The sequence below is a fragment of the Drosophila bipectinata genome, chromosome 2L (genome assembly GCF_030179905.1).
Source record: "Drosophila bipectinata strain 14024-0381.07 chromosome 2L, DbipHiC1v2, whole genome shotgun sequence".
Lineage (NCBI taxonomy): Eukaryota > Metazoa > Arthropoda > Insecta > Diptera > Drosophilidae > Drosophila > Drosophila bipectinata.
In genome coordinates, this window is record NC_091736.1 from 9,657,904 (window position 1) to 9,771,646 (window position 113,743).

Below are 113,743 nucleotides of genomic sequence, written 5' to 3' on the forward strand. Positions count from 1 at the left end.
CACAGGACATCGAATAGATAGCTCCACAAATGTGCTAAGAAATGATAATGGATAATGATTATCTTCCAGCAAAAGGTAGAATTTTAAAGTGTTCCCTTTTAAAAGTGTAGCATTGAAGTGGGTCTCCTAGCATTATTTTGAATCATTTTCAAAAATTTTGTAGAAGAAACTTTTAAACCCATTTTAACCACGTCTTTCCCCTTCAATCGCCGAGCATAAACACCCACATAAGCTTTCCCTGAAGGGTAGTGCTCCCCTTTACAGCCACCTGCCGTTTCTAAGCAATTGCCTATGTGGCTATTAAGTGCTATTGACATTCCTGGCCGCCGTGACAGGTGACAAAGAGGGACGGCGGCCGCTTAAGCCGGAGGACGACATCCCAAGGACCTTCTAATTTGAGTGTCGCCGTCAGGATTCACAGATTTGTTGCTTGCCTCCCACGCCATTAAGATGATGAAATGTCCCCGAAGGTCATTGGGCCTCCTTCCTCAGCGCTCACTTGTTGCCCTAATGGTGGGCCACAGGCACATTCTCAAATAGTAATAGCTGTATAATTTTTTATTAATACTTCAAATTAGCCTTTGCTATTTGGGTCCAAGCTATAAAGTTTATGTTTAAAACATCGAATAATCTCTCCTCATTGAACCGAAATTATTTTTGCCGTGTAGCCTGAGCTCCGCATGATAGTGCTTAATTTTGTGTTTAATTATGCACAGAACATCCTTTGTGGGAATCCCGATGTCTCTTCTAATTACTGCTGTTTGTTATCTTCCCGAGAACACTTCAGGGTCCCCATATTTAAGGGGACGTTGGGTAACCCGTCCATTCTCAGCTTTGCACATAATTTGTTGCTTATTTTTCCATTTTACATACATTAGGGAGGATGACAATTTAACAAAGGCAACAACATAATTGGGGCAACATTTCTGGCCTTGTGTGAGGAGGCTCAAAAAGGACAACATAGCCAACTCGGGTTATATTTGTCCTTGCACATACTGGTATTATAACTTTACAATTTGTAGGTAGTAGAGAAAATATTTTAAGGTTTGTTCTAAAGACTAAGACAGGATTATTCCAACCTAGAAGAAAGTTAAGTTATGTTTAAACCAAACCTAATAACCTACATACATATATTTTTGATAGAAACTCTTCAAATATGTATCGGATATACATAGCCCAGTTATTCCGTTAACCTATCCCTCCTTTAGATTTATGTATGTAGACCACTTTAATGGTGCTTGGGTAATCATTCAAGCCCCACTTATGCATATGCATTTCTTCAATCTCGGGCTTTTGGTGAATTGTTTGCTGAAAAACAAAGGAAAACCAGTAAGAGTAAGGTTGATGGGGTTGCTTAGCCTTAGCCCAGAAAATAGTCTGAGTTCTTCCACTCCTTCCGCTCCACTCCACTCCACTCCACTCGCTTTAAGGAGCATCCCAGCAAGGATGCTCCTCTGCAATCTGCAGCTTGCTGTTTGCAGTCAAAGGTAGAGCATAGTTCAAATAGTTTGCCAGGTATTTGCTCTGCCACACTTTTTCCTAGCTATTTGATCTGTGATTGAGCTGAATGAGCAAATAAAGTTGTGGCTTCACCTTATTGATGAAAGGTGGTTCGCTCCATTTCATTTGTGGCGAAACTTTAAACATTATCCCCTGATGGTCTTCTAATGCTATGTAGCATGATATTCGAGTATGTACTTTGAATTGGTTCTTTTGAGCATCGAGCATGAAACTATTTCTTTCATTGACTCGCTTAGCAAACTGATGCGAATGTACATAATATACTTCTTTACCCGAGTAATTATGCGACAAAAACATATATACCGTGTCAACGTTTCAATAGCCCACCAATAAAATTTATGACCAGCCAATGCAGTGGTCGCTCCACAATCGACCAGCCCTGACCGACTCCAGAGGAAATTGCGACAATCTTCTTTTCAAAATCTCCATTATTCCACTGGACTCCTCACAATGCAACCGCATACATTTGTCGGGGACGTTTATGGTCAGACTTATTAAACGGCTTTTAAGCGCCGGATCAGAGCAACTCCATTATGCACATTGAGAACTTTCTATAAGCGACCAAGATTTATGTTTCGCAAAACAAGTTCTATGGTTGGCTCCTGCCAATGATGCGGCATTTTCGGGTAAAATTGAATGGCAGAATATATAGCACAGCTGCTATAGACTCCTTGATTACTGGATATAAAGGGGAACTCGTTTACGATAGAAGTGCACATTTGCACTTTACACTCTGATTATTTTTAATACCAAATCTATTTATGGACCCCCGAAAAATATTCCGGCACGTTCCCTAACATTGATTACAGAAACTGTCAGAATGATTGACAGAAACTGAAGGCTCACAAAGTCAAACGAACGGCGTGTTACATGCATAAATTACATAATAAATAACATAAATTTTATTTATATTCGTCGATGTGGTTGCCAAGCAAAAAACTACTTTTCGGGTATTTCGGGAAGACACAAAAAAATATACAAATTTCAATGGGTAGAGTTTTTGCAATATGGTAAGCTTATTGATACAAATTCTAAGCGTGTTGGCTGGATATAATTCCTGACAGCTTGGCAATTTCTGATTCCGATCGACATCGTTTCAATCACATTCGACGTGTGATTTTTTCGGTGTTAGGCCACCCATCAGTGGATATCGATGGGTATTAGAAGACGTTATTGGAATTTAGTCAAATATCTACTTTATTAAGAATATAAGCCGCTTCGAAATAAATAAGTATATGTAGAAGAAAAAATACACCTGGAATAGGGCCAATCACAATCTTACACAAGTTCCAAAATACCTTTCAAATTTTTTCAAATGATTTTGATCTTTCTACGTTTCAATTAGAGGTTTATAATTCAGTCTACGACATTAAATATGAAAGAAAGCTAATAAAATCATCACTAATAACAGTCATGTGCCCCAATAAGTAGGCAACAGAAAATGATAGCTATCAGCAAGAAGGACCCGAAGCCATTTCACTTATTCCTGTTCACTACAGCAAAGCCAGATCAATTATATTGTTTTATAAATAACTGGCTCATTGATACCTGTGTTTATTTTTGTTAATCGATCTACCTGCCTTTGGCTGTCAAAGCTATTTCCGCTGACCGGTCGAGCGGAGTAGCGCAATCAGCTTTTCACTTCCACAGAGGGAGGGAGCCGAAGCACTTAATAAACGCAATTAATCCAATTAAAATGTCATGTCCCATTAATGCAAATTAAACTCGGCGCAAATGTTCTGCAATTAAATAAATGCTCTTAAACCAATGAAATGCACACGCACGCTTTCATCGGAAGGGGTTGTGGGCTGGGAGGTGGTATATCCTATCAATGGCATAAAGCCGCTTGACAGCTGAAAGATGAAAGAGGACACAAGTTTGTGGGGAGAAGCGTGGGAGTTTAACGAGGGAGCTGGGCTGGGGAGTTTGGGCCAAACTGCAGGCAATGAGCTTGCAAATTTACACGTCACGATAAACATCAATGAACAAATACATGTAAAGCTGGAAATGGAGACGTGGCCTTGTCAACTCCCATTTATTTTCCCACCTTTTTCCACTTTTCATTTTTTTTTATTGACCGTCTGGAGTTTATTAACATTATCGACCGTGTTAATGATAACCCCCCAGAATAAATATTTTAATGAAAAACAAACAACAAGCTTAAAGCGAAAAGTAGGTGAACGATTTCTCCTAGGGATATGAATGGACGTGCGTCCAGAGCGTAAATTAAATTCTTTTTAATTAGCTGGAGTTGCTGCACATTTTTCTGACGGCTCTACTTAAGGAATGATTGTCATCGCCTTCCTTTGCCGAGACTACCGCAAAAGTCGGGTTTTCTCGGGTTTTCCGTCGCAATTCACAATGCTTTGGCTCTTGTCAGTTCAAGTGCTAATTGCATTCGGGCTTCAGTGTTTTGGGTTGCTAATTTTCAGCTTAGCCATTTTTGTGTCATAAATTTAATTTCCAGAAAGTTTTGCCCAGCGGACTAACCTCTTTCCTTTAAAAACGTCACAACAGACCACTACTTTTGTACTTTTATATTCATAGAAGATATATGTAGAATATGCGTAATTTGTATACAAATATTTGCTAAACGTGTTCACCATCCTGTTGACAAGGTCGTTTACAATATATATTCAGTAAGCCAAATGTTTTTATTGGATTTAACCTGTTTATGTCAACGCACGTCCCCGAAGAGGAGCAAGGCGTGGTTTCCGTCGACGCTTTATTGTTTTTGACGAACACAAAACAGGTGAAACATATTCAAACATAAAGAGATAGGATAGCATTAAGTTGGGATGTATAGTTTGCCGTGACAATATAGCTATCACTCACTCGGCTAATGGCTCAATTATGCTTTATTTATACAAGAACTGATATATTTGTCGCTTTAGAAGAATGGATAACTTTAATCGAAGCTTTCACAACTCAGTTATTATCAAAATCTTGGTCTAATCTAGTCTATTGAAAACCCACAAAGGGTTCTGTACCTTATTATTGGGTATGGTCGCAAACAACTTTCCCATTTTATTCTCTTGCCCATAATAATTCAGACAAAGGATTTCTCGGCTACCCCCCTACATTGTATTTTACCACTATTTTCATAGTAAAGTGAATAAAATATAAATAAGCATAAATCACGCACATAAGCAAACAGGAACATGATTAACAAGGTCATTTAGAGGCACTTGTTTTTCCATACAGACCCACACCCTAATGCCTTTGGCCCTTGGCAGCGCGGTGGAATAGGCCAACAGTTTAACCAGAGGGCCCAAAACGGAATTTCATACAGAAAATTCGATTAGTGTGTTAAGAGCCGGTACCGCCCAAAAACCGAACCCTCACCTCCTCCAGACCCCTGCCTCTTAGGCCCCAAAAAAACATAGTAAATTAAAGGGAGGTTGTTCGAACTCGTGTGCTTTTAGATATATATTACTCTGGGGAGACATTTGATAATAACTTGCGGCCAATGTGGACTATAATCAGCATAAGTTAGACAACTTTAGTCTGTTTTGCTGTTTGCACTACCAGTTAACAGATGTAGTCTGTGATCTATGTAGGGGTCGGTGGAAAGCCTTTATGGCATCCCCTGGCCGTGGCACAGTCATCTATCTGCGGCAACATAGACAGCCAGCACATATTTTCCGGCTGACACAGCGAACATTAATCATTTGTATTGCTCGAATTTCTTGTTTTTTGTTCCAGGGACCTGCAGGGCAAACAAGTCAATTGTTAGACTTTTATTGCGATGCACTATAGGCCGGATGACCACTTTTTCTGGCCAAAATTAATAACTTCTAAACGAAACAAAATATTTGGGTTCTGTTTTTTGATTTGGGTTCTTAGTAAGCTAAGGAACATATTTTGAGAAAATAGGCGTGGCACCGCCTCCTCTGGGCTGAACTAGATTTTATGTCTTCCAAAGTTATATAAAAGTAGATATAGATTTTAAAAAATATAGCTTAAAAACAAACAATAATATTAAGGTCTGGTTTTTTTATTTTGGGTTTTCATAAGCTTAGGTATTAAAAAAAAAGGCGTGTCACCGACACTTTCTGGCAGGAACTATGGACATGTTTTCTACAATTGCTACGCCCAAACCGTTTAAAGTAATTATTATTAAAAAGGCCTGAAAGGTAAAATATAATCTAAACTGTTTCACATGCTCACCTAATCAACATCTTCTTCGGTCTCAAGTTCCATTTCCCTGAACTCAAGTGGATCGTCTTCAATATTTTACTAATACTGATCATCAGCGCTCCTTAAGGGACTGTGGAGCTATTCTAATACTTCTTTTGAAAGAAGCTATCTGTTTTGTTGTTTGATACGGTTGGCTAGGTTAACCGATGATATTGTAGGGTCTGATATATATAATGATCTGTGGAATACGTCCTTTAAGCTTTAGCTTCGACTGCTTTTTCTCGGCTTCAAATACAGAACCAGCTATAGAAACTTTGTATCTAGCCAATATTGCATTCTCTTTCGCACATTTGGTCGCAGCAGATCTCCAAACATCGAAAAACTCCATGTTGGCAAGCCTGAGGTTGCAACGTTAAAAAGTGAATTACGCAGAAAGTGCGCAAAAGGGCACTTTAATATTACATTCATATGAACAAGAATTGAATTACCTTCAACCCAGTATAAATATTAAGGTCAAACTAGCTCAAAGACCGTTTAAATCTCTAACTAAACATTAAGTATTGTTATTGATTAACACACACAAAAGCTCTGTTAAAAACACTCAATTACAGGGACAATCCCAAACAAACCAACATTTGAGAATCGAAAACATATAGTACAAATAACTCCCTTTCGATGCCATAACAACTTTTTTATAAATTACTAAGTTTAGTGCCTTTTTTATTAGCTTTAAATGGACTCTTTTTTCCGATAACAAGCACACGTGATCACGACACTCCGAACAGCTGTTTTTGAAAACCGATAACTTAACGGAGCGTGGCTCTGTCAAAATTTCTGTTACGTAATATTGAAGTCTGATATTATACTAATATAATGACATCATAAAATCTTAATTATAAGAACTTTCGAAAAATGGGTTTTTGGCCAGAAAAAGTGGTCATCCGGCCTATAGTGCGATGGGAGGATGGCTTTTGAGGTCTCGATAACCAGATTTATTTTAGCCGACAAAAACAATACGGAATACGGAAGAAAGTGTAAGAATTGTTTATTTAAATAGTTTCGTGAAAAAAGGGTCTAAGGTTAAATAATTGGATGGGTAGAAGGGATGGTTTATATTTTACTTAGATGCCGCTTATTTGATTGCCCTTTAATTTTAAGACACGTTTGTGTAAAACATAAAAGTAAGCTTTAGGCATCCTGCTGTTTCTTAGAACCGCCGCCCGCCTTCCTCATATGAAATTTTAATATTTCAAGAAAGATATAAAATTTATTAGGCACACAGTGTGCAGGCATATGGATTGCATTCACCTTTATTAAGTCGAGGCCTAAGAGTAAGAAATATAAAATGCAAAGCCCCTTGCTGGTTAAACGTGCGAGTTGGCTGGCTGGATGTTGGGAGAGCAAATAAAGAGGGGTTTTCCATTTTTCATTTGAGGCAGGGCCCGTACCCCACCCACCCACATAGACGCACACGGAGGTAAATATGTGGCAAAGTGAAAGCAGTTAAAACAAACAAAATCAAACACAGGATAAGCGACTGCAAAAACGTGTGCCTGCTTTTGTTTGCATTGGATGTGGGCGGGTGGGGTGTAAGGGGGTGGCTGGAATGGGCATCCATGTGTGACAGGTCGACGTCGACTTGTTGCACTTGTTGCAGTTAGTGCCACAAAACGTTGGGCAAAAAATGTTTCTGGCCAATAAAATGCTTAGCCCGTGGCACGAACTGTAAGAGATACGCTCTCGGGCTCACCAGCCAGCCATCCAGCCAGCGAATGAATTAACAAATTAAAAGCGTAACAAATTGGCCAAGGATACACAAGGATATAGAAGGAAGTGGCGTGTTGCATGCCGACTGGTTAAAGTGCTTTAAGTTCTTTTTAATTAAATTAGTGCCCGAGCACATATGAACAATCTGGCAAACTAGAGCAAAAATATATAAAGCCATGGAGAGCTGTTGAGCCAAGGCCTCTAACAAGTCGTTACTACTTATCCTTTTTATATTTAATCAGTATTTTAAAATGGCATAAGTGTTTTTTGTTACACAAACACATTTGTTTTTTCTTGCAATTACTTTAAAAGTCGTTGACTAGTTTCAAACCCGTCTAGCTCCTCCCCAAGCCCAAAATACACAACCACAAACCGAAAACACAGACAGAATGTATCTTATTTAACTTCAAGAGGACTGCTTTAACACCTGAATTTGGCCAGGCCAAAAGCTCCCTAGTCAATCAATGTCAAATATGGTCCAATACTCCTGTGTTGGACGTTCAGGCTAGCAGTATTTGGCTTGAAGCAATTTTTCACACTCTAAAATATAAGAAAGAGAACTTGCTGTAGAGTTTTAACTTTTTCTAAGCTATCTATAAAACAGACCAAAATTATAAACGCTAGAAAACAAAATTTATTAAAAAGTATCAGCATCTCTTCGTTATTTTTTTCTGTGTAGTCTCCCCTAGAAAATTGACTGACTTTCTGCTAATCGAATAAAAAATAATTTTCTCTGACAAGCCAGGCGAACTTCGATTTTAATTAAAGCCAGTTTGTCTAGGTTTGGGCTTTTATTAGAAAATTTCTTGCAATTCTTAAAATTCAATACTCCCTTCTATTGTCTGTTAAAATTGAATCAGGATTATCTCATATATTTTTATTTTTTGAATATTGAACCAAACAAGCAATTTTTGTTTAATATTCAACCAGTTCTGTATAGCTTCTATAAGCTTCCTAGTTCCAGTAATCGAAATAAAAAAACCTAAAGCTGGAAGATAAAAATACAATAAAGAAATTGTTAAATCAATAGCTTAAGACAGAACTTTAGACGTATTAAATAAAAATTCTTTAAACACTTTTCATTTATGTATTAAACAAAATTTAGTTTTTAATTTCTGGTTTCCACTTCCATTTCTTGTTTTAAATATCCTTTTATAAACTTAGCCTGGGTGGATTTTACTTTCAATTTTCTTACAGTTTCTATCTGTGGAAAGTGACTTCAAATTCTGGGCAGCATTAGATTTTTATTCGCCGCCGTCGCCTTTGCCCTCGTTGCAGGAGAAACTTTTGCTTTATTTCAATTTTTCGTTCCGCGAAACAAAAATCGCAAGTAAATGTCCTTTACAAGTTGAATTTAAACGGAAAACTTTTCTAATTAAAATTAAATATACATTTCGACTCCCGTGATGGCTTGATTATTATATCTACTGGTTTCGACTAAACTTATTCATTAAATTCGTTTATATATACTTTCTCTGACTTAGAGGCAACACCCAAAGGAATAAGTGGGCTGCTGAATAGTGAAAGTTTAACAAAACTTTAATAGGAAGATAGTTATGGTTGAGCTGTAAAGGTCAAGGAGTGGTTAACAATGCAGCAAAAAGTTTAAACTGCATTCCGATGAAAAGGAGGATCAGGAAAAACTTAAGAGAAGCCGTTTAGGAAAATGGTTTGTGCTCTAGACTTAAGAGCGAAAATCATTCAAGAGATTCTTCTAAAGCAAGTAATGCAAAGTCTTTAAAAACTACAATTTATTTTACTTTAAAACCGAATTTTTTTTACCTTTGTTGGTGCCCATGTAACAATATATAATACTTTCTGCAGGGAAAGTATTCAATGCTCATTTCCAAGGCAACCCGTCATGGAGATTTATTGGCTCACAAATTGCTTAAAATTAATTTTTTGTGCTGCGGCTCCTACTGTTCACGCCAAATGTAAATTCCTAGCCAGCTTGTCGTCTGCTAATTGTGAAAATTATGAGCCATTTGGTTGGGTAAACGGGGATAAAAGGAACTGGCATAGAAGTCGGGGCAGAAGAGCCCATACAAAGCTTTGATGTTCGCCGCGGGAGACCATTAAGGTGCTGAATAAAAAGCTGGCGAAAAATAAGGAAAAAATACGAGAAAATTAATAAAATGTGAGAGTTGAGTTTTTAGAAGGTCAATAGCCTGACCCAAAAGTTATTTTTAAGTATTTTACGCATTTTGATTTTTAGAGAAACCTTTTTATTTAACAATTATGGGCATAATACAAGCATATAATTTCAGATAACCAGGAGATTATAAGTTAAACTAACAAAATTGACCTGTTGGCCTATCCATGGCTGAGAGTATTTTATTTCACCTGCCACGGGACACGTTTCAGAGCTACCGAGCCGAGCTCCCTAATTAATTAGTGTTCATTAGCAACTGTAATTTTCCCAGTCCGAGTAACGGCTATGGCTATGGCTACTGACACAAATCAAAATGGGTCCGACTTGTCTGATTGCCCAACAAAAAGCAGGAAAAAGTTTACCCACAGAGTTCTTTCCAAACTCATTACAGGTTGGACAAGGACTCACCGGGCGCTGGCTGAAATCAGACGCTGATAATAATGGTTAATTACGTGTTTAATTATGCATGAGAACTCTCACATTGTCTCGACGGGCTCACTTTGCGGAACGGAAGTTGACGCTCAAAGTCTCGTTAATAAATTATGTGAATAGTAGGCGCAAGGATCTCAGCCTGCGGCTCATTAAAAAACATCAAAACCGGCAGGGACCCAGGGAAGGGAAGTGTCTTAAGTCGGACCGGAAGCAAGACAATTTATAAGGGAAAAGGACCTATTTTTAATTAAATTAAATTTGGAATGGATTTTCCTTAGAGAAATTATTAACAATTATTTAAAAAATGAGGGTTATTTCAATTAAACTTTAATATCTAATGCCTTATCAAAATCTTTAGCTTCTTGCCAATATTTATTCTGGAATATGAACAACCTAGATTAGCCATTTTCTCATTCCAGCCTTCTTTAAACACGAGACGTGGATGGAAGGCCAGGTAATATTACCTGCGATATGTAGGTGCAAAAGTGAAGAGCTGGCTCATAAATTCTGAACAATTTATAATTTCACACTTACCACGACTGCCGTAACGAGCCCTCAGTGAAAAAAAAACGTAGATACTAGTAGTTTCGATTAAGAATACCCTATAATTTGTACCCTTCCTTGTTATTAAAGTCTTTTTAGAAGACTCCCGCGGAAAAGATTGTGTTTATCAATAAATACATATGTACTTACATAGCCACAATTGCTATTTTATAAGAAAATGTATTTTTCTATTTTAGTTTTTTAGGAAAGACTTAAGTTCTGATCCAGAAATAATATACATTGGCACTTATTTATCAAAAAATGAAGAAAATGGGTATACTTTTAGTTAAAGATGTGCTGGGTATTATAAAAGGGGGGCAACTATTTGCCAATGTGCATGGGCCGGCATGTCGGTGGCAGAAATGACAAATGTTTGTTAGGCAGGCAGAACCGGAAGGCCTGGAAGAAAGCTTCCAATAAGGCTCCATCCGCCTCTGCCGGTGAAATATTCCTGGGGCTAGCTGGGCAATGGGGGGGTGTCTTAATGACAAGCCAACCCCACAACGAGCTTTGCATGTTTGCTCATTGTTAATCATAAATGCCCAAAACGAGCCGGCCCGGAGCGGTAATATGTCTAATAGGTCGTGATGATTTTTTTATATCCAAACGCAGACATAATTTCTTTCGACACCTTCAACATGAATTTATTATAGCATCCCTGGTTCGTTGAAATTATTAGAAAATCTTGTAAGTCACAAGGAATGCAGCTGCACAAAACTGTAGAGGACGAAAAAAAAAATTAAAAATCACCTTGATGTGGCCATTATCCGGAGTCCCGCAAATAGGCATTCCAGTGGCGGCTCCGCTAATGGAAAGCTTGATTTATGGCCAGGATGATGACATAGCGGCATGCAACTATGTCGGGCAAGGCACTATGGGCAGGAAAATTGATTTTGGCTAAATTTACTATAAAAATGACATAAATAATATTATTCAAAGAAAGAACTCCTTGAAAAATAATTCAGTAATTAAAAAGCTTTCCAAAATATTATAAATATGTTTTTAAGGAGCAGACATACTTTGGGAAAGTGCTTTATTTGCCTATTTCTGGTCATATTAGCAGTTAATTTTTGGCTCAGCCCTCGCAAGCCCTCGTACCGCCTCAAGGATTTTGAAAAGCTAAGATTTCCTCTTCAGCAGAATGGAGAATACTGGATCTACCAAGACTTTATCAGGGCAGAGAGCCACAACGTAGGATATAATCAAAGTATAACGTTGACCTCTCATGGAACCTACAGGGATCTCAGGAATCTGGAATGGCTAAATGTTCGTTGGGAGGCTCCAATCAGTCTTGCCGTTTTTGTGTTTCAAAACGACTTTAAAAAGGTTATGGCCAGGCTAAATTACCTCAGGTATTGTACGGTTACTAGATCCAGTTTCAGGAGATGGGTTTCTGTCCACTTGGTCATACCCCAAAACCATGTACCCGTGAATCTTCGCAACATCGATGCTAGTGGATCTTTTGGATCTCTGTGCAGGGTACCTTTTGAAACTCCTAGAAGACAGGATTCTTTTTTGTTGAAAACTCATACAAGATATCCCTCTAGTCTTCTCAAGAATGTGGCCCGTTGGAATGCTAAAACCTATTATACTTTTAATTTAGAACTTGATATTCTACCCACAAAGCACTTGGCCAAAAACTTTATGCAATTTATAAAACATCAAAGCTTGAGGCAACCTCTTAAAAGGTGAGTTCTCTAAAATGTTTAACTAGTTATATAATACATAGATTTTTCTTGTAGCGTTTTCTGTTTGCCAATTTTCGAGCAACCTATGGATATTACGATTTTTCCAAGGTCCAAGTCTGATCTTAGAGCTTCTTTTGAAGGATCTTTATGGGAGAAAACAAGTCAAGAAAAGGATATACATCTCTGGTTAAATAGCCAAGGAAAAGATGATGAAGTTGGCATATACCAATTGACACACGAGTCGAGGTTTTGCGAGGCCCATATAGGCATAAATTCCCATTTGCCATTTTATGATCAGCAAAGTGACGATTATCCTTTTTTAAACAATAATCTACAGGTATGTCCTGTTTACCCCGTCATTTATTAAAGGCAAACAGTTAATCGCTCTATCCACAGCTGCAACTACTTGTTGGTCTGAAATTCGACTTTGTAATTCTGGATGGAGTATTTCTAATTCGCCGACGCACAGTGCAGACACAACTTCTCTACCGGAACACATTTGCGCCAAAGAAATTAAATCAAGTTGGCAACTTAATGAAGTTGAACTCGTTAGTCCTGTGGCCAGAGACGGAGTGATATTTTGGGTTAATTTTGATACTAAAGAAAGGCAACGTCGAAATACAAACGTCGCTATATCTTTTCTGGCACTTAATCAATTTGTGGGCTCTGTCCTTTGGCTTCCATTCTTCTCCTTTTTATAATACCATTAGTTGAACCCGAGTCTTAGTTGTCTCTTGGCGCAATTTTTCATTTTTCCCTCGCTCTGCCCCCTGGTTGCCCCCTTGTGGCATGCCGAAGACGCTCCAAAGATAAGGATTGGGTTTTCCTTGTGGCCGCATGTTTGCGGCAAGGAAAGGAAACTTGAGGAGGCATTCTGCATCCTGTTCCTGAATCCTTCCCTCCTGCCTTGAAACTTTCGCCATAGATACTGAGCAGTTGAGCTATCTTTTTCTTTGTATTATTGGGAAACGAGTTAATTGGCAAATGGACAGGAAGTAATTAAAGGCCGATCTCTCTACAGTGATTAATCCAAGATTATTTGGGTTTTAAAGTTTTCGATTCCGCCGTAATTTCAGCAACAATTTGATTATTCCGTGCAGCAATGTAAGTTTATTCCTGTGCCATTCGTTCAAATGGGAAGCCCGCCATTATTAATTAGCAACGCCACCAATTGTCATCCTTTTTGGAAATGAAAAGCCAAACATAATCTACTTAAATTTTTTTTTTGTCCATGTCCAACAATTTATGTTTTAAAATGTATTCAAATGGAAGCAAAAACTGTGGCGGAAAATCCGACACCTCCACAATAATTGTTGCTGGCTGTGTGTTACACTTCATAACTAATAATTTAATATTTTATGCATGACCGGCAAAATAAACAGAAATTTTTATTATGCTCGCCCCATTTTGTTATCTACTTTGCTTTTGTTGTTGCTGTGCTTTTTTGGGGGCACCTAACTTTCCAAAGAAAAGTTTGCAACACAAAAATAAAAAAAAATCAAGCAAAAGGAAAAGGGAAGGAAACTGAGCGGAAAAGTTAATATTAACGAAAGGCGACGCACTTAGACTTAATATTTTTTCTCTGCCTTTCCATACGCGGCCATTTTGACGCCAAACACGTAGACTGCTTTTCCACTTTCCCACTTTTGCTTTTCCTTTCCCTTTTCGTTATCCTTTGTCCTGGGAAAATCTTGTTAGGGGTACTTTCTGCTTTATTTGCATGAAGCGGCCCCCGCTTTCTCAAATCGTTTATCTCCAAAGTATATTTTGTTGTGTAAATTTTCAATGTTGCTTGTCTGGCATACAAAAGCAGACAATTGTGCCCCGCAACAAAAGTCAACTAAACAATTAGTTTAGTTGGCCAGCAATCACAAGAAATCATATTTGCGTTGCAAATTAAACTCAAAAACTTGATAATTACCAAATCAGAAATCAATAACTTTCATTGTTTGGTCCCTGGACCCACTGGCTGTGTTTCAGTTTAATGTTTAATATTGTCGCAGCGCATCGCCTTGATGAGGCCTTAATGAGAAATGCAAATGATGGAAGGAATATTCATCTGAAAAAAAGGCCTGGAGTAAAAGGGAATGCATTGAAGAAAAGAACAAAGTTGAAAATACTCTATCCGTAAACAAAGTGTGGCTCAAGGATATGTGAATTTCCCTCGAAACTTCTCCCTCGACTCCCAGCTCCCCGCCGACTTGCACAGTCTCTGTGTGAAGATTTAATTATTCATTCGCCCTGTCTGCCCGCAAATTGCATCCAAGACAAGCAAGAGCTGCGATGGAGACCGTCACGGTGGCAAAGGGAAACTTTTTACAGGCCTGACGCAAAGTTTTTGTAAACAAAATAAGGGGGCGTGACTATGGTAGGCGGCTACTAGCTGACGAAGTATATAGAAGTTTCCCAAGTAAAATTGGAAAGTGCACGCACCTCAAATATGAAATTTCAACTTGTAATCAAATTAATTCATGCTTGGCATTCGCAATGCCAGAAAGTGTCAACAGATAATTGAAAATCTCAAATTTATACAAAAATATAATTTATACAGGACGAGGGAAAAGAAGGACTCTGGGAGTAGACGATCTATCACATCCATCAGTGGGGAATTTAAGTTTCCAAAATACTCCACTCGGAATAATAAAACCAACCAGAAAAACCTGAACATACAACCCAGTATTGCAGAAAGAATGTGCATCGAATGTGGAATTTTATGGTCAGGATTAAGAAGTTTCTGTTGGTCGGGTCATTAAAATCGTAAGAGAAGGTCAAGCTAAAAATGCTCCTCCTCCTTTAAACTTCATTGGGTCCTATTTACGGCTTAAGTTTAGCTGAGAGGAGATATCCTCGTCCGAGTGGTGGGCAGAAAGTGTTAAAGTTCGCTTTCGAGGAGCAAAAAAGATAATAAAAAGTTGCCAGAGCTTACAGCTCATGATAATAAAACCCGTGGCACGTGCTGACTCCAATGGACACGCAGCCTGGTCACGAATCCATAGTCTCGAGACACTTTCCGCTGGCTGTTGACATTCCTCCTTCGCTTCGCCCTCAACTTTTTGTGTTTTTTGTCTCTCAAATAGATTTCAAGCGTCTTTAGCAATGTGAGCATTCCTTGCCTGCAGCAATTTGTTGCTGAATGATGTGTGAAGGGCATAAAAATGCATTGGCGTTGGGTGGAAGGGGTGCAAAGGTCCTGCCAATCCTTGTACTTCCACGCATAAAGTACGAAAGCTGGAAGCATCAAATACTTCTCTTGACATACGTGCTTATGGCTGATAAAACAAAGGAAACGGCTTTCGGTGTTGACAATATAATTCACAGGAATGCTTTGATGTCGATCGAGAATCCTTAAATGTAAAAGCATTTTCCTGTAGTTTTAATTATTCGATATGTTTTAATATATGTTAAATAATATTCATTTTATATTTACCGCAAAATCAAGAAACTATCATTGTCGTTAAACATTCGATTATAAAGTAGAATATTCTTTGATCAACTTACAAGTAAATATTTTTTCTAATGTTTTGTCCTGGAAATTAAGAAATTCGTCTGATGACACTCTCTTACTGGATCAGTTTTCAGTTTTTAAAAGTTTTTACATTTTTTGCGCCTCTCACGAACACAATACCTTTGTCAATAAGCAAGCTACTTATACATCCAACCATCCAATTTATAAATCACTTTAGCATTATTTTTAGGGAAATCTAACTCTTTACATTCATAAAATTATTTTATTTTATATACATATAGTATTATATTCCCCTACCCTGTATACTTTGAAAATACTTCAAAGAGTAATGCCCGTTTAAGTGTTTCCAAGCAAAGTCACAGCACTTTATTTTACCGCCCGGACCGCATTGGCATATGGTCTTATAGAAATAAATTGCAAAACAAAATTCAATTACTTAATGCAAATGTAAGGCATCGCCCACCTTCCCGAGTACACCCTTCGGGCCCAACGACCCCTGATATCTGTGTCAGAAAGTCACTGCCAAAAGAATTTTGTCGATTATTCAAAATATTTTGTATCCTATTCTTTGCCTATCGAGCCAAGTGTTGGGCGTGTCACAGCCTTATTTATATGTTTATGAAAATTTTGCACACACATTTATTGAGATTATTGAAAAGAATTTAAGAGGTTTGCATGTTTGCAAAGAAAAGCGTACAACTTGGCAGAGTCTGTGAAAATTTCTTTACTCTGGCTTCCTTTTATATTCTTTAGGATTTTTGGAGCAAAAATAAATGGCTGTGAGGCTGTGAATTAGAAGTGCAAGCAAACCACAAGAAGTTTTTGTTTTTTCAAGAAAACAAAACAAGCAAGGAAGCTCATCGTCAAGTGGCTTGACCTTCTTACTCGCACCGATCTGTTTGTGACTTTTGTTGATTTTTCAAATATTTTTACTTTAAATCCCTCTCACATCCCTAATACACACTTTCCGCCTTGTTAACACCTTAAAAGCCAAGTGACCGTAAATGGCAAACGACAATTGAGATAATTACTCGCTTGACCAATTTTGGGCTCAAATGGGCGGCCATAACAACAGGTTACAAAAGCAGTAAACATCCCCACACTCAAAATAAAATTTACCCTTAAATTTAGAAATTCGCCATAAAACTTAATTGTTTCTAAATACAAGAAAAAATTTCTAGTTTCTAGAAAAAATTTTCTGAAAACAAGAAAAATTTCTTAAATCAAAGAAGTTTTTCTCAAATATAGAAATAGTCGCCATAAACTAAAATCGCCCTAAAATCAAGAAAACTTTTCTATAATTAAGGCAAATTATGACTTATTTTCAGGAAATATTTTCTTAATAATAGAAAGGCTCACCATAAAATTTACTAACCCTAAAAAATAGAAAACTGTTTCTACAATATAGAAATCCTTTTCTTAAAAAGATACTAACCCTAAAAAATAGAAAACTGTTTCTACAATATAGAAATTTCTTTCTAAAAAAGTTACTAACCCTAAAAAATAGAAAACTGTTTCTATAATATAGAAATTCCTTTCTAAAAATGCACAGTGTTACCCTTTAATTTAGGTAACCCTAGAAAATATAAATATTTTTTTTAATATATAATTTTTTTTATATTTTATCTCTGTCCGTGGTCGGCACCCAATACATTGATATGATTTTAACGCATTAGTATTAGTATAGCAGAAAGCAGAAAGTAGGCTCTAAGCATGACGCGTCATGACGTTTCACACACTTATACTGTGTGTGTGGCAGAGCACGGGCAGATAAATGCAGACTGATCTATATTATATTTTATGTATAAAGTTTTAACATGTTAAATACAAAAAATCATGTTAAGAAATAATGTAACGATATTTAAACTATCTCTAAGATGTTGACATTACAAGTTTATTAAAAAGTTTATTTAAAAAGTGCTAATTGATTCCTTGCTGAAAAAGATAAACTGAGAAGCCTTTTCTTTTTTTTCGCTGGTAAGTTACTAAAAACGTTACTAATTTCATAAGTAATTTAATTTAATTACTAATTAAATTAATCTAGAGCTAATTGTGGAAAGACATGATAGATCTTAACATCGGAAAAAAAGCCAGAAGGTCTGCTGCATATGGCAAAATTTATCATTTGAAGGCTAAGGAGAAAAAGTTATCAACTGGTAAATTACGCCCCACTTCAAAGGTTAAAAATAATTTCCCAAATACATTTTCAGGTAATATGGCTGATGTTCAATAGTAAAGAGGTGAAGCTTAGCCTTGCAAACGCAAAATTTGATCTTACTTTTGATTGGCGCAAAAGTTTCTTTTTCTAGGACGATACAAGTGTAGCTACACTTAGCTTAGGAGGAATTGCCCATTCTTAAGCAGAATTGTGAAGACAAATTGGTAATATTTTTTATACATTAATTTTGTTTTATTTAATGCATTTATTGAATAAATTCTTAGATTGTGGCAATTTTTTCTCTCATTTCGTTAAAAGGAAGTCCAGAGTTTTATCTTACTAAAAACATTCCCTCAACAAAGCGAAGGTAAAAAGGCAATAATTACACTACCTTAAAAGATGTTTTAAAACATTCACAATTAAATAGTATATTAATATATTTATATCGCAATATTAATTGACGTTATTTTCCACAGATAAAAAGGACGCAAATGATTCACGCTATTCTAGTCCCCACCAAAAGGGGAAAACATGGTGCTACTGGAAATTTATAAGTCAAGTATACAATTCAAGATTCGAGGGTCAAATTTATTATATACCATAAATAAAATGTTATGTGAAAGTAAGAACTGAAGAGAGCTATCAAAGAAAACAAATGTAAATGTAAAAATAATGTAAAAATATGTAAATGTATGATGTAATATGTAATGTAAAATGTAGAAATAAAATTTCTAGAATTTAGAAAAGGTCACCTTTAATTTAAGAAATATTTGTATATATTGTAGAAAGGGTTATCTTAATTTTAGGGCGCCTTGCCCTGGGGCTTAGAAAAAATCGCCATAAAATCAAGACATTTTTTCCTTAGTTTTAGAAAAGTACTTTCTAAAACCTAGAAAAACAAACCCTAAATTTAAGAAATTTTTTTCTATTTTTTAGAAATTTTTTTCTTATTTTTAGGGAAATTGGCCTTAGATTTTAGAAAGGAAACGCCATTAATTTTAGAAAAATTTACCCTAAATTTAAGAAATTTTTTTCTATTTTTTAGAAATTTTTTTCTTATTTTTAGGGCAATTTTCCTTATATTTTAGAAAGGAAATGCCATTAATTTTAGAAAAATTTACCCTAAATTTTATGGTGCGGTGCCGTTGAAGACAAAAATAGGGCGAATTTCTAAATCTTAGGGTTAATTTTTTTTTGAGTGCAGAAACAGGCTTCCCTCTGCGATTTTGTTTACATTATTAGCCCATCGAGATTGTATTTATCCAGTCTTGATGAGACTTTCCAGCCACGTCTTATCTAACGAAGCAGATTACCCTCTTACCCCCGTCGCGACGGCTTAATGCATGTTGCTAATTATTACATAATGATTATGTTTCTTTAGACGTCTCTTACGCCAAAATGAGAAAACTTTTGTCATGTATTTTTCATAGTGGTGTTCCTGGTGGCAACTGGCTGTGTAACATGAAAGAAAACAGCGACTTTAAGCAAACCTTTGAAGCGCCACGGGCCAAAAGTGCAAGTAATAGTTAGCCAGGCACAATAAACACAGTCAGTACTTCACACTTAGCTTACTCTTGGACCCACTATTACTTACTTAGCCTTAAAGACATTTTAATAAAACCTGTATAATTTTATGAAACTCTACAGAAAAGAAACCTGGATGTCACATAAAAAAAGCGCAAGATAAACGAACGCGAAATAAGGAAAAAATATACATCAGAGATGCCACTTACATGTAGAAGAAAAACATGGCCTAATATTTTAAAGATATGAATGCTTTTAATTGCTAAAAAATTTTCGTTTAAATAATATTAAATAGTAAATATATAAATTTTAAGAATAAAACCACAAAACCTCAATTGTTGGTGGTCTCCACTTCACTGTTTGCGGTGCAGCCACAATTGCAACTCATGGTTTACTTAAATAAAAATTTTTGCAGTGAATTGAGCTGGGAATAAACTAGGAAGTTGCACAGCTGAACACCCAATGACACATACACAAAGGTTTCATAAGAACCATGACAAAATGGCAATCAAAGAGCGGTGTCACATTTTTGTTGCTGACTGTTGCCCTGTTTCCTCGCTGCGGTTTTTATATCATTTTAACATTTCCTAATGTATGTGGCATATTACGCGGCCACAAAATAACAATATGAAGGAGCCAGAGCCAGCGCCAGCGCCAGCCATCCCGCTAGAACCACTAGAAGAGAAAACTTTGACTGGAAGAGGGGAAAAACTAGAGTCACATTATGACAGAACATTCTGGCTGGTATTTCCAACTGGCAGTGCCACTGTCACATATAAGATATTAACTAAGTTCTTGCTGCTGTGCTGGGCCTCGAGAGTGGATGGAGATATTATTGAGCCATTTGAAGATGACTAAGCATCGCGGGTGGCTGTAAAAAACTTTCAGACACGCTCCAGCGAAAAGCAAAAATTTAAAAGGAAAGGTCATAAATTATTTCGTAGGAGTGGTGTATTAGGGACCTGAACCAATAGCGACATACCCATTCAATGAATTTAACATGTAATTAGGCTTCTGCAATGCCAGAATGTCAACAAGTAGCCGGCAACAATGGGAACAGCTCAAGCTGTTAAACGGATGCTAAAGCCTCCGACATACATAAATAAATTTCAGTTGAATTTAATCAATACGCAAAATAAGCAAACCGCCAAGAAGTCCTCGATTCTTCTCCAAACTCCCAAACTTTCGTCATGTTACGAAAACTATCGAATTGCTGAGGCGAGGATGCCAGTGATGGTGGGGGTGGATGGCTTCTACTTCTACTATAGGGCCAAAAGTTAAGCTTGACTGGCTGCTGCATCCAATAAGTGAGACTTCATTGTACTTGCAGCAGTAATCAAAAGTAGTTTTGTCGGCAATTCAAAGGAGTAGGAAACTGAAACCCAAAGCTCTTGCAGACTGCCGAAATTTCTAGGCAAATATGCATTTGGGCCAAATTTTTGATTCGTTTCAAGCCCTTTACGATGGCCAAATGTAATTTGAAGATTGAAATGCAACGTTGTGTGAAACATTCATGTGTCAAATAGGGAATAAAGATTATTAAAAAAACGGAGTTCCTTTTAACAAATAAGAATCAAATAAAAACGAGTTAGGGAAAATACATATTTTTTGTAATATTGAAACTGGATTTAAATGAAAATCCAGTTTAATTTATATATGCCACTTCTTTCCTTCTTTAAAACAATTGAAAAGATTTAATTCAAAGCTTATCCAAAATCCTGTAAATTGTTGCAAATTCTAGTTTATAGAAAACTAGGTTTAGAGACCTATTTGTAAAGGTAACAAATTGTTATTTATTCAATTAACCCGTACCATCTCTAGATCAGCTTAAAATCTAGACTCCAGGAGCACCATTCTGCACTGAATGGTGTATTCGATGTAGGCTCATACATACATTGGTATGTATGTACACTGACCGCAGTCATTTGCATAGGCACAGGGCTCAAAACAGCAGTCAACTGACGCTTATGTTTTGATAGCCATGTAATTTCCGCCCATAAACATGCATGCTGGCAATGAGGAGGCGTGGCAGCCAGGACAACAAAAGCCCAGATTCAGGTCCCAGACCCAAAAGGCAATGGCTGAAGTGCAAATTGTGTATTTGGAGGCAGGACCCATGATGTGTCTAAACATTCTAATGGACTAATAGTTTAATTTTCTGTACTCTCCGAAAGGGGTATAAGCATTGGGTCCTTAATGTGGGATATAGGATCTAAATTATTCAATAACTGAATGATGAACTTATTAACAATAAAATCTTGAAGCATCTAAGGCATACCAAATTATAGGCGTTATTTTTTAACAGAGCTTCTTCAAACATATATCAACATATTCAAAAAAAAACACTGGTAATATTAGAAGAAACTTTTTGCTCTTCGACCAAAGTCATAAAACCTATATAGAGAATATTTACAACGCTATCAATGCCATTATCAGGAACATAACTTTACACAAGCCAACACACTTAAGCGAAAAGTTATTAACATAAATTCTTGTACAGAAGAGAAGGCGGAGAGCACGGATTCGAACCAACTCGGGCTCAAACTCTTGGCCAGGTACAAGGAAAAACTTTGCCACCGCAAAAGTCAAAAGTGTTGGGCAACCAGGCCCTTCCAATCCGCTGCACCCCTCCACGCTCCGCCATCATCATGGTACTCATCATCGAAAAAGTGGGGCATATCCCTCCAAGCATTTAAACTTTGCCACGTTTGCCCGCGATCGTCTCGAGGCAAGTGCAACTCGAGTATTTAGAAATTTATTTAAAAGTTGTACTAAAGAAGGCAGCTTCTGCACCCTGGCCAGTATCCTCCTGCCTCTACCCTGCCCCTCCTATCTTATTTGCTCATTTTTCAGCACTTTTGTTTTCACAACGCTCAGTTACGCGCATAAATTGTGTTATGGAACTTTTTCGCAAGGTTGTTGGGGAATAGTAGCCGGAATGTGTGAAAAAGAAAGAAAGAACTGGTAAAAGTCTGGGAAAGTTTTCTGCCCAGAGACTGGCTTATATTTTAAATTTTGTGTTAACAACACAGTATCTACTCTTAGAGGTGACATTAGTAAGTCTTGAAACCATGGCTAATAAAATCCCTGGTATGGTGAAGTAGTTTTGTTTGAGAGTTAAAATAAATGTTTAAAATATAGATAAATATCAAGAATATATGGTAAAAACATTTTTCTATAATGCTTTTGCCTTAAAATAGTTTCAAATGATGTCTTCCAAACATTAAGCCTAATGACTTTCAATCGCATTGCGCATACGCAGTGTTGTCCCAACATAAAAATTTTGGTTCTGTTTACAAAACGAATTCTGAATTCTAAATAAACCATATTAATTCAACTTAAACCCGTTTCTTCAAAAAATAATACAAAAATACATAAGAAGTAACATTGTCACACAGTTCCCGAAATTTGCAAAAAGGGCTTCCGAATATTAGACTGCCACTCCAAGTCGTAATGCAAACTAAATCCGGCTGTTCTACTCTGCACTTTCCATTTCACATTATCTGGGTGAACTATAATTCTCGTTTAAGTCGCCACCGGCAAATTTTACAAGCATAAGCACGGGAAATGAGGGCCAACTTGCGCATAACTTGGTCCAATGCACTGAATTTGCGCACGCAAAAAGCTTGTAAACAAATACAATAAATTCGAGGCTTGAAGGTACCCACAAAGCAGGTGTTAATCCCATTCTACCCAAGCTTTTCGGTTCCTTCTAGTTTCGCCTTTTTCCTTCTGGGCTCCTCCCCAAATGTCGCATAACAACAAGTTAAAGCTGCCGGCAGCGCTCGCAAAGGATTTCCACAAAAAGAGAAAGGATAATCATAAAAAATTTGTTGCACACCGAAAACAATTCCCCTCATTTGTAGAACGTGAACGAGAGAAGCGTGAGAGAGAAAGAGGGAGCGTAGCCACATATGTATTTGGATTCAAGTTGCCAGTTGCCACTTTTTAGTTGGCCTAGGCAACGACTACCAGAGAGTAAAGTCTTTATTTCCGTTGCTCGACTATAAGATATCTTTTGTTGAGTAACTCTTAGAATAATATTCTTAGAATTCTTCGAATAAGAATCTCACAACTATTTGTTTTTAACGTTGCATACATGTCGTATGCGTTACTTTTTATACGACTTCTGTTTTTTATATTTTTAAATACGATTTTTTGAAACAATCAAAGCTTATCTTATACACTTTTATTTTGCTACGTTCTTTAATCTCAAGCTACCTTCAACAAATTTGGAAACGTGTCGTATGAAAAATTTTCAAATAACCTTCAAACCCGTAAAAATAAAATAGTTAATATGTGCTATCTTATCTAAAAACTAAGAATATTTTGTTGTTATAGTGAGTGATAGATAGAACTCTCAGCGTAATTTTTCATATTTTGAGCCTTTTATTTAAGGAAGATATTATAAGTTTTCCTAAAAAAAAATCCTATTTTAACTGGAAAATTTCAAATGGCAAACCAACAAAATATGAATGCAACACACCTCTCTCATCCAAGGTATTAAACCCATGGAGAGACAAAAAGACTTGAAGGGGAATGTCTTCCGTTGCACAGAGAGCTACTATGTAGCATTACTATCGCACTCACATGGAGTTGCAGTTGGTCTACCTCGTCCTGGTCGCCATTTGGATTTAATGCCGTTATTTAGTTTTAGCATACGAGCAGCTTTTAAAGGTTATCGCATTCCGGGCATTTTTTCTGTGTTCTGTGTTGTTTCGGGTTGGAAAAGTGAAATCTTATAAAAACAAAAAACAAAAAATCACCACACAAAAAATGAAAGAACCGTAAGCATAAAAGAAGAGTAAAGGCTTTAAATGCAAAGCGCACACACAGAGGAGGAACAAAAAAGTGTACACTGTACACGTGTGTAAATGCATTGGTGTTACTGTGGGTGTTGAAATTTTTGCATACGGCCACCGCACTATAGGCCGGATGACCACTTTTTCTGGCCAAAAACCCATTTTTCGAAAGTTCTTATAATTAAGATTTTATGATGTCATTATATTAGTATAATCTCAGACTTCAATATTACGTAACAGAAATTTTGACAGAGCCACGCTCCGTTAAGTTATCGGTTTTCAAAAACAGCTGTTCGGAGTGTCGTGATCACGTTTGCTCGTTATCGGAAAAAAGAGTCCATTTAAAGCTAATAAAAAAGGCACTAAGCTTAGTAATTTATAAAAAAGTTGTTATGGCATCGAAAGGGTGTGATTTGTACTATATGTTTTCGATTCTCAAATGTTGGTTTGTTTGGGATTGTCCCTGTAATTGAGTGTTTTTAACAGAGCTTTTGTGTGTGTTAATCAATAACAAAAACTAATGTTTAGTTAGAGATATAAACGGTCTTTGAGCTAGTTTGACCTTAATATTTATACTGGGTTGAAGGTAATTCAATTCTTGTTCATATGAATGTAATATTAAAGTGCCCTTTTGCGCACTTTCTGCGTAATTCACTTTTTAACGTTGTAGCCTCAGGCTTGCCAACATGGAGTTTTTCGATGTTTGGAGATCTGCTGCGACCAAATGTGCGAAAGAGAATGCAATATTGGCTAGATACAAAGTTTCTATAGCTGGTTCTGTATTTGAAGCCGAGAAAAAGCAGTCGAAGCTAAAGTTTAAAGGACGTATTCCACAGATCATTATATATATCAGACCCTACAATATCATCGGTTAACCTAGCCAACCGTATCAAACAACAAAACAGATAGCTTCTTCCAAAAGAAGTATTAGAATGGCTCCACAGTCCCTTAAGGAGCGCTGATGATCAGTATCAGTAAAATATTGAAGAAGATGTTGATTAGGTGAGCATGTGAAACAGTTTAGATTATATTTTACCTTTCAGGCCTTTTTATACCCTTGCAGAGGGTATTATAATTTTGGTCAAAAGTGTGCAACGCAGTGAAGGAGACATCTCCGACCCTATAAAGTATATATATTCTTGATCAGGATCACCTCCTGAGTTGATATGAGCATGTCCGTCTGTCCGTCTGTCCGTCTGTCTGTCTGTTTCTACGCAAACTAGTCTCTCAGTTTTAAAGCTATCGTCTTGAAACTTTGCACACACCCTTCTTTCCTTTGCACGCAGTATATAAGTCGGAACGGCCCGGATCGGCCGACTATATCCTATAGCTGCCATATAACTGATTGATCGGAAATGGTATAACTTTGGTGTTTTTAAAGTTAGAGAGTTCAAATTTTAGGTGAGAGCTATTTTTGGCAAAATAATACGACATGCCAAATTTCGTAAGGATCGGCCGACTATATCCTATAGCTGCCATACAACTGAACGATCGGAAATGACCCAACTTTAACCCAACTCGTGTTTTTGAAGATAGAAAGCTGGAACTTGGTACAGATTATATATTTGGTCAGTTGATCCGACCTACCAAATTTCATTAGGATCGGCCGACTATATCCTATAGCTGCCATATAACTGAACGATCGGAAATGGTACTTGGTAGAAATATCAACTTTCGTATTTTTGAAGATAGAAGTTTGGGACTTTTTTTAGATTTTGTATTGTAAAAGATTGGATTACATATTCCTATTGCCATAAGGATCGGCCAACTATATCCGATGTTTGGGATATATATCCGGTTTTAACTGCAAGGGTATATAAACTTCGGCTCCGCCCGAAGTTAGCTTTCCTTTCTTGTTAATAATAATTACTTTAAACGGTTTGGGCGTAGCAATTGTAGAAAACATGTCCATAGTTCCTGCCAGAAAGTGTCGGTGACACGCCTTTTTTTTAATACCTAAGCTTATGAAAAACCAAAATAAAAAAACCAGACCTTAATATTATTGTTTGTTTTTAAGTTATATTTTTTTGTTATCCACTTTTATATAACTTTGGAAGACATAAAATCTAGTTCCGCCCAGAGGTGGCGGTGCCACGCCTTTTTTCTCAAAATATGTTCCTTAGCTTACTAAGAACCCAAATCAAAAAACAGAACCCAAATATTTTGTTTCGTTTAGAAGTTATTAATTTTGGCCAGAAAAAGTGGTCATCCGGCCTATAGTGCACCGGTATTTGTTGTCGGTGTGTGGGTACTTTGTTGTGTGTGCGTGTGGCCCGTGTTGCCATGGTTAATGCGTTTGTGTGAGTGGTTGTTATTTCCCCTCTCGAGCCGGGCTGGTGGCCTGCCCACGAAATTTCATAATTCAATTTTGCCGTTACTTTAACAAAGGCATTGCCAGTCCTAAATAAGCTAAGCAAAAGCTTTCGCGTTTGATTTAGCGGCTTTTTTCGAGGTGGTAGCTTTTCCCAAGCTTCGATTGCAAAAGGACTGGCTTTGTTTTGGGGAAACAACTTGTTCTTTCTTTGTGAACCAACACGAAAATATGCTTCAAATTTTATATTCGGATTTTTCATTTAATAATTAATGTGCACATATTTCAATCGATATATGTACATTAAATAACCCAAAAATGTCAAAATTTCATTAAAGAGCTCTGCCTTTAAAACCTCAATGTAAATAATTAATGTTCGACCTTAATAGCACAAATTACACAGTTTTTGTGTCCATTAGGCTATCAATAAGCATCTCATTCCCGTTTTAGATGCCAGCTTCGTATCTAATTGCTTTATAAATGATCGATTCACGCCATTTCCCACCCATATTTTGCCCAAAATCGGCACCACATGGATTTGGCTGAGAATTTGTTTGTTTTTAATGACAACGGATTGACAACGTGCAACGCAAACACCAGCAACTACTATAACAACACTATTAATAACTAAACTACAAGAAAAACAACCCCGTGCCCGGTCAGTTCCCTTTCCAAGCCGGTAGATCCTTCGTTGCCAATGTCAACCGTCGCCAACACCCCAACAGGCCCCACTGCTCGCTGGCGTAAGCGGCCCCCTCCCGTCCATTGTCTTCCGTCGGCTCGCGCATGTAAAAATTTCAACTACGCCTTCAGCCCGTAGAACTCCGGGCGCATATAAACAAAGTTTCAGAATTATTCGCAGCCAGCGGACGCGGAAAAATCGTCTCGCATTACGCGTGTGAAAAAGCGGATTAATCCAGTGAAATGCGTAGGGCCTAAAGCACATTTAAGCCTTATTTCCGAACAATTAATGAGCGCTTGTCTATGGACAAATGGTTTGGCGAAAAACGTCTCTGGCTGTTTGGTAATCACCTTCCACTTCTGCCCAGAAGGTAAGTTTAAAGTCGGAATATATAAATAATATTAATCCAAATATAAGCTAAGCCATTGCATTGCTATCCTCAAAAATGTTTGCATTGTTTGGTCTGAACTTGACTTGCTGATTGGCCTTCGGATAGACTGTTTTCGAGGGTTATGCGGTATCCTTAAAGTGTATTTCAAGTTAACGCGAAGCCTTGGCGGCAGCCTTGTACGTTTGGGTTATTTTTAATATCAACAACGATATTCTTTTACGATTTGCCGGTAAAATGTAAACATTTTTACACCTGTTACTCCTTGGAGTGGATAAAATATAATATTTTAAGCTTACAATTCCAAAAAAAGTGGCGAATAAGCGGATTAATTTAATCAATTATGAATAATTATTGTTAAACTTTGTTTTTTCTCTATAATACAGATTAATCCTTTTATTCAATTGTTCACCAACGCTTGGAGCATAATTTAGTGCATTTTAAATGAGTGTCATTCCACTCAAACCCCAAACTCATAATCGATAGTTTAATAAACTTTAGCAAATTAAGGAATATCCAAACAGACCAGAAACTTTTCCAGCCAGAAAAGTGAACTGGCAAAAGACAAAAAAGAACTTCAATCAAATTCAAATTCAATTAAAGGGAATATGTGCAAAAAACAAAAAAAATCTAGGATAGACGGGGTCCAATCGAACAAAAACAAAAAGGAAATCAAGTAGACAGACATCAAATTGCATTGAATGCGTCCGTTGGCTTGTTTTACTTTTTTGTTTGATTTCTGTTCCCAGCCACCCCATATTCTCCACCCATCACTACCACTACACACCACCACTACTCTCCATCACAGACTGGCAATTCGGAAAAAGCGACTCCCAACAAATATTGCATACTTATAGGAAGCGGAAGTGGCAGCTTATGATTTAGCGGTTTTTAATGCCTCTGCTCCAAAGAGACGGAGAGGAGACCTGTCAACGCCATTTGCGCTTTTGCTTTAGCGCTCCCAAAGCAAAATAAACATATAGATAGAAAACACATTTTTGCTGCAATATTTGTGTTTGATTGAAATCATTTTTGGACCGTCTGCTCTTGGCCAATTTTGCTATGTGTTAGCACTGTATATGTTCAAGAGTAGGATTGGAAGATTAACAGAAACAAGAGTACCAAAATGAAGTCCCCGACACTTTAATTTTGTGTTTCGATTTATGAAAATCCTAAAAGCAAGCAAAGAAGCTTTTAACTCAGTTGTTCGAATGCCAACTTGCAGAAGGGGTTTCCTAGAAAATAAGTTCCATTAAATTATGGCCAATACTGTTTCGCAGAACTACCTTTTTCTGGATTTTTCGCAAAATAACCTTAGCCAGCCGGCATTTGACAGCCGTTCCCATTCTCACAGCAAATCTCACCACTATTACGTTTTTTTTCTAAATGATTGAAACCCCTCAGCCCCGTGCAACAATTTCCGTCCCTCTGTTTGGGGGCCCTGATTCTGATTTCGTGAGCTCCGATTTTGTCAGACGGTAGCTAGGATCTGTTGGCGAAACTCTCACTTCGCGCATAATGTTTTCTTTTTTTTTTGGTTCATTTGCATGTATTTCTGTGCCTCCCCGCCGTCTATTTTCTGACCCAAAAAAAAAGAAATCCTTTTGGAAAAAAATGCTATTTCGCCGGCACGTAACACGTCAGAATGAGGCCTGCTTCTCGCCTGTCGGCGGTGCAAAATGGCAATCTTTGCATAAAATATTCACGATTTTCGATGCATTTTTAAACATATATCGATAAAATAAGCAGACAGGACAGAGACCAAGTAAGCCTTAGTCATCCTTAGTCGACCTGGGACTGCAGTCGTTCGTCGGAAGCGCCGGGACGGGAAATGTTTCAGAACTACTCGTACTATTTACCGCAAGCCCTACAGAACTCCTTTCTCTACCGTCTCATCCAAAAGATCCAGGTGTGCAATGAGGCCGAATTAGTCGAGGCCAGAGAGTCCAGGTGGGTATAGCCTCCGTGGGCCTAATTAGCCAACTTTGCCAACTTTTTGCGGAGTGAAAGTGAAAAATGTTGCAAGCCGAACTGAGGATAAACTTTTTCCCAATGACATTTAAATCGGCGAGGTGGTGTTGCACTGTCCTTGGCCTTTGCACACGCAGGACTTTTTCACCCACCGCCTCACCCCCCTCGACAAATCCGCCACACTGGTTTCTGCAAAATGTATCGCTTTTCTGTACAGCCTTCCCGGTGCGTGTGCGAACATTTGGCATTAATAGCTTGTTATTTATTGAACTTTACGGTTGTTTTTCCCACAAGGCCACATCAACACAACATTACAGCCTGCAACCCCTTACACCTGGAAAGGTGTATGGGATGGTATGTTCCAGAACGGCTGCCACTCCTTGCGAGGACACGTTGCATTTATAGTTTGGCTTTTTATAGTCTAGCGGATTTATTTATGAAATACTCGTGAATTCAAGAACTTTTTCGTGCTCTTTTTTTGCAAAGGGTAGTTTAATTTTTGTCAAAAAGAATTTTGGTCATTTGATAAATTATATATAATATATTCTTGATGACCATTGCCTCGTGAATCGCCAAGCAGTTTTCTATATAGCTTAAAGATTAGTAATTTCATATCCTTAGTGTTTTTAAATATAGAAGATTTTGAGTTTCTACTGATGATAAGGATAATCCTATATAGTCCCAATCCCAATCCAATACATAATTCCTCCTCATTCCTCCTGAAATTATATTCTCTCCACTTTACAAATATAAAAATTCGATACCTTTGCTACCATTTAATATGGAAAAACCCATAGCGCTGTAGCCTCTTTTAGTTCATGTTTTCTGCACACACTTTTACATCAACAAACTTTTATGGTCTTTTGTTTTCACGCTAATTTTCCAATAGCAATCGGCTTACAAGTAGTTGAATTGTTCCGCACTTTTATGGTCGGCGAATGGAGCGTTGACCCCCAGAGTGAAATGCAAAAGTTCGCGCTAAGAACCATGAATTAATTTGGCGAGCAAACAACCCGAACAATACAAACAGAAAATATAATTAAAAGCCGCAAGAGGCGGGAATAAAAGAGAATTTTGTAGTGCCGACGCGGGAACAAAAGCTGTCAAATCTATTAATAGGCATGGGGTGGTAATTATGCAAATTGATTGCAAAAATCCACCTCAACCGCATTTCAGTGGCTTTGTCCTTCCACGGTGCGAAAAGGTCAACCGTTGAAGACAATCGGAGTCTTGGAAAAAAGTGAGATTAAATAATTTGAAATACACTTTCTTGACCTCTGCTACCGACTGACTGTCCATATGCGTGATATAACACCGTAATTCATATTAGACGCCACTTTCGTGCTATCCCATTGCATTTTAATGCATACTTAATGCAACACGCGATCTTTCGCCGAGTACCAAAGAGAATAGAAAAGCTGGGGAATCAAAGTCACCAACGTCCAACACGGCGTATACTAAATACATACTGTGTCCCTCAGTGCATTTGAGGCAAAAGCAACTCCGCTCGAGCTCCTGCCAGACGTGTTTTTGGACGAAAACCTTCAGTCGTTTGGCGGCTCTTAGCGTCTGTACATCGTGTTCTTGTGCCGGCTCCCTTCTTGCTCTAATAAAAGTGAATAAATATAATAAAACCATTAGGGTTCTGAAAAGAGACCATTAATGAGTTGGAGTTCAAAGGAAACTCCCTAGTGTATTCAAAGAAATTCATAACTGCAATGAAAATGTTTGACATATCCAAGTTTTTTTCTCTGCGAAGGTAAGACTAAAGTATCTAAAGGATTTCAAATAGTTTACCGACTTAATAAGCGACTTGATTGAGCTATTAAAGGACACCCTGCACGCTCTACCCACCGCACTAAGTTGGCTCATTGCACTTCTCAAGCAGTTTGACTTAAAACCCAGTTTTCAAGGTACTTTTGCCTCGCCTCTCTGGAAAACTCCAGATAACCCCAAGTTGAAACCAAAGAAAGGCAGAGAAGTATTCCTCAAATACCTTCCGGTGGTCGCTAACAAAAAACAACAAATAGGGCGACCAAAGCAGGGCGAAACTTCTTAAATAACTTTGGGGCAACTGCGCATGTTTTGTTGTGGTTTTTGCTGTGTTAACTTTGGTCGCATTGCTATGACATTGGCTAGCGGGTTGGGGCCGGGGTGGTGGAGTCCAGAGACCTGAGCTAATACCGAATAGAACTTCCTTCGATTCAGTGGTTGGTTGTCACTCAAAATAAACGTCTGTCCCAACGGCCTGCCAATTCCGATTCCGATATTTTATTGATCGTCGTCAACAGGAAGTAGTAGAGTAAACCTGGCGCATGGTGTGTATTCTAGAATTATTACGAATCAATAGAAACTCTAAATCAATTCATCTGAATTTTCATACGAAAAACCTAGTTGCAAATACGTCAAATTTTAGCCAGATGGGTGCCTAGGTAAGTCACCTGCTTTCCGAACTTTACGTGTCCTTTGTTGTTCGTTTCTGTGTTGGTTTGCTCTCTCACATGAATATTTAATTGCATGTTATGTTTATGACTCACTCACATGTTAGATATTCCACGGAAAGCCTCCAATGAAGTTCAGTCACCTTACCTTGAACTGACAAAATCATGTATTTCATGTACATGTAATTCCAATCCAATGGAGGTCAATAATTTCCGTGGAAATTTTTCATTTATTGATGTATTATTGTGGCTTATATTAAGTTTCCATTTGTATCCTTTTTTCCAATTATTTCTTAAGCGAAAAGGAGCTCTTCTTTAATGTTTTCTTTATCATTTCATCGAATCGCAAATCATACTAAACCCATACAACCAACAGCGTTCTGGACAACCCCATAAACCCATAGATAAGCTTAACCAAAATTGTACATAAACACATCAAAATCACCGAAGCATTCACGATTCGAATGCCAGAACGAAACCATTCCATTCCATATACTACTCACACGAAAGCCAATCCGCCTTTTGTGATCTGATCCCATATGTGTTCGTGTCTGGGCTACCAAACCGAAAAATTTGTAAACATTTTATGTGCTCAATGCAAAGCAATGCGACGTGCAAACATCAAACGTGGTCAATGTTTGAGCTTAAGGTAAAAACCCACTTTCGACTCTAAAATATTGCCAGCCGCACCCCAGCTGGAAATCTCGGAATAACTTCTTTGTCCATTTTCTTTCAGACCACAAGGTAGTAGTAAAATGGACCGCTACGAGAAACTCAGTCGGCTGGGCGAGGGCTCCTACGGCGTTGTCTACAAGTGCCGGGATCGGGAGACGGGTGCTTTGGTGGCGGTCAAGAGGTTTGTGGAGTCCGAGGATGATCCGGCCATCCGGAAAATTGCACTGAGAGAGATAAGGCTACTGAAGGTTAGTTGATGCATGAAAATGCCTTCGAACAATTAAATTTTTATAATAATTTTCCTGCAGAATCTGAAGCATCCAAACCTGGTGTCCCTACTGGAAGTGTTCCGGCGAAAGCGTCGTCTGCACCTGGTGTTCGAGTTCTGTGAGCTGACCGTACTCCATGAGCTGGAACGCCATCCGCAGGGCTGCCCGGAACACCTGACCAAACAAATCTGCTACCAGACGTTGCTGGGGGTGGCCTACTGCCACAAGCAGGGATGCCTGCATCGGGACATCAAGCCGGAGAACATCCTGCTGACGGCCCAGGGTCAGGTGAAGCTGTGCGACTTCGGGTTCGCCCGCATGCTGAGTCCGGGGGAGAACTACACAGACTACGTGGCCACCAGATGGTACAGAGCTCCGGAGCTACTCGTGGGCGACACCCAGTACGGCACCCCCGTGGACGTGTGGGCCATCGGTTGCCTGTTCGCTGAGTTGGTGAGGGGTGAGGCCCTCTGGCCCGGCCGGAGCGATGTTGACCAACTGTACCTTATCCGAAAGACCCTGGGGGACCTGCTGCCTCGACACATTCAGATTTTCGGACAGAACGAATACTTCAAGGGCATCACCCTGCCGGTGCCGCCCAACCTAGAGCCGCTGGAGGACAAGATGCCGCCCAAGTCGCTGCAGAACCCGCTGACCATCGACTTTCTGAAGAAGTGTCTCGACAAGGATCCGGCTAAGCGATGGTCCTGCGACAAGCTGATAAAGCATTCCTACTTCGAGGACTACATCGCCAAGCAGCGGGAGTTGGAGCATGCCAACAGCCTGGAGGCAGCCTCTTTGCGGCAGCAGCAGCTCGCCTCTCAGCAGTTCATGCTTGCTACGGCGGCCCAGCAGTTGCAAACGGGTCCCGCCCAAGCGGCCGCAGTTGCCGCATCTCGTGACAAATCAAAGGTAAGTCATTTCCTTGAAAGTAACTATCTAGGATGTGTGAGACAATATCCTTTCTTTCTTATAGACTTCAAACACCTCGTTGCCGCTATTACCAAGCACAACACATCATCACCATCCGCATCAGGATTTTATGAAACTGCAGTCCCTGAACAAGAATGGAACCCTCCTCCATCGTAGTGAACACCATCTGCCCACAATTTGAGTAAAAGTTGCAACCAAAAGTGTCCTTATTTTACAGAATTTATATTGTTTACTGCTAATAATAAAAGGATAAGAGTACTTCAAACGTATACATGTGATGGATTTTTTAGGAGGGGTATTAGTTTAACATTTTTTATTTTTTTTTTATGGTACAAAAGTTTTAATTAAATTATAATTGAAGTTGGGCGTGCCCCAAGTGGCAGCTCGGAAAACATGCAACTGCCAACACACTGCTCTGAAAATCTCTGGAGGACAAGTTATATCCAAGGGGTCGGGACTTCAAAAGGCAAACAATATGGAAGGCAGAGTGTATCGTCGAATGCCAAACCTAGATTTTTGCCTTTATCCGAGACGGTCCATTGCAACCGCCACCATTTGTTGGACGCTTTTATTTTTTGTTATTTGACCAACACAATGGTCTGCCAAGTTATCTGCATCATTCCCCTGCTCGGTTCCATTTATATCTTCTATTTTTCGGTCGCTGTGCACTTTGTTGGCAATGTAAAGTAAGAAAAAGCATTTGTACGTCGAACTATTGAAGCCATTGAAGCATCCCACTTCTTGTCCGACCAGAGGATATGCAAAGTGTCTCCCAGACAGTTGCATAATCTGAAGTGCCGTTTATGCAAAGTGTTCACCAAAAATGAAAAGGGAAACCTCGAGTCCCGGCGGGAGCGAAGGATATTATGGAGGCGGTGTCTCTAAATTGTTAACTTCTCAAAAGTGCGGAAAGCAGAAATCAAAGTTTTATTTAATAACTTATAAGGCATTTTGTAGTCACGTTGCATAGGCACTTTACTCAGCCAGTTCACAGTTGAGATTGAATTGGAAATGCCACTGACTTTGGTTTTTCGAATAAAAGATGTTTTATTTGCTTGAAATTTTTATAATGGGATAAAAATGAGAATGGGAGTAAATATAATGTCCTCTCCAGAAACTAATACCATCTTTGCATCTGCGTCTCGGCGTACCGTCGATTCAGGGCATTCTTTCGCTGCACTTCACCACCTACTCCGTTGAGAAGCTCCCTTGGCTGCCAGTTGCCGTAGACGGACGGGTCCTGCACCTTGTCCGTGTCCGTGTCCAGGGCCTGTTGCTGCCACCACTTGATTTGGGGCTGGGGGTAGCGCGCTCTGACGGGAATGACGGACACCACTGGCGCCGGCCGGCGGGGCCAGAGACCCAGCTTGCTCAGCCGCTTTTGTTCATCGATGTCGGTCTCGTGCATGCTCATGTCGTGCATATTGAGAACCCGGAGTGGCTGATGGGAGTCCTTGCTATTGGTGGTTTTCAGGACTAGCGGATGAAAAGGATCCTCGCCGTACAGCTCTCGATACCTTTGGCTTTGAACCAGGCTAATTATTTGGAACATGGCCACGATCGTGATGGTATTATAGCCCACAAATACTAAGAAATTATTCTTGTATTAAAATAATATAGAAAGAGGACTCCTTACTTACAAATATAAAAGCATCCAACCAGAGTGAGAATTATAAGAAAACCCAAGTTGATCTGTTTCTTAAGCATGATCATCATTACGATATGTAGGATCGTAAAGTTTATAAAGTAAATAATCTCAAACAAGGCGAGGGGAAGTAAAAACCACTTCTTTAACTATTAAAATAAGTGAAATATTTAATGAAAATAATTTTATATCAATGAAATACCTTAATAGAACCCCAAAAACTTAAAATGGCTGCTGCAATGTGCAAATAACATCCTATTTGGAAAACTAGAGAAGAACTGTCGGGAGCTGAAAACTCAAATATTATAAAGTAGAGTTTGAAAAGGGTGATTCACTTACAATTCTCCATCCAGTTGATAAATATTCTAACGTACTTTCGGTCTTTATACTCGGCATCTTGTTCGAATAAATCAATCAGAGGCTCAAACAATTTTACCCCCATCATGAACAGGCAGATACTTAAGGCCATAGCCCGAAACTAAAGAAGAAACGAATGGAATCAGGTTTAAAATATTAATTACCGGAACTTACAATGGTCAAAACGGCGACAATGATGACACCCAGTCGGACTGAGCAATAGCACATATAGGATTCCATAAATAACATATTGGAATTGATATTTTCCCAAATGTCAGAACATAAATCAAGGCGCAACTACCTGGGTCCACTAAAGCGCTATAGCAACTGTGGAAACGGATATTGGTTATGAATAACAAAAGCCAAGTAATTATCCAACAGAAAATGAAAAAACCATGTAAGAGATTCCAATCTAAATGCGCTAATGGAGCCAAAAGGCCAAACGCCTCAAATGCAACTTTGAATGGCGACCATTTATCATTCGACTGCCAAGCCGGAATGAAGTTGAACAAAATGCGTCGGAAAAACGAAAATGTATACCCAGTCAGGACTACGATATCATGGTGCTCATGGAGAGCTACTTCTTCTGCGCCTCGGTTCGTTTGGGTGTCCTGGTCATTTGTGCGGCAGCTGCTGTTAGTATATGGAAAAGGATTCACCTAATTATTTTTAAATTATTTTTAAATTCTTAGCTAAAAAGCTTCACCATTATGTGGCTGATCTTCAGTGATGGAAATAAATTCCTCTTCGCGGTGATTAACGTCTTTGAAAATTATTACAAGACCAATGCCATAGCTCACTCTTATATTAACTGGGTGGAGCAATGTAAGTAGCATCATAATGTTTCTTAATCCTTACTCTATAATTGGAGTTCAGATCCCAGGGAGCTGATGATGTTCTTTCAATTGTATAGTTTCTGTCATATAGTGTCTTGTATAATTGCTGCCTTTGGAGCCTATAAGGTGGGTTAATCTTAAAATTAATTAACTAAGCAGTTAATCCTTTTCAAATCTAGCTTAAAAGGTACCATGTCATACCTCTGGCAATATTTGAATTTATATACACGGTTCAGATAGTTGTCGTTGCCATTTTTACACTCCGAATGGTCAGACGCATTGTGCCTCTGGCAACCTTGATTCTTCTCACCATAATTTTAACCTTCTATGCCAGTAAGTATTTGTATAAAATTGTATACTTAAAAGTAATTTTCCTTTTAGTGCTTGTAGCCTATGACACCTTGGTTTTAGTGGCCTTTATACAAATCATGCATTTAGTGAGGACTGAGCGGTATCAAAGGCTGTACGGAAATGATCCCCTCAATCCCATATTGGATGGGATCCCTCAACTTGATCTGCTTGAAGGCTCTCCCAATGCCCCGAACCCAATTATAATCTACGTAATGCCCAAGCCTGGGCAAAAACTTTGGGATCAGCAGCCAAAAAAATGGTGGCAGTCTGAGAGAAACGGACCACAAGTTCGTAAGAAATCATTAGTTCAGGAAATATCGGCTGATTATTTTCAAAGAGAAGAACTCGTATCTAAAGTTTTGTTACGTAATGCCGTTAATGGGGATTATTGGAATCCGAAAAAGGTTACATCCTAGAAAGTCATGACAAATACCTCATGTTGTGAATTTGACAATAAAGATATATGAGTAGTGAGTTCTCTACTGCTCCATCAATTTCTTTCTAACTTGTTCATAAAATGTCTATAATTTGTGCAAAAATCGTTTTGGTGTTATGCATTTTACTGGTCTACCTTGCATTCCAATGGCTGGGCTATAATATTAAAAACGATTCGAGCCACATTAACATTGCAAAAGTAAAACCTAGAGGCCATATCCGTCAAAATGGAGATTATTGGGTGTGGAACAATTATATTATCGCTGATGACGTCTTCATTGGCAATGAAAGTATCACTTTAGCCACCCATGCCTCTTATGAAGATCTTGTCTATTTGCCTGAATTGTTAACAACGTAAGTAATTTTTGACATTTCTTAAAATTTTTAATTCCATCTTCCTTTAGGTGGGGAGGTCCCATTAGTATTTCGATCTTCGTCTGCGGCACAGACTTTGAAAAGACTATTGACTCGCTGCGCTATATATACACCTGTCTGACAATGAGATTTTACATGAAGAGGTATCTGACCATTCACCTAATTTTTCATGATCAGCACGTTCCGGAAATCATGAAATCCATGAAAATGCATGAACTCGCTAATTATAAACACTGTAAGTTGGATCCTGCCTTTCAAAATACCAGTTGGACCCAAAGTTATTGGCGGCGAAGGAAGCTGAATTATCCCAGGAATCTACTCCGAAACGTGGCTCGTATTAATATATTCACATACTACGTGCTTTCCATCGATATTCACATGTTACCTACTCCGGATTTTCCCAAAAAGTTTTTGAAATTTATCAGGAATCACGATACCTGGCGGTTTGCTGATATACCCGAGCCGTATACATCGTATTATAAATATAGTCAAAAAAAACGCCCAGATACTTGATTTTCCTGTTATAGGGTCTTCTGCCTACCGGTGTTTCCGATTCATTTATGGGACTTTGTGCCAAAGGACAAGCTCCAGCTTCGAAAACTTCAGGTGACACGGTTGTCAAGGAGGCAGAAGAGGTGGCTGGATGCTCCAAATCCTTATGATGAAGTCTTCATCTACGAGATTTCCAAAGAGACGGACTTTTGTGTGGTTTACGTGAGCATCAACGAATTAGAACCACTTTACGACGAACAGGATGAAAATGGTTCCATCCTTGAAGAGGACACAAACTTAAAGGTCGACTTTACAATGATGAGTTAACATATTTCAACCTTACCTTGAGATAAGTTTAAGAGAAACTATTTATTCCATATATAGTTGAAAACTAAGCTTAAATTTAAATATTAAAAACTTTAACAGAGATCCTGATTTAAATTTTGAAACTCTGTAATTCTATTTTTCATTACATTTTTTAATTTCAAACACCCTTGTCTTTTTCAAAATATTATAGCTTATAACAATAATTACGTCTTATAATTCATAACATTTATAACAAAACTTATGTTTTATAAGTATTACTACTAAACTAATAACTTATAAGTAGTATAAGAAATTCGAAAGAACCTTTTCTATAGTGCCAGTTTCTTGTTGACTTGAAGTACAACTTTATTGTTTTGGATGGGGTCTTTCTCATTGAACACATTCTCTGGAGGAAGTGGACGATCTTGAATTCAAGACGCCGTAAAAAGAGAGCTCTTAAATCCATTCGCAGGAGGTATATCTGGCATAGGTTCTATACTAAAGTAATAAGGTGAGTAAACTAGAACCAAATCTTAACTTCTAATCTAATATGTTCTTTAAAGTCTGGTGCCAGATGAATTTGCGCAACTTTGGAACACCCGTTTACGATCCTCATGGCAACGAAGATTAAAAGATGGCTAATAACACATTACATTAAAGTATTATAAAGGAACCCAACTGCTGTTTCATTGAACTTTGTAGTCAAAGTTGGTAGTCAAGTTTGGCATGCAGATTTGCTACCATACAACACATGATATTCCGGTCTGATTTTAACATTAATGAACTTTGTCATTTCCTCTGCGAATTTCTTCCGAGTAGCCGAACCTTCTGTGACTTTCTTGATGCCAGGACTGTGAACCAAAAATGCTGGGTGCAGTACGTGGTATTCATAACCCATCAGGCACATGGCATAGTTCTGAAGAAGACATCAATTATTTTGGTGTTGAATTTAAGGACTAGGCCAGATTTGAAGTACACTCACCTGTATGCGTTTGTTGGATTGTCCTTCCCACGTGACCCGCTCGTCAAACAGTGGCTCCGTGTTGTCGCTCACATAGAAGGGCTCCCAGTATCGGAACTGTTTCTCCCGCAAAGTATAACTGAAAAGTTTCAGTTGCTCCTCCTCAGTGTAAGGCTCCTTCAGCCACTCTTTCTGACGAGGCACCTTATGGCATGCGCCACATAACTTTTCATGAAAGCCCTGGGCCAGCTTCTTCTCATACAGTGCCAACAACTCGGACTTGTTGCTGGGCACCTCCGCTCCAGAGGCAATCTCGAAAACCGGCAGCGGGTAGACCCTTCGCGGTTGCAGCGGATCCAGAGCCAAGACACTGTGATTCTGGGCCACCATGTCGAGGAAGAGATCAACGAAGCCCAAACTGGGGTACAACTCAATGTCGGAAGCCAAGATGAAGTGAGTGTTGACCGCCTGCCTGGCTATGTTCCGCCCCACGTTGATCGGATAGGTGAGGTTGGCCGTGTTCTTGTAGCTTTCACTTCGTGGAATGAGGGTGTAGGGTGGAGGAACCTGGGTTCCATTGGCCAAAGTGCAGGTGTAAGGATGGCGCAGGACTTGGTCCATGTTGAAGGGAACCTTTTTCGGCATGTGATTATTAGGAAAGTATACATGAAAGGACACCCAGTCTTTGATGATCCCATCGTCATCCAAACAGTTTCGAACATACTGTATTGCATCCAGGGTGGCCTTTAAATCATAGCCAGGTGCATGAATGGCAAAGCTAACTGGTGCAAGCCACCTGTGAGAAAATATAGGTTAGTAAAGTTTATAATTATATGCAGGACAAGTCTTCATTACCTTTCAACCAGTGGCTTTAGATTATCAAAAAAGGAATAATCTCCAATGGTGGTATAAGTTATAGACTCGGCACAACCAATGTCGCGACTTTTTCTTCCGATAACCAGATTCTGAAGCAACCAGTATCGTCCATGTTGGATTCTTTCAAAGCGAAGCGGTCGATCCCGGCACTTTAGAAACTCTTGTAGTTCTTTAGTTCTGGGAGAAATCTCCTTCGAGGGGCCTACATATTTGGAACAATCCTCTTCAACGGCAGCCCGTTCCTGCGATTCCCATAGGATATTCGGCTGACTGAGCTGTTGGGCCTGCTGAACGTTCCTCCACACCAGCAATAATGCGGTATTAAAGAGCAACACAATTGGAAACAGGCGGAGGAATCCTTTGGAGTTACAGCAAACCGCCGCCATGCTAAACATAATACGAATAGCTATTATATTATACTGTTCAATGTGAAAGTCATCCAATAACTGGGGACAAAATGCCTCGAATAAAAATAATACATTAACGTTACCCCTTTGGTAAAAGATAATACAATCTACGGTTGGTATGAGAAATCACATTTCTGACTGATGGGGGTAAAACTCATATATACATAATGTGTGAGCCTAATTTAGATTTGCTATTTGCCTATATGCACTACAGTTTTTAATACCCATCCAACCAAGTTGAGACTTGGGTATTTTTTGAGTTCCAATAACAAAAATAAAGAGTTCATAAGATTACACCTCTTAAGGATTTAAGTTTTTGTTTCATTTAATTTTAAAATAAAATTAATGTAAAAAAAAAAAAGTATTATAAACAAAGCAATTTAATCATTAATCATTATTGTACTTATATACTTTCTATTTCTGCTATACCACTTGAAACCAAATCTAATCTACTTTGTACTACTACTAAAGAACATTTTAAATATAAACGTTTTTTATTTATATACTCATAAGATATTTAATTAAATATTTTTTTTAACCATTAACTAGATCGTGAAGCTAAAAATAGGCTAAAAAAATGTACAAATTCATATTCACTTCTTACTATGAATCTCTATAAAAGTTCATTATCTCTATGAACCTCACATGTTAACTACCACATCACTTACACAAAAATGAACCTAAGGCGCCAATTCAGAAAAGATTTTTGAAATATTTTGATGCAATCTAGTCCAATATGTGAAACACGCAATCCACCAGATATTGTTTTTGAAAAGCTTTTTATGAGATTTATGTTTAACTAACACTTTTATAGGGGGAAAGAAGCGTACCGGGTGTCATATCGTAGAGAAACTAGACTATATCCATTCTTACTCGTTTTTTAAATAAAAAAGTTGAGGCACTGCTGACAACGCCAAGCTCGTACAATCATCACCCCGTCAATGAAACGACTAACTATCTGACCAGTGTGTAAACCAGACGCGATCGAAGTAAATGGGTTTGTCCCGCTTATCCATCAACTTATCAACTTGGGAATATTTATTTGTTATCACTCGAACGTTTCTTTCCGATTAGATTTGGCTCAATCACTGATATCACAGCTGCATTGCGTCCACCAAATAATTTTCTAAGAGATTCAAACCTTGGGCTAGGGCTAGGGTTCTTGCACGGACTACCGAGAAACATTTTTCGATTAGGGACTTTATTTCTAAGGATCACCTTCTATTGGCGTAAGCCCTATATTAAAGTTGTTTTCATTTTTGGTTGAATCTTTCAGTTTGCAACCTTCTGCCCAATCGGCGATACAGCAACTAATGCTGTTCCATTCCTAAAATAATCTACTGCGGGTGCTCCACGGATGCCGGATATTCTAAAGAACGATAAGGCCTTCTAAGGATTACACTCAGTTTCCAAAAAAGTTACGATAAGCAGAAGAAATTCTAAATTTGGTTTTCACTATAATTGGTCTTTCCCCATTTTTGAAGGGGATCGTCCAGAAAATTTGACAAAAAATCTGAAAAATAATTTGATCTTGGGTTCTGATGCAGATTTAAAGGAAATCCCATCACAAATCGTTTAAGGTATTCCGCTTATGAACCGGATGATTATTGGCAAAGATATAGCCATCGGAGTGGGCCAAAAAGTGCCCTCATGCATTTTTCCCATTTTTGAAGGGGATCGTCCAGAAAATTTGTCAAAAAATCTGAAAAATAATTTGATGTTGGGTTTCGATGCAGATTTAAAGAAAATTCCATCACAAATCGTTTAAGGTATTCCGCTTATGAATCGGATGATTATTGGCAAAGATATAGCCATCGGAGTGGGCCAAAAAGTGCCCTCATGCGTTTTTCCCAATTTTGAAGGGGATCGTCCAGAAAATTTGTCAAAAAATCTGAAAAATAATTTGATGTTGGGTTCTGATGCAGATTTAAAGGAAATCCCATCACAGGTTTAAGGTATTCCGCTGAGTGAGCCATATAGTGCATTTTCATATGCATTTTCTCTTTTTATGAGATTTATGTTTAACTAACACTTTTACAGGGGAAAAGGTATTCCGCTGATTGAGCCATATAGTGCCCTCATGCATTTTCTCGAAGTAAGACGCGATCGAATTAAATGGGTTTGTCCCGCTTATCCATCAACTTATCAACTTGGGAATATTTATTTGTTATCACTCGAACGTTTCTTTCCGATACGATTTGACTCAATCACTGATATCACAGCTGCATTGCGTCCACTAAATTATTTTATAAGAGATTCAAACTAGGACTAGGGTTCTTGCACGAACTACCGAGAAACATATTTCAATTAGGGACTTTATTTCTTCGGGTATTAAGTCAATTTTAATAACTTAAAATATCTTTTGATTGGCGTGAAGCTTACATTAAAGTTGTTTCGATTGTTTCGAAGTTGAGCAACTAATGCGTCACGTTTCAATTCCTAAAATACTGAACTGCGGGTTTTCCACGGATGCCGGATATTCTTAGGAACGATAAGGCCCTCTAAGATTAACACTCGGTGTTAAAAAAATTTACGATAAATATAAGAATTCATATTAAGTTGGTTTCCACTATAATTAATTGGTCTATAATTGCTCTTGCACCAGTCGTTATGCCTATTTTAACTTTCTTTCCCATGGAAGACAAACCTTAAAACCTAAATAATATCCTTTATCTGGTCTAGCATACAATTCAAAATTGTATTCAGAAGAACAGATTTGAGGATTAAAACTATAAGAACTTTAAGTACAAAAACTATAACTTCCGATAAATATATGTTTTTTTTTTTTGACCGCAGCGCAAAATTGATGTTTTTTAAGAACATATTATTTCCCGATTTAATTTTTGGATCCCGGGACTAACCATTGCCGAACACTCAGAAACGACTGGTGTGAGATCGCAAAGAGCGTTCCCAATCCACTGATTTTCGTGTACACTGAAAATAAATTATTGACAAAAAATATTTTACTATTTTACCTTACTATTGTTAGATTCTTTTAGTTGCAATAAGCACAATAATTATAAAATCATCAAGTCTCCCGCAAAATACTTTTAGAGAAGGAGGTTGGCATAAGATATAAAAGAAATTCAGATATATTATTCGCCCTACTTTTCTTTCAGTGAACACCACTACAGATGCAGTTCGTCGTGAGCTGGCCGGCCTGAACTAAATGTATGTTAAACATGTGTTTTCCCTTCCGCAAATTTTGCGGCTGGTTTGTACAGTAGCTTGGTCGTTATCTTTACTCCAAAAACTATTTGGGTTTTATGGTTATATTTTCTGCTACACCGAACTGGAAGTAAAATAAAAGGCAGTAATTGTTATCAACTAGAAAGAATTAGGAACTAAAACAATTTGAATGAAAAAAGTGAATAATTTTATAGAAAAAGCTACCAAATAATGGTGAAATATTCCATAATTTAATAGATTCCATTTTTGTAAAAACTATGTAGATATTTTTAAAACCTAATTAGTCAATCACATTGTAATGGTTTAATTGTTATCTATCTTAGACTAATTTCCGGTTGTCATTTAAAGGATTCCGGTTTGGGAGCGTTCTAACAGTTGATTGAGACCCACGGGTTGCCAGTTGGTGAAGCTTCCGTCGCTCAGCATACAAACGTTTCTGTCGATGTAGCAAAAGAGCTTGCCGACCCGGTAGATCTGCAACAAAGAACTTGGTTAAGAAAGAGATCTAGACCAAGGAATCTCATGTCAGCTCACCTGTTTTCCCATTTCTCTTCTCCCGGGCAGTGGAGCAAAGATAATGCCTAGCTCGGCACAGCGCTGCGATACTAGCTCCTTGAACTCTAGTTGGGCGGGTTGGTGCATCAGATCCATCATCATCACGGGCGGTATCATTCCCACAGGAACGGGTCCTGGGGGCACTGGAGGCGGAGGAGCAGACGTGGGCTGCAGTAGGGCATCGCTTGCGCGGTGCATCATGTCTAGAGCTCGCCGCAGGTGCTCCTTTACACTCGGCTCTCGGAGAACAGCCTCACTGAACATGTTCTTCCAGTTGATGTACCAGCGAGATATATCCGCATAGTCGGGCGACTGGTTCAGCCACATCACCAACATCTGCATCCAGCGCGGGAAGAAATGCTTGTCCAGTAGCAGGGCCATGTACATGGGATCGATGAGCTCGTGCCACTCCCACACTTGATTCCACAGCTCCAGATCCTGGTGTAGTGGGCTGATGACGAATTCGCTAAGGACTACCTGCAGTTTGGGAACAATGTGACGCTGAAGGAAGTCCTGCATCTCCTCGGGGGGAAAAGCTTGTTGCCACGGCGTCAGCATGGCTCTCGCCGAACGATCCTGCGGCGACCAGGCGCGCAAAGCCTCGCCGAGCTTGCTACGGATCTGCGGATATACTGCTTCCTCCAGCTTATTGCCCAGAATGGAGGACCAAGGCAGTACCCAGCTGTCAATCGGAACAGTATCTGTAAGGGGATCCCAGCTCTGAACCCCGGCGACCAATCTGGGCAGCACGAGCGTCTCTAGCACAGAGTCGAGAACCCAAGTGGGCAGCAAAGGAGCCCAGGCATCGAGAAGAGCTGCCATGGACGAGTGCTCCTTCGGTTGCCAAGCCTCGGCGCAGGCCCGAAACGAGGGCATAACCCCTGCCCAGATCAGCGAAGAGTAAGGATCGAACACATTTCGCTGCTCCTGTTGCGCGGGGTCGCCCGTCTGCAGCATTGCTCGCCACTTCTTCACCATGTGTATGGGCTCTGTGGGGTGCTCCAGTGGCCGCCACTCGGATAGTTCTATCTTCAAGAGTGGGGCGATTACTCCGGCTGCCAGATCCGCCAGGCCGAACTCCTGGAACTCAGCTGCATACTGCTCGAGCAGTTCCCGAAACAGTCGCTCCGCTTGCGGCAAACCGATTTCCGGGTCCTCGCTTAGCCGTTCCACGCGGTCCAGAACCTCTTCGAGGGTGCGTATATGGTTATGCTCCAGCTGCACGATTTCCTCCAGTCTGCGGTGCTCGGCCTCCAAGGCTACTTGCTGATTGGAGCAGTCCCTTTCTTGCTTGTCAATGGCAATGATTTCCTGCTCGGATTGGCTCACCAACAGCTGCAAGTTGTGAGTCAGCTCGGGCATCGAGAACACAGAAGCTGGGGCAGGGCCGGCTCCCTTGTCTGATGGCTCGGCGTCGAAGAGTGTCTCCTCCGGAGTGATTTTGGCCTGGCCCAGCGCATGGTAGCCACTGAGAACTCGCTTCTCTGGCCCCGTCATGTCTATCACCGGAACGTTGCCCAGTTTCTTGCTGAGCTTTTCCGAAAGCAAGTGGCTGGACTTGTTGCCTTTGGCGATCACCTCTTCCACGGACTTGTAATAGTAACGTTTGCCTTGGCGCTCCTGTGTATCGGTGGCAGCGCCTCCCTTGCGCCACTTGTTCATTTGTTCCTTGAACTCCTTGGCCTCTCGCACATCCTCATCCACCTTGATGGCTCTGGCGCTTTTTCCTCCTATGCTGGCTGCTGTTTCTGGTCCATAGGCCCCGATGGCACCCCTACCTTTCCGCACGTGAGCCTGAACGGGCTGGGAAATGCCCTGCAGGTCCTTTCCCAGACCCTTGCCGGGCTCATAGCCCATCTGAAGGAGCAGCTTGGCGCCAATGCCGCGCGTGTGCTGCTCCCAGGCGCCCACGTTTCGGTCGCGATGTTGAAAGGTGGATTTCTCTGGTGCTTTGCCAAGAGAAGGCCGCTCCTCGTCCTCGGAGCTGTCTGAACTGTCGGAATCGCCCCGACGTCCGAAAGCGGGTCTAGAGTTTCCGCCCGAATCATCGCTGTTTTCTTGCTCCTCTGCATCCTCCCCCTCCTTAATTGCGTCCTTCTGATCCTCTCCCTTAATCCCCTTTTTGTTTTTCTTACCCGCCTGCTGTATGCCGCCGGCCACAAAGTTCACGGGCATGGTGTAGTCCTTGGGTTGGCGGGTGGACCGCCCCCTCCGCTTCCTGCCCTCTCCACCGCTCTCCTCATCGCTCTCATCTGCCCAAATACCTAGAATCCGATATAAAAAATGTAAATTCAAGGAATCAAGAAGTAAGAGGCTGATGTTACCGTAGATCATCTGCTCCTTGGTGTTGCGACCACGCGGCCTGTTAATATTAAACTCATTGTCCAAGTCATAGTCCGTGACTTCAAAGCGTTCATACTCGTTATCCGACATGGTTTACGAGTTATAATAAATTGCCGCTAATAACTAAGAAAATCTAGTAAACAAAACCTATTGGTATTAGAGATGGACTTGTGTGCAGGGCTGCCAACTCGTACGAACTTAGAATAAGTTGAAAAAGCGATAGAATTAGCGAAGAAATTGGAATGGTTGCTAGAGAAGCGTGATTAGAACAAAATATACATATTCTAAGAGATTAAATATTGTTGGGAAGTTATTCAGTTGGACACTTTCAGCCAAAACAACTACTTTAGCACACCTACCAACACTGCTTTTTGTGATTTGAAGTCTCCCTGTTATCGATTGAAAAGTTATCGAATGCATGGTGGGACCGTTTCCGGGAAACTTGATTTCCTGACGCGTTTTCCAGATTTAGGGCCTGCATTTTGAATCGCAGCTGACCAAGAACCCTGAAACGCATCAAAATCACTCAGCGACGCGAGGCGTCAACAGCCAACGCACCAAAAAATAAAAATGCAATAACATCGGTGATAAAAACAACTGCAACTTGAAGCAAACGCGCCTAACGATAATAATCAGTACAACCAATTAAAACTCAAAAGCTGCACGTTTTCCTCTTTAAACACCACTCTCCTCACTGCACTCTCCCCTCCGATGCTGCGCCGCGTGTGAATGATTTAGGACGAAATGATTTAATTAAACTTATAAAAAAAAAACACAAATTAATTCGCAATTAAACAAATCCAAATTACCACGTGCGTTCGTTCTCTCGAGAAGTTACTTTGTTGCGTTGTTGTTGTAGCTGCTTTGCGTTTGTTTTGCTTGCGGAGCTCTCTCCACTCGGTTGGCTCTCTCGGCGCTCGGGGCCCGCGTGGGACTTTATTTTATTGTAGCCGGTGGGCAGCCGGTGATTGGATCACCTTTGGATTAGGACTCTCCACACCCAGCTGAAGAAATGGTGCAGGTGAGATACAAAGATACAGTGGCATGAGAAAGCAGGAGGCCCTATACAAGTATTTGGATTAAAATGGGCTTTAAACCTCTACTAGTTTTTGAATGAAAACCCTCAACAAAACCATAACAAAGTCATTTAGGGCTTAGATTAACTCAATTAGTTGTCCTTTTTGTGGAAAACTGGGGGGTCTTTGTTCTTTTCAAGGGTTGCAGATCTTAAAACTCAAAACCTATCACAAATAGAGTCTATTTATAAGTAAGAGTAGCAAGTTCTCCAGATTTTGACTCGCTTATCCCATCAACAGACCCCTTTGTTTGCAACTCCTAGATTATCATATTTGAAAACACTCGGGATTTGTTCTGAGGATCCTTCCAAAAGTTGCATTTCACCCTGTGGGATAGTGACTGACATTTTGACGCAACCGTGCGACAACACCCCACCATCCCTTACTGCACTTCCCAGGGACCACCCCGTACGAACGGATTCGCGCCTCACCACCCCAACCCGCCTCGGCCAGAACACAATGCAGCTTCCACCCTGCCGCTGTCCCATGTGGGAATCCACCACCAAAAACCTGCAAATCCCAAAATATACGCTGCCGATATACAAAAACTCCCGATGGGGTTCAAAAGTCACAGGGAAAAATTGGCTATTAGATATGGCTAGGCCCGGGAATGAGTCCGAGTCCGAGTCCGGGTCCGGTCCTCTCGAAGCGTAATGAACACGAAAACGTTGCATTTAGTCAATTTTCCATCCACCATGGTCGGTGACAGGCACAGAAGTCTCACGATTCCACGATGGGTTGGTCTGCCGACACCCTATAGTTACCATTAAGTATTAAAAGCTATTATGCTTTTTCTATATTAAAATCTTTTACAAATGCTTGTAGTAACTAAATAATATTTAAAATAAAAAATAATATAAAAGGTAATACCCTCTATTGCTTCCCCCAAGTCGAGACCACTTTCTGGGTGCCCTGTAAGCAGGCTTATGTGGCAGGACGAACTCTGGTTAGTTACCTGTCACCGTCCCCCGCCAAATAAGTGAAGTTCCACTTTTCGATTTGAAATGCGTTTTGCGCTTGCCCCGGCCCCCGGTCCACCTCCCACCATACCTCCTGTCCAGTGCTGTCCATCGTCAAAGAGCATTTTGGCCATTTGCATTTGCAGTTGCCGATTCCCGGTCGAGTAGGTCCAGGCCTTCGTCCTTCCCCTGCATGGTGGTGGGTAGTGACTGGGTGGTTGGGTGGTTGGGAGGGAGGCCGTTTCACTGCTATTTGCATAGCGTTTTGGCCTGCGTTCAATAGCCTGATGTTTGGCCAAAGTTTGTTGTTGTTCTGCTAGTTGCTGCAGCTGCAGCTGCAACTCTCTTCTGTGGATAATGGCAAAGTGGAGCAGGATAGGGGGGCAGCGCGCACCATGCCTCACGCCTTCGCAGGCCCAGGCCATGGATGGTGGCTTGTGTAACTCTATACAGGCATGGATTGCACTCTAATCAGGCCAATTAAAGTAATGTGCAAGATCTTAGGCTCCAATAGGGGTTTTTCCAAAAAAAAATAATAAAAAATAAAAAAGGTCTTGAAATCCTACATGAAGTAGTCTTGCTGCTCAGACTCTCGATATTCAGGATTACTATAAATGGTCCTCAGTCTCCGTGACGGCCGAAATGGCACTACCCTCCACACGGAGGAGTTCATCACGAGGTTCCTAATCGAGCAGCACTCGCAGCGGCTCGCCCCCTGGCGATTAGGAAGCATCGCCAGGTGACTTCCCCCACCGAGGAAGTTGGCGAACCTCTGCGGCTGGTGGAGCTGCGACACCTGCTGCCGCGTGGGCGACTCCCGGTGCAGACGCTCCCGCATTCCGGCGAGGGCCCGCTGCGTCTCGAACGCGGCCTGGGCCCGGTACTGCTCCTCGCTGAGGAACTGCCGCATGTTGGGGGGCAGGGCGCGGCGGCGCAAGAGCTCGAAACAAGCCCTCAGTCGCGGCAAGAGCCACCAGAGCTTCGGAAGGAGGCATATCAGGCACACACAGGTCCATCCGAATCCGCTGTGATCGGAGGAACACAGGATAAGCCAGTAGCCCAGAGTCTCCAGCAGTCGCTGGTGCAACTTGTGGCAGCGTTCGTACCTCCAGATCCACGCGAGCCGCGTGCAACCGTGCAGGAACAACCACGCCCCGCCCACCAGCGCCAGGGCCACCAGCACAGGGCTCCCCTCCAGCGCGTACTTGAAGTTCGCCCTCAGAGACCAGTCATCCCGGATCTCTGGGTCGCTATCCGCATACAGAGAGGCGACTATCACGCAGATACCTGCCACGTGGACTCCTAGGACCGCCGCGGTGCCGTACAGGCAGGTCAGCGAGCTGCCCAGGCAGGGGGCGCTCACCTTGAGCACCAGACCAATGATGAACAGGAGCAGCCGATCCGGATTGCAGGTGATCTCCTCCAGGATCAGGGCGTACGGGTGCTTCGTTTGGATGCCGTAGCAGGTGTGGTCGTGGGCGTAGAGCGGAATGTAGGGGTGCTTCGCGTCGTAGTTGGTGAGGGGCCTTCTCTTGGAGCTCTGGGTGGCCTGGTGGTGGGCCTCGTAGATCTTCCGCACCGTATCCTTCATGTATTGCCTGTACGTCCCGCCAGCCGGCATCTGAAGACGCAGTCTGTTCGTCTGGAAGGCGTTCCAAAGGCTAAACTTGCTGGGGCGCGTACAAAAGATTTGGATTTCCTCGTGGTAGTCCAGATTCTGGTGCATCCTCTGGCCATCTTCGATGAAGGGTTCGTCCACCCGCAGATATTTGACCATTTGGTCCCTGGGCCATGTCAGGAAGGCGTTTGTGGCCACTAGAAGGCTCAAAAATATAAGAAACTTCATTGAAGTATGGTAGAGTTGTTATGGAACAGGTTATGATAGCTTGGGTTTGAGATTAGACTTCAGAGCATGCTTGTAGAGATGTTCTAATTGCTTGCTAATTTGGAAGCATCTTCCAGATCGAGGCGGCTATAGGCAGTGGAGGAATCATTAATTAAAAGTAGAAGCCACCTTCGGGGCAGTTCCCAAAACCCTCTGCCAATTGCCAAGAAAGTCCAAGGCAGAAGCTAGAAACCGAGCAGAAGGACGAGTCCAACTCAAAGGATAACATCAGAAAAAGGCAAACTTGAAAGGCTGTACCATTCAACTGAAAGGAGAAAGAACGCAGATAGTTTTTCCTTCGGATTATGACCAAAAATCGAACTGGAATTTCCACAGTTTCGGAGCCGCTCCTTGCCTTCTGATTCTGCCATGCGTTCGTTTAAAACGCATGATTTTTTTTTTCCATCCTCCATGTGTGTATGCATCTGCATGTGGGGGAGGGCGTGGGATGGTGGCTGGGTGGCCTGGTGGGTGGGCTGTGGGGTGGCGATGGGTAGCAGCCGGTGGCCTCATGCATTTTCCGTCTTTCGTATTGTGCGCAAAATAAATTGGTAAACAAGCAGAGAGCAGGCCGGCCAGAGCCACAGCCAGAAAGAGACAGGCTCGGGGACCCGGCCGAGTGGGACGGCAGATGGCCTGGCCTGGTCAATGGCAATACATGACATCCAGCTCGTACATAGTCCCCATGGCAGTTGTATTCACCTCGTCGTGCCTTCCCCCTCGTGCATTCTAGTGTGCTGGACTCCGGCTCTGGCTCCCAACTAATGCCTCCCCACCACCACGCAGCCCACCGCCCACCACCCACTCCCATCGACTCGACCGATACTCTGCCTACCCCCCTCGTCGTATATTGCATATCGTGCGTCTGTGGCATCACCATGGTTCTGTCTCCCCATTCCGCCCATCCCCCCTCTGGTTTTTATTTTCCTGCCTGCGAAATAGGCTGCGTTTCTGTCGCCGTCGCCGTCCTCAGTGACTGCGAACTGCCTCCATTTTCGCCAGCGCCGGCGACCACGACTCCCGATTTCTTCCCCAAAAATGACGCAACGCCTCGCCACGCCGACTCTGGCCCCCATCCAGATTCCGTACTCCCCCCCTGGCTGTGCACTTCCTCGCTTTTCCCCACGCATGTATTACCGCCGTTTACGTTGCTATTGTTGTTTTGGGGAACAATTTTTGCGCTGCCATTTGTGCACTGTAGTTCGAAATGGAAATATTATTATTATTATTTAAAAGGTTAGTATTAATTAAAATTAATACTATCCCTAAAGGTAAATCAATGGCAGCGAAGGCCTTCAGCTTACGGAATTATTATCTTTTAGGAATTTTTGGGAATACATTGTGGAATTTAAAAAACAAAAAACCAATTACTAATAATTTTTTAAAGAGGGAAATAATATTATATATGTTCTTTAAAGGTATTTTTGGTAATCTAGTATATCTTTAAAATTTATCAATACCCGATACTAAATTTCTCACAGAACCTCCCTAAAGATATCATCTAAAAATGGTGGTTTAATAAAATGATTACACCTACATACATATATGAAAACTAACTTGAATCTTTTCCGAGTTTTTGGGTATAAATTTTCAAATTATTATTTTTAAAAATATGTAATATTAAATTAAGAAAACCAGAAAAGAAAGCTCACTTCTCGCGGATCCGAAGTTAATATAACCTTTGCAGTTAAAAGATCTATCCCTATGAGAATATCATAATATAACCAATTTATACAATATAAATTTCAAAAATTAAAAAAAAAGTCCCAAGTCCCAAAAGTTTTCAAAATTGGAATTTTTAAATGAGAGGGTTATGGTTAATAAATGTTAATTACCCGATAAGGTTAATAAATTATGTTTTATGTATTATGTTTTTATATGATACCCAATACTTACTCTTATTATTTAAGTAGGAAAAGTGACAATTTTTATAAAAAAAATACTCGCAATTTCAAGCCAAAATATCCACTGTGCGAACCCAATCAGCTTTGGAGCTGTCGCTGCTGTGGCTGCTGCTGGTGCTGGTGCTGCTCTTGTTATGTGTGCCAGGCAAAAGGCCAAACGCATGTGTGGCCAGAACCCCACCTGCATCCCCATGAAGAGAGTATCCGATAGTATGTGCAGCACACACAACAGAGCCCAGGACACAGAGCACACAGTACAGGACGCTGTACATGATGGGTAAATAGGGAGCGAGCGAGAAGGACTGTTCGAATGGATCGAAGTGGCCACCCGGGCGAGTGGAGCGAGTGGGGCGAGAACCGAGCCTATGTACAGGCCTGGCCTGCACATGAGAGCAGAAAGCAGGCCCGACGGTGTGTGAGTGCACCAGTGCATGGGGTGGTGCCTGGTTCGGGATCGAACCTACGCATGTGGCATGTGGCATCGGCTGGACGCGGTAGCTGGACTCGGTAGCCTCGAAAGCAGCAAACGTATCGAATGCGCATCGAAACGAATCCAACGATGATTGTATTATATTGGCAGAGTTCACCTCCACAGCCGCCACCCTCTCCTCTCCAGCTGCCACCCCATGCCCATGCCGCCCACCTTTGCACATCCCCACAATTTCTGGTTGTCCATCAGACGTCAGTGGAACGGCGTGCACTTAACTGCCAGTGTGTGGGTGCGTGCATGTGTGTTTATGTGATGTGGCATGCCCCCCCAATCCGATGCCCCGCGCCAATACATATGCAGCAAATTGAATAAACTCTCAAATCAAATTTTTCTCCATTTCTCGCAGGGAAGAAGCACCCTGACTGACGTGGAGGAGTGCATCCAACGGGTGTCGGTGTGGGAGTGCCACCACTCGTATGTATCGTTGTGCCATTTAAAAGGTCAATGAAATGCAAACGTCGTCTTTGATTTGGACCCTTGCCTGCCCTGTTTTTAATATCTTTGGGAAAGGTTACTGAATATGTCAGTGATAGGACTTCTTAACTTTTCAAGAGTTCCAGTTAATGGCTGTATCTTAAAGGTGTCATCTGTGTAAGCAGGTGGTAGGAGGCTACTCTACTCTTCTAAATTTATGAAAAACTGTAGCATACTTATCCCTTCCTCAATATCATTATTATACTCCTTACATTTTCACCTTAAAGACTTTCAAGTCAGGCCCGGAAATCCATTCATGAATGACTTGATTAGTCACTCAGCTAATCCCACATCGACCTACTTTCTGGCTCTCCTTTAGTTATGAGCTTAAAGTTTCTAAGCTTGTTTACAACAATATACTGCCCACTACCCCACACTCGGATTACTTTCTCGGCTCGGCAACAAGTTCTCCGCAAACTTTCGGGCACACATTTTATGCAAGTAATACTTATGTATTAAATTCCAACTACTCTGCTGCCACCCAGAGGCACCCACAGAGACAGACACCCACACCGGCATGTGTAGATAGATTCGGGCAGGACACCCGACCGAGCATTGTTGTCGTCGTTCTCCTATTTGGCAAAGATAAAGTTTTGTAATAAAAATTTCTGCCGGCAGACAAAGACCGGGCTGGGAGCCAGGTGCGGGCCAGGAGGGGCGGGCATCTAGCCGGGCAGACTTTCTGTCTGGTACACGAAGTGTGTCAGCAACTTTGCCACTTTCTCAACATCCTCATCGTCCTCGTCGTCGTCGTCGTCGGATGTCCTTGCCCTTGGCCCACACACCAAGATAGACAATTTTATATGTATATATAGTATTCTATTCTATATATTTTTAGGGGAAGTGGCAAAGAACTTTCGCTTTAGTTCGCTTCTGCTTTGAGGACTGACACAGTTTGAAAGTTTACTTAAAGACTCTTCCTTGTTGTTGTTTCAATGAGTAGAATATATTTCTTCGGTGTTTTATAAATATTTTTTGTGAGAGAGACACACACCCTTTAACCGTATCCTGATTTTAGTAACCCCCCAGACGAGATTTGTCCAAGAATGTATGAGCTGGTATGAGCCGATGATGATGAGAGTCTGTAGCATGCGAGTGATGTGCTTCCGATAATATTAAATTAGAACGATATGCATGTAGTATCACCTAAAAAAATGCTAGTTCGTACAACTATATAAAGGCCCCCCCGCAATTCTATGACTTCCGTCTGATTCCGATGAGGCAGAGCACGAAGAAGATGATCGTCCAGCCGGACATCACCAGGAAGCCGTTGTAGACCTTGGCGTTGGTGATGCCCCAGCCCTTCTCGATTACGTTGCGGGCCGAGATGGAGGGTATTGTGAAGGGCAGCACCATCACCAGATCCTGCAGGAACTGCGGCATGCTCTCCAGGGGCCACAACAGTCCTGAAAATACAAATGGTTCTACAGAGCTTCCAAACACAGCTTCCAGACGAGATACAAACCGCAGAGTATGATCATGGGATAGAAGGCGCCCGTGGCCACAAAGTTCGCCTCAGTGTGTGACTTGCAAAACACGGATATGAAGAGACCTAGTGGGGCAAAGGTGTTGTGTTAATCCACCGACAGTTGTTTGTAATAATAATTAGACCCACCGAACAGCATGCCGCAGAAGGCGGTCAGAGTGAGCAGTCCGATCAGCGTGGTGGTGTCCCCATTGTTGTAGGTATCGAAAACCAGGCCGATGTACATGATAACCTCGAACGATTGCAGGGCCATGATAATGAGTTGGGTCAAGAGATGGGCCCACAGCATCTCGGTGGCCGACACGCCCGCCAACAGGGTCCGGTCCCAGATGCCGTCCATGCGCTCCGATATGAACACCGCCGCCGTCATCAAGGTGGCCAAGAAGAAGACCATGCTGAAACGATGTCCAAAGTGGACCAAGGTCAGGGTGGTCCAGAAACTGCCACTTGGGGATTGGGGCTACCACTTACGTCATGACCACTCCGGGGGCACAGTACTGCTGGAACTCGATGTCCATGGAGCCGAATATCGGCTCCTGGAACTGCACTGGGAGCTCGACGAGGGCCGCCGAGGCGTTGCAGTCCTTTACCACGCTCTTCATAAAGGCGCTGAACTTTTCGCGGAGCTTTCGCTGCATGAAGTAGGCCACTTGTTGGTCTGGAAGGAAGATCAGTGTCTTAAAAAGGCTCTCCCAGATCCGGCCACCTGCATTTCCAATGTACCTGTCATGTCGATGTGAACACTCAGCTCGGCGTGGTCCACAGCTCCGTCGCTGGCATGGATGCCGTCCTCCATCACCGAGAAGATCGACTCACTGAAGTTCTGGGCAAAGTGCAGATACCCCACAGTCACCGCCTTCTTGGCGTCCCTCAGGGCGTCCGCCTCGTTGGAGTAGTACTTCCGGGTGGCCACGTCGTCGCCCAGTTCGCGGATGTATCTGCAGGAGAGCTTGTTGAACTGGCAGCTATCCTCGCCGCTGTACACGGTGACCAGGTTGTCGTCGAAGCACTCGCCGTAGCTCTCCACCTCGCCCGAGTACACCCCCAGCTCCAGATTCGTGGGCGTCTTGCCGATGGCCAGGTAGAAGCACGTCAGTTGGATGAGGGGAAACAGCAGCATGAAGATAATACCTCTAAGAGAATGGGAAGGGGATTAGACCTCAGGTGTCTCCCACCACTATTCGGCCACTCACGAGGGCTGTCGGAATAGCTGGACAAAGTTCTTGGTCATCAGAGCCTTGACCCTTCCCTTGGTGGTGAAGAAGATCTTCTTGCGGTTCTCGTTGGGGCCCTCCTCGTAGGGAATGGGCGGCTTCTCCGGCGTGTTCGGTTCGGCGGTGTCAATGACCTCTGGAGGCAGCACTGCCGGGGCCAAGGTCTGGTTCTTGTTGTGGTCCATGATCTGCACCAGGTCGTCTTCGTTGCCCTGCCGCTGGCTGAGGATAAGGAAGGCATCCTCGATCGATTGGGTTCCAAACTTGATCATGATGTTGGTGGGAGTGTCCTCGGCCAGAAGCACTCCATTTCGCATGAGACCAATCTAATTTGAGTGGATTATGATGTTAATTAATGGATTATATAGTTCAGAGTACAGGTCTTACGCAATTAGCCTGCTTGGCCTCTTCTATGTAGTGTGTGGTTATGATCACAGCCAGTTTGCTATTCCTTGTAGTCTCCACAAGAAAATTCCAGATTCTAGAAGACATTCCATAGTTAGTTTCTATTCTCGTAGTGGAATAGCAAGATACTCACTTCTCACGCAGCATGGGATCCAGTCCCACGGTCGGCTCGTCCAGGATGAGCAGCTCGGGATCGTGGATCATGGCGCAGGCGAAGGAGAGACGTCGCTGCTGCCCTCCACTGCACTGCTTGATCATCTGCCTGGCCGGGGGCAGCTGCAGGAGCTCCTTGAGCAGCTTGAACTTCTCCCGGATCTTCTCGTCCGTGAGGCCGTAGATGCGTCCGAAGTAGAAGATGGTCTCCTTGACGGTCATCTCCTCCACCAGGGCGATTTCCTGGGGCATGAAGCCCACCCGGGAGCCAGGCACACCACTGCCCGGTTCGCCGGGCTTCACGCCCAGCACTTTCACCTCGCCGCCGTTCAGACGCCTCTGGCCCACGATGCAGGATAGCAGAGTGGTCTTGCCACACCCAGAGGCGCCTAGCAAGCCATAACTAGAGGGGGGATAGAAAGGATAAGTCGGCTGGTCTTTGCTTTTCAATTAGAACCTACATGGAGCCGCGCATCACGTTCATATTAAGTTGGTTGAGCACCACTTTCGGGTTCGACTTGGAGCCGTAGTACTTGCAGCCATTCCTCACTTCAACGGCCGCCATCTTGAGGTTGTTGTCTGCGGAATATAATACTTCTATTAACTACATATTTCATAATTCTTCTAGATCCCAAACGAATCAATTTTATCATCATAAATCATTTGCGTCAATTGGAGCCTGCTGCTGGATTTGGTTATGTATTTTATTGATTCGCCCGTCTTTATGACATACACGTGCCGAGGCGCCCAAACTGTCCGCCCAGTCCATAATTTATTTCAAGACTGCTATGGTGTGTATGGGTGTACTCTAAGTACTTGCTAATTAGCCAATTCTTTGCCCTCTCGGCGGTTTGTAAATTCTAAAAGTCAACTCAACTACTTGGCAGTTGGGACACAACCTATAGCCAGAGGGCTTTGCCCCTATTAATGGATATTATTATAGGAGGCAGTGTGAGAAACTATACAGCTTTTAGCTATAATCGCAGTGATTAAATTAAGTACTGGCACGCGTTGAAATAAACTAGCTAGTAAAGAGCCTAACTTCAGTAGTTTGTAATCGTTTTCTTCTGAAAGGTGTACTCTTTCTTTACACTTGTGCTAATTTATGAAAAAAATACCTGCCAGCAAGGCACTCGAAACAATAGAGGAAGAGTCGCCTAAGTGTCTTGAATAACAATTGTTATATAGACGAGTCTGTATACCTATAGATCAGCGTCAGTCAGATGCATTCTGAATAACAAAAGGGGTTGCGAACTGGGCTGACAAGGCACGAAAGAAAATTTAAATTAGGAAAGAGCTGTGAGGTTTGTGGGTGATATTTAACATTTTCTTGAGAACAGTCTTGACTGAGTCACTAGGGGGATATATATTTCGATAAGTTTCAAGTTACAAAACCCCAGTATTCGGCAGCGACCTCGCTAAACTGTCTTTGACCCACTTTGAGGCCATTCCATTGCATTTCTATATATTCATCCGCCACATCGGTACATACATATATGAGTATACCTTAGTATATAACAAGTAGATAGTCTAACGCGCCGGCGAAACAACCAGATAAACACTAAAAACAAAAACTGAACACGACACGCCCATAAACTGGTCGAAAGTAAACCCCGAAAAAGTCGAAAAAAAATTAAATTGAGTAAGGTTAGTACAAACAGTGGTGGTCATAACTCGGAGCACTGCCTTTCGAGACAGGCTGGTTATATTATTATTTTTGTTTGCTTAACATTGGCAGCCAGTGACGCAAAGGACCACAATTTCGGCTTTATGCGACAAGTACGACAAGTGTCGTATAAATGAGATAATCGTCTCAGTTGGAAGTGAAATAATACGAGTATGGAGCCCTGCATCAGTCTCATTTTCCCTACGATGTACCGATGTACCACTGTTAGCAAAATTTTTTGGAAAACCCTCCATAATTTCAAAAACAAGCCGAAAAGCAACAAACATGCACCGTGGAGCGTCATCAAGGTTGCCAACTGGTTACCGGACGGACTAGCCGCCGGACTGCTGACGTTGTGACTTAATTGCGAGCGGTTCCAAAAATTAGTGGTTTTATGGCTTATTGATGTATTGATGTTGTTGGCGGTGTTGGCTGCTTGGCTTCTTGTGGCCGTTACCATTGCCGTTGTTGCCTTCGCATATGCAATCGCTTTTTTATTTGCCAATGTTTTGCAACTTCTGCAGTCGAGGTGTGGCGGCCGTGAGCTGCTTAGAAACAAAATAAAAACAGACCTCCAAAGTGCTTTCTCAGCACCGAGAACTCCCTGGTGCTACCTTGCTACCTTGATTCCGTTTAACGGCTTATTTAACAACTGAAACTAGTGGTCTAAAGGCCCCCCCTCCCCATCTGATCCGATCTTAAGTGTTAGTGGGTATTTAGTTCGTGCAACATGTTGCAGCTCCAAGCTCTCCCTCTCTCCCGTTCTCTCTGTCTCTGTCTCTCTGGCAACTTTGCTTCCTTCTCACCTGCCTTGGCGACTCTTTTACAGTTTTCTTCTTTCTCTTTCATGTTATTTTTTGTGGCATGGCCACTTCTTATATAATGCCACAACAATCATTTCGGTTAAACTGCAACAGCAGAGGCAGCCACATACTCCCCAACAGCTGGACTGCAATCATTCACAGTTTCTTTTAATATCTTTCTTTTTTTTAATATTTAAATAAATATATTTCCTTCCATGCCTATAGTATTTTTTAACTTTGCACCTTGCTGTTATATTTCTACTTAATTTTTTTAATGTTTCAAGTTAATGATCGGAGGCGGTGTGGAGTGCCCGACTCTGTATCCAGTGCGAGGTTTGCTTTGCTTATTGCATGCACATGTAAGCTTCTGTGTTTGAATTTAATTTCTTGTCTAGGTTTGTCCCAGTCACGCTTTTTATAGTCTCTTATGTTACATCCACCGAAAAAATGTGGTGTGTCAGGTGACACATCATTTACTTTACGGTATTATTAGGTTTATTTATAGAAATGTTAATTACAGTCGCTCTATTTTTGTAATGATCTCTGAATATTATCCAAATATTGCCTCAAACTTCACTTGAAAAATTTTATTTTAAATATTAAATGGGTATATATTTATCTCTTAGTTTTCCACACTATTTTCTTTACGAGTTCACTGTGCCAGTATTTATAGTATTTTTAGACGCCTTACCTCCTTTATTAAATATTTTACTTTTCTTAAACACAAACCGCTCGAAATGATGGCTTTTCTTTTCGTAATTCTATTGCAAAAGTTTGTTGTACACAACCCTAGTTAACATACACTCGTGGTCATGGTCTGTGGCTTCAGTCTTGTTTTCGGAAGTTTGTATGTTTTTAAACACAGTTGTTATGTTCGGCTAGTCGGGCCTTAAACGAATCGGATTTCACTGGCTTCTTGCAACAGTATTATTTTGAATGTATACCGTATATATTATCACTTTGTATTTGCACTGACACTTTAAATAACATAATTAAATGAGTAAAATTTTAAATTTTGGGCATTTTTTTGTAGCCTAGCCACAGCCACACATTAACCGTACCGTAGTCAGCCTTATTGTGGCTTTTGTTTGACTTTCCTAGGCACAACACAGCGCTCTTTTTCTAACTTATCGTGTTGCGCACGCGCGCCTTCGGTGTTGCAATTTCTTTGGCGACCAGTTGCTGTTGCTCTTTCGTGTATTTTGCCGATTTTCAAGTGTGGCTCTTGGTTCGGCTCTTGGGTTATTCATTCAGCGCACAAGACAGTCTCGGTCGGCTCGGTCTCCGCTTACCCCAAGTGTCGCTAGCGAGCTCCGTTTCTCGACTGAGCTCGCCAAGTGCCGGATCGCGTACTCGCAAGCTCTTTCCGTCCAAGCCCGGCTTGCGCCAGCTCAGTCACCGCGACGTCACGGCGTCCCTTGGTGGCTACTCCGCTCGAAATAATATTCATTTAACGATTTGTGCAATTTTTGTTGTCTTCTTACCAAGAAAGAGCAAAAAAAACATTATGATAGATGGCGGGGAATTTATCTATAAATGCGACACAACATAGCTTAAATATGTCGGGGGTCTGCGAGGAGTACAAGGTACAATTAGCTGAGAATTACGAGGTGTTTTTTGTCCCTTAATACACTTAAATCCTAATAATGGTTATAACCTGTTTTGTTTTTAATTTATTCATCATTAACCAATCTAATATTCCCTGCATTTCATTTCAGGTATGACTTTATAGGTTTTAATCATCTAGATTCTAGAAGAAAACTTTGTTGCAAGTAAGAAATTCTAACAATAATGATGACATTTGCACAAGCCGAATTAGATATTGCTATTAAAAGTTTGTAAGTTCAGATGCCATTCTTTGGAATGAGGAAGCTCTCGAATATAGAAAATATTCTGGCTAATGTTTTGGAACACAAAAAATATATATCCAGAGTAATGAGCTTCAGTTTTACGAGGCTGATCTTTGAACGCAGACTAGAACCCTGGCCACAGGTCGGTATACAAATTAGCCGTGTTGTCATCAACAATTAGCTGTTTTAGCTGCGTCTTTGAAAAACAGTCACTGCCCCAAGAGGAGATAACTAACTTGTCGTGTTTGCAAATTATTTCCTCACCCTCAAACTCGAACCCCTTTTTTTGCCCAATTTTCGATACAATCTGCATACTATTAACCCATTTACAAAATATTTAACCCCAATTTACCACATATTGGATTTTGAGATGCTGTAGTTTTCAGTCGGAGTTTGCTTCGCGGTGTTGCACAAGTTCGCAAAACCCAACAAGTATATAAATTGGCTCAAAACGTTCAGCTTAGCCATTGTCTTGCCCAAGCATAAACTTTATGAGACTTGAAACAGGCTTGTTTGCTCACATTTCGATAGTTTTGTGTTTGAAACAATCGCTTCTTCGCAAAACAAAAGAAAGCAAAGTGAAGATCAAGTTTTGGGTTCATTCCATGACATCTGTCTATAGCTATAGCACTGGCACTGGGTCTGACTCTGACTCTGACTCTGGCGTGGTTTATCTTCTGCCCTGTTTAAGCCATTGGCTTTTAACATATTTTTCGTGTTCAAGGCCGTGCGATGGCGCTTTCTTTTACAATAGGCGACCTTGAAGCTGCGACTGCGCAAGCGCGCTTGGCTCTCGGTCTCGCTTCCACTCCCACTCCCCAGCTAGCTCTTTCTTTCCCACTTTTTGGCCTGGTCACCATGGGATGGCTTCAAAAAAATCACAAAGTCTATTTAATAATTTTTATTACAAGTTAGACATTAAAAATTAATATAATAGCTAAACAAATAATATAATTTTCTTTAAATATTTTATATTTTATAAATCTACAAAAATACCTATAATCATCCCACTGTCCAGCACCGTGCAGTGGTCTGTTAGCACAGAGAGGTTGTCGGCCAACCGACAAATTAACCCACTTAGGGTATGATGAACGTGCTGCTGCCCAATGGCTGCCCATTTACCCGCCACTGCACCTGTACATCACTTGGCCGGCCTGCCTCCTCCCTCCCTGGCGAGTTATTAAAAAGACAAAGCAATTGGCAACGCTTAGCCACCGATTAAAATTTTTTTGTATCATTCCCCCTCCTGCCAGTGTAATCTTTTCATCATCATTTTATTTCCATTCCTCCAGACAATGATTTGTTTAAATATCTCTGTTTCTGTTTTATTATTCAGCTAGTAGTACGAGTGTTACAAAGTCTATTTAATTTCCTTTAATGGCAACTGCGCCGTATTTTGTTTAGAAGGCATGGCTGGCTACAAGCATCTCCTGTCAGTGCAGCTAACATTTCCCCCACGTTCCGGCTGCCGGCATTGATAATTACTTCTTATCACAATCTACATTAATTAAAATGTAAAAACTATCTGGAATGTTTAATGTGAATCAATGAGATACAATAAAAACTAGAAAAAATAGGTACATGTCATAGTGGTTTTATCCATGCAATGGTTTTTAATAAACTAGTAGGGCCATAATTTACAAACCCATCTTGCTACATCTGGTACCATATTTATAAAGGCACATCTACTTGATTTTAATTAGCAAAACCTGTAGTGATATTATATTATAGATGACCAATAAAGTTTCTTTTAGAAGCCAAGCTAATCTACTAATTTTTATATATTATACCTTTTTTATATTTACTATTATTCTCATTTTATTTATATTATTATTCATCATAGAGCTTATACTATGTTACCTTTTTTAAAAACATATACAAGAAACAACTTAATTCCAACAGTCCGGCAACTTTTCTTCGACGAATTTAAATATTTATTTTGAGCTTTTGCCTAAAGCCAGTTCGGAAAGCTCTTATAATTTCTGGAGCTAATCGTGACTGGGTCAACTGAATACGTATTAAGCCAAGTTGGGATTAAACATTGGGATTTCAAAATATAAATCATAGCTGCGGAAGTCCTTCATAGGAGTTTCTATTACTTTTTATAATCTAAAAAGCATCACTGATTGCCTCAAAATAAACCAGAGAAAATAACACGTAAAATACATTATTTTTGCGTAAGGTCAACAAAGCATTTATAAGATATAATTATAGAAGACAATATTAAAAATTAGGATAAAGTACACCAAATAATATTTTAATTATGAGGAGAGAGATGGAAGGGCTTCTTCAATAAATAGTAATTATTCCTACCTCAAAGGAATATTTATTTAATTTATTTAATTATTTAAAAATAAAAGTAATACTCATTTTCTTATCAATAATAATGGAGAGCCCCCCTGAATGGGAGTGGATTAAGCGGAAGCTAGTGTTAAGTAAAATTCCGTCACGTTCCGGCCCCTGTCCCGATGCCTGGATGCTCCACAGCCCTCAGAGACGCCGACAAGCCTCGAAAAAAATCAAGACCCGCCGTGAGTCAGCTCATAAGAGCAGCGTCACTTATTTATAGACCTCTTTTAAATATTTTATTTAAATTATTTTTGCGCGTCGTGTGGTCAACAACCGGTATCAAGTTCGAGAAAACGGATATGTTTTTGCATACAAAGTCAAACACTCGTCTAAAGTCTCTTTCTGGGAGATCTGGGCAAACAATTAGCTATTATCGGACTTGAGCATTTCGAGCAACAATTACATTACAAAACTCACTTAAGCTTAATGTGCAAATATTTGTGGATTTATTTTTACTTGTTTTCTACGTGTTCAAAATCGGGCTTGAATAGACGAAGGTCTTAACACCAAACGACCTATAATTATAGGCAGAGGCGTAGGCTTGAGGAAGTGTCCTAATTTTAAATTTATTAGAGAGGTAGTTATAAAGGTACTTTGCTGATCTAAGCCTGGTCTTTTAATTCTAACTCCTTGTAACTCCCATGATAGAATCTTAAATCCTTATCTACTCCTCTGTCTTCGTATTATCGCTCCAATTTATTTATAAGGTGATTTTGGCTTCCACAAACATGTGCATTACCGTGTTGTGGATAGCACAAGGTAATTAATTTTTATATTAATTTTATTTTGCTTAGGGCGCCCATACCCCTTACTCGGGAAGTGTAAGCACTTTCGGCGTAAATCTTAAAAGGTTATTCCATGTAATAAGCCATAAAAAAGATGATTCTACTGATTCATTATCTTCCGCTTTACTTTAGCTGCTTCTTTTGTTATAAAACTTATTTATTTATTTAATTAACTAAGCCAGTTCCTGTTTAATTCCAAAGCAGTGAGTACTTTGCCGTCGAGCTTCATATGGTATGGAGTTGTTTTTTGCGTACATCTTTGAACTCTGGGCACTTTGGGTTTATTTTTGAGCTGCCTTTGCTATCAGGCCGCTTTTTCATTTTTATGACTGTTAATGTCTCGGTCAACGCTTTTAAGTCAAGTTCTGAGCTCTGTCCCTAGTCCGCCCCTTGTCCCCGCCCCAGCCGGTGCGTTTAATGGAAAGAACCGCCAGCTCGCCAGCTGTGGATCCAAGCCGGACCCACCGTTCGTATACGTAATTTTTGGGCAGGCATTAAAAACGCGCGACGCATACACCTTTCGGATGAGAACGCGTTCAGAAGTCAGTCGGGTATGAGCGTGTGAAAGTGAAGTCGAGTCCGAGCCTCAGTCCGACTTGGGTCAAAATAGTGCTCCACGGGCTGCGAGATCAGCCATATTAGTGGTCTTCCTACCCGAACCAAGAACTTCCCAAGCAATCAATCGCAATGTCAAATGTCACATACCTTCAATGGGGCTTATTGCTGTTGCTGTGCTCTGCAACCGAGCCGGCCAACACCCGGATACGTCGACAGAACCGATCGGAGAGGCTCTTGGCCGACATCGGGGTGCACCCCCAGCTATACAACCCGAAGGCCAAGAACGGCATACAGCCGTACACCTACATCGATCGGAATCTGCGGCACCTGTTCCTCAACACCAGGCAGTTGACTCTCAAGTGGGCCCTCGGGAACGTCAAAGCGTTGAAGAGCCGGGGCGAAAAGGAGGGAAAGCTCCAGGTCCAGGTGCCGAAAACAGAGCCCTTTCCCTGTCCTCTGAACAACACTCGATCTAGTAGTCCCCCCACTTCGATAGAGCGTCTGCGACCCGGGGACATAGACATTATAGCTGCCTTCGGGGACTCTATATCGGCGGGCAATGGGATTCTCTCCAACAATGCCCTCGACATGATCAACGAGTTCCGGGGGCTGACATTCTCGGGCGGTGGCCTGTCCACTTGGCGCCGCTATCTCACCCTGCCCAACATTCTGAAGATCTTCAACCCTAACCTGTATGGGTTTTCCGTGAGCAACAGCTTGGTGGTCAACCACAAATTCTCCCGGCTGAACATCGCCGAGCCGATGGTCATGTCCCGGGACCTGCCCTTCGAGGCTCGCGTGCTCATCGACCTGATGCGCCGCGACCCCAACGTGGACATGAAGCGGCACTGGAAGCTGCTGACCATCTTCGTGGGCAACAACGACATCTGCTCGGACATGTGCCACTGGGACAAGCCCGAGAGCTTTCTGGACCAGCACGCCAACGATCTGCGGCAGGCCCTCCGGCTGCTACGCGACCACGTCCCTCGCCTGCTGGTCAACCTGCTGGTGGTGCCCAACGTTCCAAAGGTGCTCAGCACCATGAGCCAGCTGCCGCTGCAGTGCTACATAGTCCACCGAGTGGGCTGCCACTGCCTGGTGGACCAGACCCTGAACAGCACCCAGCTGAAGGAGCGGAGCAGGACCGTGCTCCGGATGCAGCAGTTGGAAATGGACATTGCCCGGCAGCCGGAGTTCCAGCGCGATGACTTCGCCGTCGTGGCCCATCCCCTGATCTCCAACATCCAAGGGCCCATCCTGCCCGATGGTTCCACGGACTGGCGTTTTTTCTCCCACGACTGCTTCCACTTTAGCCAGCGGGGCCATGCCATCATCGCTAATCTTCTGTGGAACAGCATGCTGCTGCCAGTCGAGCAAAGACCGCGACCCGTCAACATGCCAGATCCGTTCGAACACGTGATGTGTCCCAGCCAAGAGCAGCCCTACTTCGTGGTTAGACCGGGCTAAGAGGGTCGGGCCGGAATAGGTGAAGGTTTAAGTGTTCCTGGGTGTTTATGCAATGCCATATCGTGGGGGAAGCACACCACTGATCCAAGTCTATTTATCAAAGCTGGAATTTGTTAAAATAACTTATTTTGTACATAAACTAGAGTTAGTTGTTATCGGAAATAAACTTGTAGTATAAACAGAAAATGTGTGGTGTTTAGATGAAAATTCTTCTACATTTCAATCGAAAAAGGTCTAGTATTTTCCATGTGCCATCCTTCGAAGGCACACCACACCCCACATGAGAAATAAAATTTCATTAAAATTACGTTTTGCTTACGCGGCGAGAAAGTACATATTTTTCCGCTTACTCTCAACAACCTTCTGGCATTCTACTTCCTCCTTTTGACGCTTTGCGTGACAACGTCGCTTGCTGGCATCCCCCACTCCCTGCCACATTTTCCGCAAATTATAAAAAATTCAAAACAAAACATCACAAATATTTTCCGCACATGCAGCTAAAAAAAACCAGAGCCACTTGCAAACCGGACAGTAGACTTTGGGGATGGGTGGAGACCCACACCCCATAGAATTCGTTCCAAGCCACGTATAAAAAATATCCATTTGGAAAAAATATAAAAAGTATACGGGAAGGGCTTACCTTACTTGGGACAGCGACGAAGCTCTTATACCCTCGGCGATAAACAATTCATTTTTAAAAAATCTGGGGACGGTTTTAATATTTCATTAAAAAAAGGACACTTGCCGAGTTAGAATTAATTATCTCGAAAACCAAAAATCAAAAGTACTGCACTCTTCACACGTTCCTGGGCCCATTCAGATATGGGGATTCAGATATAGAGAGAGTGGAGGAGGCCCTATTGCAAATATCTGCTCAAAATTATAATAATCTCAACAAGGGTAAAAAAAGTGTATATATTTTTGTAAACACGCCCATTGCAAACAAGGTTGTCATGGCGAGGGTTGTTGGAAAAAAATGGTTTTTTGGGCTGATGGGAGTCTGGGAAATTATATTAAAAATGCACTGTCCGAGAAGGGTATAATACATTTTTAAAAACTGAAATATTTTAAAGAAAGGGTAGCTTTGAAATGGAGTGATTCTGGCCTTTCTATTTCTCAGCTTAAATACCATTCCGATGAAACCACACAAACGGTCTTTATATTAAGTTATTAGACACTAATTATAATTAGGAATGCAGTTCAATATTTAACCTATACATTGCAAAACACTAACTTGGCAAAGTTATGGCACTTAAATGGCTGCATTAACTGTCTGTTGTTGATTTGAATTTCCAATTAACAGACACGATTCCACCATCCATCCCACCCTGTACTAACCTTTGACTGGCAAAGCGCCTTTCCCGCAGATTGTCCCACAACCTGTCAGTTTTCATTGTCGCGGAGCGCTGATTAAAAGACGCACTCCCCTGCCCTGAAACGAATGCAAAAATAGACGCAGTTTCCCGCAGAGGATGTCGCTGGAATCATTGGATAGCCATTAGCCTTCTCGTTGGAGCCAAAGGACCAACTTAGCAGACGTCAAAATCATACCCAGTGGCAAGGGAGACCCTGCCCGGTGCAGCAGTATCCGCGCAGCAAACAATGAAACGCCGTTTCCTTGGTCCGGCCCTCGTTTTTCCAGTCAAGGGGGGACCGCATCGGTGGAAATTGCCGCCTTATTCCGGGCCCGAAAAAAAGCCACCATGGAATGGCATTTGAAAAGCGGCGACGGTTCAAGCTCAAGTAACTTGTGCGCCATTTTTCGCCCGATTTTTTCTATTCTGGTGCTTGTTTTTTTTTTGGACATTTTTGTTGTTTGGGAACTCTTGCTCCATATCCGCCGCAGTCGCTGTCTGGATGACGTTTTAGCGCCGGTCGTTAGCGGTGTCAGGTGGCGGGGATGGGGCTAAGCCATGGAGTGGGACCTATGCGGCTGTCAGTTGCTTTATGAGATGTCCCCGCCTGTCCATCCGGGGCCCTTTGTGTCGGCATTTTCCACCTAAAAGGAGAGCCCTGCCCGCTGTTTAATGTCAAACGTGAATGTCAAGGTGCATTTTGGAACTAGCCCAAGAGTATGATACAAACTAAAAAGATTCGCTTATATCAGGATTACTCCTTTATATCTCCTGAAACACATCCAGTTTGGTTAAGCCCTTGTTTCCCAGCAGCATATGCATAAAAGTTTACATCTTTTCCTCTATTTGCGAATGCTTTTTTGCCATTGTTTGCACTACACTTCAACGCACTTTCGTCATTGATCCGGAGAGCCATGTAACCCACCCAACCCTTCCCTACTGCGTCCCACAGAAATCCGGACCCCGGGCTGGCTTCCAATTCAAAACTGCTGGCAGTGCCGGGCAATCGGAGTGGCGGTTTATTTTTTCCCTCTTTTATTTTTTCATTTTTATTGAATGTGCCTCCCCCGAGTTATATCTTTCCACTCCTTTCACAACAACTGACCAAACACAGGCTAACCCAGGCTAGCCCCAACCCCCTTCCCCCCTCTATATTACATTATGCCGGGACATACGTTTTCAAATTCCATTCCCGCCTAGAATTTTTTCTCCATTACTCATATGTATATACGAGTGTTTGTGATTTTTATTTTTTTTCTCTCTGAGTGGGTTGGGGACGGGGGAGCCCTCCGTTTGTTGCCAGGTTTCCACGTACGGGATACGGCGCTAAGCTTTGACTTGGGATTTGCATTTTTTACGGGCCGAGGACCAACTCGTTCCCCATTCAACAGGACGACCGGGAGCGAGGGTTTGCACATTTTCTGATGTGATTCCGGTTTTTTCTAGCTCCCTTGTTAGCTAGTCGTGGTGGTATTTTTTTTTATTTCTTCAATTTAATATGGTAATAAAAAAATCTGATGTCATAAACCAAATTTATACAACAAATTAATAAATTAAAAGGAAGTGAAGAAGATGTGATTTATAGAGAATAGACTCGAGTATTTATTTCACTTTTAAATACATTACAAACATTCTAAAATCTTTAAAAGAAAGTCCTGAAAGGGCATTTAAAATTCTTTATTGCTGAAGGGCCTTAACCCTTATCTTTTTTTTTCCTCCAAATATTTTTTCCTCCTTCCGCTTGCCATATTTTCTTCATTCGCTGGGTTGTCCTGTTTTGGGATAAAAATCCATTTCATCATCAGGGCTTTGGTGGCTCGCAACCTTCCTGATTCCTGCAGCTTTGTCTGATCGCGTTGAAATTGTAATGAGATTTTCTGTTTTAGGTTGATTTTTTGTAAGAATTATTTTTCCAAGGGTTGCCGTCAATTTTCCGGTAATATGCTCTCCAACCATGTATGCAATGCCGGAGTCTGTCCATTTAATTTACAAAGTTTATCTGCAACTCGCATCTGTGTAGCCGTCTGCTGCCGGTCCGGGCCCTGATTCTTGAACGCGCCCGCAATTTGCGGTGGCCGAGCTGGTTGGTGGCTATGCCTAAAATTCATTATTCACTCATCATTCATAAGCCAGCTCGGTTGTCGCTCTGTCATCCGTTTCTTATCCTGTCCCGTTTTCGGTTAATTTTTTTCTTGTTTAGGACACTGCGTGGCTGGTTTTTAATGGATTGGACGCCTTTCTGAAGGGGGAAAGTGAATGGAGTCGCATTCCGGTCTTGTACGTCCATTGAGTTCATAAACAAAGATTGGGATGATGAGTTGGAAGTGTTATTTGGGACGGGGATCGCTGCTCTTCCTTGAAAAGAGCATGATTTTTGGAAAGAATATCAATGAAATGTGAAGAACTATAGTGACTTTTCTTAGTACTTCAGACATTAAGGAGAAAATATAGCATACTTTTATGGGGTCTTTAAAAATGAAACAAATCGTATTCCCATTCAAATCCTTTATCCTGAAGTGCCACACCCTTGTTAAGAAACATTTTTATGAAAAATATTTGGAAACTAAAAAATCAATAGACCCCGGGTTATTTCAACTATGTATCCTAAAAGTCTATGCACTGCCGACAAAGGAATGTGCGATTTCCAATTATGCGATAGTTTTTCCCCCTCACCGCCACCCTCCCTCCCGAATCCACTGAATCTGCATTTATCGACAGTCTAACCCCCACTCCTGTTGGTCCTTCCGCCCAGTCCTGCCATTTCGGTCGTCCGTTGTTTTCATTCGCGAACAGGGAGGCTCACTAGCAATAGCAAATTGTATTTAAAATTTATATAAATTTCGTCGAGCATTTGTTGTGACAACGTCTGTGTTTCTGTCGACTGTCTGCCCCCGCTTGCCCACCTGCCACTCCTGCTCCTGCCGCCCCCGTGGAACTAACGTTAAAAATTCGCGCAATTTATGCATGCATGGGGAAGCGCGAACGGAAACAGAGCCGGGCGTTTATACATATATATTGTATGGATTGTATGGATGTTGGTATATGTATGGCTGTGCGAATGGCAAAAAGCCTGTGTCGTCCTGTTCCGCCCCCTAACTCACCTCCGTTTGTTGGCATCCGTGCTTATTTTTACTAACGATTCCCCGGCTTGTTTATTTTATTGGCATGAAAATTTATGTGGATTTCCAGCATCACATACGCCCCCTGCCGCATTTTTCCCGCCGGGGAGTAATTTCATTATTATTCTATAAATTGTACGCTTTATGTACTTATTTTATAAATAAAGCCACACCCAAAAGTGTCATATAGACGGCATATGGTAGTGGTTTAATTCAGAACTCCATGATACTCCCCAGTACTTCCATTTCAAGCTACACTTCAATCTTAAAGTTTGTACGATTACTGTCTTGGTGTCTTAGTTTTGAATCAATTGCTGACCTGGAATTCCAACCACAGGCACTTTAAAGTCGTAAAAAATGGAATCTTGTTCAACAAAAACTGAACTGGGCAGTGGATGGCAAAGGGAATCGGTCCAGAAACATCATCAATATGCAAAGGTTTCGGTGCAGATAACACCAGGGACGGTTCGGGCAGGTGGGAGTCGTAGAAAAAGAGGCTTTGCAAGAGGCTGCTCTTCCCGGCTAGTTTTCTCTGCTCGTTCCAATTATGCCTCACACATGCAAATGCAACGTGCAGCAGCGGCAGCCACCACCCAACTACCAATGGACCCTACTACTACCCATCTACCCACTTAATGTCACCCAATCATTCGTCGCGTTTTTGGGCCCGCGAGGCTTTTGTCCTGGAGCGGCAAAGCGACACGAACCAGGCCCAGGCCCTGGACCAGGTCTATAGCTAGGTCCAGGCCCAGAGAGTGCAGTCAAAAAAGCGACACATGGCTACCATAACGAGACTGCGGGTGGATGGGTGGGCGGGTTGGGTGGAATCTGACATGAGTTCTCCGATAGAGAGGGAGATAGGGACTCAACTCTGTTTCAATTTGGACCCACACACAGACGCAGCAGTTTTCCCAACCCCAGGAATAGCCCACCACTGGGCCACCCTCTTTTTTCGCGTAGCACGACGAATTTGGACGAGAGGGTCAGCGCTATATAGTCTGTGTTTTTCCGACTCTGTCGATCCCCGGCAGAGACATCCACATAGTTGTTGTTTTTATTGTTTACCCACGGAAACTCTGTTTCCCTCTGTTGTTGCAGGCAGGCTATGTGCGTTTGTTGCACCAATCGATTTATTTTCGGTTTCATTTCTGATTGGCAATATTTCATAAAAAATAATGTATTTTTTTGTCGTTTTCCCTCGGCCCAGCCCTGCTTGTTTGTGTACATATGTGATTAGAATATTCGAGTATTTGGATTGTATACTTGCTGGATGGGTGGTTGAATTAGAGGGCTAAAAAGTGAAATACACAAATGAATGGGGGATGTGGTTTTTTTTTATTATAAATGCTATGAGGTGAGGTTTTCGGCTACTCCCACTCCTGGAAAAACATAAGCTAGAATGGTGGATATATAATTTTATAAAATTGGCTTACCAATTATTGAAATAAATATTGACGGGCCCTCGCCACACAAAACATTATTGCTGAAAGCAAAATAAATTAAAATTCCCAACTGATAAAATCCAATGCCTTTTCAGTAAAATATAAAATTATTTGTTTTACAAACCTATAATCCCTTGGGTATTTGCAAAGCATTAGTGTTTTTTGAATCCACATTTGGATAGTTTCAATTGCAGCTACCACATTTTGCAATTTTAATTTAAATTCAGCCTAAAAATATGCAAAGATCTGAGGAATTAACAAAGCCGACCAAAACCAATTCCGGAACACACACAGACTGTTTATTTATGGAATTAATGCATAGCATTATTTGGGCATTATATAAAAATAAATTGGATAGCAAAGTTTCGTCCGTAATGATTTCAACTCTGACTGGAATTATGCAGATGCACTCGAAACGTCCTGTTCGGTTGAGAGCCAGACACCATAAAATTAATCATTAAATTCTGAAATTGTGGCCGGGCAGGACAAACGGAATATGTGGCCGGGGGGGAGTTGAGAGCAAACATTTACAAATTGCGGTTTATATTTTATTCATGTGGCGGCCGAAAACGTCGAAAAAATGTTTATTCGTTCGCATTTGGCTGGCTTTGGCAGGCCGGAGACGACTGCAATAAAAATCAGCTCCACCACAGCATTTGCCCGACCACCACACCACCCATGCCCCCACAACACTAATTAAAATGCATAAAATATTATGGTATTTCGTTTATTAATTAAAAATATTACCGTAGGTTTTAGAGACAAAAAATTGAGTATGGTGACAAAAAATACATATTTATTTTATAAACATTTTTAAACAATGCTATGCTATTGTTGTAGAAAATATTTGCGATAGACATCGTCGCCGGGGACAGCGCATCCAGCAAAAAGCTTTATTAATATTAATTGAAAATAAATGCATTTTTCAGTCGGATGACAAAATGGCGGAATGTGTCGCCGAAATTGTTGCAACATGGAAATAATTAAATGCCTGCCAATGAAATATGCAAATGAGTTTTACGGCGCAGACTGATAGGGTGGAGGTGCGGGTCGGAGGCCGTGGTTTGCATCCTCTGAAAGGATAATCAGTATTTTGGGAAGAGATGAACATCAATTCGCTAATTAAAAAGATAACTTTATCAATATTCTCTTGAATAATAAAGGTTTCAATTTTATTTCCAGGCTCTCGACTATGATTGCGAGGTGCAGGGCCAGCAGGACATACCGCAGGCTATTCAGCTCCTCGGGGAGATGAACAGCAATGTCAAGCAGGTGACGGACCTGGTCGAGGGAATGCTGCAGCGCGTCAAGAGTGGTGAGCTGACCACCGAGTACGGACTCAGCTTCCTCGAAGTAAAGTACCACATGCTGCTGGACTACTTGATCAACCTCACCTACGTTGTGCTGCGAAAGTGCTCCGGGGAGACCATCGAGGGCGACCCCTCCATCGAGCGTCTGATTGAGATTCGCACCGTGCTGGAGAAGATTCGGCCCATAGACCACAAGTTGCGCTACCAGATTGACAAGCTCGTGAAGACGGCCACGACCGGTGTCTCGAGCAACACAGACCCCACTCTCTACAAGCCCAACCCGGAGGGCATGATGATCAGTGCCGGTGCCGATGAGGAGGAGGGAGACGACGATTCCGAGGAGGACAGTGACGAGGATGAGGAGGACGAGGCCGGCGCCGCGAAAAAGCCTCGCAAGGCTGCGACGGCGGGCAAGTCCGGAGTCTATGTACCACCGCGCATCAAGCCAGTCTACTACGATGGCGATGAGCGCGACGCCGACAAAGAAAAAAAGGCCATGGAACGGGCCAAGAAGCGGGCCATCACGTGAGTTATAAGCATCTTTCCTTAACTTGACCCTCAAACTAAAACATCCCTTCCACTCAACAGTTCCTCCATGTTGCAAGACCTCAAGGAGGAGTACCTAGACGCGCCCACTGAAGTGTCGTCTGGATCCCGGGCCCAGCAGATGCTGTCCCAAGCCCAGAAGGAGAAGCAGGAGTACGAGGAGACCTACTTGATGCGCCTGCCGGTGACCAAAGCGGAAAAGCATCGTCAGCGCAAGCTCACCACCTTGGGTAAGTTGAATAGTCAATAAAATATTAAGAATTTAAATTAAAAACTTGATTATTTTGTCTACAGGTACACTGGGTGATGAAATCCTGGGCGAGATTAGCCGCGAATCTGCACTGCGAGGCGATGGCAGCAAAAAGCGAAAACTGGCCAAGAAGGGCAAGGGCAAGAAGCGCGGTGGTAAAAAGCGAAAGTTTCACTAATCGGGCAAACTAGAAACAGTTCAAAAAACCTTTTTAAATGCAATTAAAATAATTATCATTAAGTTTTTTTCCGTCAGATTTTTATTGAAAAACCAGGATTGATGTTATTACTTTAATTTGTGTTGAATTTTTAATTAAAATGCTCATTAAAAGTTTCATTAAAATATTATTTTCAAACAACAACGTGTGTTTTTATTTCTTTAATCAAACGTTAAGTTTAATTGGTTTCTTATTTAAAAATTCGTAATTTGATTTTTAGACTTGTAAGAAATAATAACCAGAAAAAAAATAAATTGTATGAAAATCGAACGATATATTCTAGTTAATGCGCATTGTAAACTGCATATTTTCGGCCGCCAAACCATTAAGTTGTGTTAGAAACCTAAAAGATAAGTGTACAAGTACATAAGACCATTTTTCAAACAGTAACACCTTAATTCTGAATAGAAACAAATTTAGTCTAGTACTATATTACCCTGCAAAAGAGCGAACATGAGTTTTTAAACCACAAAATTTAACTTAGGGCACAGACAAAATGAATTTAAGAATGCGAGGATATTTCGTTGTTTTTAGGAGTACCAGAAACAAAATTCAACTTTGGGCAAGTTTTTTATGATTTTAAGGATTTTGTTAAAAGAAAAAGAGAACTACCTTTCAATGAAAACAAAAAGATACATTTGAAATATTCAAAAATGAATAAAGATAACAAATTCAGTGACAAAAAGCAGATGCCTTAAAAAAAGACCGGTTTATACAGTAAGAAGAAATCTAGAACAAATTTTGACAGGAACCGTATCAGCTGGTAGGCGGATCGAAATACAAGGATCTATGGGAAGACTATAAGAAACTATAATAAAATGTAAACCCCACCCACATAATAAAGGAATTAACCACTCAACATGAAGCCCAAACAAAAAAAAGATAGAAAAACATTTTTTGAGTTTGAATGCCTACTGATAAACTCCTAAAAACAACTGAATTAAGATGAAAATTTATATTTCCAGTATAAATAAAATTAAAGTTAAGTGGAATCTTTTTACTAACCGAAAACACAAGAAAGCTACGTCCACTCAAAATATTTTAAAGTTCGATAAACAAGAATTCGCTCGAAACAATGAAATGTAATACATATTAAAAATACAAAAATAATAACAATATAATTACAAGCATATATAAATGATAAATAAAAATCGGATTAGATATAAGTTACATATAAAAAGAATGCAAGCAAAAACCTTTGGCGTTTACAAACAACTTTGACTAAGGATGAGAAATTTTTTCCAAATTTTCGTGTAAAACTTTTTGGCTATAAATTTTAAAGACAAGCAATATTGATCGGAGACCAACGAGAAATTACCATATAACTGCAATAGAACTCGAAATCATTTACCGGAAGCAAGCAACATCTTTTTTAAATGTAATTAAATAAATTAATTTAATTAATTTATTTATGTTGAAAGCTGAAAGACTGAGTATGTTAAAAATGAGAACAAAATGTAACAAAATAATGAACAATGAAACCGAAACCGGAACGATACTGAAACTTTTTCTCAAACGTGTGTATGAAAGTAAATAATTTTAATAGCCGAATTTGTAGCACAAATTTTAAACAACTAAAAACGTATTGGGTTTCGTTAACAAAGCTTATTTCAGAAGAATTTCAGATTTGTATTACATTTGGTTTTGAAGTTTGATATTTTCAGTTCGATTGAAATACGAGTGCAAATTGTTCCTCTTTGTGTATGTAAATGGAAATATGTGAAGTCGGAAAGATACAAAAGTTAAATATATTGCAAAATGTGAAGACAACAAAAACAAAGTGAAAACAACCAAACAAAAGTCGCCTTAGCCAAGCTCCACAAATACGGAAGAAACGATACGATACGAGTCGAAGGAAAACAACCATTTGTAAAACCAAACACAACACTGAACTAACTACTATTTATTTGTAGTAATTTAATGTAACGAACAAAACGAAACCACACAACAGAAAAACATCTACAAAAAAAAAATAGTGCAAACGTCAAAAAGCAAAAAGCTAATAATACTAAAAACTGTAATTTAATTTTTATAGCCAAAGAAAAGCAAATCACAGATACAGGTGATCGATTTGGAAAGGATGCGAGAGGGATTTAGTTTTTAAGCTTAACTTGAAGAGACATTCTGAATAAAGTATATTGGTTACTCGGTGATAAACGTAATCCATGTTTTCAATGAATCCATGACTAATTCGAGCTTAAATTATTTTCCAACCCAGAAATATTCGATTTCGATTACAAATTGCTTTCATTTGTCTTTGAAAAGGGAGAAGAAATTCATTGTAAAATATTCAAAATTCAATTGTGAAAGTGGTTGGACATCAATCTTGAAAACGTGTAAATTTTAATTATTTTTAACCTACCAAATTACTCATAAGCCAGATATTATTAAAATTCAAACACGAAATTCCAAACAAAATCTGCAATTTGAAACTGATTATAAATTACAGAAAAATAAATTAAATAAAAGCAAAAACTGCATTTATTTGTGTTTTTTAAAGAATATTTACTGGGAGAATATTTACTTTGGACATATTACTCATTTATTGAAACCATAGGGATAGTTTACATATTTACAGAATAATTTTAGTTGCTCAGGAAGGGATAAGCCTCCAGCCTCTGGATGCGGTCCATCACTCTGGAAACCTAAGCCAAGGACTCGGCCAACGTGGGCAGCTGCTTCTGCGCCTTCAGCCTCTGCTTCTCCTTCAGCAGGGCGTAGCACTCCGGCACCTTGTTGTAGAAGTCGCACAGCTTGGACTCCGAGTTGAAGGCCAGGTACTTGCCGCAGTTGTAAAGGCGCGGGTGGCCGTTGACACACACGAAGTACTTCTTGCAGGTCTGGGGGTGTCTGTAGTAGCGGAGCTCACCCTCGGGACTGACGTCCACCTCGGAGGCCACACCCTCGGCCTGATCGGCGGCAGGGCAGTTGAACCCCAGGTAGGCCTCTGCGTTGCAGTTGGCCACTAGGTCGGGCCAGTCGCACTGGTAGGTGTCTTCGTTGAAAGCCAATCCCTCAGGGCACTTGGTCACGGTGGCCACGCCATGGGCGCAGTTCCTGTAGACACCGCACTTGGTCTGGTCCCCGTTCGGGTAGAAGCCAAACTGGCGGGGGCACTCGTCCGTGCCGTTGGCTGGCTGGAGGCGGGTGCGCTCCTTGCAGGTGCTAAACGGGGCATAGGTGCACTCTCCAGTGGCCTTAGTACGCTGGTGGAAGAGCAGGCCGTCAGGGCACAGCTTGGCAATGGGAACATCATCCTGGCACTCTGTATAGGCATCGCACTGGTCCCCGGCTGCGAAACGACCGTTGGGCACTGGACACTCCGGCGAGCAAAGAACTGCAAAGAAGAGATTGATATTACGATTTAGTAGCCTGCATAATAAATATTTTAAAATTAATATCTAATTGGTATTTGCATTAAAAGATAATTCTTTACATTTTTTATAAACTTTTTTATTAAAAAAAGCCAAAGGCGAACAATAAACTGGCAAGGTCTTTAACTACAGACTAGAAAACTCGAGCAACTCAATGCCATTATGGCCTGTGTTTGGAAAATCACGACTTCTCAGTTCTTCTTGGCGTGGAGACGAGCGGCCTTGATCTGGGCACCCTTCTCCCGGATGGCACTGCTGCAGTTGGGCACATTCTCGATGTCGTCGCACTGCTTCAGCTCTTGGTTGAAGGCCTGATCCTCGCTACAGCCGATGCGGCGGGGACGTCCCTCAATGCAGATGAAGTACACTTGGCAATTGTCCTGAGAAGGATGGAAAGTATAGTCCGCTTCCTGCTCGCCCAGGAGCTCGGACTTGGGGGCCGGAGCCGGACAACTGAAGCCCAGGAAGGACTCGGCGTCACAGTCCTCGACCTGGTCGGGCCAGTCGCACTTGTAGGTGGCCGGGTTCCAGGCCAGACCCTCGGGGCAGTCGAAGACAAAGCCGCGTCCGGCCGCGCAGTTCATGAACTGACCGCAGTGGCTGGCATCGCCCATGCGGTAGTAGCCGAACTGGTGGGGACAGTCCTCCGTGGGCTGGGCGGCCTGCAGGCGGGCCGAGGGCTGGGTGCACTCCACGTCGATTGGGTAGCCGCAGGGATAGCCCGTGGACTTCTCGTTGTAGAGCAGGCCGTCGGGGCACAGCTTCTCCTCGGCCACGCCGTTCTTGCACTCAATGTAGGCATCGCAGGATCCTGACACGGGGGCAGTACCGTTGGCCTCCCGGCATCCTCCGCTGGCGGCGGCAGCTAAAATGCGAAGATGTCAGCGGTTAATAAGGTCCTTTCGTACCAAGGTATGAGCTTACCTCTAATGATTTATGATGAGAAACTGCCTTTACATTTTATTTTACAAACTATTATCGAAAACTTGTTGGAAAACTTCACGCATAAAAATGGTGATAATTTATATCGGTTTTAACGCGTTTAATGAAAGTAATGGTTTATAATAAGAAACAATATATTATTTAATATGATATCTTTTAAATTAAAACTTAAAACTGTAAGACTTAAGACTCACTGTTAGTTGATTAAACTGAATCCGCGTGCCATAACGAATGGGTTTTGAAATTATCACTTAAGCTACTTGTTAATGTAATTATTAAAATAGGCATTCCAGATATTAATACGTATGTGCATCGCAGACAGATTTAGTGAAGATGGCAAAGACGCTTGAAGGTCAGAGATGAGCTGAGCTCACATCTAGATCGATCTGTCACCTTCAGGTTCCCTGAACATGTCTGACTGGCTATCTGCGTAAAAACTTGTTTCTGGTCGCAGTCGACATTAAACAATAAACCAATGTGCCAATAGCAGCCAAAGGTTATGCAATATTGATTTTTTTTCTGGCCGCTACAGCATGTGAACTCAATCTTTAAGAGCTGGCGATCGGCCTTGAAATAAAACAAACAAAAAATGTTCGGTAGCTGGGAAGTACAAAAAATTCAAAGTTCCCACACTGTGGTAACCTTTAGCTATGATATGCACTTTTCGCCTACAATGTTTGGCCATTTACAATTCATATTATTTCCTCCTATTGATGAAACTATTATTTGTTAGCCGAATATGTAGCTAAAGCTCCCACGGATGAAAGTATGTAGTGCAGCGATGATGTTGCTCACTTGTATCTATGGTTATGCAAAATACAATTAAGTGTGGGAACGCCACGAAGTAATTGTGGACTAGTGGGTGCAGTGCCATCTCATGGGTACTTATTATTAAGAGTATTTAATCCAAAAAGCTTGGCTCAGATTTTTTTACTATTATTTTTTTTCGTATAGGAAACCAGTTTATTATTCAGTGATATGATATCATATAGTGTTCTTCCTGATTATAGATTATAGTTTTATTATAAAGTAGTAATTAAAAAATTTTGTAAGGCTTAGTCCCTGTTTAGTCCTTAAAGGGAAGGGTTTTGTTGAAAAATATATTTATAGGAAAACCACATTTAAACTTTTTATGAAATACATTATAAAAAATATTTCAAGGAATATAACCAGTCTCTTTTTCTTTTTAAAAAAACTGCAATTTCTGCACTTAAGAGGTTCAACTTTTCCACATCAAAGCGACAAACAAGGTGTACAAAAAAATTTACGTAATATCCTAAAATGACAATTAAATTGTGTTTTTCGTTTTTTGTACTAACCCATGGAGCCAAACATGGCCAGGCACAACAAAGCACTGATATATATTTTAGCCATTTCAACCGGTGGTATATAGACTTTCGATTTCTTAAGTTAAGACGAGGCTAGTGCTCAGCCAACGAACTGACAATTTCGACTGTTCCGCGCTAGAAACGCAACGCTGATATTAACTGGCAAACTGAGAAAAGCAACGGCTCTGCCGAAGCTCTTCCATGATGATCAGCAGCCAAAAGCCGAACTGTCGCCAGATTCCGAAGCTTGCTGATCTTCCCAGGCCGTTGGGGGATTCGCAACACCTATTGCCGTCATCGTCGGTACGAGTATCTGAGTATCTCAGTGTCTCAGTATCGGCGGCAATAAAAAGATACATGCAAATAAATAACCAACATACAAAAAAAGGCAGTCGAATGGCATAAATTTCGACAGAAAAAGCTTGGCTCGGCCCGAGATGAATCAGTTTGTCAGAGCAGCAAGTTCTTCTGCTTTCAGTTTCAGCTAGCAACCGTCTTGGTATTAATCAAAGAAATCTCTATTTAAATAATGATAATATCACCTCCTGAATTTGCATATTTCGCACTTTTGTTTTCGTTGAACAGCCTCAAAGATCGAAAAAACCTGAAAATCCAACCTGAAATAAAGGTCGGCTGTGCCAATGAGTACCAATCTCGACAGTTTTGACAATGATCTTGGAATTATACTTAAGATTAAAGCTGGCACGGGGATTCCAGATGGGCTTGGCTGTCTGTTTCTTGTTACTTTATTTTAATGTAACTTGGCAGACAGCCTTCAAATATGTTTTGAATATTTATTTTTGATTAGTTAACTATTCATAGGCATCTAAGTCATCTATCTAGGACTGTAAATTTCATCATAGTCCACAGATCAAGTTTCGTGGTCATAAAAGAATTCTGAAAGATGATATATTTGGCTAAAAGGCATATGCGTAAATGCCAAAAGCCAGAAAAACTGGTTAATGTTTCCGATGAAATTCAAAAGTTACGCACGTATCTGTATAGATCCAAAGAACAAATTCCGCATTGTTTGAAAATGATGTTTCTTTATTTTGACATTTTTATATGTAAACTCTCTTTAGTTTTTAGTTTTTTTAATGTTCGTGTTTTTATGGTTTCTTAATTTGTAGCTATTAGTCCATGCTCAGCAGATTTGCACTTAACTCTTACAAAAAATATACGTATATTTATATTCCTATTAAGATAGGCTTATGTGAATAAGTCGAATTTCTGCAATTAGAGATAATTGGTCAAATGAGGCCAAGGTATAATCAAATAATCATAAAACTAAATTCATATTTCATAAAGTAAATGGAATTCAACAAACAATTGGCAGGCTGGGTAATATTAAGAAGACTCATTAAGTAACGACGCAAATATTTAATTCACTAACTATATACAAATAAAGATTAATGCGTTTTTTTTACAAATACCCTTTAATACATTTGCGTTTTGATTTTGTGAAAATGATTTTCTTCGCGTGTGCCGGGCAAGGCAAAAGGCTTCCTTGTCGTTAAAAAATATGCCAATTAACTCAGGAAATATTCCAGCTGCATCGGTTAGTGGTTCATAAAAATATTCAATATTTTTTCGATTTTTCTAAGGCACTTTTATACATTTCTTTATTCAAATACCATTCAAATTCTTCCAATTTGTGTATGGTTTATCCGCTCTTGGCTACATTTCCAACAATTTTCATTACGGCTACTGATATTTGAGTTATACTAATGGAAAATATGTATTATAGGTGTCGACCAATCCTACCATAGGTAATTAGCGAATAAATTAAACACAGACTTGGTCGGGTAATGTTTGAAATAAAGCATAGGGGTTTTTTTCTTCAAAAAATACAAACATCAATGGTTGCAAGTTGTTCCCAAGTCACTCTCAAATGGTTTCTCAACATCATTCGCAAATATTTTTAACTTCAGCTAAGGACTAAATTAATTAATTCCTATTTTTAGAAACTAAGATAGCTTAGGTTGTTTATTACTCTTCTTCTTCATTGTGATAAGGCCTACTCAACCAAAATCTTCAGCATTTATCCGGAACTCGAATCGCTAATCCGAATCCAGTATAATTATGTTTTTAACAATTCTATGTGCACAAGTTTGACTTAATGTTCAACACTAATAAAAAACATATCCAAAATTCATTTTACGCTTAGTTTGATGTCTCTGCCCTCGGTCTGTCCCTACACTCCTTATCAGTTACATTTAACATATCCATCTGGCTTTTACTAGTACAAATATCACGGTTTGCATTTACGCTTATTGAAATGTAATCTACAATTGCAATAATTGTCCTGACTACCATTCAGTGTGTGGTGTGTGTTGTTTTAACAAATCAATTCTCAAAGTGTGTACTCTTACATAAGTTACAATATTATTTGTTTGTGTTTTCTTGAAACTCTTCTTTAGCCTTCTATTTTTACTTATTTTTCGATTTCGATTTACTCCTCAAAGTCTATTTAATAGATAGCAGTTTAACACTTGATACCTCATCTACTGAAGTCAATTAATAAATACAAATTATTTTGGCCCGGTAGTCGGTCTAATCTACGTTTTGGTCGTTGTAGTAAGTCTACATTGCCAAGAAAATGTTTATGAACTTGCTTGTGTATTCTGTATTAGAAGTAACCATGAGAATTCAGACATAAAATGGTTAGACTGTTGCTTGGCATGCGCCCGCGGGTATAAAGTTGAGTTCCTCACTCTTGCTTGAGTATTTCGTTAAGGAAGGACAAAAGTAAAGAACTAATTCCAAACGTTTGTGGATACGTAATACGTAATAAGTAATGGAAAATTCGTCTAACTAAACTAAACTTAAGGTAACGGGCTAGAATAGTAACTGAAAAATGACTGCCTATGTGTAGTGGGAGTCCGTTAGCTGAACTCTCCAGTCTCGGATTACCAGAGAGCAGGGGGTGTCCACCGTGCGATTCGATTCGCGTTAATATTTACAGGAAGTCTATGGAATAAGTCCAGGTGTGGCTCCTTCACAATCATCCATCAGATATTTGGCCATCAGAAATCTTCCTTGCTTAACTCCCTACTCCGCATCATACCTAATTACGTTAAACGTACGTAAGCTTCGCTACCAAGGCTCTACAGGCTCTAGAGACCAAGAACCCCGATCGCAGAATAAGCCAACAGGTGACAAGACACGACACGACCTACAGCTATGGCTTACTACGTAATACTCTAATAGTCCTAACGCTAAGTCTCTAGCTAATTGAAAGATACACACTTGCAGTGCGCCTCCTATGCCTATGCCATAGGCTGAATTGAAATCTATCGAGCCGTTGCCGCCTATCTATCTATAGCATTGCAAATAGTAATAGTGTAGTTGGTTGAAGTCTTTTCGCCTTCTTCTTCATCTTGCTCAAGTCTGGGTGAGCTCAGCTCAGTTTCATGATTAGTTACTATATCGCACATCCCTTGCGCATGCCGTACATTATTTTCAGTTCTGGGTAGATGATCTTTCTGATCAGTTGGTTCGTCTTGCCCGACAGCATGGCCCGTCGGTTGTCCTTCTTCAGTACCTTGATGCCCGGCTTGTGCACCAGGAATGCGTTGTCCAGTATGTGGAACTCGTAGTCTAGAACGCACAGCGCATACCCCTGAATGGAACGAACACATGAATCAAGTCCATTGATAAATATTTATCATGACTCACCTGGGGCATCTTGTCGCTCTTTCCCTCCCAGCTGAGCCGTTCGTCATAGTGCGGATCAGCGTGCGTGCCAATGTAGATCGGCTCCCAGTGCACGTAGTAACCAGTGCGTTTTCCTGCGAAAGAGTTATCAGTTAAGTGTTATATTGCCATTTCTATTAATAGACATAATTACCTATGTGGAACACACTGAGATCGTCTGTCTCGTTGGCCGACATCCACTCCTTAGACTTTGGCACGCCATGGCAGCTGGCACAGACGCGTTTGTGGAAGGGTATGGCCTTGCCGGTGCGAAGGAACTCCTGCAGTTCAGTCTTGTCATGCGGAACTGGGGAGTTCTCTTCCACCTCAAAAATGGCCAGAGGAAACACTCTACAAGAAAAACCAAGTAGTTAGCAGAGTTCTCTTTTCTGTATCCAACAACAGACTTACCTAGGAGCCTTGCGCCTCAAGTACTGCTCATTGCGGGCAATCATCTCAAGAAACTTTTTCACAAGACCCGGATTCGGGTACAGCTCAATGTCCGAGGCCAGGATGAAGTGGGTGAGAGCCGAATCGCGAGCAATATTGCGACCTACGTTCACCGGATAGAGGAGCTTCTTCTGAGCCTTGTACAGGTGGCCGGAGCTGACGTTGAAGTAGGGAGGAGGAAGCGTGCAGTTGTAGCCCGTCTTCAGGACGTCATGAGGCTTGGGCACCGACTTGGGGATGTGCTTGGTGCCGAAGTAGATGTGGAAGGTGGTGTAGGCGCGCACCAGGTGGCTACCGGGAAGGCAGTCCCGCAGGTACCGGATCGAGTCCAGAGTGGGCTGGAAGTCGGTGCCGGGCGCGTGCATGGCGATGCTCACCGGGGCGTTCCAGCGCTCCAGCAGCGGGACAAGGTTGTCCAGGAAGGTGTAGTCTGCGTGCGTCGTGTAGGTGATCGACTCATGGCACTTGATCTCGCCGTGCTCCGCCTGGACGTAGTTCTGCAGCACCCAGAAGTCGCCGCGCTGCAGGGTCTGCTGGTGGTAGTCGTGGTCATAGCAGTTGATCAAGGAGCGCACCCGCTCTTCCAGCTCCTTCTCGTCGCCAGTGACTATATAGCCGTCAGACTGTGTGTTGTTCACCTCCGGGTTGCCCCCCAGAGGCGCTGCCGCTCCTCCACCAGCAATATTGTCGATCACCAGAGCGGCATCCGCCTGGGCAGCAGCTGCACCGCCACTGTCGTTGGTCGAAAGCGGAGCAGCTGCACCATCAGACGCCGGGGCAACTGGTCCTGCCACCGCAGCTTGGGCATTGGCATTGGCTAGCAACTTCTCCTCAGACTCAAAGATGTCAATCTGCTGTAAATAATATTAATTTTTTAGTCAATTTTTAGAGTATTTTAAAATTAATACTTACATTTTGGTTTTTTGGGGTGGCTTGTGGCTGTTGGACTTGTGCCGCTGAAGATCCTGGTGCTACTTGGACGATGGAAGCCGGCTGCTGATCCTGCAGCAGGAAGCTCCCTCCGTTCGTAAAGTTGTTGCCGCCACCAATCATCAACTGGCTGCCAATGTACAGGATCACTGCCACATTGATCAGGATGCTGCAGCGGAGCAGCCAGTTGCGGCGAGTGAACATTTTCTGGCCCAAAGGTTCGAAACGCATGTTGCAGCTGAAAGGAGAGCAAAAATGGGTAAATATTCAAGCAATCAAAGGATATAGTCAATATAGGAGGTTCCCTATCGATCAAATCTTGAACTATAAAGCTTGCCTTTTAGGGGAATCCATTTTCAAAAGTGAATGTGCAGTCATGGACTTTTGCAATAGAACTGTTCTACTTTCAGGCTAGCCAGTGGGTTCGAACGTAATGCTTTTGTTTTCTACTTACGTAGATTGTTTGTCTTTGCTATCTAACACCCACAAGTAGTTATCATTCAGAGCATTTAACCCAACAAAATGTCGCACAGGAAGCTATTTGACAAGCAAGCAGGCTCTCAGCGAATGGAAATTAGTTTGTTTTTCTATTGCGCATTTCCCTTGTGATATTTTTGCATTCCATTTTTAATGAAAAATATTTTCAAACAGAAACTGTTCAATATTTAATTGTGTTTTTTAAACATTGACATAACCTATAACATTATTTATCCACCGATAGCCTAATAAATTATTATACGCTTGTTAACTTTCAGATAAAAAACAAAATTTACAATAAACCATTAATATTTCACACAGCCCCTGGAGTTTTTTCGGTTGACTGTACCACAACCACAGTATATTTGGGAGGCTGAGAGTTAAAACCATATATATTTTTGAGTGATGCTCGGAGTTCATTGCTCCAGCTACAATGGGGCCAAGACTCTAGGCCTTCTGAAGTGCCACCAGTTTTGTTTGTTCCGTGGGCATTAACATGTGATGAATTTGCATGACCAACACGGTCCATGCCCATTCCAGTCCCCAAAATAATCCGCACATTGCGAACACAGGAAACCGATCCGGCCGCTCCACAGCCCGACACTCGACCCCCGTCAGCGAGCAGCAGCATCATAATCTTCAGGGTAGCCGGCGGCTAATTTGATAAAATCTACTCAAGAAACAACTCAAGTTTTTGGAGAGAAGTCTATGCTGCCTGGCAACAGTTCTAGCCTAGCGTTAGGGGGTTTTGCTTTCACGATCAGCATTGGAATCAAATAAGTGTGTATGATACTCTTCCATGGAGAGGTTATACTGCCTTACTTATTATATATTCTATTAAAAGGTATTAAAAGTTCTATCACACTTTTGGGTTGCCTTTCTTAGGAAGACGTGTGTTCAGTATATGGCTTGAGGCCTTCACCAATTATGCAAAATATTTGGACAATTGATTTTTGGAAATTTGGAGCAAAACGTGAGGATTTTTACGAGTGTGCGCTATGCTGAATAGAGAAGTGACCCAAATTTGAAGTCTTTTAGGCTCATAAGGCGATCCATTATTTCTCTACTTGTTTGAAAAGTCTTCTAGCCAGAGATGAGATCTTTGAGCGATCAGTCTCATTATAGTTGTGTTGTGGTGGGCAATTTCTGGCTGTTGCCAACCAGGTATAGTAAACTTTGACTGGCAACAGAGAAACTGAATTCGTTGGCCTCAAGTGAACCTCAACTACCCTTTTTCTCCACCGGCTCGTTGGCCCATTATGCTTAAACAAAAAAAGAGCTGGCCCTGGAGCCCCGTGGAATGCCTTATTATTTCTTCTCTTCCTGTGTTGCCTTTTTCTGAAGCTATTTTCGCGGAGGAAGTTAAGTGGTCAAGATATACTGTTCATCTATGTTGGGAATTCGGAACGCAGATAACTCAATCACTAAAATAAATATTAAGAAAACTTTAAAGACTTTTAATAGCATTCTAAAACACAGTTTAGTACCAGAAACATGGTATGGAAGATGGGATAAGATTAGAGTAGAATCTCATTAATGATATATGATGACTATTAAAAGCCGTAGCATTAAAATTCGACAAGACCAACATTTCTTAGGAAAATATTCAGGTAATTTATTGGCATTGTCAGTAAATTTGCTTAAATTATGAGATTTTAATGAGCCTCATCAATCTTTAGGTATTATGGCAGTAAAGTATGACGGCGGTATTGTATTTCCTATGGCTTTCTTTTAATAGAGACTGTCGTAAAGAGCTTCGACTTCAGGATTACAAGCCCCAGAACTGAATAACTGAACCGATATTGATTTTCATTCCGTCATTTAGCTTGATTATTTCACGTGACTCTTTAAAGCCAGCCATCTCATGTGGCGATTTAAATAAAATACAATAGTTGTTCATGGCTGTGCTGTAATTTAAGAGCTCTACACGAGCGGATGGATACTTATTGTGGTCACAAGCAAATATAATGACGATGGTCACGGAAATATCAAATCAAGTTTATTTTTTCGCTGTAAGGCAAAATAGCAACGATGTCCCATGACATAACATTTTATATATAAGATATCGAGGTTGGCTTAAAAATAATATTTACAAGATACATTTGTCTCGATTCTGCAGTTGTTGAAACATTTGCTCCTTGTATTAAATGATAAGTACACAAGAGGCATTCCCTGAACTCATTATGGTCAAGCAAAAGCCAACATATACATCAGTTTATGTACATACATACATACGAGTATAAGCCCTAATGGCAGCACGTGAGCTGGCCGTAAGAGAAGTAGGCAAGTAGAATGGAAAGGCAAAAAAAATCGATTGGTTTTGACCTCTTAGACGCGTAACACAATTCGAAGCTCTTAGCCTGCCAACTGCTGGCGACAAAGATGGGAAGTGCATTGGCACTAATGAAGCGACCCAATCCCAATCCCAAGCCCAGGCCCGAACCCAAACCCAAACCCAAATAGCTGGATGATGGAAAGGCGCTTCGAAAGCGAAACGTAAACAAACACGCCACTCCTCTTGGCTTCGATGTATACTCTTATTATATATACATTCCTGCAGATACATATTTCTGGCTGGATACCAGCCACTTTTTTTTGCCTGTTTAGAGGCGCTTGGTATCACGCGACCATAATGTCACTATGTACCAGCGACCACGAAAGTGTCGAATCGCCATCGTATTGATAGCCAGAGCCGTCAAGGAATGGAGGTTGTGCCAAATGGGATGTATAGCAGAATATTGGATATCAATAACGGACTACACTTTAAGAATTCTTTGAAAGAAAAAAAGCTATGAGCTATCTACTAATTAAGATCCTCAACCCAGCCGACCTTGCGCTTTCTATAATTATTCTAATTGCAACAGACTATCAGTCTGCTATTGTTGGAAGGTGGCTGGGGTCTTTTGGGGGCAGTCTAGGGTAAATCAAACACAGGGCCGAATGTAAATGCGTGACATTAATGCGCACAACTGACAAAAGCGTAGCACTCTCAATTACTGGACAGGTGCCATTGGAATCGATTATTATTTCCAGTGGATGGCAGGAAACAGGGAATTATGACTGTCATAGAATGTACATATGGGCTGGGTGCTCTACTTGATGAGGCATTAGCATAGAACTGAAAAACAGACGCGTTTTTTCATTAATGGCACTTTGGGATGCAAATGTATCTGCATCTGAGGCTCCTCTTCTTTTGATGTTCAGAATAATTATGCGACTTATCGCGTTATTACTAATTGAAAAATATTTTCAGAGCAGCCACTTATAGCACTTTCCTTTTTAAATTTTAAACGAAAATAGACTTCCCGAATTTAAGTAGAACTCACGCACCGAGTTAATGCACTTGCTGAGGTCCCTCCTTAAGTAAAATTAAGGGAAATGTCGTTTTATCCTCAACACGCAGCTTGAATTATATATGAAGACTAAGAAGCAAGTGTGCTTCCACAACAATGTCACAATGACATGGCAGGTTGGAACAACATAATAAAAAAGGACATATCCACTTTGGGCAAGGACACAGACTTGCAATTACCTGTTTCTCTTTATTTATTTATTTGTGGTTGATTATACAAAAATATTATTGCATCATACCCAAAGAAAGTGTGTGAATATGTCGGCACATCCTGACATCTCAAAGAGACCTCCGCAGTGAAACTGCAACATAAACGAGAAAAGCCACTCTAAAAATTCGCAGGGAACACGGACGCTTTCTTTCGTTTAATTATTTATGAAAAAAAAAGCAAATGGTAGTGGGACGCGTAAATAAGAATTGTGTATTTTTCCGGAAAGGTGCTTTCCGCTTTCCTCACTGAACTGCATTTGTGTTACATTTTCCCAGCTTTTCGCAAGTTTCAGACTTGTGAGTTTGTTGAACTTTAGCAGGTAGGGTTCTAAAATTCATCCGTTTCCTTAATATGTATAGTATTTTCAAACAAGTGACCCCTTAGGTAAATCATTCTAGTATTTCATTGCTGAGAACAGTTGGGTTTTAACAAGAACCTCTTCCAAAAATTAATGGCGGACTGATTATCTTAAAATTCCACCTTTAAACATAAAACGGATTAGTAGAAACCGCCATGGTACCTCTGATTTTTGGGAAGCTATTTTCTAAGAATTTATCTATCTACTAACCTCTTTTGTGTTTCTAATCTTAAATCTTTAAGTTTATTATAAGAAATACGATTTATCTTTTTAGTAGCAGAACAGTTTCCTGTATGTTTTTGAAGTATTAACTCTTGAAGGTTTATGTGGAAAAGCAACTTCAAGGAAGTGATGTCTTAAAAGATGTGTTTTAACTAATCTAAGTGTGACTAAAAGTTGTGCTTCACCTAACAATTAGTAGCGGCTTCTTTAGAGTTCAGAGCTAGCCTTGTTTGGTGTTTTCTATTTCAAAATGAATACTATCTTGAAGCTGTAACATAATCCAGCAGGAAAAGTACTACAATAGAAGAATCTTGCAAAAAGAAATTCTTGAAAGTGCTTTCGACTCGACTAAGATGTTTTGTCTGGACTCCAGGCCCTCTTATTGCCACGATCAGGTGTCTGGCTCTTTATTTTTAGCATCTTTTAAGTTAGTTAGATCGCATTATTTCCGCAGATTATTTCCGAGAATAACAAAACAAAAGCCGCAGCGCAGACGCATGAGATAAGGTTCCATAAAAATAGAACATGCCTTTCCTGTTCCTTGTTTATTTGCGTTGCTTGGCTGTAAGCTCCACCCTTAAAGATTTTACAACTTGCAATTAAAACAGAGTTCGTACCACGCTGGTCCTCCGGCTCCGCCCTCCTGACTCTGGGCCGGTCCCTGGTCCCTGTACGATCAGCCTCTCGGTGTATATTTTATTTATGGCGCTAACATTATTCAGCTTGTTGTTTTTGTTAACGTGGCTGAGGCTGGTGTCGGCCGTACTTGAAGACAACCGGAGACAAGCAATTAAAAACAACAACCTTGAAGTTGGCTTTAAATTCAACCTGGCACCGCCGGGTTGTGTCTCTCCGGCCATGTTTACCACCAAAGTCTGCGTCATTCATCATATATTTCAGTCATGTTTTACAGTTTAATTTATTTGCAACTCCATTAAACTATAAATACCCAGTACCCGTGGAACTAATAGGCTGGCCGAATAAAATGGCTGGAAGCGTAGTCCTCGGAAGATGGATCATCAATGAACTTTATGGCAAATGGAATGAATTTTCCGAAAGACAAAATGCTAATAGATTGGCATCTTGCGCTTCACAGCCCTAGTGGATGGGTGCTTCTATAATTGATGGTCTTTAAGTTGTTTAAGGCTAATGGGCAATTTGCCTCGAAGCCCTCTTCGGTTGATGAAGGCCGAAATCGCCGCAAGCCACAAACTTTTGATCGAATCTTTTGAGAATTTTGTGAAAATCGCCATCAAGGGGTAGTCTTATTTCGGTCTTATCGCATGACGCAATCAGAGACTTTACAATAGCTCAGCACCATTGGTGTGCTCAATTGCATTTCTCATCTTGGGTAGGTAGCTGGGGATAGGTAGCAACCAGTTTTATGACTTAACCAAGGTCCGACCCTGGCCCAAGAGCTTGGCCATCGCCATCGTGCTGCTTAATGAACGATGCGCTTCATTTGCGCGCCTCAACATAAAACTATTAAAGAGCCGGCCTCAGCCAGCGCGGCTTATTATTAAAATAAAATCAATGAGTAATTTGCTCAGGCTTTAAAATAATCAATAGCTGCCCATAAAATAAATCTGCCATATAAGCCAATAATGGCTGAGCTTCCAACAGCCATTGGAGTCTGGCAGGCAAGGACGTGGCTATATTAAGCGGCTGCTGGTTTAAATAATCTCCATACGAACCAAAGAGCCTTTTCAGGCTGTGCTAGTGTTCCATATAATTTTATCTATTGGCATTCCGAGTGGAAAAGGCTTTTCCCTGAAAATTTGCATAAACTCATTCTGAAAGCCGGCTTTAATCATCCTAGATAACTTCCATTAAAGCAGCCGCTTTTTAAGTACACCAGAGCACTTCCAGAAAATACATTTTTTGGATTTTCAACAACAACTCCACATGGAATGTATGGTGGGGCTTGAAGCGCAACTCTAAGAACCGCCGCGGGTAACTGAGTTATGATTTTTGCGTCCCACTGTGCAGCCCATAAATAAAACTAGTTTTCTGTGATTTTCTCCAGACTTTTCCGCGGTAATCGTTCCGTCCACGCCTGTTGCCAGCCGACTGCAAAATTGACCAAAGCCGCTGGAATATGGTTAGCAGCTTTATGGCTGACCACGCGGAGAAGGAAGCTCCCCTGCAATTATCCAAAGGCCAGGCGAGCAGATGCCAGTATTGGAGATCGATTGAAAATCTCCTCTTTGGAAGCTGAGTGGGAGAATGATGTCAGTTTTGAGTTTTGAAGTTTCAATCAGAGTATTTCAAAGCCTCTAGAACAAAATTCAAAATATTAAAACATTTTTAGCGACGTAATGCCCACCCTGAAGCTGCGTATTGGGCTGCCGTCGAAGCGAACGCTAGGTAGCCTCTGTATTTGCGGGGCACTGGCTTCTATATCGGGCCTGGCCTACATGCGCTGGCGCCTGGAAGACCAGGTCCGCCAGACGGACTACTACCAGATGGCCATTCAGCAACTGCGCCAGCATAGCGGGGCAGTGGGTCTTTTGGGGGAGCCCATCAAGGAGTCGGGATTCAGTGTGTCCAACGAGAAGAACCGCTGCGACGGGGAGAGGGCCCAGCTGCAGGTGTCGGTGCAGGGGTCCAAGGACAAGGGCACCGTCTACTTTTGGGCCACCAATTCCCCCAAAAAGGGTTGGTTAATCGAGCGCCTGGAACTCGAGACCCAGCAGCATCCCAACACCCGATTCCTCCTCAAGAAACCCAAAACCTATTCCCTGCTTAGCAGTGAGGGCGACCCAGAAGAGGCAGCGGGACAGGCATCGGAAGAGCCTGTCGAGGACGAGCCCAACGAAGTGGATGCGGAACGCCCGCCGCCCAGCATCCAGAGCAATCCTCCCCAGCCGCTGCACCAGCATCAGGGTCAGGAGCCTGCCCCCTACATCCAGACGGCTGAGGGCGGGAGCATGCAGTAGTTACCCTGGATCCCTGGCAGTCAAGGATACCAAAAAAAAGTTCGACTCTTAATTGTGATAAGTTCGACTCTTAATGGCGAAATCATAAACTAAATCACATGTTGTTTATTAAAAGACTCGTCTAACAAGGTAGATTCCATTAATATTTATGTTTAGGGAAACTCAGTGTCCGTTAAATCTGTTTGTATTTCTTGTTAATTAAAAGGCCACTCAACAGAGGCGCTCGTGGCTACCTCTCGTAACCTTGAAAGTTCAACAAGTCAAGGGAAGCACACACACCGGAGCTTCAAATTCAGAAGCAATTAGGCGTGCGCTGAACAAAGCTACTGGCGACTACCTGAAGACCACCACCTGCCCTATTGTTTAAATAAATTACTTTACAAATTAAATTGTCCAGCGACTAATGCGGAGCCTGGCCATAAAGTCGTAGTGATTCGAGTCCGGTTTGGCTCGGCGTCTCGTTCTAAAAATATAATGAAGCAATTGCTGCGTATTGAGTCCAAAGTCAGGTGGGGCCCGCGTGCTAAGAAATGAGTGCCATTTTTATGGGAAAACTAGTTTTTCGCATGTGGGCAGTGAAGTGAGCTCTGGGTCGACGTACTTGCCAAAGGAAAACCCACATTTGCGTATTTGAAGTAAATACACGATACTTGATCTAAATAGAGTACTTATCAATGTTTATGTTACTTTCAAATGGGGAAAACAGAGCCCCTAGAACAGGGTTACGAATGGCATGTTAGTTGAAAGAGTGCCAGAAGAGAATCAAGACGGTGACTGGCAACAACTGGAGGTCATGGTCAGTAAGCTGGTGCTGCAGTGCCAGTGCCCACCCAGGCCAGGCCACCAGGCAGGAGAGTTTAAAACAGAAAACGATTGAAGAAAAACGTGTGCCACATAATGTCGCACTCATCCACTCATAATGACTTCACTGAACGGGGCATGCCGGCACAAAGAAAGTCACCATATGCTGCCCGATAGCACTTACACGGTTAGTCACTAATGTCAACGTCACTGGCTAATTAAGGTTAATGAAAACGACAAGCCAGCTCAAAGCAAACAAAAGTGAAGTAAACTAAACCGGCTCGATGATTAGCCAGGACAGCTGGTCCCCAGAAGGAATGCACTGTTCCAGGGGCACTGAAACCACGTAATTTGCATGGAAAAGTTATCAAGACTTTGTGTTTCGAAATACCCAATCCATTTTCGTTATATTTGGTCACGTATCGGGGCATTCCCAAGCTATATCAGTATGCCAAGCCATAAATGAGTAAGTTTTATTTATTGCGAAAAAAAACAATCACAAAAGTTAGTAATCAGGTATTTAGACCTCAGATCTAGGAGTATTTTAGACTCTCATGAACCTGCAATTACTTGAAGATAAGTACATGACTTTGGATTTATTTCTTACCTGTTTTTGGTGCTGATAGCTGAAAGAGAAAGAAACAAACTTTAATTAATTTAAAGATTTAGTAATTCTATTAGCCAAAAGTAGCATAAATAATAGCCCTGTCTGATGAGCAAATAAATAAAATACCAGGCTAATTGACCCCTTGTGGTATCCGTGGTGCAAATAGGGTTATTTTAATGAAGTGTACATAAATCATGACTTCTCCTGGGAACGCCTTTGCATGTCTAATTAAATAAAGGCGAACAGCGCCATATCTGGGGAGTCGTAGATAATGTCAACAAGGCCAAATTTCAATATGTACCGACGAGGCCAAAACACACTTGTTTGCGCAGACAGAAGCGTAGTATAGTCTTTAAAACAGTGCATATATTTGCATAATAAATAGCCTTTTTTTTATTGAAAAGTAAATAGAGAACAAAAGAGTCTTTAAACAAGTATTATAATTGTTTTAATAAAACTATAAATACATTAGAAGTAATCTTCAAACCTCTTTAGTTAAAACCACCAATCTTAACTTACAATGTGTCATACTGGTTGTCAGAAAAATCTAATCAAGTAACTACTACAATCTTGTACAAGATAACTTATCTTGGATGTTGAACATTCTTGAAAGTACTCTCGAGGTTTCTGCAGAAGTTTCAGCACTTGTTGGCTTGTTCTACTTGATAAGAAGCTAATTAGGTTTCAAATTGCTGTTTTTTTTAATACGATTTAAACAGAACCATTAGTGTTAAACTACTCATACAATTAGAAAGCCTATCTATTCTAGTTGAGTCTGGTTTTCAATGAATGCTTGGAATACTTTCATTGCTAAAATACCAAAATCATCTCTAAGATAAGAAGCAATTCCGTGGAATTATAAAAATCAGGAGTTACCTCTTCAAGTTTTTTCAGAAGTGGGGAAAAACGTAACTGCGTCTGACTGAGGCAGCGATAAGCTTTGTTTATCAAACCATTCAACGCCAGCCGTACAAATACGAATGCTTTTAAAACGCACTTGTCGTACAAATATTATATTGAATATTTTTGGGAAGTAATTGCACCCCAGTCACGAAAAATCACACACAAACAAATCACACTGAAACCTTGTCCCAGGCAACATCTAAAAATATCTAAAGGCATCGAAATATTTTCATCAAAGAATCTCAATGCCATACCTTTGGTCAGCCGAAAAGTAATTCAAGAGAAATAAAATTCAATTATACTATAAAATGGAACTAAGATATGTGTTGATAAAAAGCTATACAATTTTTGATAAAAACCAACCTTCAAAAGTAAAAGTGTTTCTCAACCCTAATCAAGGCTGTCAGAAACCTGATAAGCTTGGGTTATCAAGGCCAATTGAACGTCAGATTGCTTGAATAGTAAACCATATCGTAAGTAGACTTGCCAGTAAACTGTTGGTAAGCAAATTTTAAAGATTCTAGGCTACTCTTGGCCCTTGATCCTCCTCATAAATCACTCAGAAATGGATACACTGGCACTCTTACACGAACAAAGGCTCAGGAGGTCTAGTTCCACCCACCATTACCTCTTCTAGTCTAGTAATCTCATCTCTTCTCAGAATAGCCCAGCTTGGTGGTTCATCGATATTATTTGACACTTGGCAGGCTTCCAGGGACTTCCTCCAAGGTTGCAGTCTTGATCGGGAGGACACACTTAAAGGGCTTATAACTGATAAGTGGATATCCATTTCATTTCTATATATCTTTTAGGATAAAGATTTTTCAACCCAATAATGTACTCAGCTATTGTGGAGTACAATGGCTTGTGGCTCGATTTCCGTATTTGATAAACAACTGAAATTATGAGAAAATAAACAAAGCCAAGCCAAACGTGCTCCAGAGACCCAACTTTAATAAAATTTATCAAACTTGGATATGCAAAACGTGTAAAAACTAAAAGCTTTTTACTTTTCTTTGTAATTTAAAATTCGAAGTTTAGATTTTCCATTTCTATGATTTCCAAGTGTCTTTGTGGGTCACGAAATTGTTATCAGGAGTTTCTAATTACTAATTAAACTTAAACTAAATAATTACAATTTAATTTTGTTTTAAGAATTTGTATTCACCTTTAAACAGTATTTTATTTAAAGTAAATAGTAATAAAAACATTAGAATTTATCTTATACTTTCTTTAAACAAAGCCTATTGTACCTTTTAACTTTTAACTTAAACTATGAATATTTTTCAATATCACCTCATATTCTCATCTCTCTTTGGAAAGCAAAATCCCTATTGAACTCTAAATGGAACTCTAAAATACCTCGAAGGGGAGTCTAGAATGTACATAGATACTTCAGCCAAAAGCGAGGGTTGTCAGGCATGCACACACTTCTTGAGTTACGATGACATTGCTGTTTGGCTACGGCCCCTAACTGGGTCGCCTGTGTCACCTGGGAAAGTGTCAGCGGCGTCGCATAAAACGTACACCTGTCCACCCAACAGCCGCCTCCCAACCCGACCCGACCCGGCCGGGTTATGTTGCCCTGGCCGTGCCCCTGAAGTACAAACTGACAGTTATGCGTGACTAATTTCCAGAGGAAAATGGGATAACATTTCGTTGCCCCCGAATCGAGAAACAAAACCAATGGTAACCCCCTAGAGAGGGCTTGTTTGAATGCACTAAATAAATTAATCAAATTACAATGATAAGCACAAAAAAAAATAACAAAAAAAGGCAGTGGAAAATAAAGTTTAATTAACAAAAGTGTAGAGTTTCAATGCAATTGTAGAAAGCTCGAAAAAATAATACAATTACCAAACATTTACTAGAAACCACAGAACGTGACACCATTTCCAGGGGAATGAGGCAACTTTTATTGCAACTTGATAAGTAGTCCTTGCAGGACTTTCCCCTCTCAGCTCTATGCATCTACGTTTGTAGTAAAATTTTATTTTTAATTGAATTAGGCTCTGAAGTCTCGGTCTGGGTCTGGGAAAGTGTTCAAATGGCAAACGACACGAAAAACAAAACGCATAAAAATGTTATGTGCGGTTAACCACAGAATGGTAAATCAATACCCCTAGGGAGGTGGAAAGGTGGGGGTATATGTTCTCTACTAGAACTACTACAACTACTAATACTTCTCTAATGGTCGCAAGTAAAGGAATTTCTACAATAATTCTTTTTTTAATTTCTAATACATTTTTATAAAATATTTCCCTCAAGGGGACTTCAACTTGCAAGTCTTGTGGGACTTTAAGACTTTGGTAAGCTGGGTATTTCTATTTTGGATCAATTTCTTTCCTTAATTGACATTTAATTGACATCATATATCAAGAAAATGACCAATAAAGTTGACAATTAGTGATAAGGGCACGCCCAGAGTCCATCTTGGAACTACATAGTAGTAGCTCCACTACAAACAGCCAGCCGGAAATGGTCGTTTTATCAGCGGGCTTGTTGTTTATCAAGTGGCTAGGGGAATATGTGCCAAGCTTATCGGCATCGACGTAATCCCACCACTGCAATGCGTTGGCCACCCAGTCCCTCCACTTCCATCCACTTTTCTTATCAGCCTGGAAACCTATGCGACAAGGAGTTGTCTTCAGATGGATGGAAACCTCAGGTGTTGGGTAAATATTTAAACTAAATAAAGAAAACTAATTAATATAACCGAACATTAAATATTATTTGAAATATAATTAATCCCATACCATTTAAAAACAAATTAGTTTCTTGTTTGACATTCCAGTAATTAATGTTTCTTGTCATAAAATCGTTTCGGATTTCGATATTTAGTTATTTTTGGAAGCTATGGCTTTTTGGGTCTCCCAGCTAATATTTTTGTTTTTTTTTAATATGCTTAGTTGATGACAATTTTTAGCCACAAACGACGGCGAGATTTATGTGTTTTCCTATGGCTTATAAATGGGGACTTTGGAGACACAAACGTATTTTTAAATGCCTGACAAGGTTGTGTATTTATTAGCAGGCTATTTGTAAAAATAAACGATCTCAGAGCGAGAATAATACTTTCTTGAAAATATATATTAAAAAAAAAAGAAAAAGAGAGATAAGATTAGCCAGGGCTATACGTAAAACTGGCCAGTCAGACCTTATAGACATCTAGGAGACTCGTGGGAACTTTGGATAATTTAATTTAATTTTTTGATTTATTGAATTGGTTATAGACACGCTTGTCGTGTAATTCATACTCTCGTGGGAGTCTCACGATAAGAGATTAATATTAAAAGAGATTATTTTTTATTTTTTACTCGGAAACCAAAAATTTATAATGCGGGTCATGGCAGAGATATGATAAGGGTATTGGCTACCATTTATTTAACTTGAATACATAGTTAGTCACAGTATATAGTACTATATAGTACAAGGGAAACTTTTAACCGATAAAGAGGCGGTTAATATGAATGAAGGAGAAGAAAAAAAAAGCCCCAAATGAGAAAGCAATGATAAACGAGAATAACAATAGCCTTAGTTACGCATCTGGGGAGGGGGTGGGGGGTAGGGGACCTGGACCTGGTGTGGAAAAACTTACATCACATACACTCCCCACTCGAAAGCGGCCGTAATGATGGCAACAACAACTACTTATAACTACGATTTTTGATTGTGGCAGGCTGCTAATTATTTTATTTATATATGTGGTTGTTGTTGGGGCACAAAGTGTAGCTATTGTGGGGTTGGCTTTTTTTTTATTTTGGGGCGAATAATAAAGAAATCGCGGCAGCGGCACTGCTTTTTTTTTATATTTTTCTGTGGTTTTTGTTGTTGTTTCGTCTGCTGACCGTTTTCTATGAATGAAAGAGACGAGAGCAGGCGATAAAATCAAATACAACTACAACTACAACTACAAACAGAGGCAATAACAACAAAAACAACAACAACAAGACAAACAACAGAAACAAGGCGTGACGCGACAAACAGAGAACGAAGCTAAAGGCAGAGACGCAACACGAAACGGGTTTTTATCGCAGTGACTTGACTTTTCAGAATCGTTTTTCAGAAAACAACAAAAAAACACACAAAAAGAGAAGATTATCCAAGTGGAGAAGGCACGCGAAAATGAAAAAAAAAAAAGGAAAAGCTCCACCTTTGCACTAAACTGCGCAAAACACATGTAAGGTCGGGTCGTCGAGTTCGAGGGATGGGCAGGGCGGACCAGCTGATTTTGGTTATGCCACATGCAGCAGAACAACAACAACAACAACAACAACAACAGCAACAGTGACTCTCTCTCACTTGCCACCATGAGAGCCAAATTCAATTTAGGATAATTTTGTTTTTTTTTTTTGTTTGTTTGTTGGGCGATGCTCTCGGCCCCTCACGCACACACACACACACACACACACACAAACACACACACAGCCGAAACAATACAAAAACATGAAAGGCCTCGCGAATTTAAATATTTGTGTTACACTTGTTTTTCATTTTAAGAGATTTCGCCACTGCGGTGGCTTGGATTTTTGGATTTTGGGGTTTGTGGCGGCGATCTGGCTTTCTCCGGCTCATCTACACACCTTCTGCTTCTTCGGCACGCACCAGGCTGCAGCGCTTACGAGAGGCTCAGTTTTCGGCCTTTCGCAAAAAACTCTTTTTTTTTTCCGACACGACTTGCACACGCGGCGCCACTCCTTGGGTGTCCTGTTTTCGCAACTCCTTCGGACAAACGACTGGACAAACAATAAGAAAACTCGCCGCCGTAATTCAGTTTTCGTTCGCGAAAAGCTTTGGCTTTGATTGCAGAAATCACTGTCCACCGAGCGTCGTCAGAGCATCAGCCAATCAGCATTTTGGTTTCTTATTTTTAATTCATTTCATCCATTCAAAAGCTCGGCCAAAACCGTCACTTTAACGTAGCAGCAGAGTCTGTTGTTTCAGCTCAACAAAATCGGTTTGAATCCCCCACTTGGGTTAACTTCTGCTACACACATCCGCTCTATTGACGAGTTTTGACGATTTTGTGGGGTTTTCGGTTTCGAGTTTTGGGCCCACTTTGCAGGGCTGGAGAGACATCGATATGTCGATACTTTGTATATCGATATTCGACTATCGTTGGACTGGAATGTGGAATATCGTCGTGTAGTCGACCTTTCGCTCTTAACCGGTTCATCCTAACCAATATTGTTTGAATTTTCAAATTTAAATTTTGTTTTAATTTATAAAAAGATCTTATAGGTATTTGGAGTTGTTAGATCGTATTAAATATGGAGGCAGCTATGTTGAAAAATAAAACATTATTTAATCACGAAATAAAATATTTTTTTCTTTAACTAAAATTTTTTCAAAATATAAATTATTTCTAAAGTTTAGAATCTAAACAGTTTGCTTCAGTTTTATTCATATAGAAAAGTAAGAACTAAAAATATCTTCGGTTTCCACGTGGTTTCTTAAATCTAACAAATTTGACTTGTGTCGGTAAGGAACAAAAAATGCAGTGGTCCCTGAGATTCACTTCGGGATCTGCTTCTAACTTATATCTATGTATGTAGCAGCTTCTGTTTCATGGCACTCCCAAACTTAAGTATCCCTCATTAAAGCTTTTTCCCTCATTAGCTGTCATCTTTGCGTAATAACTACTTAACTATTCTTAATATTATGCCGCAATAGTTGCGATAACATGGCTTCTTGGTGATCCAGATAGGCCAAGACGCTCTGCTGTATCACCACAAACTGCTTTTCTTTTTGCTCAAGCAGCCGACGGCTAGTATCGATATCCGCCTCGAGCGATTCGTTTTCTTTGCGCAGCCCTTCTATCATGGCCATGGTGATCTGACCAGTTCGCGGCATGATGCTTCGCCGTCCACGTTTTTTTTTGGACGCCTCTCCAAGACCGTTGACAGTGGCCGCCGTTTGGACTTCCACTGCTACTGCTAGTTGATGGTTGGCTGGCGCCAGAGGGGCTCTGCGGTTTGTACTATCGAAGGCTGGGGTCGCATAACCAGCCACCGCAGTGGCTAGTTCCAGCTCTGTGGGTTTCTCCTCAGTCTTGATAAAGTCGCAAGGAACGCTAGGTGGTTCCGTTTTCAGCACAGGTGTAAGCTCCGATGGCTCCAGGAAGGCACATCCGTCGGGATTGCGTTCGAACTTTATCGGAGCTCCCTGTGGGTACTGAATAGGCGGCAAGGCAGGCAAATCAGCTCGGGCCTTGGCGGCGGCGGCCTCTATAACGTTGCGAGGGTTACACTCGATTGTGGTAGGTCGACTGGGGTTTAACAAACTGTCGATTAATGGGTAAAGGCGCCAATCCGATTTGTACTCTGGGTTGCTGTCTAATCGGCTTCGTTCGCTTCTGTGGACGAAAATATTGTGATTAAAGAAACTGGAGACTGTTGGCTGTGATGCTGGTCGTACAAATACTTATTTCGGTAAGAGTTGAGGCGCCGCCGAACCTCCTGCTTGTTCAGCCTTATGCCGACTCGCTGGAGACCAAACGAAATGTCGCGAAAAATTGCCAGGTTCTCCGAGTACGAGGAAATTTCGTGCAGGTGCTCGCGCCACAGTCGCACCAGCACAGCCTCCTCCAAGGAAGTGTAGTAGCGCAACCGGAGGTGTTTGTGCCCGATCATTTTTAAGTTTTCGACAAGTTGTTAAAAAAGCAAAACATTTTGTACGTGACCGACTACCAGATTGAAGAATTCGGAAAATCCTCTGTTGCCATTAGTGTGACCAAAAGGCGTCAGTTTAAAAGGGCATCAGTTTTGCCATTTCAACACATTTTTAAAAATTATCAATGTATCTGTTTATTATATAAAACTTATATTTATTAAATTATTTTTTATTATTTATTATTTATTTTATTTGGGCATCTTTAATTGATAATGCCAAAAGACGTACAATTCATGCATTCCTTAATTTATGAAATCCGGCAACGCTGTTTTGTGTTTAGGATCTAAGCCTCGAACGGTCATATTGTTCTGTGTACAAGAGTTATTGTTGATTTTTTGCGTGAAAATCTGTTGGCTTCCCCTTGAAAACATTTCCTTGGATTGTGTAATTCGAGCACAGCCTTCGACATCCGAGGAGTGGCGACAACCTGTTTTTAGAGAGGAGGGCTTCGTGCATGGAATACGGGAAGCTGGCTCTGAACGTTGCAACTCGAAGCGCAGCCGGCGGCGGAAGGGCTAGTGGTAGCGCCACCGACCAGGATATAGCCATGTGCGGCGGGCAGGAGCTGCTGGAGGGAAGGGCGAAGGAGAAGGCTCGTCGGTACTGGACGCCCGGTGAGGAGGAGCGCCTCTACGAGATTTGGGGACGCGACAACTGGAGACTAACGCGCACAGGGAAGAACACTATCTTCTTTGGCAAGTGGGCTGAGGAACTGCACGAGCGGTATAACGTAGACGTAAAGCCGGAAGAAATTCAAATGAAGGTTAACCAGACCAGGGCCAAATTCAGGTGAGTGTGGAAGGTGCAGCCTCTCTTGACTTCAGATTTAATCGCTCTTTTTTTTCAGGCAAGTAAAGAAGCAGCTTCAGCAGGACCCATCCAGCTACGCCACACGATGGAAGAAATACGATATAATAAACAGAATCCTAAAGAACCTGCATAGGCCTAAGAACGCTGAGCCGCTGCCGCCAGAGGCTCTGCTCAACAATCGGGATATGACTCCACCCCGAGAAGACGCCCCTTCGGAGCAGATCCAACAGCACCAAATGGTCCAACAGACGCAGCAAGGACATGCCCACGCGGAGTCGCCTGGAGTCTCTTGTTACAACAATAACAGCAACAGCAACAATGGCAGTAGCCACAACAACAATAGCAGTGGGATGAACTTTAGCACGGAGCTATTTACGGATCAGTATGATATGGGTGTAAAGAATGAGTATGATGACGACGATTATGTCTCTTTGCCTTTTCAAGAGCAACAGTATTCGCCAGCTGAGCCTGCGCAGCTGCTTGAGCTCCAGACCCCACAACAGCAGCAGCAGCAACAGCAGCATCACCAGCAACAGCAGCATCAGCAACAACAACAGCAGCAGCAGCAACGACAGCAACAGCAGCAGCAACAGCACCAACAACAGCAGCAACAGTTGCAACAACATCAGCAGCAACAGCAACCACAATTTCAACCTGGCTATGAACCGCAGTTCCAGCAACAAGCTACTCACTACGTCAACAATAGCTCTCAAAACGCAGTCACTAGCTCGACCATCACCCCGCAGCCGATCACGGCTGTGGCCTACATCAATAGCAGCAATAATACAATCAGCGTGGCTACTAACGCCAACGGCACTGTGAGCGTGCCACCTGCGACCTCTCCTGCCACAAATGCTAATCCCACGACTGCTGTGGTCGCACCTGTGCCTGTGCCACGAAAACGCGGTCGTCCCTGTGGATCAGTTAATCTGCCGACCGCCGACTCCCTAGAGGTCGTCTACATGGAGGAAGTTCGGAGGAAGAATCAATTGCTCTTGGAGCAGACGAAGATTTCACGTCAACGCCTACAGCTTGAGGAACGAAAGGTCGAACTAATGCAGGCATTCTTTCCCAAGTGTCTCGAGCAGCAGACACAAATCTTAAATAGGATTATGCAGATGAAGCAGCCATAAAAGACCCATCAGACTTGCCCACTGTTTGTCGACAATTGTAAACATTTTTCGGATTTTTTTAAACCTCATTTCTGGACAGAAATGCAAACATTATACTAAATACTGGAACTCAGTAGCACTCTGCATGTCTGTCCCATGTTTTAACCAACCACTTAACAAAGCACATACCACACTGTTTCTTAAATTAAGAATAAACCTAATTCGTAAATAAATATAGGATTTTCTATCGTAAAATTAAATAACCAAAAAGGGGAGTTACAAGGACTAACGTTCCACTCAGCCGTCAGGTACTTTGGGATTAGCACCTATTTTACTTTTCTATTGAAACCCTTGTAATACATTTTTAAGCCTCGGCTACCTGAACATAACTCTTTTAATACTGTTTTAATTGAAAGTATACTTTCTTCTGATAAGCAAAGTAAAAACCCATTTGTTAAGCTTGGGGATGGGTTGATATTTCTTCGGCTCCACCCGAACTCGACTTGGTGCAGTTCGGGTTCTATTTGGAAGGGCCGTCGAGGGCAATATAAACCCAAGTCGGAGGAAAGAAATAGTCATTTGTGCTCCAAATATTTTACAATGCGCGCTGGGCTGTTGAGTTTTTTGCTCTTAATATTCCTGTTACAACTTTTCTGCATTTATCCCATAAATGCAAAGGATAAGAATCGAGTGGCACAACCTTGGAAGTTGAAGGAAGTCATCTATCGGTTGAAATTATTTCGTTTTAATGGAACATGGTTGAGCGGTAAAGTATTAAAAATATTGGAAAATATTTAAGTATTTTAATTAATGTGCTAAGATTGAACATTACACTTAAAGGAACGACAATAATATTCTTAAATATTAAGGAGCTTATAAAGGAGGAAGTCAGATTAGGAGAGATGATTAAAAAATCAAACTTTTATGAAGGAAATCTTTCCATGTTATGACTTATATTTGAAGGTGTTTTTTTGAAGGTTTTCATGTTTAATAAGACTCCATATAGCCACTCCTGGGGATCAAGTTCAAGTTTTAAGGATATTTTGAGTAAAAATAATTAACTTTATGATAGTGAATTTAACGGCATTTTTTGTATTAAGCTCGATTAAAAGCAATTAAAAAATCCGACTTATCTGGCAAGTCTGGTGAGCTCCATCAGTGGCTTAGAGCCGTCGAACTCTCCACGGCTCGATGGGGATCCCTCGAGCCCTCGTCGCTCTTTCCGTCGCATCCAGAGCAGCGGTGTCGACGTCGACGGCGGCGTAATCGTAGGCGTCACCGCCGGCGGCGACGTCGTCGTCCCCGCTAATTGCTGTGTGATTGTAATTGATTTCTGATTTCGCGATTCCGAATTCAGTTGCTTTGTGGCGGCAAAGCGGTGAGTGTCGTTTTGCGCGTTCTGTACTTCGCGGTGTGACAAGTGAAAAATTGGTTCTTGCTGTTTCGGACATGCATGACAAATTGCAATCTGTGGTGTGGCTGGTGTTGGCCGTAATACTCGGCTTTGGGCCATCAGCACAAGCGGCGGTTGTGGGTCGGGCGGCCGACGAGGAGGGCAGCTCGAACAAGACGCCGTGGGAACTAACGGAGGCCCTTTACGGAACGTTGGGTCTCCGCAGTTTCAATGGCACCTGGATAACAGGTTGGTGGTGGTTCGATGACCTGCTTACAATTGTTTACTCCCATTCTATCATCCGGACAATCCCGAACTGGGGGAGGTCTCCGCATTATCAGACTGGGAATTCACACCGCGTTCCGTCTTTATCAATTTATTATAATAGGGGCAATGCCATGTCATATATTTCCGTGCCGTAACTTTTCCAGAGCATCAATGAATTTCAAAACATAAACATCTATTCAGAGGGGTCTTTTTAAATTAAAAAAAAAAACCCTGGATTTCATAACCGATTTGATTTGGAACAAAAAATGTTCTTCAAATTTTGTCATATTGAAGCCCGGAGAAATCTAATTCCTCAAATCTAATCTTCAATGAATTACGATCATCAAGTTAGTACCCCGATAGCGTGATTATATGTGGTTTCTTATCATAGACTTGTGGTTTTCTAAAATGGACGTGTCTAGATAGTGGCAATACCCTTTAAAAAGAGTGGCTTTCCCCTTGAACCAGACATGGTTTTTAGTTTTTTTGCTCATTTTGAATCCAAACTACATAAAAGGAAAGTTCAATTTCTCTAAATTTGTGGTCTTTACTGCCAGCTGGATCACTTTGTTGAATACGTATTCAAAATATATAACTATTTAGTGAGTGATGGCTGTCGGAGTTGTCAGGCAAGCTGCCACATTTAGTTAATAATATAAGCTTAATAGGACTAGTTCCTCATATTGTCTTTAAAATACTTGAATTATTATTTTTATTTATAGATGAAGAATTTTATTATACTGCCTCGGATAGATCCATCCATAAATACAACGCGGCCACCAAAACAGACACCATCTTCCAGGCGTCTTCGTTTCTGGTAAGTTTGAGACGGACTCCACGAAGTCCTAACTGATGAAATCTATTCTCCAGAACAACTATGTGGGGGCCACATTCACGCTGTCAGCAGACAACACAAAGATCCTGATCCGTCACAACCTGACGGAGAAGTTCCGGCACTCCTACATCGCCCAGTACGATGTCTACGACATTGAAACGAACACCACGGTCCAGATCCACAAGGGCGAGAAGCTGGCTTACTGCGGATGGTCGCCCCTAAGGGATCGCCTGGCCTATGTCTACCTCAACAACGTGTACATCCATTTCAACGAGAACTTGGAGATCAGTATTACGGATGACGGCGTCGACGGAGTTGTCTACAACGGGGTGCCTGACTGGGTCTACGAAGAGGAGGTTCTCAGCAGTGGAAGCGCTATTTGGTGGTCGGCCGACGGAACCAAACTGGCCGTGGGCTTCTTTGACGACACCGATGTGGAGACTTTCAATTATTTTCTCTACGGTGATGGAATTACAACCTACTACCAATACCCCCACGAGGAGCACCTCAAGTACCCAAAGTCAGGCACCAAGAACCCACTGGTAGCCCTGCGAGTTTACGACTTGGCCAACAATGACCCAACCATGAAGCCCATTGTGGCGCCGGAAATAGTCGGCACCGACCACATCCTGCAGAACGTGGTGTGGTCCAATGAGACCCACTTGCTAGTCACCTGGTTGAATCGGCGCCAGAACCTCTCCTCCATTCAGAGCTGCAGTTACGAGGGACCGTGTGCGGAGGTGAAGCGACTGGAGGAGCCGCAAGGCTGGGTGGACATCAGCACACCCAAGTGCCTTTCCACGGGCAAGAGCTGCATCTTTACCTATTTTATCGACAACTGGCAACAGGTGTGGAACCTCGACCTGGCAACAGGAGTCAACAGTTGGCAATCACGTGGAAACTTCACCGTCTTGTCGGTCTATGGATACGACGAAGTGAGGGACAAGCTGTAAGTATAATCAACCATGAAATGGTATAATTCTAAATAAATTGTTTCTTTACAGATATTATCAGGCCACACAGCCCCATGACCCATCAGTTTACCATGTGTTCAGCAACGACGAGTGCCTCAGCTGCAACCAGATCGATGTGGATGGGCAGAAGTGCCTGTCGGCTAGCGCCACCTTCAGCAAGTCCTTCTCCTACTACACCTTGACCTGCAATGGGCCCAATCCCTCGTACACCCGCATCTTTGAGGCCACCTCGAATACGCTCCTGGTAGATTGGGAGCCAAACACCGCATACAGAGCCACTCTGGAGGCAAAGCAACGTCCCAGCTACCGCTTTCTCAATGTTACCTTGGCGGACGGAAGCATTGGATACGCTAAGCTAGCCCTTCCGCCAACTTTCGACGAGGCCAAGAAGTATCCCCTGATTGTGGTGGTCTACCAGGGGCCGAACTCTGTGCGGGTTACAAACTCGTTTGTGCTGGGCTATGAGGCGTTTGTTACCACCTCTCGGGAAACCATCTACGCATACATCGATGGCCGTGGCACGGGAAACAAGGGAAAGGACCTGCTGTTCTCTGTTAACAACAATCTGGGAAAGCACGAAGTGGAGGACCAACTGTTTGTGACTCAATGGTTGCAAAATCTGACCTATGTGGATGCGGATCGTTGCGGCATCTGGGGATGGAGCTACGGAGGCTATATGACAGCTAAGACCATCGAAAATGATAAGGACCATGTCTTCCAGTGCGGAGTATCAGTAGCTCCCGTCACTTCGTGGTTGTATTATGGTGAGTAACTGCGACTTAGTAACTTGGATAAATCTTAAAAAATATATTTTTCCCAGATACCATTTATACTGAGCGGTATATGGGTCTGCCGACTCAAGAAGACAATGCCCAAAAGTATAACGAAAGCAGTGTCTTTGGAAACCTGGATAACTTTAAGACTCATGACTTCCTCTTGATTCACGGATCCGGAGACGACAATGTCCACTATCAGCACTCGTTGCTGCTGGCCAAGTTACTCCAGAGGGCAGATATTCCATTCGAGGAACAGGTAAGCGATTAAAATCGTTTTTTATTTCGTCCCACAAGGGCTTATATTTCTTCGTAAAACCCCAGACGTACACGGATGAGAACCATGGTATTGGCAATGCGATACCGCACTTGTACCACACCATCGACAACTTCTGGATCAACTGCCTTAACCTGGAGGTCCCTTAGGCCCAGTTTTAGCCTAGTTTATTACGAGTATTTGTAAATACTGTTTGTACATTCTACGCTTAAATCCTTTTATAAAAAAGTCGTGCTTGTTACATCATTTATATGTAAACGAGATAATTTAAAAAAAAAAATTGTGTTTTTTATTTTTGTGAGAATTGGGCAGGTGCCGACTGGCGTGTGCATGTGGGTTAACATGTTAATTCAAGGATTCTGAGTAACCTCGACCAGCGGGGTCAGGAGGTTCGCATTCATTAGCAGACTACCCCACAAAACAATCACCTTTGCGTGCACGAACGTATGTTAGTCCTGCGCCTGACATGTCGCTATCAAAGTCAAAAATTACTTTATGAAAAGGCGGGAAGGCCTCAACAAATAAACTCTGATGACCCGGGACCAACATTTTGAACTTTTATGCATGTTGTGTCTGTTTTGTATCGAACCAACCTCTTCATGTGGTCTTCCAAAGCCCTTTATTGTCGACCCATCCATGCTCTAGGCTACCTGGCAGTTGTGGTTGCTTGTGACCACCGATTAATTTATTTAAATTTGTCGCACATTTAATAGGCTTTAAGCATTCAAAATAAAGTTTACAAATCGGTCTCGCTTTTGGGGTAAACAAGAACGCCAACTAATGGCAAGACATTAAAGCCAGCGCCAATGTTTGGGACAAATTGGTAGCAAATTTTGCAGCTCCGGAAACTGGATGGGATAAGCTCCATCATGGCTGTTAGCTGTTGGCTGTTGGCTGCTGGATGCTGGCTCTTGGCTGCTGTTGGGTGTGGGGGGTTTGACTCTCGGATTAAGAGCGCAACTAATTGCGGATTGCGGCGGTTGTATAATGCCACGAGCAGCACACACACGTTTAGTGTGAATGTCACCGGAAAGTTGAAAATTTTAAAGCCGTTTCAATTGGCCAGGCAGGAAGTTTAATTGGTTGGAGGACTTGGTTCTTGTATAATATATTAATTTGTTACTTTCCGGTAGACTTAAACAAATGCTATAAGTAGCATTAATATGTAATTAATATGTATTAAAAGAAAACTCTATGAACCCCTAAAGTTGGTTTTTGTTCGTTTAGTCTTTAATCTCATGTGTCATATTGTAATTTTAATAATTTTTTAAATGACTATTAAATTTGCCACTCAATTGCCTTGCTTTTAACCCAAGGCTAACCATTAATTTTCATTATTAAAACATAATTTCCTTCCCCACTTATCTATTTGTTCCATTACAATTAGGTTTCAATGAATGCTGCGAAAAGCAATTAACTTTGGCCCAAAATATTTAATTGATTTGAGGAATCAGTGGCTGAATCGTTAATTGGGACGTTGCTAAGAATTCTGAGAAAATTATTGCCTATTCTTTGAAATGTCCTTTTAATTAAATTCCAACCAAAAATCAATTAAATGAATTGTTAATAAGTACTAATGAGTAATTGACTCATAATTTGATGCATAATGTTGACAGCTTTGGGCAAAATTTTTTCAGGGTACATTGAAGGGTATTTTGAAGGTACAGCCCAGAAAATTTGACAAAAAATCTTAAAAATATTTTGTTCCCAGATTTTAATGCAGATTTATGAAGAATCGATCCACAAATCGTTTAAGGTATTCCGTTCAAGAATCGGATGAATATTTCCTAAGATATGGCCTTCGCAGTGGGTCATACGGGGCTCCCCATGCATTTTGCACATTTTGAAGGGGACAGCCCAGAAAATTTGACAAAAAATCTTTAAAATATTTTGTTCCCAGATTTTGATGCAGATTTATGAAGAATCGATCCACAAATCGTTTAAGGTATTCCGTTCAAGAATCGGATGAATATTTCCTAAGATATGGCCTTCGCAGTGGGTCATATGGGGCTCCCCATGCATTTTGCACATTTCGAAGGGGACAACCCAGAAAATTTGACAAAATATCTTAAAAATATTTTGTTCCCAGATTTTGATGCAGATTTATGAAGAATCGATTCACAAATCGTTTAAGGTATTCCGTTCAAGAATCGGATGAATATTTCCTAAGATATGGCCTTCGCAGTGGGTCATACGGGGCTCCCCATGCATTTTGCACATTTTGAAGGGGACAGCCCAGAAAATTTGACAAAAAATCTTTAAAATATTTTGTTCCCAGATTTTGATGCAGATTTATGAAGAATCGATCCACAAATCGTTTAAGGTATTCCGTTCAAGAATCGGATGAATATTTCCTAAGATATGGCCTTCGCAGTGGGTCATATGGGGCTCCCCATGCATTTTGCACATTTCGAAGGGGACAACCCAGAAAATTTGACAAAAATCTTAAAAATATTTTGTTCCCAGATTATGATGCAGATTTATGGAGAATCGATCCACAAATCGTTTAAGGTATTCCGCTCAAGAATCGGATGAATATTTCCTAAGATATGGCCTTCGCAGTGGGTCATATGGGGCTCCCCATGCATTTTGCACATTTTGAAGGGGACAGCCCAGAAAATTTAACAAAAAATCTTAAAAATATTTTGTTCCCAGATTTTGATGCAGATTTATGGAGAATCGATCCACACATCGTTTAAGGTATTCCGTTCAAGAATCGGATGAATATTTCCTAAAATATGGCCTTCGCAGTGGGTCATATGGGGCTCCCCATGCATTTTGCACATTTTGAAGGGGACAGCCCAGAAAATTTGACAAAAAATCTTAAAAATATTTTGTTCCCAGATTTTGATGCAGATTTGTGGAAAAGAAATCGAAGGTGTAACTTTCAGCACGAGGGGCCCTGAAAGCCTTTCGTCGGGGGGGCCCAGTGGGCAAGCGCGCCTTTGCCCACCTGTTAAATCCGCCACTGAAAAGGAGATATTATATGGTTGTTTCTTAAAAATAGGCAACAATCTATGAAGTTTATAAATAACATTGTCCTAGATCAACTGGCTTGTGTCAGTGAGGGAATAACTGGCAATGGCTGGTTGCTACAGCACTTTAGTAAAAATAAAACGCGAGTTCAATTCCGGCTAAAAGCAACTAAACATATAATATGTAATTTATAAAACTAAGATATTTAAACATTTTTTTTATTTTTAAATATATTTTTTTTTATATTTTACTATTTTGAATTTAAGAAAGACTTATTTTTTTCAGATAAAGGTGTAAATCTACACAAAGATACTCAGTATCTTTGTTGCAAGGTTTGCACTGAAAACCCACCCTGTTATTTCGCTGTTCTTATAATTCTCAACTGCAGTTTCCGAAAGTGGTCGCATATAAAGGGGATAGTTTTCGTATACCGTTGGAAGTGTATTCTGTGATTGTTCTGTGCATCGATCGATATACAGGTGATTCATCTGTTTATCAGATCTGCTCAGTGCCGACCCTCCGTCACACCTTTGTTTCCCAGTAATTCTGCCTGGCATTGCTGTGGCGACATAGTTCGGTTCGGCTTTCCGATGCCTCCGCCGAGGGACGACGGGTCCTTCGGCGGCAGACGCACGGTTGTGTTCCAGTGATCCGTCTCCCCCCCTTCGCTCCGCGGATTTCGGTCAGGACATTTTGTCTACGACTGCAATACGATTTGAGCGGAGGCGGGCGGCGGCGCTGGTGCTGAAGCCGACGACAGTTGCCCGAGTCAGCCATTTTCAAAATTTCTTGGTTAAGTAACTTTGTAGCTTAGCTTCGGATTTTCGTAATATATTTGCTGTTCAGAACACTTCCATGTACGCGGCATTGCCGAGCAATTTGCCCATTCTTTTGCTGCGGGAAATAAATTTTCTAATATATTCAAAATATATTTTTAAATATACTGATACAATACATAAATCAAGATTCTTTTGAAGTTTCCTTTTCAGCTGGCTTGCATTTCTTTAATGATGTATTACACATTCCCGGTCGGATGTATTTGAAAACTGTAAATGTTCATGATGGTAGTTATTAATTACGTTCTATAGCTTATTTGTTACCTGCTAGCTTAGTCTTCTTTCTTTTGCAATTTATGTTTTTCATAAGGCAAACGTTCCGGGCATCCACATAGCACTCTCCATCGTACCCACAGACTGGCCTATAGTTAATTGAACACAAAACCTCACAAGCGACGGCAAAGGAAATAAATAAATTAAAACACAAAACTGCAAAGAGTTGCATTTTGTTTGGATCTACAAACCACACTACCAACTCCGTCAAGGTAGTCTGAATGCCAGTTTAAGTTATTTCCTTTACTGTCAATCGATTGGATACACATAGCTGTTATTTTATTAGAGAATAATAAGTAAATTTTTTTGATAAATTGGATTTTATCATGCCCCAAATTCTTCACAATTTAGGCATTTAGTATGAAATTTATTTGTGTGCAAATATTTTATTAAGAATGTGCGGAATACATGTTAAATTCAAAGGAAAAATGCTACAGTTAAAATATTTATGTTAAAGTTACCGCAAGAAAAATCTCAACTCAATCCCCGGTGGGTTTCCCGAATAAAAAAAAAATTTTGCCAAACAGTGACCAAAAGAATTCTTCTCGATTGTCCCAAGTTTTTTTTGTTGACAAGTTAAGATTCAGAAGGGCTTTAAGTTGGGTGTTGTTGGCTTACAGTTCAATGTACTTGATTAATTCCCATAAGACACAAACCAAAAACTTTTTGAAACTCTGGGCTGGAGAAAAATGTCACATGAATCTTTCACTTTAGACCTCTTCATTGCCGTAAGCGTGCCCCCTCGACGTTTAAAAAATAAATTATTTCTACACTTAAAAATACAAACGTTTTAGCTCAACAGTCAGTTAGGGTGTATGGAAAAGATTACTGAACTGAAAGAGTGTATGGGTTTTGCTTTAAAAAATAACACAATTTTAATTATTGTTTTTCTGACAAAAAGAGCAGACAGAGTCCCTATAAAAATAAATTAAAACAAAGCTGTCAGAAAATTTCGTCCCCATCGCTGGTACATTGTCGACCATTGCGAATCGATTGGTGCCGTGACAACTGTCGGTGAAATGCTTCCAAACTGTGTAATTCAGCGACTTAAGTTCGGTTAACCCGACCGTTCCGTTGCCAAACAAATTATTTGTGTTTTTTGTGGCTTTTGCTGTTGTTTTTGTTGGCGTAAATACTGCCACATGTCGGGGTGAACACCTCACCTGAAAAGATTAAAAGGACCAACGATGGCGGCTACAAA

The 113,743-nt window shown here is 41.2% G+C and overlaps 17 protein-coding genes and 1 long non-coding RNA gene across 31 annotated transcripts; 10 read left to right on the top strand and 8 right to left on the bottom strand.

The window, feature by feature from the left end:
- The first annotated feature begins 11,500 nt into the window (after positions 1 to 11,500).
- LOC108126611 (beta-1,4-glucuronyltransferase 1-like) lies at positions 11,501 to 12,898 on the top strand. The gene is made up of 3 exons (XM_070277586.1): positions 11,501 to 12,243; positions 12,298 to 12,580; positions 12,640 to 12,898. The coding sequence occupies exons 1-3, from the start codon at positions 11,552 to 11,554 to the stop codon at positions 12,817 to 12,819; spliced, it is 1,155 nt and encodes a 384-aa protein (XP_070133687.1). The 5' UTR covers positions 11,501 to 11,551; the 3' UTR covers positions 12,820 to 12,898.
- A 4,505-nt stretch (positions 12,899 to 17,403) lies between these two features.
- LOC122321713 (uncharacterized) lies at positions 17,404 to 18,614 on the top strand. Of its 2 annotated transcripts, XR_006246234.2 has the most exons (5): positions 17,406 to 17,686; positions 17,754 to 17,865; positions 17,920 to 18,091; positions 18,152 to 18,234; positions 18,344 to 18,614. It is a non-coding gene; the product is annotated as an uncharacterized lncRNA (long non-coding RNA). The 2 variants fall into 2 exon arrangements; XR_011442096.1 differs by having other exon boundaries at positions 17,404 to 17,686; positions 17,754 to 18,091.
- An 8,516-nt stretch (positions 18,615 to 27,130) lies between these two features.
- Positions 27,131 to 34,122, top strand: LOC108126679 (cyclin-dependent kinase-like 1). 5 transcript variants are annotated; one of them, XM_070277290.1, is made up of 6 exons: positions 31,685 to 31,863; positions 31,940 to 31,977; positions 32,363 to 32,635; positions 32,723 to 32,909; positions 32,970 to 33,842; positions 33,907 to 34,122. In XM_070277290.1, exons 3-6 carry the CDS (start codon positions 32,526 to 32,528, stop codon positions 34,042 to 34,044), a joined length of 1,308 nt encoding a protein of 435 aa, XP_070133391.1. In that variant the 5' UTR covers positions 31,685 to 31,863; positions 31,940 to 31,977; positions 32,363 to 32,525; the 3' UTR covers positions 34,045 to 34,122. The 5 variants fall into 5 exon arrangements, with proteins under 5 accessions (XP_017098831.1, XP_017098829.1, XP_070133391.1 ...); XM_070277291.1 differs by lacking the exon at positions 32,363 to 32,635; XM_070277289.1 differs by lacking the exon at positions 31,685 to 31,863 and having other exon boundaries at positions 31,889 to 31,977.
- Positions 34,123 to 34,980: 858 nt separating this feature from the next.
- Positions 34,981 to 36,114, bottom strand: LOC108126769 (uncharacterized). The gene is made up of 5 exons (XM_017243450.2): positions 36,040 to 36,114; positions 35,848 to 35,986; positions 35,711 to 35,796; positions 35,504 to 35,657; positions 34,981 to 35,450 (listed from the first exon to the last, which is right to left on the bottom strand). The coding sequence occupies exons 1-5, from the start codon at positions 36,112 to 36,114 to the stop codon at positions 34,981 to 34,983; spliced, it is 924 nt and encodes a 307-aa protein (XP_017098939.2).
- A 311-nt stretch (positions 36,115 to 36,425) lies between these two features.
- Positions 36,426 to 37,468, top strand: LOC108126612 (uncharacterized). The gene is made up of 5 exons (XM_017243267.2): positions 36,426 to 36,500; positions 36,558 to 36,690; positions 36,742 to 36,827; positions 36,881 to 37,034; positions 37,083 to 37,468. Exons 1-5 carry the CDS (start codon positions 36,426 to 36,428, stop codon positions 37,466 to 37,468), a joined length of 834 nt encoding a protein of 277 aa, XP_017098756.2.
- Positions 37,469 to 37,475: 7 nt separating this feature from the next.
- On the top strand, positions 37,476 to 39,350 carry LOC108127041 (beta-1,4-glucuronyltransferase 1-like). The gene is made up of 5 exons (XM_017243860.3): positions 37,476 to 37,841; positions 37,892 to 38,335; positions 38,390 to 38,657; positions 38,996 to 39,171; positions 39,224 to 39,350. The coding sequence occupies exons 1-5, from the start codon at positions 37,570 to 37,572 to the stop codon at positions 39,300 to 39,302; spliced, it is 1,239 nt and encodes a 412-aa protein (XP_017099349.3). The 5' UTR covers positions 37,476 to 37,569; the 3' UTR covers positions 39,303 to 39,350.
- Positions 38,705 to 41,881, bottom strand: LOC108127040 (beta-1,4-glucuronyltransferase 1). Its single transcript, XM_070277518.1, has 4 exons — positions 41,778 to 41,881; positions 40,477 to 40,884; positions 39,643 to 40,417; positions 38,705 to 39,576 (listed from the first exon to the last, which is right to left on the bottom strand). Exons 2-4 carry the CDS (start codon positions 40,881 to 40,883, stop codon positions 39,376 to 39,378), a joined length of 1,383 nt encoding a protein of 460 aa, XP_070133619.1. The 5' UTR covers position 40,884; positions 41,778 to 41,881; the 3' UTR covers positions 38,705 to 39,375.
- A 2,420-nt stretch (positions 41,882 to 44,301) lies between these two features.
- Positions 44,302 to 47,177, bottom strand: sip1 (septin interacting protein 1). The gene is made up of 3 exons (XM_017243451.3): positions 46,973 to 47,177; positions 44,628 to 46,912; positions 44,302 to 44,567 (listed from the first exon to the last, which is right to left on the bottom strand). Exons 1-3 carry the CDS (start codon positions 47,079 to 47,081, stop codon positions 44,436 to 44,438), a joined length of 2,526 nt encoding a protein of 841 aa, XP_017098940.2. The 5' UTR covers positions 47,082 to 47,177; the 3' UTR covers positions 44,302 to 44,435.
- Positions 47,178 to 47,463: 286 nt separating this feature from the next.
- LOC108126775 (neuroguidin) lies at positions 47,464 to 77,234 on the top strand. The gene is made up of 4 exons (XM_017243457.3): positions 47,464 to 48,012; positions 73,614 to 74,266; positions 74,330 to 74,517; positions 74,582 to 77,234. The coding sequence occupies exons 1-4, from the start codon at positions 48,004 to 48,006 to the stop codon at positions 74,713 to 74,715; spliced, it is 984 nt and encodes a 327-aa protein (XP_017098946.2). The 5' UTR covers positions 47,464 to 48,003; the 3' UTR covers positions 74,716 to 77,234.
- Positions 48,879 to 50,929, bottom strand: LOC108126774 (nuclear envelope integral membrane protein 2). Its single transcript, XM_017243456.3, has one exon. It carries the CDS (start codon positions 50,870 to 50,872, stop codon positions 49,589 to 49,591), a length of 1,284 nt encoding a protein of 427 aa, XP_017098945.2. The 5' UTR covers positions 50,873 to 50,929; the 3' UTR covers positions 48,879 to 49,588.
- On the bottom strand, positions 54,701 to 67,421 carry LOC108126771 (ABC transporter G family member 20). 3 transcript variants are annotated; one of them, XM_043212644.2, is made up of 10 exons: positions 67,156 to 67,421; positions 57,499 to 57,616; positions 57,018 to 57,440; positions 56,867 to 56,960; positions 56,459 to 56,805; positions 55,989 to 56,398; positions 55,737 to 55,923; positions 55,395 to 55,660; positions 55,245 to 55,331; positions 54,701 to 55,185 (listed from the first exon to the last, which is right to left on the bottom strand). In XM_043212644.2, the coding sequence occupies exons 2-10, from the start codon at positions 57,600 to 57,602 to the stop codon at positions 54,974 to 54,976; spliced, it is 2,130 nt and encodes a 709-aa protein (XP_043068579.1). In that variant the 5' UTR covers positions 57,603 to 57,616; positions 67,156 to 67,421; the 3' UTR covers positions 54,701 to 54,973. The 3 variants fall into 3 exon arrangements, with proteins under 3 accessions (XP_043068579.1, XP_017098943.2, XP_017098941.2); XM_017243454.3 differs by lacking the exon at positions 67,156 to 67,421 and adding an exon at positions 60,799 to 60,853; XM_017243452.3 differs by lacking the exon at positions 67,156 to 67,421 and adding an exon at positions 60,568 to 60,770.
- Positions 64,991 to 66,686, top strand: LOC108126772 (phospholipase B1, membrane-associated). Its single transcript, XM_017243455.3, has one exon. It carries the CDS (start codon positions 65,178 to 65,180, stop codon positions 66,513 to 66,515), a length of 1,338 nt encoding a protein of 445 aa, XP_017098944.2. The 5' UTR covers positions 64,991 to 65,177; the 3' UTR covers positions 66,516 to 66,686.
- A 39-nt stretch (positions 77,235 to 77,273) lies between the features above and the next one.
- On the bottom strand, positions 77,274 to 80,629 carry obst-E (obstructor-E). 3 transcript variants are annotated; one of them, XM_017243458.3, is made up of 2 exons: positions 80,390 to 80,629; positions 77,274 to 78,091 (listed from the first exon to the last, which is right to left on the bottom strand). In XM_017243458.3, the coding sequence occupies exons 1-2, from the start codon at positions 80,442 to 80,444 to the stop codon at positions 77,400 to 77,402; spliced, it is 747 nt and encodes a 248-aa protein (XP_017098947.2). In that variant the 5' UTR covers positions 80,445 to 80,629; the 3' UTR covers positions 77,274 to 77,399. The 3 variants fall into 3 exon arrangements, with proteins under 3 accessions (XP_017098947.2, XP_017098949.3, XP_070133044.1); XM_017243460.3 differs by lacking the exon at positions 77,274 to 78,091 and adding an exon at positions 78,183 to 78,993 and having other exon boundaries at positions 80,390 to 80,627; XM_070276943.1 differs by lacking the exons at positions 77,274 to 78,091; positions 80,390 to 80,629 and adding exons at positions 78,183 to 78,993; positions 79,053 to 79,188.
- Positions 80,630 to 81,476: 847 nt separating this feature from the next.
- On the bottom strand, positions 81,477 to 100,380 carry LOC108126613 (beta-1,4-glucuronyltransferase 1). Of its 4 annotated transcripts, none has more exons than XM_070276942.1 (7): positions 99,928 to 100,380; positions 94,442 to 94,460; positions 85,457 to 85,712; positions 84,506 to 85,395; positions 84,249 to 84,445; positions 84,077 to 84,189; positions 81,477 to 84,020 (listed from the first exon to the last, which is right to left on the bottom strand). In XM_070276942.1, the coding sequence occupies exons 3-7, from the start codon at positions 85,703 to 85,705 to the stop codon at positions 83,823 to 83,825; spliced, it is 1,647 nt and encodes a 548-aa protein (XP_070133043.1). In that variant the 5' UTR covers positions 85,706 to 85,712; positions 94,442 to 94,460; positions 99,928 to 100,380; the 3' UTR covers positions 81,477 to 83,822. The 4 variants fall into 4 exon arrangements, with proteins under 4 accessions (XP_070133043.1, XP_070133041.1, XP_070133042.1 ...); XM_070276940.1 differs by lacking the exon at positions 99,928 to 100,380 and adding an exon at positions 98,943 to 99,013 and having other exon boundaries at positions 84,506 to 85,398; XM_043212524.2 differs by having other exon boundaries at positions 81,478 to 84,020; positions 84,506 to 85,398.
- Positions 92,320 to 93,165, top strand: LOC108126777 (cytochrome c oxidase assembly factor 1 homolog). The gene has a single exon (XM_017243461.3). It carries the CDS (start codon positions 92,413 to 92,415, stop codon positions 93,031 to 93,033), a length of 621 nt encoding a protein of 206 aa, XP_017098950.2. The 5' UTR covers positions 92,320 to 92,412; the 3' UTR covers positions 93,034 to 93,165.
- Positions 100,381 to 100,724: 344 nt separating the features above from the next.
- On the bottom strand, positions 100,725 to 102,056 carry LOC108126688 (uncharacterized). Its single transcript, XM_017243360.3, has 2 exons — positions 101,762 to 102,056; positions 100,725 to 101,699 (listed from the first exon to the last, which is right to left on the bottom strand). The coding sequence occupies exons 1-2, from the start codon at positions 101,974 to 101,976 to the stop codon at positions 100,988 to 100,990; spliced, it is 927 nt and encodes a 308-aa protein (XP_017098849.2). The 5' UTR covers positions 101,977 to 102,056; the 3' UTR covers positions 100,725 to 100,987.
- Positions 102,057 to 102,288: 232 nt separating this feature from the next.
- On the top strand, positions 102,289 to 104,159 carry LOC108126684 (GATA zinc finger domain-containing protein 10). The gene is made up of 2 exons (XM_070277533.1): positions 102,289 to 102,805; positions 102,864 to 104,159. Exons 1-2 carry the CDS (start codon positions 102,471 to 102,473, stop codon positions 103,957 to 103,959), a joined length of 1,431 nt encoding a protein of 476 aa, XP_070133634.1. The 5' UTR covers positions 102,289 to 102,470; the 3' UTR covers positions 103,960 to 104,159.
- Positions 104,160 to 104,523: 364 nt separating this feature from the next.
- On the top strand, positions 104,524 to 108,714 carry LOC108127008 (venom dipeptidyl peptidase 4). Of its 2 annotated transcripts, none has more exons than XM_070277136.1 (6): positions 104,524 to 104,704; positions 106,321 to 106,415; positions 106,469 to 107,382; positions 107,438 to 108,171; positions 108,228 to 108,439; positions 108,505 to 108,714. In XM_070277136.1, exons 1-6 carry the CDS (start codon positions 104,539 to 104,541, stop codon positions 108,604 to 108,606), a joined length of 2,223 nt encoding a protein of 740 aa, XP_070133237.1. In that variant the 5' UTR covers positions 104,524 to 104,538; the 3' UTR covers positions 108,607 to 108,714. The 2 variants fall into 2 exon arrangements, with proteins under 2 accessions (XP_070133237.1, XP_017099307.2); XM_017243818.3 differs by lacking the exon at positions 104,524 to 104,704 and adding an exon at positions 105,290 to 105,580 and having other exon boundaries at positions 108,505 to 108,713.
- Positions 108,715 to 113,743: the final 5,029 nt, after the last annotated feature.

Bases quoted from the DNA above. Each gene is read 5' to 3' on its own strand.
- LOC108126684 (XM_070277533.1), top strand. From the start codon at position 102,471: ATGGAATACGGGAAGCTGGCTCTGAACGTTGCAACTCGAAGCGCAGCC. The intron at 102,806-102,863 runs GTGAGTGTGGAA...CTTTTTTTTCAG, and splicing joins CAGACCAGGGCCAAATTCAG to GCAAGTAAAGAAGCAGCTTC.
- LOC108126775 (XM_017243457.3), top strand. The intron at 74,267-74,329 runs GTGAGTTATAAG...TCCACTCAACAG, and splicing joins GCCAAGAAGCGGGCCATCAC to TTCCTCCATGTTGCAAGACC. The intron at 74,518-74,581 runs GTAAGTTGAATA...TTTTGTCTACAG, and splicing joins GCGCAAGCTCACCACCTTGG to GTACACTGGGTGATGAAATC.
- LOC108126688 (XM_017243360.3), bottom strand. From the start codon at position 101,976: ATGATCGGGCACAAACACCTCCGGTTGCGCTACTACACTTCCTTGGAG. The intron at 101,700-101,761 runs GTACGACCAGCA...TTTCGTCCACAG, and splicing joins TCTTACCGAAATAAGTATTT to AAGCGAACGAAGCCGATTAG.
- LOC108126679 (XM_017243340.3), top strand. From the start codon at position 29,406: ATGTTTCAGAACTACTCGTACTATTTACCGCAAGCCCTACAGAACTCC. The intron at 32,910-32,969 runs GTTAGTTGATGC...ATTTTCCTGCAG, and splicing joins GAGAGATAAGGCTACTGAAG to AATCTGAAGCATCCAAACCT. The intron at 33,843-33,906 runs GTAAGTCATTTC...TCTTTCTTATAG, and splicing joins CATCTCGTGACAAATCAAAG to ACTTCAAACACCTCGTTGCC.
- LOC108126611 (XM_070277586.1), top strand. From the start codon at position 11,552: ATGTTTTTAAGGAGCAGACATACTTTGGGAAAGTGCTTTATTTGCCTA. The intron at 12,244-12,297 runs GTGAGTTCTCTA...TTTTTCTTGTAG, and splicing joins TTGAGGCAACCTCTTAAAAG to CGTTTTCTGTTTGCCAATTT. The intron at 12,581-12,639 runs GTATGTCCTGTT...CTCTATCCACAG, and splicing joins TTTTAAACAATAATCTACAG to CTGCAACTACTTGTTGGTCT.
- LOC108127041 (XM_017243860.3), top strand. From the start codon at position 37,570: ATGTCTATAATTTGTGCAAAAATCGTTTTGGTGTTATGCATTTTACTG. The intron at 37,842-37,891 runs GTAAGTAATTTT...ATCTTCCTTTAG, and splicing joins TTGCCTGAATTGTTAACAAC to GTGGGGAGGTCCCATTAGTA. The intron at 38,336-38,389 runs GTATTATAAATA...TTCCTGTTATAG, and splicing joins ATACCCGAGCCGTATACATC to GGTCTTCTGCCTACCGGTGT.
- LOC108127040 (XM_070277518.1), bottom strand. From the start codon at position 40,883: ATGGCGGCGGTTTGCTGTAACTCCAAAGGATTCCTCCGCCTGTTTCCA. The intron at 40,418-40,476 runs GTAATGAAGACT...ATTTTCTCACAG, and splicing joins CTAAAGCCACTGGTTGAAAG to GTGGCTTGCACCAGTTAGCT. The intron at 39,577-39,642 runs GTGAGTGTACTT...TGTCTTCTTCAG, and splicing joins AATCCAACAAACGCATACAG to AACTATGCCATGTGCCTGAT.
- LOC108127008 (XM_017243818.3), top strand. From the start codon at position 105,388: ATGCATGACAAATTGCAATCTGTGGTGTGGCTGGTGTTGGCCGTAATA. The intron at 107,383-107,437 runs GTAAGTATAATC...GTTTCTTTACAG, and splicing joins GACGAAGTGAGGGACAAGCT to ATATTATCAGGCCACACAGC. The intron at 108,440-108,504 runs GTAAGCGATTAA...GTAAAACCCCAG, and splicing joins ATATTCCATTCGAGGAACAG to ACGTACACGGATGAGAACCA.
- LOC108126771 (XM_043212644.2), bottom strand. From the start codon at position 57,602: ATGGCGGCCGTTGAAGTGAGGAATGGCTGCAAGTACTACGGCTCCAAG. The intron at 56,961-57,017 runs GTGAGTATCTTG...AATGTCTTCTAG, and splicing joins GATCCCATGCTGCGTGAGAA to AATCTGGAATTTTCTTGTGG. The intron at 55,332-55,394 runs GTGGGTCTAATT...TTGCCCCACTAG, and splicing joins CTTCTGCGGCATGCTGTTCG to GTCTCTTCATATCCGTGTTT.
- sip1 (XM_017243451.3), bottom strand. From the start codon at position 47,081: ATGTCGGATAACGAGTATGAACGCTTTGAAGTCACGGACTATGACTTG. The intron at 46,913-46,972 runs GTAACATCAGCC...ATCGGATTCTAG, and splicing joins CAAGGAGCAGATGATCTACG to GTATTTGGGCAGATGAGAGC. The intron at 44,568-44,627 runs GTGAGCTGACAT...TCTTTGTTGCAG, and splicing joins GAAGAGAAATGGGAAAACAG to ATCTACCGGGTCGGCAAGCT.
- LOC108126769 (XM_017243450.2), bottom strand. From the start codon at position 36,114: ATGTTATTTATGGAATCCTATATGTGCTATTGCTCAGTCCGACTGGGT. The intron at 35,987-36,039 runs GTAAGTTCCGGT...TTTCTTCTTTAG, and splicing joins TTGTCGCCGTTTTGACCATT to TTTCGGGCTATGGCCTTAAG. The intron at 35,658-35,710 runs GTATTTCATTGA...TTATTTTAATAG, and splicing joins GTTTTTGGGGTTCTATTAAG to TTAAAGAAGTGGTTTTTACT.
- obst-E (XM_017243458.3), bottom strand. From the start codon at position 80,444: ATGGCTAAAATATATATCAGTGCTTTGTTGTGCCTGGCCATGTTTGGC. The intron at 78,092-80,389 runs GTTAGTACAAAA...TCTTCTTTGCAG, and splicing joins GGCCATGTTTGGCTCCATGG to TTCTTTGCTCGCCGGAGTGT.
- LOC108126612 (XM_017243267.2), top strand. From the start codon at position 36,426: ATGGTGCTCATGGAGAGCTACTTCTTCTGCGCCTCGGTTCGTTTGGGT. The intron at 36,501-36,557 runs GTTAGTATATGG...TTAAATTCTTAG, and splicing joins TCATTTGTGCGGCAGCTGCT to CTAAAAAGCTTCACCATTAT. The intron at 37,035-37,082 runs GTAAGTATTTGT...TTTTCCTTTTAG, and splicing joins AATTTTAACCTTCTATGCCA to TGCTTGTAGCCTATGACACC.
- LOC108126772 (XM_017243455.3), top strand. From the start codon at position 65,178: ATGTCAAATGTCACATACCTTCAATGGGGCTTATTGCTGTTGCTGTGC.
- LOC108126613 (XM_070276941.1), bottom strand. From the start codon at position 85,705: ATGCGTTTCGAACCTTTGGGCCAGAAAATGTTCACTCGCCGCAACTGG. The intron at 85,399-85,456 runs GTAAGTATTAAT...TATTATTTACAG, and splicing joins CCACCCCAAAAAACCAAAAT to CAGATTGACATCTTTGAGTC. The intron at 84,021-84,076 runs GTGAGTCATGAT...CGTTCCATTCAG, and splicing joins AGAGCGACAAGATGCCCCAG to GGGTATGCGCTGTGCGTTCT.
- LOC108126777 (XM_017243461.3), top strand. From the start codon at position 92,413: ATGCCCACCCTGAAGCTGCGTATTGGGCTGCCGTCGAAGCGAACGCTA.
- LOC108126774 (XM_017243456.3), bottom strand. From the start codon at position 50,872: ATGAAGTTTCTTATATTTTTGAGCCTTCTAGTGGCCACAAACGCCTTC.